Below are 144,179 nucleotides of genomic sequence, written 5' to 3' on the forward strand. Positions count from 1 at the left end.
TGGGCAAACTAGTAAGCATCCAAGTTCAACTTTAATCAAACAGCCGAAATACATAGACTCTTAATATCTAGTAGAAAGCTAAATAAATGATTACTGAATATATATATATATAAATGTGCCTAGCCAAATATGTTTTAAATCAACAAAACAAATGACCCAAAAATATAAATGCAGAATATTGCAAACGTTTTAAAACTAACTTAGGCATAAAATTATCAATAAGAACCAACAATATAAGTGAAGCAATAACAATGTATAGAATTAATAGGATAAACAAGAATAAAGTAATACAAGTAATAATACTAAAAATAAAAATAGTAATAAAACAACAAAAATAATGTAAAGCAACTAGAGGTGCAAAAGAGGAAACCGATAGTGGTGGTCGGTGGTGGTCGTGACGGTGTACGGTGGTTGAATGGTCGGCGTTACCGGTTGAAGGTATGGGTGGTTATGTAAGTGGAATGGCGGAAAGAGGGAGGAGAGGAGAGGTTTTGTGGGCTATGGGAGGTGAACAAGGAAAGAGAATAAAGAAGAGGCAAGTATGAGGAGGAAAGGAGAGTGGGGAAGGTTAGTCCCCGGCAACTCGTCGGAGAATGGTGGCCAGAGTGGAAAGGATGAATAGTGAAAAAAGGGGTGAGATGAGTGAATAGTGGATGTTTAAATAGGAATGGGGGAAAATTAGGGTTAGGGATTTGATTTAAAAGAGGGACACGGTTGTGGAGGCCCAGTTTTAGGCTACACAGCCGTGTCCCACGCCCGTGTGTCACATTCTCAGCCCATGTTTTTTTGTGAAATTGTAAGTCAGTAACGTCCACGGCCTATGGCCACGCCCGTGTCCTAAGGTCGTGTGGAGCGCACAGTCGAGTCGCACGGTCGTGTGCTTATTCATTCGTTTCTCTCATGCTCGTGTTAGGTCCCACACGCCCGTGTCTTTGATTTGTGATTACTATATGATCATTCAATTCAGTGGTGCACACGGCCTATGGACACGCCCGTGTGTCGATGCCGTGTGTCCCACACGGCCACTTCGCACAGCCATATACTGATTCGTTCGCTTCTCCTACGCCCGTGTGAGTGTTAACACACCCGTGATATGTAAGCAGGATTGCCCACGGCCGTGGCATAAGCCCGTGTTCCATTCTGACTTATTGAAAGTTTCAAAGTTTATGCAAGTTCCCACACGGCCTTAGGCATGCCCATGCTCATGACCGTGTGACTTCCACGGCCGCCTTGCACAGCCATGGTAATTTAACGCATGTCGTGCCTCTACTGATTTTTGGGAAATTAAAGTGCAGTTTCAGCATGGTATGGGACACGCCCGTGGCCCTTAGCCGTGTGGTGTACACGGTCGTATCGTACGGTCGTGGTTATCTATCGCAGCCCGTATGTCATCCTATCTTGGAAAAATATTTGTCCTGTTTTAACACGGCCATGGACACGTCCGTGTCTTCAATCTGTGGTGTGCACAAGGCCTAGGACACGCCCATGTGTCAAGTCATGTGTGTCAAAATACCTGCAGTTAGATTATATATAAAAAATGAAAAAGAAAAATAAAGTAGATTAGTGGGGATAGTGCTCGGGTTGCCTCCCAAGGAGCGCTTATTTAAAGTCTAAGCTCGACTTTACCTTGTGAGCATATTCAAGCAAGTTCAGGAAGTCATAACTCATCTCCCTTATCTTCGAAATCCTTACTATTATAAAGTTTCAGACGATGTCCGTTTACCTTGAAAGTGCCGTGGGTTGGATGACTTACCTCTACTGTGCCACATGAAAAAACGGTTTGGACTACGAATGGACCTGACCATCGTGATTTTAACTTCCCAGGAAATAATTTGAGCCTCGAGTTGTATAGCAGGACAATATCTCCAGCTTCAAATTACTTGTGTTGCTTTAAACGAGCATCATGGTGGCTCTTCATGGCTTCCTTGTATAATTGTGAGTTTTCATATGCATTTTCTCACCATTCATCTAACTCGTTCAGCTGCATCAATATCTTCTCACCTGTAAGTTTGGGATCCAAGTTTAGGAATTTTATAGCCTAAAATGCTTTATGTTCTAGTTCAAATGGTAAATGACAACTTTTCCCATAAATAAGTTTGTAATGAGATATTTTTATGGGGGTCTTATAAGCAGTTCTATGGGTCCATAAAGCATCGACTACTTTCACTACCCAATCCTTCCTATTTGGCTCTATAGTCTTTTCTAAGATATGTTTAAGCTCTCTCTTTGCGAGTTCGACTTGTCCACTAGTTTGAGGATGGTAGGGGGTAGTTGTTCTATGGTAAACTCCATATTTCTTAAAGGTTCTATCAAATTGAGCATTACAAAAATGAGTACCCCTATCACTGATAATTACTCTAGGTGTTCCAAATCGAGAGAAGAGTTTCTTAAGGAACTTCACCACCACTCTAGCGTCATTAGTAGGTAAAGCTTGGGCTTCCACCTATTTGGACATATAATCAACAGCTACTAAGATGTATTTATTCCCAAATGAGCTAGAGAATAGACCCATAAAATCAATACCCCACACATCAAATATTTCACATTAAAGCATATAAGTTTGAGGCATTTCGTCTCGTTTAGAAATATTACCTATTCTCTGGCATTTATCACAAAAAGTAACATACCTGTTGGCGTCTTTGAATAGTGTGGGCCAATAAAAACCTGATTCGAGTGTTTTATGTGCGGCCCTAGTCCCACTGTAATGTCCTTCAGTCAGTCCTGAGTGGCAATGTTCTAAGATTTTAATTGCTTCTGACTTCGTAACGCATCTTCTAATGACTTGATCTGCAAATATACGAAAAAGAAAAAGATCTTTCCAAAAGTAATTTTTCACATTAGTAAAGAAGCGTTTCTTTTCCTAATGTGTCAACCATTTTGATGCAACGTTAGCAGCTAAATAATTTGCAATGTCTGCAAACCAAGGTTCCTCTGAGTTAGATAAAGCAAAGAGTTGTTTTTCAGGGAATGAGTCATTTATCTTATGTTCATCAAGCTCCTTGAAATGTGGGTTTTCTAATCTGGATAGATGATCTACTGTAAGATTTTCTGCTCCCTTCTTATCTTGAATTTCTAAATCGAATTCCTGCAATAATAAAATCCATCTTATTAGTCGAGGTTTTGCATCTGTTTTAGTAAGGAGGTATCGAAGTGTTGAATGGTCAGTGTAAACAACTTTAGATAATATTAAATATGGTCTAAATTTATCGAATATAAAAACCACAGCTAGCAATTCTTTCTCAGCCGTCGTATAATTTTCTTGTGTGGCTGTCAATGTCTTACTAGCATAATAGAACGATTGAAATGCTTGTCTTTTCGCTGTCCAAGAATCGCACCTATTGCAAAATCACTCGCATCACACATTAGTTCAAAGGGTAAATTCCAATCAGGTGTAACTACAATTGGAGCATTAATTAATTTATCCTTAAGAGTGTTAAATGCTCCTAAACATTCCTGGTTGAAATTAAAAGACACATATTTTTCTAGTAAATTCGTTAAAGGCTTAGCTATTTTAGAAAAATCCTTAATAAATCTTCTATAAAATCCAACATGACCTAAAAAACTTCGACTAGCCTTAACTGAATTAGAGGGAGGTAATTTTTCAATGGTTTCAACTTTCGTTTTGTCAACCTCGATCCCCTTCTAGAAATTTTGTAGCCTAACACAATTCCTTCACGAACCAAGAAGTGACATTTTTCCCAATTCATTACAAGGTTCGTTTCCTCACATCTCATTAGAACTCGTTTTAAATTTTTAAGGCAAAGATGGAAAGAGTCACTGAATATTGAGAAGTCATCCATGAATACCTCCATAATGTCTTCCATGAGTTCATCAAAAATGGCCAACATGCATCATTGAAAAGTAGTAAGAGCATTACATAATCCAAAAGGCATTCATCGATAAGAAAACGTACCGTATGGACATGTAAATGTCGTTTTCTCTTGGTCTTCTGGAGTTATTGGGATCTGGAAGTAACTCGAAAGTCCATCTAGGAAGCAATAGTACGTATGTCCAGATTATCTTTCCAACATCTGATCAATGAATGGTAAAGGGAAGTGATCTTTTCTTGTGGCATCATTCAATTTCCTATAGTCAATGCAAACTCTCCACCCCTTGACTGTTCGTGTTGGGATCAATTCGTTCTTCTCATTAGTCACAACAGTCATGCCTCCTTTTTTAGAGACAACCTGTACAGGACTCACCCAAGAACTGTCAAAAATAGGACAAATAATTCCAGCATCTAGAAGTTTAATTACCTTAGCTTTTATGACTTATTTCATGTTAGGATTCAGTTGTTTTTGAGCTTGCACACAAGGTTTATATTCATTTTCCATTAAAATTTTATGTGTGCAGAAAGAAGGACTGATCCCTCTTATGTCAGAAATCTTCCAAGCTATAGCTCTTTTATGCTCATTCAACACTTAAAGTAATTCGTCCTTTTCGGTTGGCTGCAAATCTGAAGCAATGATCACTGGTAATGTGGAATTATTTCTGAGAAACGCATATTATAGGTAATTTGGTAGTTTCTTCAATTCCAATTTAGGAGGTTCTTCAACGGAAGGTTTTGATTTTAATTCATTGTTTACCTCAATACCCTCATATCTCTTCTGTCTCAATGACGGATCATTAGAATTTAGTTTAGCTTTTGTCTTACCTATCGTAGAATCATCGTCATTTACTACCTCTCCTTGGGTAAGACACAGTCAATGTGTCCTTATGTACGATTTCCTATAAATAATTTTGGGTAGCATGATCAATAGAATCAATAAAATAACAGGAGACATCTTCGTCACCTACCCTAAGCATAAGTTTACCATCACTCACATCAATAACAGCCTTAGCAGTGGCTAAAAATGGGCAACCTAAAATTAAATGCACCTCAACATCCTCATCCATGTCAAGCACAACAAAATCAACAGGGAATATGAATTTATCTACTTTTACGAGTACATCCTCGATAATACCTCTAGGATATTTAACAGATATATCAGGTAGTTGAATACTCATCCTAGTAGGTTTTGGTTCCCCAAGGCCAAGTTTCTTGAACATTTTGTAAGGCATCAAATTAATGATAGTGTCTAAATCAGCTAGTGTCTTTTCAACATTTAAACTACCAATTAAGCTGGGAATAGTAAAACTCCCTGGATCTTTCAGTTTGGTTGGCAATTTATTTTGAAGTATGGCTGAGCACTCCTCGTTGAGTTCTATTGTAGACAACTCTTCAAACTTTCTTTTATTTGTTAAAAGCTCCTTCAAAAATTTTGCATATGTAGGCATCTGCGAGATAGCTTCAACAAAAGGTAAGTTAATATGCAACTGTTTAAAAAGTTCAAGAAATTTACCGAATTTTGCATCCATACGATCTTTTTTCAACTTTACTGGATATGGGATTGGTGTTTCACTTGTTTCAGGTTTTACCTCCTCATCTTCTTTTCTGGCAGCTTCTTGTGGCAACTTCTTTTTAGATTCAACTAACACTTTCCCACTCCTTAGTGTAACTACTTTCACATGGTCTTTTGGATTGGGTTCGGTCTTACTAGGTAGACTCCCTAGTGGTCTCTCTGAAATCATTTTAGCCAGCTGTCTTATTTGATTCTCGAGCCCTTGAATTGATACTTGCTAATTTTTAAGTGCAGTTTTAGTATTCTGAAAACGGGTTTCCGCTACTGAAATAAACTTTGTCATCATCTCCTCAAGGTTCAGTTTTTTCTCTTGCTAGTAAGGTTGTTGTTGGAAGCCTGAAGGGGGTGGTAGTCTCTAATTCCCTTGGCCTCTCCATGAGAAATTTGGGTGGTTCTTCCAACCTGCATTATAAGTGTTACTGAAAGGATTATTTTGAGGTCGAAAATTATTACCCATATAATTCATTTGCTCGTTCTCCATGTTGGAGCCGTAGGGTGGGTATTCTGAATTGCTTATTCCACCTTCACTTGCATCACACTGCATTACTGGATGTACCTGCGTAGAACCAAGTAAACCATCAATCTTCTTATTTAAGAATTCTACCTTATTTGAAAGCATAGTAACCGAGTCGACGTTAAAAACGCCGATTACTTTTGTCGGCTTTGTCCTCATGACTTGCCATTGATAATTGTTCAGTGACATCTCTTCTATGAACTCATAAGACTCTTCAGGTGTCTTATTATTGATAGTTCCTCCAGCAACTACATCGATCATTTGTCTAGTTGAGGGATTCAAACCGTTGTGGAAAGTTTGAACCTGTAGCCAAAGAGGTAACCCATGGTAGGGGCACCTTCTCAATAAATCCTTGTATCTCTCCCATGCATCATAAAGGGTTTCTAAATCCATCTACACAAAAGAAGAGATATCATTCCTCAACTTTTCCGTTTTAGCCGGCGAAAAATATTTAAGTAAAAATTTTTCGGTCATTTATTCCTAAGTAGTGATTGACCCTCGTGGTAACGAGTTCAACCACTATTTAGCCTTATTTCGTAATGAAAAGAGAAATAACCGAAGGCGAATGGCATCATCAGAAACGCCATTGATCTTAAAGGTGTCGCAGAATTCCAGAAAATTTGCTAAATGAGTGTTTGGATCTTCATCTTGCAAACCATCAAACTGAACAAACTGTTGTATCATTTGAATTGTGTTAGGTTTCAGTTCAAAATTATTTGCAGCAACAGCAGGTCTAACTATACTTGATTCAGTTCCTGTTAAAGTAGGTTTAGTATAACCATACATAGTACGAGGAACAGGACTCTGATTTACTAGGTTTGCAGTAACCACAGGAGGTAGCGGATTATTCTTATTATCAATCATCTCCTCAATTGTAGTATGGATATCGTCCTCTCGCTCTTCCTCTATGTATTGTAGGCTTCCCCTTATTTCTCTCTGATTTCTGCCAGCTGTGATCTCAATCTCGCTGTCAAAAAGCAACGGTCCTGACGGGTTCCTTCTAGTCATAAACTAGAGACACCTGCCAGAAGCAAACAGAAGAAAGATTAGAAAATAAAAATTAAACTAAAAACAAAAAGTAAATTGCAATAAAAGTAAAAATGGCTAAAGTAATAATATCAAGCTTCCTAATATCTTAGTCCCCGGCAACGGCACCAAAAACTTGATAATCGCTAAACTAACTAAAAAAAACTCGACTAAGGCAAGCGCACCTATCGAACAGTAGTATAGTTATGGTGAGACCAAAAATATCGTATCAACGAGGACTAAAAGTATTAGTAATTACTATCTTTTTATTATCTAGCCTAAGAGTTAAAGGAATGTTTTTAAACTAAGACTAATTATCTAATTGACTTAAAGAAAATAAGACAGAGATGAAAGTTGAAAAAATACTTTTGACAACCGATGGAAAAGACAATACCCAAGGAATAATCCACCTAGACTTCACTTATTACTTCTGAATTAGACGATTTATTTACTTGACTTAATACGTAGAAATCCCTGATTTATGTCATTATCTCTCTCGAGACTAAAAATAACTGACTCTAGGTTAATTAATTGAAAATCTCTTTCTAATTAAAACCCCTATTGTCGCATTAAATCGATCTATGGATTCCCTTATTAGATTTAACTCTAATCCATCAGATTTATGTCGTCATATCCCTAGGATTACATGCAACTCTGCTTAATTATGGGGGATCTATTCTTAAACAGTGACTTTTATTCCACTGAATAAGTACATCAAAACCTGAATTAATATCCTGAAATATTAAAACAAGGATTAAAACTCACAATTAAGAATAAGAACAAGTATTTATCATATAATTCAAATAGTAATAAGATCTGTTTTAAGCTTCATCTCCCCTGGGTATTTAAGGAGTTTAGTTCATAATGATAGGGGAAAACATCTCAAAATTGGGAAAACAACAAAATATAAAGAAACCCAAAGAACTTCTAAGGAAATTGAATGGAGATCTTCAGTCTTGAAGTAGATCCTGCTTCCAAGCTGATTCCGATGGTTGTCTTCGAATATTTTCTGCTTTCTCCTCTGCGTGCCCCCTTTGATCCTCTTCTAAGGTGTTTATATAGACTTTGGAATGCTTCAAAAACCTCAAAATTAGCCTTTTCCGAGTAGAATTAGACTTGAGCTCGATAGGGACACGGCTGTGTGCCACGCTCGTGTGAAGGTGCTCAAGCCGTGTGTAATTCTGAGTTGGTTTTTAGTCAACACGGTCATGACACACGGGCGTGTAGCCTACTCGTGTGTCACATACGGGCGTGTGGATTACCCGTGTGGAAGTGCCCAGGCCGTGTGAAACACTGAATTAGGTCTATTTTGTCCGTTTTTGGCCCGCTTCTTGCTTTTTTGCTTTCCTAAGCTCTCCTGAGTATAAAACACGAAATTAAAAGATTAGGAGCATCAAATTCATTAAATTTTATAATAAATATCCAAAAATATGTCAAGCGTGGGATTAAAATATGTTACATTTGAGATTTATCATTAAGCACATAATCGATAAAATTTCTTATTAGAATTTTCATATAACATTCCTTTCCTAATGCAGACCATGCAATAATATTAAAATAAATTTTCTTTTTAACTCGGATTTGTGGTCCCAAAACTACTATTCTGATTTCACTGAAAACGGACTGTTACAGAAGATGTCATGTTTTTTATACCAATTTCTTTCTTGATAAGTCCATGAATAATAGAAGGTTGAACGATATTGGAAACAACATGTCCTTGCTGGTTTTTTTACAAATATGACATCTATGCTTTGCCCAAGGTTTATTATTTTTAGTTTTCGTTTGAGCCAAAGTTTGGCTGAAATTTTGTTAAACTGTCTCGTGATGAAAGACTTGAGTTTCCAATGTGTTGAATTTATTTTCCAAACGCTCTTGCGCCTCCTTGAAATTTTTCTGAAGTTTGTCGAATAGTGTTGTAACTTGGTCCATGGTATCCATGAATGAATCATGCTCTTCGTCCTTACTACGTGTACATACCATTATTAGAGGCTGAAATCAAAACACTTAGAAAAAAAAATAAAAATAAAAATAAAACCAAAAGCAAACCCCACTATTATGCACTCAGGAATAAAAATCAAATTATCAATGAAGTAAGAATTAATCTTATGATTCTTTTAAAAGTGTTTATATCAATTAATTAGAATGTATTAGAATCAAACTAACAAAGTAAATCTAGTAGTATTATGAGTCCAAAATCAGCTAGACGCCAAAAAATTGTGTTGCACGCAGGTAGGAATGTGTAACGTGCTTTAACTTACTAACACAAAAAACAATAAAGTGTTAGAATGTGTAAAAGAACAATAAAAAGCAAAAACAAATGAAAACCTAAGACTAAGAGTCAATGAAATTCCCAGAAACTCGAAAACTTGAAAAAAAATTGTGAAGCAACTTGACAAACTTTGTTGAAGGTGTTCCCGATTTCCAAAAATCACAAAATTTAAATTGGAGCCTCCTCAAATAATGTATATTTGATTTGGAAATTTTTGCACGAAATTCAACCCATATGATTTTTTTTTAGTTTATTCTTTCTTCATATTTTTCTTTTTTGTACTTTTTCAATACTTTTTTTGTGGGAAATAATTTTTTATATTCTAAAATAGTGCCAATAAATAGTATGTAAAATTTCAAATCATTTGAAAAACATTTACCCGTTGAAAAATATTTTTTTCCGAAAACTTTCTGGGTAAAACAAAATTGTTTTGAGGCTATTTGTTGGAAATCAATTTTATAAGAACACCTAAAATGCCTAAATCTAATACCAAATGATAAGGATGATTGCGGAATAAGAATAATAGTTTGTCCAAGTCGCAGATTTGACTTAAAGTTCTAGACGTTCAAAAAGAAACTTGGATCTTGAAACAACCTGAAACACAAACGAATTCAAGTTAGATAAAAAAAATTGAAGAAAAAAATTGAAATAAATAAACTAAGATAAGTAAAACAGAACAATAAAGAAGAAAATAAGGAAGATAGATGGAAAAGATGGAACGTGGAGTGTGGAAGTCCTAAGCAGCCTTGATAATAAAAAGAATCTACAACCCCTTTCAAGCAACTCTAATTTCCCCTCAAGGAAAAAAAAAACTTGGTAAGAAAAAGTCTGAATATGATTCTCACAATCTGAAAAGATTGTTAAAACTATTCTAAAAGAAAACTCAAGAAAAATTCTTAAAAAAGAAAAACTCAAAGAGAAGTTGAATAATAATCAATTGAATGAATTGTATACAATGAAAAGGCCTTTATATGGGCTAGTTAAATAAATCTAAATAAAACTCTTAAGTATATTACAACTCTAATTAACCTAATTAAGAAGTAGTTTTAAACTAAACTTTCTTCTTGATATAAAATTCTAAATAACTTAAAATACTTAACAATTATAAAAATTCAGAATAATAAAATAATAAGAGCTTATAAATACAATATTGAGCTCATATATAATAAAAATTAAGCCTAAAACTCAAACCTAATATGATTTAAACTCAATTAAAACCTAAAACTCGTAATTCTCGTTATAATCCCGTCTAGAAATTCTGCTCGCTCAATATTCACTAAAATGATCATAGCTTGAGCTCCCGAACTCAAAATCGAGTGATTCAAAGTGCGTTTCGAAGCTAAGAGATAGATCTTAAAAAGCCATGAGGAAATCTTATCCAAGAAATGTCTGGATTCCATCCAAAAAGTCGTCGCAAATCTGATGATTTTCCAAACTTGAAAATTGACAGCTTCGATTAATGAAATTTAATAAATTTCACCCCATCCGTGCATATATCAGTTCTAGTTTTAACAGGTACATACACATAAGAAAGACAGTGAAAGCTCTAAAGTACTCAACTGAAAGCTTGTCTCCACTCCATGTTTCCTTTGGAGTCATATTTTTCACTACTCGCATAGGACTTCATTCAAAACATGTATTGTTTAATTAACTACTTCAAGCCAGAAGGTCTTGGGAGTTTTCTTTTCTGAAAGAATACAATGAACCATATTCATGATGGTTCTATTCTTTCCCTCCACAACTTTGCACTTTTGTGGTGTGTATGTAGTTGTCAATTTTTTTACCAATCATGTTGTTATGTTAACTTAGCCGTTATTTTGGACATTGAATGCTAATTTGAATATGATAGAAAGCCTATTTAAAATATGCGCAACAAATTATAAACACATGTATACTTATAACATAAACATGTTGGATATGAAAAACAAATAGTATCAAAAAAAATTTAGGAGGACCATTTTCTTTTCTATTTTTATTTTAAAAACATTAAATCCAAGTTAATGGGGAAGTTACACACATGTTTACAATTCAATTTGCTTATTTTAAATATGCTTCACATCAAAATTAAACTAGCATTAACACCCAAGCTAATGACTAAGTTAACAAAAGAACATATTTAATATGATATTGGTAATTTCAAAATTCAATTAGAATAATTTGAGGTTTAGAAACAATTTAATATATGTCGTACACGTACATGACTGATCACATTATTTTGTGTGTTCAAATTATTATGATTTTTTAATGGAATTATGATAGTTTTATACTTTAGCATTTTTGTTTATGTAGATTTGACATGTTTATTTATATGCATCATATTTATTTAAATTTTTGGATAGTTTAAATTTTTATAATTCGTTATAATGACTCATTTAAAAATTATTTTATATAAATTATAATACATATTATAGTTTTATTGCGCATATTTTACTTTTAGTGTCATCAAATATTCCTTTTTCTTTTTTTGACATGTCTTAATACATCTCATATTTTATATCTTTTATTATTGTTTGTTTTAACTTTAAATTCATTTATTTAAAATTAAATTATTACACATTAATAAAAATAATACGCGAAATGAGAGAATATTCTACTGGTCTAAATTTTTAGGAAAATTAATATTTTAATTTTAGGATTGCATAATAGGTTGTCGAATATGATTTCTTTTTCTTTAGCTATATATTTTTTATTAGCTCAAAATTCAACCTAATTCATCTAAATAAATTCAATTTGACCATAAAAGTTAAAGAATATAAACTCGAATTTGAGCAAAATTTAAAGTAGACATTAACTTCAAAACTTAAATAACCGACAACTTAAAATGATTTCAATCAAAATAGCCTTAATTTGAAATTATTGAAACTAATATTATGAGATAAGTCAAACCTAAATTAATCATAAAATTTTTAAGTTCCAACTTGAAATTTGAGTCTCAAAATTTATTCGAACTCAAAAATCAAACTTCAAACTTAAATGATGTGAACCCAAAATAAACTTAGCTCGAAACAATTCAAACATAAAATTAATATGAAATTAAAAATAATGTGAACACAAATCTATCTCGAAATAAAATGACTTAAGAATTTTACAATTTAATTTAAATCGACTCAACCCCAAATTAATTCAATTTTCCTCAATTGTTATATTACCCAAAAAACTGTCACGTGTAAATTTATTTATTATTTTAAATACCAATTGAAAACACAATAAATTTTAAATTTCTTTTATAAAATTAAAAAACCTCACTACGACTATATCGAATAATTCTTCAATTTACATTTACTTATGTGCGGTGAAGATGAGATCTTACTAGTCTAGAATGCTAGTAGCACAGTAATTGAAAGCGTTAACTTCTTGTTGTTTTTCACATTGATATAATCCCTAAATCTGGTACTGATTTAGTCTTGTGGTAAAACCAATTATGATTCGCTCGCACAGTTCTGACTCTTGTTGTCCAACGCAATTGGTAATTGCATCAAATTGACATAAACAATGCCTTTCTATAAGGCAAACTTGACAATGAAGTCTACATGTCCCAGCCTCCCAGTTTCAAGCATCCTAATTTTCCAAATTATGTCTAACGGTTGCAAAACGTCATTTATGGACTCCAACAAGCACCTAAAACATGGTATGATGCTCTTACAACTTTCTTGGTGAAAGTTGGATTCAAAATGTCTGAATGCGACAATTCTCTAGTTGTCCTACATAATATGGGAGCTACTCTTTATATATTGATATATATGGACGATTTATTATTTCTTCTTCAAAATGTTATTCAATTACTTGTTAAACAATTTTCATTAAATATCTTGGATTGTTGCATTCTTTCCTGAATAATATTAAAGTTCTTTGTGATGAAAATGGGTTATTCTTAACTCAATCTAAATATAATCAAAAGGTACTTCATTATTATAATATGCACGAAAATAAAGGTATTCAATTGCTTATGAGTAAAGGTATTCAATTGCTTATGAGTATGTTTGAGACATTAATTGTTTATGATGAAGCTCCTAAAATAAATGCCAAGGACTATAGGAGAGTGTCCTAGAAAACTTCAATATCTATCTTTCACAAGACCAGACAAATCTTTCTCAATCAATAAGCTTACTCAATTCAGCAACTCCCCATCCGCCAATCACTAGAAAGCAATAAAAAGTTTCCTTCGATATCTCAAGGAAACGTCTTTTTTATAGCATACGTATTTCCTCTAAGGCCATTCTGCTCTCTACATGTATGACAATGTCGTTGGGCTAGTGATATCATCGATTGTTATTCTGTCATCGGGTATATCATCTATTTTGGGTCTACTCCAATTTTTTGGTGTTCTAAGAAACTAACACTACTTCTCATTTATTTATGAAAGTAGAATATAGTGCTGTAATTGTTGCTCTTTCCGAAACAAATTAGATAGCACACTTGCTCAAAGACCTCCATGTCTTACTTTCACCTTGCCATTGATTATATGACAATATTGGTGTCACCTATATTGCTACAAATTCAGTGCATCAGTCCAAATTAAAACATTTAGAAATTTATATTCACTTTGTTCATGAACAAGTGCGATGTTGTCAAGTTTGTTTTACTTATATTCATTCCCCTGACCAACTTGCTGATCCTTTCACCAAGATTTTGTGGAATTTTACCTTTCAATGAATCCTTCCCAAGTTAGGTGTTGTTGCACCACACCTAACTTACACTCATTATTTACTTTCTTTAATTTTTATTCTCTGCAAACTTTTTTTTCTCTATAATGGGATTTTATGTAATTTTTATAATGATTTTACAGATGAATAAGATCTTCTCATGAGAAAAACAATGAGAAGGTTTTGAACTTTTGAATTACACTTTGTTTCTTGATTTCCATTTCACCCTTACTTTATCTCCCACAAACAAGTGATTAAATCATAAAACTAGAATCAGTAGTCATTTCATGACTATATGGTTAAGAAAAGGTGGATTATCTTTAGAACGATATCATAGCTTAATTAAACCCTAAACTTAAAAAAAGGAAAATACAATCATTAATAATAATCGAAGAAAAGGGGTTGTGAATTAATTGTTATTTTGGTATTCATAGCTGGGCTCATAACACGAAGCGGTCAAGAAAGAAAAGAAAATTATACTCCAAATATCTTTCCTTTCAATCTTTCTAATCTGTCAAATTGAATTCCAGGTCTCGCAGATATTGCAGTCTCTTTCTTTCCATTTCATTTTTCTTTTCTTTTTTGTTTAATCTATCACCTTCTTATCATGCAACTGTTGATGGATATGACGTAAAGTAATTCATAAAAAATAAAAAAGGGAAAAAGCTTTTGCTTAAGAACTGAAATAAGCCTACATTTTTATTATAGGATACTCAACTTATTGAGAATTAAGCTTACTTTAATATTTATATCATTTTCTTTTTACTATATCCATTTTCATCTTTTAATTTTAATATTCTAAAAATTAGATAATCTGATGTTATAAGATTATACCACATTTGTATTTGAAATTTTATATAAATTTTAAAATATTACAATTTTAAAGTGTTACATTCAATAATTTAATAACTAAATCAATAGTAAAATATATTAGACCATCAATTCTTATTTCAATCAATTCGATCGATTTAACCAATAATTATTAATTAATTAATTAAAATTTTATAAAAATAAAAAATTTATAAAACTCGTTCAACCTATATAACTGTCAATTTTATTTTAATTTTTTATTCTTCTAAATTTCAAGTAATTTTTGAGTCAATTAATTCAATTTCTTTACTTAAACTGTTATATAGATCAACTATCCATTTGTCCAATCCTATCATATTTTAATAACATTAATTACATAATCAAATCTTAATAAAATTTAAATTTAGAGACCAAAATAGATCTATTGGTCAAATTTAAAAATAAAATAAATAAATAATAGTATAAATTATTAAAATAAATAAATAATAGTATAAATTTAAAACAAACTAATTTATTAAATTTAGGGACTGAAAATTATATTATCCTTTTATTATATCCTATCAAGCGGCATTGCCACCCACATACATTCACTGCCTTTCCACTGCGTCAAAATTTATAAACCAGTGACGTCTCTCTTAACATTTCTCCTTTGCTTTTATTCTTATGCTGTTGTGATGGATTCGCGTACTATGCCCTCTTTTTTACCCTTTTATCTGTCTCTTCGAGCCCTAGCCCTGGGAACTTCTGCTCTTAGACCCCTAACCCTAACTCTAACCCTGACATAAAAACCCTTAACTCAGATGTTGCAATAAAAAGGGAAGAACCATAAGTTAAACCTTCTCTTTCTTTTTGGGTTTATTGGCTTTTATAGCAAAATAGCAGTATTAATGTTATGGAAAAACTAATATACATACATTATGTTTGAAGAAATGAAAAACGAAAAAGAAATGTTACTTTAAAAAAAAAAAAGGAAAACGAAAAAGAAAGTTGTCCCACCCTAGGAACTCTTTTCCTTTCTCTAGGTTTTCTTAATAATTTAGTTGTGGGACACGGGAATTTAGAAGTGATCATAAGTTAGATTTACATCATATTAATACATTTAGTTAGATTTTAAATATTAATTTAAAATTTTATTTAAATCCGTACATATTTATAAATGGCTAATTTAAGAGACTTATTTATATTATTTTTAAAAATTTTAAAATGTATTTATATTATTTTTAATTTAATATTTAATATTTTTATATATTTTATTTATTAAAATATATATAATCATTTTAGTAATTTTAATGTTTAAATCATTATTATATATTTAACTTTTATATGTTATAAATTACGTAATATAGAAAAATAGCATAATGTAAAATATTACTAACCTAAAAATGGGTCAAGCCGAGTTTGGATCTTGAATGTTCAAGTCCAAACTCGGTTCATATTTTAAACGGACCTAATTTTTTTTGCTCAAACTCATTTTTCGAACTTAATATTTTTACCTAAATCCTTTCAAATTTCGAATAGATCTTCAAGCTTAAACAATTAACCGAACTATGAACAAGTCTAATTGAAGTTGAGTTATTTAATTATATAATATATATTTAGAAAATCACACATAATTAAATATGAACCTGAGAAACTATAAATTTTAACATCTTTATTTTGCATTTTCAATTTTCAATTAAAATCTTATTTATATTTATCTATTCTTATAAATATATTTTATTACATAATTTTTTTATTTACACTGCTCAGTATTGTGTTTTAATATGTTGTCAGTGGCCAACAACGTAAGGATGCAATAGTCAATCTCATTATTTTATACTCCAATGGTGAAAATTCAATCACGAAAGCCCTCTCTGATTTATGAGTTTAGAAAAATAGGGTAATATAATTTTATTTATATTTATTTTGGTGCCTATAATTTTTTTATTTTGATGCTTAAATTTAAAATATATAAAAATTGATGATGTGATATAATTGGGGTCACATTTAATATTTTAATAATTAGATCAGTGGTTGAACATGTCATATCATTAATTTTTTATTCAATCAGTTTAATCGATTCAACTGACATATCAACAATAATTAAATAAGTAAATAAGAATTCATAAAATCTAAAAATATTAAAAAGTATATACAAAAATCTTCAACTATTAATTTTTGTCTCAATTTTTATTTTACCAATTTTAAGTAATTTTAAATCAAATAGTTCAACCCATTTGTTCAATTCATTATATGGATTAATTCTTAGCCCTACAACTTAGTCTTCTTATTTTCAGTAGCAGTAATTACATCATTAAATATAGATACTAAAGTAGAGCTAATTTTTAATTTTGAGAACAAATTATATTATAAAAAAAAACTGTCAAATGCATTTATTGCAAACTCTTAATTATGTTCAATGGTTTGTGTGATTTTACACCACGAACATTAGACTTTGGTCCATCGTTGTTCTTTGGCTTTTATGATATTACAGTTAATATTAATAGTTACAGATGAGACTATTAACTTTATAAAGCACGAGTGACTACTTTCATATCGACAATCCTTCTTTGAAATAACAAAATTATTAAGACGATATCAATATTTGCCTTGATTATATGTAACTTTCAATGCAGCTAATGAGAGTTGGATTGGTTTAGTGCCGAGTCAAATTATCAAGTTGAACATGGAAGAAAATATTGCAAACTGATACTGCAGGGTGTGCTGTATCGCGTACCAAGGTCTTTAGTGAAAACTATATATGGAAAGTAGTTCAACAGAAAGTTTTGCATACATTCACATACGACTACAACACTTATGTACTCGATCCACTGCTTCCCTGGAAGAAGCACATGTATGTATGATGTTTTGCCGTTTGTATAACATCCCTTTCAATGTAAGCAAGCTAAGCTAGCATAGTATAAGATTCTCCAATAATAAAAGACCTTTTTTTTTTTTCTAAATTTAACTGCAGCATCAGGATATATATATATATATATATATTAATATCGGAATGCATGAAATATTCTATATGCTAGACTTGTATTCATCGTGCACAACATGATATAGTCTTTGATAATGAGAGTTTGCAACCAAATCCCGTCTTGAAAGTGAAAGGAGAATATATATATGCTTATATATGTGAGCTAAAAAACAAGGATAGGTACCATGGTAGCGATTGCAGAAAGCAGTATTAATTCAGTAAGATAGGAGCATAGCATAAGAAGAAGGGGGTAGTGTTAGTGTGTGGCACAAAGAAATTTAGGTGGATTCATAGGGAGACAATTTGTTGAAGCTTGATTGGAGCCGTATCTAATGGACGCATGGTGCTCTCATACACACTTAGCTTTCATAGATGGGGAGAGAGAGAGAGAGAGACATTCGGGCTGTCCCACTTGGTTTACCAGCTTTTTGTAGTTGAAAACAACTTTATCTTTTCCATATTTTCTATGTTAATAATTGCGGATTAGATGCTATGGGTGGGACTAACAATGAGTGTAAGAGATTTTTAATATCTCAAGGAAAAAAGATTTTGTCTAGCGTGTTCTGTTCATCTTCACTCCCCCTTGTCCTTTTATCTATCAAATTTTTGCCCCTTCCAAAAATCACACCCTTTATTACTCTTTTATTACGCAAGCTTCAATGAGAATAAAGTATATTTTATGATAAATTATTTATATTTTTCAGAATAATTGTATCGAGAAGATTTATTATTGCTGCTGGTGATGAATACTCTAATTACAATAAAAAAATTCTTAAATTTTTTATGTTTTAGAATAACATCAAACTTCAATTAAATTCAAAATTTAGCCTAATTAGGCTTTGAAATAGAAAAAAAAGTTAATTTTATTACGTTAATTTATAAGATTAAAACTCAAAAGTTTATACTAACTTAATTCGTATTCTCCCTTATTTTTTCGGCAAACAGTAATAACTCATCGACTCTCCCCTCTCTCCTTCCCTCCTCTTTGATCCTTTCTTTCATCTCCATCTTTTCATCTCACTTTCTTTCTCCTTTCTTTTACTTATTTCGGGCTCCTTTGTCCATCGTTGATCTTCATTTGTTAGTTGAGGTTGTTCTCCAACCTTTATCTTTCTCATTTCCTTTATAGGAATTAGAATAAAGTTGAACAAGGGCAAATATTGTTAAATTTATTATTGTTTCACAATTGACATATTTTACTCTATCATCCATCCACTCTATTATAAATAAATAATCTTAAAAATCATTATCATCTTCATAGATATTAAATGTACCATCTCCGCTTCATCTCACTCCACTTCAATTTAATTATTGTTATTTATTTTTAGTATTTTCAATTTTTTTAAAATCAAATAAATATTTAAACATAAAATATATGGTTTTTTCTGTATGATGTTATTACATTTTTACCTTTTTAATAGCTTATATACACAAGAATAAAATGATAATTTTATATAGTAAAATAAGTCAGGTCGAGGCCTAGTAAACAATTATCGTAACCGTTCCATGCCCATTATCCAAAATAGAAAATCCACCCCACCAGCCCCACATCCACTTTTCAAACAAAAAAATTCACTCCATTCGAAATGAATCAATTTGGGTTTTGTCATCTTTATTCCTTCCTCACCCATTTTCCCTCTTTCTTTCTTTTTTTCTCTCCCCCTTTCCTTCCATCCATCACCTCTCTTTCCTTTTTGCCATGTCTCCTTCTTCTTCATCCACCTTTTTTTTTTTACATGATAGGCTTGTGTTGCTCGAAATAATAATTTTCCTAAGACTTTGTCCCCTAGCTACTCCTTAGGAAGCTTTTTTGAGTCGACGAAGATCCAAGTTTTCTTGAGTCAATGGTGATTCAATGTTCTTGGGTATGTGGTAACTTGATTAATTGAGTCCAAACTAGTTTTTCTTTACATCTGATTTAAAGATTTACATTTTATGAGGTTTGAAAAGTTTTTGTGAGGGGCAAATTCATTGATGTCAGATCCAATACACTCATTCGTATATTTCATTCTAGTAGTTGAGCACCCAATGGTGTGGTTCAATACACCGATCCGTATATTTCATTATTATGGTTGAGCACCAATTATGTGACTTTCGCATTCTTATTAGTGTTATTTCGTAATGTTTGATATTTTCTCGACATGATTTGGCTTTCAACTAAGTATTTATTTAATGTATGTTTCTTTAGACATAATTTTCAATATACTAGTCTACATATCAATTAAAATTCTATTTGAAAAAAAAACCTTGAACATTCACTTAAAAATATCAATTTTTTACTATTCAACCTAACAAATGTTGGTATTATAAATACTTTTGCAAGTTAATGTTATAGAGAAATAAAACTCATTTCACCCTAAACGAGTTTAATATAACTTGGATCAATTATACTAGACATTCTCTAACTATTGTACATAATTTAAGTTAATCCCAAATTTCAAAATGTTATACTTGTATCATCAAATAATTTTATCAAGACATCTCTTTGTTAGCTTAGTCGTACCTTAGATATTAAATGTTTGTTTGGATCTAATGTAGAGCATATTTATAATATGTGATCAAATATTAAATCCATATATATATACCTATTATATGAAAAGTCTGAATTTTTAACAAAAAGAGAGAAATTTGAATTTGAGATGTTACAAAAAAAAAAAAACCATTGATTACACTATCTATTTTTAACACGATAGACCGAACTATTTATGCAGAGGTATATGTTAGTAGTTTATAATGTTGGTATGTAGTAATATTTTTTATCTAAAAAATTAACTAATTATAATTATTAACGGATAGATCATGTGTTGAAAAGACATAACTTTTGTATGTAAAGTTATTATATAAAAACATAACTTTATGTAAAATTACTTATAAAACATTACAACCTTATAAAAGATATCTTATTAAAAGATACATCCATATAAAAAGTATCTTATGAAAAGATACACCTATTGAATGATTATATAAATAACTTTTCTGTTAATCATTTTCATTATTTTACTTGGAGTGTTGAGGGTTTTGTTGTATTTTAAAAAGAATTTCCATACCTTAAAGCCATCATATTTTAGTAACTTCATTTTTATTTTTCTTGTTTCAAGGTTATGATCTATTTTCTAACAATATACCCATGTTCTAAATATTCTTTGCATCAAATCGAATATGACATTTAGGGCTCAAGTTAAATTAAAGCTAATATAATGGCTTAGTTGATATGATATTAAGGAGGCGATACACTGAATGTAATATTACTTTTAGTAATATGATAAGATTGCGGGAACGTAATACTACTCAACATACTACTAAGTATGTTATATTATCTTTTATGATTTATTTGGTTGAAATGTAAGATTTTGTTGCAAGAATGTCCACTTATCCCTCTTCACATTTGAAGAAAATCCTATAAATCCTTTGAGATCTATTTACTAAGGAATTTTTAAAATAAATATATATACCCTTATTGTTATTTATCCATGTTTTCTATTTAGTTTATTTATTTTCCTATTTTTACAAGATAATAAAAATTGTTTACATATTGAAGTGGTATAAAATTAAATATATTTGAATTATTTTATAAATAATTATATATGTTTTAAAATTTACATTTAATTCATTTATATATTAAAATTGAGATGAATTAATTAATTTTTATTTAAAATTAATTAAACATCATTAATTAAAAGATTCTGATCAAAAATAATTTGATTAGAACATAAAATTAAAAAAACTAAAGAAAAATTCATCTCAAAGTTAATATTATAAATAATTAAAATTAAAATTTTAACATGTATTTTCATAATAAATTATTAAAATAAACAAAATATTAAAAAAGATAAAAACAAAATATAATCATCATTAATAACAATTTTTACATAATAACTTACAATTAATTAAACCTTAACTTAATAGTAAGATTAAGGCCCTAAGATCTCATGTTCATGTCTCACTCTATGTAAATCATAGGCGAGTTCTTAGTTTATATTTATTATGATTTATATTTCACTATATGTGGACTTTGTATAGTTTTATTCGGGTATAAGTCATATGTTAGTTATCGGTTTGGCCATACTTTATAATGATTAAATTTGATTATAGTTATTTGGATGTAGTTCTTTATAATTGTAATTGTGACTGTACATATAACATTAAAAAATATTTACATATATTAATTTAAAAATACATTATGTTTAACATATGATAATATTAGAATATGGTGCAATTTATAACATAAATTAATAATAATTAATACATTTTTATAGGTATTAGATTTTTATTATTTTAATTAAAATGATTGGATATAAAGATTAAAAATTAAAAATAAATATAATAATTAATTAATAAATGGTAAAGTTGTTTTTAATTTAAAATTCATTTGAAAATTAAACCCTAAAAGGTAAATGAATCGGACGACGGGTAAGTAGATTTTTGAATATATTTTTCGTACCTAAATTGTTCTTTTCATAAAATTTATTTTAGCATGTATAAATAGAAAATTTGAAATAATTTCAAACGTTATTAGAATGCAAATTATTTCTTTCCTGTAGATGAATTTTGAAATTTACAATAAAATTAACAAAATAACATATATTTCTCAAAATATATATTAGAATTTATTTTTAAAATAATTGTATTTTGAAATAAAAATTGTGATAAGTATACATATTATTAATTCCAATGTGACGTAATACCTATTAAAAGTAGAAGTATTAGGCAGTGAAGTTACTTGTCATATTTGAGTTGGCAATTTAATGAAGTAAAATCTTTGGATTAGTTAATGTGTTGATATTTTGAAAATGTTATGGTATCTATAAAAACCAATTCGCGACTATTAAAGATTAGATTGGATTGGATTCGAATGAATCAAGATAACCCTTGCTTTAAGGAGATTTAATCGAGATTGTGCTGCTGATTTTAAGAGATCATATCTTCGACATATTGTGCTTTTAATTGTTTATATTGTAATAGCTATTTTCCAAGAGTTGCTTCGTATTCATTTAAATTCTATATTATCAAGTCGAAATTGATATATTCTTGGAGGTTTGTCTAGGTTATGTATGAGAGCATATTGAGAGCATTTGTATTCGTTCATTGAGGAACTTTTTTTGTGACAGTGCAAACTGTTTTGTAAAACTTGTGTGTTTACTACCCAAATTCTAATGCGATGATTTGGAGGTGAGTGTTCTAGCATTTAGGTACAAATGTGAGATTTCTATACTTGGGAAGTAATAGAGTGTGATTCACTTGTTGTACTGTGAATTAAAGATAGTAAAATTACTCATGGAGTTAATCTTCACAGACATAGGGAAACCTAACTATGTAAACAAAGTCTTGGCATTTTTTGTTTTTGTTTGCATAGTTTTTGGCGTTGTCAAGCCATAATGACAGTTGCAATCAAGCACTTCCATTAGCCACTTTGATATTCAATAAACAACAACGGTAGGTAGCCACGATAAGTATTAATATAACTGAATCTAATTCATTTGATAAAAAAGATAACAAATGTGTTGTTTGATAAACTAAAAAGTTAAGCGTTGAAAATTAAAGTACGAAATTTATAGTACAATATTTTATAACTGTTGAATTTACATTATAAAATTGCTTGTTATGTTAGCAAAAATTAAATACTAAAAATAATTATATCATTTGATAATAATAAATCTTACTTTTTATTGAAAGTTACTTATTTCTTAGTTTAATATTATTAATATTATTTTGGGAGTTTTGGATAAAAATTATATATAATAAATTGAACATTTCTTTTTATTAACAAAAGTAAATAGAAATTTGATTTTGAATATTGTTTTTAAAAATAAAATCAACTTATTTTTTAATATTAAGTGATAAGTATCTATTTATTTTTTCAACACTTTAAAAAAACAAACTGAATTAAGTGAAAATTTATTACGATAACCAAACACATATAAAAAAATCAATGATTTATTAATCACAAACTAAGGTTATGTTTGATTAAATGAAAAATTAAGATATAATAAACCAAAATTATAAAAAAAGAAAAAATTGTAATAAAATCAATAATACCTTAAGGGTGCATCTAGTTAGTCAAATATAAGATTTTGATAATAAAATTAAGGGATGTAAGATTACGAGATGAAATGTTGGATATTTTATATTACTTTATTGGATTCATTTAGCTAGAATGAAATATTTTAATGTTTGATTAATAGAATGTAAAATCATCTAAAAGTATATTTTACTAATTATTATTATAAAATTTATTCTTCTTGAAAAGTTTAATTCATTCGATTTTTAACTCTCAACTTTCATAAATTTGTGATAAATTATTGTAATTTTTATTTTTATTGTAATTATTATAATAATTCATGAAAAGTTATTGCTTCACCGCTCATAATTTGTAAATCATACTTATAAATTTTAATTATAATCATAATTAAGATATTGATAAAAAATCATTAAATTAAATATAATAATTATAACTTTAAAATATGGCATCTTCATATTGTTTCACCGTTAGGAGAATGAGAGTTTTTTAATTAGACTTCAATTTTATTTAAAAAAAGAGGAAATTGATTAAAATAATAAAAGCAGAGTAAATTTGTTCAAAATTTAAGATTACGTTTATAATCTGAGTTAACTTAATAATAAGTGATATTAATATTATTCTTATATTATGATATTTTGACATTCTTTAAGAATATAAAATTACGGGATGTTGGAATGTTGACATTTTAAACATTGTAATATCATATTGAAATATAAAATTATAGGATAAAATGTTATCTTTGAATCAAATGCATCCTAATAATTTTACATTACATGAGAAATATGAAATATTGAAATTAACACGTATATTACCAAAAGATAGTTGGAAATGTAAATCTACCTACTTAAGATAATTTTTCAAAATCCAGATAGTTGAATGCAATTATAGAATATTACATTACCATAATAGATATAAATTTCCTTAAATTAAATATCATTTCATACTTTTTATAACATTTAAATTTAGTCAATTAAATCTTAACTCGATTTGTATAACTACTGTAACTAATAAAAAAAACACGAGTTTAAATGTTAAAACGTATTATTTTCTTATTTATAAATTAAAATAATAATAGAATCTATAATAAAATTATTAAAAAGAAAGTAAAACTGAAAAGAGTACGTACACTACATAACACAACATTTACATAAAATAAAAGAAAGTTGAAGAAGGAGAAGGAGAAGAGGAGTTTAATGAATTGATGATTTCGTGGCCCATAAAAACCTTTTCCCACTAGTTTGCCTTATAGTCTTCCTCGATTTGATCGTTTCATCCCTCTATTGTTGTATTATTATTATTTATCGGTTTCCTTTTTGTAATATATGGAGTAAACGATAAGATAACAAATTATAAACGTCTAATCTCCCTCACTTATCTGTTTTTTTCTCTTTGTAGTTTGCCAGTAAAATGGCAGTGCATCAGTTAGCGGTGCAAGAAAAGAGGGGAGAGTTTTCATCGGGAAGGTAAAGCTTTGCATATCCCCAGCCACAGGCAGTCAGCCACCAGTACTGCCTCAAACACACCCCCACTATTTCCCCCACACCTGCTTAATAGTAGAGCCATGAGATTTGAAGTTCTTTCAATGCCTTATTTTCTTTCTGCATAGCCCGCGTGCGTTCTGCAAACACACCAAACCCCCTTCCCCTTCCTTTTTTCTGTTTTTCTTTTCTTCCAAACAAGTGCAAAAGAAGCTCGAGAGACAGAGAGGATTTTGTAGTAGAAAGTGAGAATTAATGCTCTCTGCTAATGACTAGGAAGATCAACAAACAAACTCCCATTTTCCAAAGGAAATCTGAGCAGGCTTTGCCAGGTTAGCCCCAGAGAGTAAAATCCCACATTTTTCTCAAACTCCACTACCTCCTGCTGCTGCTGCTATCACTATTTAGGAGTTCCTATGAAAAGCCTGTTGTTTGTAGCATAAATCTCGGGAGAGTTGTAGAGATATTAACAATCTTTAGGGCAAAAAAATAGATTGCGTAGGAAAGAGAAGAGAGAGAAAATGGGTTGTGTTATTATATAGCAAAGCCCTTGAGGGAACAAACTAGAGGTGGAAACGAAAAGAAAGATAAGATAGTGAGAGATAATGGAAGGTGGTTCCAGTAGCACTTCTTGCATGATGGCTTTTGGACACAATAGTAATGGACTGTGTCCCATGACGATGATGCATCATCCCATGACTTCTCATCTTCATCCTCAACATCAACATCATCATCATCATCCTAATTCTGGCTCAAGCTCCTTATTTCTTCCCCAACCTCCCACCAACAATCAAGATCAGAACCACAATAGCAGCAGTGGATCCTCTATGATTCTAGACGATCAACACAACACCACCACCAGCAACAACAACAATACCGGATGTTATTTCATGGAGAGCAACGATGGAAGCTCTTCTGTCAAGGCTAAGATTATGGCTCATCCTCACTACCACCGTCTCTTAGCTGCCTATGTTAATTGTCAAAAGGTGAAAAACTTAAAAAAAAGAAAAAAAAAAAAAGCTATACTGATTTGACTTAGGGACCTGCTACCCAATTGCCCCATTAAACGCTCCCCTTTCCAAATCTTTCTCATCGCTATATCCCTCTAGTTTCGAAAACAGGCTTTAATGCTTGTGCCATTGAACAATTTTTGGCTTATGAGGGGACTTCATTTTGCAACTATTAACACAAACTAGTTTCTCATTTGTTTTGTTTGACTGCATCTAAATTTTTTTTTTTTGTGTTGAAAGTGAGAGGTCATTTAAGTCTTCCTGAGTAATAAATACGTAAGATGGAGACATGAGTTTTTAAGTTTTTCCCTAATAATTATGAAGATATATATATATTTTCCCTTTCTAACGGAAACAAAACCAAGCAGGTAGGAGCGCCACCTGAAATGGTGGCTAGGTTAGAGGAAGCATGCGCATCTGCCGCCACTATGGGTCCTACTAGGACGGGGTGCATAGGCGAAGATCCTGCACTAGATCAGTTCATGGAAGCTTATTGTGAGATGCTGACTAAGTACGAGCAAGAACTCACTAAACCCTTCAAGGAAGCCATGCTTTTCCTCCAAAGGGTCGAGTGTCAGTTCAAAGCCCTCACCGTTTCCTCTCCAAATCCTGGTGATAACCTCTCTCTCTCTCTCCTCCCTCCCTCCCTCCCTCCTTCCTTTGTCTTTGTAAACTGTGCTAATACCATATTAAATTTAAAACCAACATGCATGTCTATAGATCTTGGGACATGTAGCTTTATTAATTATCAAAACAATATATGCATTATGTTCTCCAAATTTTTGGTACACCTTGTGAAGTCATGTCGTTTGCTAGATACGGGACACTTTTTTTTTTCCTCCTTTTCGAAGTTCAACCTTAGAAGGAAAGCTTTGTCAACATATGCTAGGAAGATGTCTTGTTTCGTTATGTAACTATGCTAGAAAAATAAGACCTTTGGCCAACAACAGGTTAACTTAGGTTTGGTATGTTGAAGATTGTAGAGTGAAGGAATATCTGGGGCAACGAACTACACTACTACCTAGTTTGGTTGCTAAGTCTTCTGAAAATGGAATAACAATGGAAACTATATATGCTGCACTGCTTGCTAGGGCTAGCCTACATCATGTTGTGAGGAAAGGTACTATAGTACTTAGAAGACTGAAATTATAACTATGCAGTCTATGCTGTCAAAGAGATTGAACAATACTTGTTTTTAGAAGAATTTAAGGTTTTGATCAAACTAGGGCTATAGATGGATTAGAGGCTTTAGTTTGGGGAATCAAAACCCTAGATTTGGGGTTCATTTGGAAGGGTTTTGCAAAGTGTCAAGGGACTGATACTTATTTTAACGGGTCGGGTATAGGGGTTGCCCAAGGATAGAGCCAGGGACAGGTGTCAGCTGAAGACTTGATTCCCATTTTGTGGCGCTTCTCAAAAGAATTTGATATTCAGAGGCTTGCTGCACTTGCCTTGAGTGATGGAACTCATTAAATTTGAAGCTTTTTAATCCATTGAGGCAGTTAATCATACTGGTTTCTATATATTATAAGATATTGTACTTAACGGGCCTTTAATTCCTAAGTTTATATAGAAATTATTATCCCCAAGAAATTGAAATGGATCATCCTTTAGTTCCTATAAATTAATTTCAGCAGTTTCTAGTTCATTTTCTGGTCCTAATTTTCAGGTTTCAATACACAACTTCATTTTTTAATGATTTAATGTTTTCTTCATGGTATATGGTATACCATTTCTGCCGTTGTCATGATCAACGTGTTGGCATCATGAAATTCCGGCTCCTGATTGTATGTTCAGTTCACCCACGTTCATTTGCTTTTATTATTTTCGACTGTCATTTAGGTTTTCTACAAATTAATCAAGCATTTGGGTTAAGTTCTTTAATTAGCATTTAGATACATCATACATTGCATCTACTAGTGGTTTGGGGTAGGTGTTCTTTCCTGTTTTCTTTTTTCTCTTGGCATATTAGAAGTTAGGGTTGCTTCATCTCATGAAATGTCTGATAATAACATTGTAGGAGGCATTAATATGAAACTCCATGAGACCATGGTCTTTGGTTTTCCGAAGTAGTGATTGAGGCATTGCATTATGGTGAGTCAAACTTGACTTTAGGGTGTATTCAGATTGCTATCATCTGAAATCTTATAAGGATCCCCGTCTCAAGATATGAAGTTTGACTTAACAGAAATTAGATCAGTTATATGATTCTCCCTTCTTTTTGTGTTGGTTCTCGAGAACAAGTGCCCTTAGCTTTAGAGAAAGCATGGCCAAATTCGGTTTAGAGACATCTGATGGACAGAAGTCTACTCAAAAGCATCTTAGGTCTTGACATGTGTTTTACATGATGCACACATTGATTCGGTACTAGGAGACATTTTCTTTTTGAAATTGCCTACTAATTCATTCTCTTTCAGCTTGTGGAGAGGGTGTCGACAGGAATGCATTATCCGAGGAAGATGTTGATGTGAACAACAATTTCATTGATCCCCTTGCAGAAGATCGAGAACTTAAAGGTCAGCTTCTGCGGAAGTACAGTGGATATTTAGGCAGTCTGAAGCAGGAGTTTATGAAGAAGAGGAAGAAAGGGAAGTTGCCTAAGGAAGCCAGGCAACAGTTGCTGGATTGGTGGAGTCGACATTACAAATGGCCTTACCCGTCGGTAAGTACATATTGCAGAACTTTGCAAACTCGAAATGCATGCTTCGGCACATACTACTATTTGTGAGGAACCAGTCTACTTGCTTCTTAATTCATGCCTTGGTAAAATATTACTCACTGCTTGCATTCAATGCAGTCTTGGGGGAATATATATTTTTCCTATGGTTCATTGTAAATCTGCAATTTATCTGCTAACCGTTGATCTATCTCTGACCAAACCGAAATTTCTAACAGGAGTCGCAAAAGCTCGCCTTGGCAGAGTCAACTGGTCTGGATCAGAAGCAGATAAACAACTGGTTCATTAATCAAAGGAAAAGGCACTGGAAACCATCTGAAGATATGCAGTTTGTGGTAATGGATGCTGCCCATCCACACTATTATATGGACAATGTTTTGGGCAATCCCTTCCCTATGGATCTCTCTCCAACGCTTCTCTAAAGAAAAAAATGTATGTGCTTCTATATTGCTGCTGCATTTACATGCAAAGCTGTCATATAATGTATTTGATGGAAGTATATTTATAGCATCGTATGATCGTATGCATGCATACCTCGTGTATGCGGTTCTAGGCTATTTATTATATATTATTAAGCTGCGACTGTTAAAATCTAATATATATATATATATGTGTGTTTGATTTTTGTTTTTGTTTTCCATGGGAGGGGTAAATTGCTTCAAGAGAAATGTACTGTTGACATCGAACATGTTATTTTAGTTTAATCTGTTAACATTAATGCCATTGCCATGTTTGTAGCTCTTTTATTGTTTGTGTTTGAACTTTTTTTTTTTTACTTTTTAATCTCTATGTGTTTGATTTTTCCAGAAACTTTTTAAAAATAAATTAAAAGCTTTATTGAATATATTTTGATTCCTAAGACAAGTTTTTGAGGTAATATAAAAATATTTTTAATGAAAAGAGATAAAAGACCCAAAGCATGAAATTAGAACATTTATTTTACTTGGTAAACCTACGTTCTTCTCCTCTCCAGGTTGCCTTCGAGCTTCCAGCCTTCCACCTTAACAACTTGATTTATTTTATTAGTGGATTTTGAGTTATTCTTTCTTCATCTTCATTTATTTTCCTTTTCTTGAATTTGAAGTCAAAGAAAGGTAGAGCTTGTTATATTATTCACTCTAAAAGCTTTTATGATCAACACATTTTTGCATCAAGGATTAGGTTTTTTGGTTGCTCATCCAAGATTTGCTTTTGGATCTGTTGTTGTGCCTGAGTTTGGGTTCAGTTTAGAATTTGTTTTTGTTTTCTTATTTCATTTGGGTTTGAGGCTTTTAATTTTTATTAGTTTTTGGATTGAGGCCTGCTAGGGTTGGATTTTTTAATTTTGGGTTTAGGGATTTGAGAAATAGCTATTTGTGATTCAATCGTGATTCGATTCAGTCTTTAGTTCAAATAGTTTAACTACTTTCTCCAAATTGATATACTAATCGGTTCGGTTTAAATAACCATAGAAAATGGACATATTACATAATCATACTTTTTACTATTTAATCTTCATTGTTTTGATCTCTGCAAAATTGATATAAATAAAGTAATTATATTACAAATACACTTAATAAAGTAATTATATTACAAATACACTAGATATAATATAAATGCTTGTACTTCTTTTGCAATAATACCTCTTTTATATAGCATAATCTTCGTGTAAATTTCCTTTTGTATTAAAAATAATATTGAAATTTGAAATTATAAAGAACATAAATTATAATATTAAATTAAAAATAAAAAAGGTAAATTGACATATAGCAATCATAATTTTCATGATAAATAAGAAAGACGTCTACACGAAATTAATAAATACATATAATATTAATGATTAAAATAATGGTCGAACAAAAACGGTTTTTTTCTAACCTTTATCTCATATGTTTTCAACTTCATGTAAAATGTGAACCTGCATTTATATTGCTTAAAAAGGAGTGTGCAACTGATGGTCGAAGTGGCAATGGGAGGGGACATTTCGTATGGTATTGCGATAAACAAAAAAAAAATAAACATAAAATTGATGTTCACTAAATTAACTATAGTTACGACTAAAGCAAGCGCACTTATCAAACAATAGTATAGTTATGGTGAGTAGGAAATGTCGTATTCACGAGGATTAAAAGTACTAGTAATTACCGTTTTTTTTATTATTTAGTCGACAAATTGGAGTGATTGTTTTTAAATTAAAATTACTAAACTAATCTAACTAAGAACGTAATAGAGAATGAAATAGGAAAATAATCAAAGATAACTAATGAGATAGACAATACCCAGGAAAGAATCTACCTAGAGTTCACCTATTATTATGAATCTAAATTAAATAATTTATTCACTTGTATCTTGATCCGTAGAAATCCCTACATTATATTAATATATCTTTCGTCGAGAGTAAGAACAACTAATTTTAGGTTGATTTATGTCGTCCTATTTCTAGGATTGCATGCAACTCCACTCAATTATGCTAGATCTACTCTTAAATAGGGACTTTTGCTCCACTGAAATAACCACATTAAATTTGAATTAATATTTCAAAAATATTAAAACAAGAAATAAACATACATAATTGAGAACAATATTAAGTATTTATCGCGTAAATCAGAAATCAAATAATAAGATTCATCATAGGTTCCATCTTCCTTAGGTATTTAGGGAATTTAGTTCATAATCCTGAATAGAAACATCTCAAAGTTAGGATAACAACAAGACATAAAGAAACTCAATAAAACTTCAAAGAAAATTAAATAGAGATCTTCGATCTTGAAGGAGATCCGCTTCTGAGTTGATTCCGATGGCTTTCTTCGAGTGTTCTCTTCAATCTTCTATGAGTGCCTTCTTAGGTCTTCTTCTAATTGGTGTTTATAAACTTTAGAATGCTCAGAAAGCCTAAAAATTGAGTTTTTTTTGTGTATTTGGGAAGCAGGGTGCGATATTGATATGGGTTGACACACAGGCATGTGGCCAGCTCGTGTGGATCCTGGAAAGAGCTCTATTTGTTCGGTTTTGACTTATTTTTCAATCCTTTCGCTCCCAAATGCTCTCCTAAGTATAAAAACATGAATTTAAAGGATTATGAGCATCAAATTCACTAATTTACACAATTAATCATCCAAAAACGCATGAAGAATGAGATTAGAATATGTTACTTTTATAGCTTGTCAAATATCCCCACACTTAAGCGTTTGCTTGTCCTCAAGCAAAATCCTCAACTCACATTAAAAATAATATTTCTCAACTTGTAATTCCCATAAATAATGTCTCAAAATAATCCATAAATAAATAATCCATAAATAATCATGCATTGGCAATTCAACTAAAAGAGCATTAAAGTCTCAAACTCAAGCTAAAATTTTTAAACACGAAAACATAGGTGTTTATCCTTATCTAAGTAATTACCTTTAATTCAAAATTGACAAGAACCGACGTCCTCACTAAAGATTCACTCAAATCACTCAAAGTGTTTAAGGTTCAAGAATAAGCACTCAATAGTCAAATATGAAAAGTCATTACCATAGGCTTGCATGAAAATCAAATCTCCACCACTATAAAATGATATGATACACAAATCAAAAGGTATTTAAGAGGTTGTAATGGGGCTTAGGTTAAAGGTGTGGAGAAAGGCCGAAAAAGATGGTTAAAATCGAGATCGAATTGATAAATTACCAAACTAGAAAAATAACAAATACTGAATTAAAAACAAGTGCATAAATCAAGAACTATTCAAGAATAAGAAAACGAGCTTCTTTTCAAAATATGAATTTAACTATTCAAGCTCATAGAACTAAATAATAAACAAAATGTAAATATATATTTTTTCGATTTCTTTTTTTTTTCGATTTTTTTAACAATAAGAAATAATTCAGCAAATCAAACAAAAGAGCATAGTTAGGCAACTAACCAAATCAAATCTCGACAAAAAGGGAGTCAATAAAATGGGAAAAACTCTCAACGAATAAAAAATGAGTTATGAGTTAACATTAATGGGTAATTTAAGAAACTGTGTGTTAGGCTCAACGGGGTTTACTAAGAGTTAGTTATGTGGGTAGGCTTTTTATGGGATAAGTGGGTTAAAACCTAAGTGCCTTTATCATCTCAGTGTATCAAATCAAAATGTGTGGTCTCGACATGTATAACCGATGCAAGTTCCAGAATAACAAATCAAATTGACACACTCATAACCAATAATAAAATGAGTAAGAAAAAAGTATGCTCTAAAGGCTTAAAATCTCACAAAAAAATCATGGTTTTTGATGTCAACTTTGTAAATCTCAAACTCCAAGATAATACTTCAATTTAGAGAAACAACCTAAAATTTTAATTTTTGAAACATAGCCTATCGTGCTTGATTCTCTCATGTCTTCCAGTTTAAATTAACCAATACACAATTATCTATAAATTAATCCAAAACACATCAATAAAAATCTCAAATTGATAAAAAATCATTCTAATAGAAGTATGAGAAAATTACTTAAACACAAAACATAATTCAGGGATTTTCTAATAATTATATAAATAACCTCCCCACACTTAAGATGTACATTGATAAACCGTAATTTATACATATTTTATCCCAGGCTTAACACATTTATGGATGATTTCTCCTCAGATTTGGTGAATTCGATGCTCCTAATCCTTTAATTTCATGTTTTATACTTAGATGAGCATAAGAGAGTAAAAAGAATGAAAAACGGGCAAAAAATAGAGAAAATAGGCCAACGTGGGAAATCAACATGGCCTGGACTTCCTTACACTAGTAGACCACATGCCCGTGTCTATTCAACAGACTCGAACACAGGTTGAAGCACTTACACACGGGCGTGTCCCTGTCGAGCCCAAGTCTTGTCCTATTCGAAAAAGGCCATTCTTGAGGTTTTTGAAGCATTCTAAAGCCTATATAAACACCCAAGGAGGCACCTGAAAGCGACACACAGAGTAGGAGGCAAGGAATTACTCAAAGAAAGTCGGTTGATCCATCTCAGAAGTCGGATTATCCTTCAAGACTGAAGATTTCCCTTTAATTTCCCTTTAGGAGTTTTTGGGTTTTCTTTATGTTTTGTTATCATTATTCTTTTGAGGTGTTTTCTTTTACACTTATGAACTAAATCTCCTAAATACCTAAGGGGAATGAAACCTAAGACGAATCTTGTTATTATTTTCTGAATTATATGATAAATATTTGACTTGTTTTTAATTATGAGTTCTTAGTTCTTACTTTAATATTCCAGGATATTGATTCAAGTATTGATGTGCTTATTCAGAGGAGCAAAAGTCCCTGTCTAAGAGTAGATCTAGCATAATTAAGCGGAGTTGATTGCACCCCTAGACATAGGGCGACATAATTTTGCCAGATTAGGATGAAACCTAATAAGGGAATCCATAAATTGAGTTAATACAACACTAGGGGTTTTAATTAGAAAGAGATTTCAATTAATCAACCTAGGGTTAGACGTTGTTAGTCTCGAGAGAGATAATAATATAACTTAGGGATTCCTACGGAACAAGTCAAGTGAATAAATCGTCTGATTCAGAGTCAAAGAACAAGTGAAGTCTAGGTGGAATTTCCCTTGGGTATTTTCCAAATCAATCAGTTTTTCCCAAAAGTATTTCCCCAATTTTCTTCCTCTGCATTCTTAATTTAGTTAATTAATTTAGATAAAATAAACCCCTTTATTTTTTAGGCTAGATAATAAAAAGAGAGTTAATACCAGTACTTTTAGTTCCTTTGGGTTCGATATCCCAGTCTTGCTATAAACTATACTACTGTTCGATAGGTGCACTTGTCTTCATCGTGATAATAGTTAGTTTTTAAGTACGGTCAATTATAAGTTCAAAACTTATCACAATTTGTTCAATCAAGTTTTTGGCGCCATTGCCGGGGAACTAAAAATATTAGGAACGTTTAATTTTTATTACTTTAGCCATTTATTTTATTGCAATTTAAATTTTATTTTATTTTTGTTAATTTTACTAAATTTTCTTTTATTTTCTTCTAACAGGTTTTTATAGTTTATGACTAGAAGAAACCCGCTAGGACCATTACTTTTTGATAGTGAGATAGAACACACAGCTCGTAGAAACCGAAGAGAAATTAGGCGAAGCCTACGTGACATAGAGGAAGGACAAGAGGACTGTAATAGGCCCAATTCGCCCGGCCCATACATAAAACCAAAATAAAAATAAAGTAAAAAATAAATTAATTGTCCTAAGCACATTCACGAATAAAGGCCCAAATTTATTAATAGTCCAAGTCCTTTAAATAAAGCCCAATTTCCAACCCAAATAAAATAAGCCCGATTGGCCCAAAGACATTTGGAGTCTCTGGAAGCCTCTTGCTGCTGACCTCAAAGATCTTCTTCATCGCTCCATACAACATTAGAACTCGAGAAAGAAGAAAATAAGAATAATCGAATCCAAGAATCGTATAATGGAAAAAGAAAATAATTTTGGATTTCTTTGTTATTTCATTAGATTTGGCTATAAAAGCCGAAGGAAAATACTGTAAAAGGGGGGATTATCTTCTTCTTTTCCTAGAAAGGGATCCGCATATTGAAAAAGCAATAGGAAAAACCAAAAGAGGTGATTCAAGTTTGCAGTTTCTTTCTTTTAATTTTGGAGATCTTGTTTTTTTCTTTTGAAATACTTTTTTTTCCTTTTCTATTCTCTTATATTTTGCATGAATCGAGTAAAGAAAGGGGGGTACTTACCTCTGGCCTCTGATTGCATCTCTTCTGCGCATGGTCGGCCATCAAGCTTGATGGTGGTTCGGCGATGTCCCCGAATTGAATCCCTAAAATTTGACTTGCTATTTGTGAAAATGGCAGATTGCCATTCTTTTTTTTCTTCTTTCAATTTTGACTCCAAAATGTCGGGGGCGGGGGGGTGAGATCCGCGCGTCAACCAATTTTCCCTCTTATCCTACATTGATTTGTTTTTCAGCCTTGATTCTGTTTGTTTGTTTTTACATTTTCCCTGTGATTTACGCACTGCTACAATTTGGTACTTGTTTAAATGCCATGTTTCAAAGCTTGGGATATTTGTATTTTAGATCCTTGACCATTGGTGCATGTTTCATCTTAGTTTAATCTTTGGTTTTATTAATTTTATTTGTTTATAGATCGTCCTCTTAATCTTATTTTTATTTCAATCAAGTTTTTATTTACTTATTTATGCTTTTATTCATTTTATTTAAGATTTTATTATTTGTTTTTAAAATTATCTTAACATAGTTTTAAATATTACTTTAACTTGTTATTTCTTTCATTTGTATAATTGCTTCTTGAAATTGTTTGGTTATGTTAATATACCTTTGCTTTAAAAATTTAATTGATATTGATCTAAAATAATTTTATACATTGTTATTATATTGTTGGTGAATTTTACGTGTATATATATATATATATATATATTATATGTTGATATGTTGATATATATTCTTTTAACTCTAAATATAATTTATTTCTTTTAAGTATTTTATTGAAATCGAACATTATTTTATATTATTATTCTTGTATATATATTTATTTATATCAAGTTTTCACCTTATATATTATTAATCCTATGTTATTTTATACATATAATTTTTATTTTTTTAAATCTACTTGTATACGTAATTATTTTTTAAATCTATTGCAAATATAATTTATGATAAAATTAATTTAATCTTATAATTCACATTTTAATTCCATGTTATCTTAGCATACAATTGTTTCTAAAATTTATTCATATGTAAATAACTCATATTAAATTATTTTTTATTATAGCCCACGTTATCGATTTCATATTAATATTTTTTATGTATATATATTTTCCTCTTTTAAATTTATTTATGTGTATAATATATTTCTTTTAAGAATCATATTTTAAATCATATAATTTATTTATTGTATATCTTGTCATATTTTATTATCCTTATACATGTACTATTTATATGTTTCATCAATCCAAATTAATTTATTACATGTAAAATTATGTTATATATTATTTATTTTAAAATTTCCTTTATAAATATAGCTTTATGAATATACACCATTAAATTTACGTATTTTGTAAATATAGTTTTTTACCTTTTGTGTGAATGATTAGATTTTTTTAAGATTAGTTACATGTATAATTACTTATTTTTTATATACATTATTAATTTCATGACATCTTTTACCAATAATTATTTCCAAATTTATTTATGCATGTTTTTCAAATTTGCTATGTACATTATATCTTATCATGTGTTGTATTTATCTTTTATATTCTATATATTATTTAAGTTATTATGCACATTGTAAATCTCTAAATGAAATTGCGTTTAAAGTATTTTACACATTATTCGATTCAATTGTTTTATTCTATAATATTATTTTAAATAAATCTCTATTTTTTATACAAGTTTGTCAACTTATAATATGTGTTAATTAATTCGCCAATTTTAAAAAAATCCTATAATATACTAAGTTCTAATTCCATTGCATTTTGTACATATTTTATGGATAATTTTATATTATGTCATGTGAATTATTGTTGTATATCATTTTTATTGATTGTTCATCATCCATAATTAAGAATTTGTCACATTTTACTTAGAATAACTGTACATAATTGTGGATTTGTTAATTGTGACTTGTTGTGACTTATATTTCATGTTCATAAATTCTTACCCATGCAAACGTTTTGATACAATTCAATAAGCATTACATTTTAATGGATAAACGCGTTTTGAGCAAATTTCTAATTTTCTTTATCATTTAAAAATTCAAATAAGGTAATATCTAATATTTGGGAATCCGGAAAATTATGCTCAATCGTCTCGGGTATGATTTTTCTATGAACTAAATATTTGGATAATCTTTTTATAATTTTAGTGTACGAATTTTCAAAAGTCAAAAATCAATTGTATTTAAAGGTATAAAGGATCATATCTAATCGTACTGGGTATGATACTGCGTATCTTTGAAACAAGAGATTTTTTACCACTAATTTGAACTTTTCATGCATTTTAAAAATAATCATACTTTGAAAATATTCTCTTTAAAGAAAAACCTTTTGATATAGGGACAGCATCAAATCAATTTGGCACCAATTTTTGGGCCTAATGAGGGTGCTAACCTTTCCTCATACGTAACCGGCTCCCGAATCCATTTTTAAAATTTTTGTGGACCAGAATTGTTTTAAAATGTTTTATTAGGTGATCCAACCACACCTAAACAAAAGGTTGGTGGCGACTCCACATTTTTGGTTTCAAAAGTCGATCCCCATTGTTTTAAAAAATAAAAAAGGGTTTCGACAGCTTGGCGACTCCACTGGGGATTGAGCAAAGAGAGTCAGGCCATAAAATTGATTGTTTGCTGTCCTTTTGTCAAAAAATAAAAATAAAAATTTGAAGATCATGATTCTTTTAATTGCATTTATTAGCATGATTGTAGTGGTACAAGTTTGGTAGAATAATATGGCATTGCATTGCATGACCGTTGTGGTTATACCTATTAAGTGGGAGTAAGAAACTATGCTTTCGTGGGGTTATCACCTCCGTATGGGCTAGTGGATTGCTTCCGGGATACATCCGTACCTATGATTTCGTGATATTTTCATATCCGTATGGTCATAGAGAAATGTATTCCCCTGAATCGAACCCGATTCATATAAGCCTATAATGGGTGAGAATTGAGGAATCTACTGGTTCAGGTACCCTTTCTCTAGAACCGAACCACATATAGTGAACCTTGAGAATCCACCTTACGTAGAACCTTGCCCAAATTTAGTGGTCACCTGAATAGGTACTTTATTTGATATTTATTTCACTTGTACTAACGTGTTTTGTTTTTGTTTTGTTTATAATTGCATTGCATTACATCATCATAGAAAGGAGGTGTTGATTCATATTTGATTGCTAAATAGAATAGTTTGTCATAAGAAAACGAATTTCCTGATGAAGTGGATTATAATACGGTTGTCTAAATTGACGGGAGAAGGCTGATAGTTTGTGGAGAAAAAACAAGTCTTTACCTGAAGATTCAAGCCGATAAAGAGTGTTCGAGAGTTGTCGGATCTCGATTTTTTCGTAAGGGAGCTAATCAACATCGTGAGGGTATTGAGTCGTGCCCTGGATCAAGCTAAGAAGAGCTAGTAGAGGCATTTATTGGAGGCTTGCGGAATTTGGATTTTACGAAGAAAGGGATCGGTGCCTTCGCTTGGAATATGAAAGCAAGGCCTCATATGTAATCCGTTTTATGTAAAGGAATTTGTTTTCTAGAAAAAGTTGTTCTAATGGAATTAAATTGAAAATCAACATCTTTCTTTCTTTTGCATCCATCCCATGCATTTGCATTACATTGCATCATTTCATCATTTGCATTAAATTTTCATAAAAAGGTTCCTAATTAGTTGAAATCATTTTAGGTAAATTGGGAACCAACAAAAATTTACCAGCCAAGCATCGTTACGGTACCCGTGCTAAGACAAAAGATATGGACCAAAGATTGGAAAGACTTGAACAACTTCAAAGAGAGATGCAAGACCAGTTACAAATACAGATGCAAGAGCAACTGGCGAAGTTTAGGCAGGATATGAGAGATCTGGTTTTATAGTCTTAAAGGAACCTGATAAACCAGTTGTCTCAATTGTTGACAAAAGGGCTTGAAGAAAGGAAAAGTTCCATGATCAATACTGGGAAAGACAATGAGGACCCTCCGGGTTTTACCCCGGTAAGTGCTCAGACTTATCCGCAAGGTGTACCTATTGTCAAAACTCAGAAATATTAGGCTGGTGCCTCGACACTAGTGGATTACCCGATAGGCCCAAGCTCCCATCTGGATGGCAACCTAACCAATCTTGAAGTTCCTGATGAAATGGAAAAAGCAGAGAAGGAATTGCCAATACAACTTGAGGATCGGTATAGAAGGTTGGAGGAAAAATTGAAAGCAATGGAGAATGTTGACTTCTACTGTGGGATTGACACTAAGGATTTAAGTTTGGTCCCTGATCTAGTACTCCCACCAAGGTTTAAGATTCCAGAGTTTGAAAAGTACAATGGGACCAGTTGTCCTGAAGCTCACATCATAATGTTCTGTCGAAGGATGACAGGGTATGTTAACAACGACCAATTATTAATTTATTGCTTCCAAAGCAGTCTGATCGAGTCAGCAGCTAAATGGTACAATCAATTGAGTCGTGTTAAAATTCATTCATGGAAGGACTTAGCACAGGCTTTTATGAAGCAGTATAGCCATGTAACAGACATGGCACCCGACAGAATTACCCTACAAAGTATGGAAAAGAAGCGAAACGAGAGCTTTAGGTAATATGCCCAAAAATGGAGAGAGGTAGCAACACAAGTCCAACCGCCTCTTTTGGAGAAGGAGACTACGATCCTTTTCATTAATACTTTGAAAGCCCCGTTCATTGATTATATGTTGGGAAGCGCTACTCTGAGCTTTTCAGATATAGTAATGTCTGGTGAGATGATTGAATATGCGATAAGAAATGGGAAAATAGATATGGGAGAAGGTGCCAAAAGGTCAACTCCGAGAAACAAGGAAAATGAAGTGAATATCGTTAGTCAACATAGGTCAGCCAAGGGTTATAACCACTAATCATCAAAGAGAATCTGGATGACATATCCAAAGAGAGGTTCAGGGAATAAAGGTTTCCAAACCTTTATGTACTTGGAAGTGTTTTAAGCAATGAGACTGTGGAAGATATCCTTGTATTTTTAGAACTGATCTAGAGTAATATTCAAAACGCACTTGTTGCTTTTAAGCCTGGGGGCAATAAGAATCCTTTTATGAAATAGGTTTGTGTCCAAAATTTTTATTTCAATAAAATTTATTCTTTTTGAATAAATATTCTTTCATTCTTTATATATTCTTTTGTTCTTTGGACTATTTTTTTTAAATATGCTTTCATCCTTCATTCACGATCATACCATACAAATAATTATCCTTGGACTTTGCCTTTGTACCTACTATAGGTCCCCAGATATCAATGATGAGCAACGCTGTAACTGACTCCCTTTTGGGGTGAGATAGGTGTTTAAGCGGATCTCAGGACTTTGAAGATGACATAGATTGTGACTTATTTCCTGATTTGTTAAGGACGGTAGAACAAGATGAAAAAACAGATCCTACTTTACGAAGGGTCAATGGACATTGTGAACAGGGGGCAAAGATTGAAACCTGAGTCACCACAGGGACAAAATGAATTGTCTTTGAGTTACTTCAAGAAATTCAAATATGTTTTCACGTGATCATGTCGAGATATATTTGAGATATTAAGATCTGGGGATGATACACAATGTCTATACAATGCCAGAAAGACACATTTTAAAGGTTTCATGGTAGCCACGCTAATCATGAGGTTTGGGTATTGTTGATCCACCATGGAAAGGGATTGCATTGGTTAAAGCCACATTCATTTCTTCACAGATTTTCTCTATATGGGACAAGGATGCTATCAGGCCATTCTCATCGATTCATCTTAGCAGTCATTGATTACTTCACGAAGAGGGTGAAGGTCGCTTCATATGTCAATATTACAAGACTAATAGTCATCAAATTCCAAAAATAAAAAAAAACACAAAAAAATAAAAAAAAAAAGAAGAAGAAAAAAGGTTGCTAATAAGTAATGTCAGAAAGGATTACTTTCAAATACAACTGCACAATGTCAAAAGTTTGCAGTCTATTCAAAGATCAGACACTATATCACAGTGTAGTAAAGGCATTCAAAAAGAAAAACAAAAGTTCAAAAATAGAAAAAAAAAGAAAAGCAAATAATAGAACAAAAGTCATAGTGAAAAATGACTGAGTCTTGTAAGGATAGGCATAAAGAAGTTATCATTTACCCTCTATGTTTATCGAACATGGGCCGAAACCTTTACCGGGGCAACACATTGATTTATAGGATTGAAACAGTTTTTGAAGACGAGGTTCTTTTTCTTCGAGTCTTGGCACAACTAAAGTTGGATGAATCAGAATGGGTTCAATCTTGATATGATCAATCAAACTTAAAAGATATCCGTCACAGTCAGATGATGCGGGCTTACGACAGAGAAGTTTATCCTCGAGAATTCCATGAGGGGAGCTTGATATTGAAGAAGATTTTTCCTATACAAAAGGACTTCAAAAGAAGAAATATGCCAAACTAAAAGGGACCTTATGTAAAGAAGGCCTGCTTTTGATTGAAAGGATTTGCCCAGTTCGGGAAATTCAAAATACAGTCAAAGTGCGTTCTATGGGAGAGGCCAAGGTGAAAACCAGCAAAGGGCGCCTTGAGACCTTGAAAAAATAATAATAATAAAATAAAAAAAGAAATAAAAAAGAAAAAATAAAAAAAGAGAAAGAATCAATCAAAAAAATTAAAAAAAAAGAAAGAAAAGGAGAGACCAAAGCGAAAACTCGCAAAGAGCGCTTTGAGACTAAAGGGGATTTGAGTTGAAAACCCGAAAAGGGCGGCTCAAATTTGGATCAAAGTGGGACATACATTAGTTTTGCGATGCCTGAATTAACAATGAAAGAAGATTGTTACGTCTTGGGGCATTGACAAAGTACTCTGGATCCCATAAACGCGTATTGAGCTCAGAATGGTCCTCAAGAAGTTGGTACAGAAAAGTTCAAGCTGCGATATCTGGGGCACCTAGCTTTACATTTTTACCCATTTTTTATTTGTTATCTTTGATTACCTTGTTCTTTTTAGGTCACGTCCTAATAGATTTCTTTCTTGGTTGCATTTTCTTGTTTGTTTCGAGCTATGTTCTCAATTAATTCCTTTCTTGTCCATGGTTATGATCTTTTTCAAGCATTTTGGCTTGAAATAATGATTTTTGGACTAATAATACTTTCATAAAGAAAGTTCCATATATTACTTTGGGGAGCTTCTAAATAATACAAGAGCCTAAAATAGGACTATTGTTTAAAACTCACCAAGCTTAAGGGTTGGAAATTTTTAAACCCAAATTGAGATTATCTCTTTGGATTTTCTGTCAAAAGATATTAATTGGTGTTATAATCTCGGCAAGAATGAGCAATGGGATTGTTCGCGAAGAAAGAAAATGGTATTCATACAGATATCAGACATATATGTTTGTTCATTATACTCAGGAAATGGTGTAACAGATTCAATTGTTTAAAGGTAATGCAAATTCTATACCTCTGAGTTGCAACAGGATGGATAGAAGAAATCAAATGATTATTCTCCTGGAGTTGCAGTGGGAAGTTCAAACTTCATGTCCCAGAAGACTACAGTGTAAGGGACTCTCAAATTACGGCGGGGCAAGCTTGCTGAGTAGAATGTGATTGTTTCTTTGGGTTTTTTGTCAAGAATACTAGCCGAACAGGATGGCAGCATAATAAATTAGTGATAGAGCCTTGGTGAATAATGAACGATGATACCTTGAGCATTTAAAAAATATCATTTAAAAAAAAAGATCATTCAAAAAAGATTATTTTCATTTTTGCATTCATATATCATTCATAACATGTTAGGAGCATTTGATTCATTTTGATCATAGCATCCTAATTATTTGACATCAGCATCACATCTAGTTAGGGGCATTTGATTCATAGCATCTTAATTATTTGACATAAGCATCACATTTAGTTAGGAGCATTTGATTCATTTTGATCATAGCATCCTAATTATTTGACATCAGCATCATCTAGTTAGGAGTATTTGATTCATTTTAATCATAGCATCCTAATTAGTTGGCATAAGTATGATACATGAAACCGAGTCTATAGGACAAGTCCAAGAGGATGATGTAGTAACATCGGTGAAGTCAAATCTTATATCCCTGAAGTTGCAGCGGAATAGATCAAAGATTACAAACCTTATCTCCCTGAAGTGGCAGTGGAGTAGGTTGAAGATTGCAGGTCTTATTTCCCTAAGCAGTAGTGGAACAGACCAAAGACGACAAACCTTATCTCCTTGAGGTTGCAGTGGAGCAGGTTGAAGTGTCAGTTGCAGTAAAGCAAATCATAACAAGTCTTATCTCCCTGAGGTTGCAGTGGAGTAGACTGAAGATTGAAGATCTTATCTCCCTAAGCAGTAGTGGAGCGGATCGAGGATGGCGAATCTTATCTCCATGTATCGGCAATGGAGCAGATTTTAGCTATTGACCTTATCTCTCTGAGGTAGCAAGAGAGCAGGTTGGCAATTGTAGTCTTATCTTCCTGAAGTAGCAAGAAAGTAGATTAAATGTGGAAGATCTTATTTCTCTCAACAGAAGCGGAGTAGATCGAAAAAGGCGAACCTTATCTCCATGTATCGGCAATGGAGTAGATTTAAGCCCCAAGATTTATTTTCTTGAAGTTGCAGCAGAACAAATTACAGATGGTGAATCTTATCTCTATGTATCGGCAATGGGGAAGAGTTTAGCCACTAGCCTTATCTCTCTGAGGTAGCAAGAGAGCAGGTTGAAGAGTGAGTCTTATCTTCCTGAGGTAGCAAGGAAACAGACTGAGAATTGAAGATTTTATCTCCCTGAGATTGCAGCGGAGAAATCTTCGCAGATGGTGAATCTTATCTCCATTTATTGGCGATGGAACAGATTTTAGCCACTGACTTTATCTCTCTGAGGTAGCAAAAGAGCAGCGATTGTAGTCTTATCAACCTGAGGTAGCAAGGAAGTAGACTGAAGATTGAAGATTGGAGGACGCAAATCTTATCTCCATGTACTGGCAATGGAGCAGATTTAAGCCTTAAGACCTTATCTCTCTGAGATAGCAAGAGAGCAGGTTGAAAATTGTAGTCTTATCTTCCTGAGGTAGCAAGGAAGCAGACCGAAGATTGAAGATCTATCTCCCTAAAGCAGTTGCGGAGCAGATTGAAGATGGCGAATCTTATCTCCATGTATTGGCAATGGAGCAGATTTAAGTCACTAATCCTATTTCCCTAAAGTTACAGTCAAGATTCAGCAAAATCGGGCAAAATTGGCCCTATTTAAAGTCTTTGCTCTATTCTCGTTACACGACAATGAGCAAAGAGGGGCAGCTGTAATATGCCCAATTCGCCCGGCCCATACATAAAACCAAAATAAAAAATAAAGTAAAAAAATAAATTAATTGTCCTAAGCCTGTTCACGAATAAAGGCCCAAATTTATTAATAGTCCAAGTCCTTTAAATAAAGCCCAATTTCCAACCCAAATAAAATAAGCCCGATTGGCCCAGCACATTTGGAGTCTCTGGAAGCCTCTTGCACTGCAGCCTCAGCATCTTCTTCACTGCTCCATACAACATTAGAACCTGCGAGAAAGAAGAAAATAAGAATAATCGAATCCAAGAATCGTATAGTGGAAAAAGAAAATAATTTTGGATTTCTTTGTTATTTCATTAGATTTGGCTATAAAAGCCGAAGGAAAATACTGTAAAAGGGGGGATTATCTTCTTCTTTTCCTAGAAAGGGATCCGCATATTGAAAAAGCAATAGGAAAAACCAAAGAGGTGATTCAAGTTTGCGCTTTCTTTCTTTTAATTTTGGAGATCTTGTTTTTTCTTTTGAAATACTTTTTTCCTTTTCTATTCTCTTATATTTTGCATGAATCGAGTAAAGAAAGGGGGTACTTACTCGCCCTCGATTGCATCTCTTCACAAGCATGGTCGGCCATCAAGCTTGATGGTGGTTCGGCGATGTCCCCGAATTGAATCCCTAAAATTTGACTTGCTATTTGTGAAAATGGCAGATTGCCATTCTTTTTTTTCTTCTTTCAATTTTGACTCCAAAATGTCGGGGGGGGGGTGAGATCCGCGCGTCAACCAATTTTCCCTCTTATCCTACATTGATTTGTTTTTCAGCCTTGATTACATTTGTTTGTTTTTACATTTTCCCTGTGATTTACGCACTGCTACAATTTGGTACTTGTTTAAATGCCATGTTTCAAAGCTTGGGATATTTGTATTTTAGATCCTTGACCATTGGTGCATGTTTCATCTTAGTTTAATCTTTGGTTTTATTAATTTTATTTGTTTATAGATCGTCCTCTTAATCTTATTTTTATTTCAATCAAGTTTTTATTTACTTATTTATGCTTTTATTCATTTTTATTTAAGATTTTATTATTTGTTTTTAAAATTATCTTAACATAGTTTTAAATATTACTTTAACTTGTTATTTCTTTCATTTGTATAATTGCTTCTTGAAATTGTTTGGTTATGTTAATATACCTTTGCTTTAAAAATTTAATTGATATTGATCTAAAAAATTTTATACATTGTTATTATATTGTTGGTGAATTTTACGTGTATATATATATACATATATATATATTATATGTTGATATGTTGATATATATTCTTTTAACTCTAAATATAATTTATTTCTTTTAAGTATTTTATTGAAATCGAACATTATTTTATATTATTATTCTTGTATATATATTTATTTATATCAAGTTTTCACCTTATATATTATTAATCCTATGTTATTTTATACATATAATTTTATTTTTTAAATCTACTTGTATACGTAATTATTTTTTAAATCTATTGCAAATATAATTTATGATAAAATTAATTTAATCTTATAATTCACATTTTAATTCCATGTTATCTTAGCATACAATTGTTTCTAAAATTTATTCATATGTAAATAACTCATATTAAATTATTTTTTATTATAGCCCACGTTATCGATTTCATATTAATATTTTTTATGTATATATATTTTCCTCTTTTAAATTTATTTATGTGTATAATATATTTCTTTTAAGAACCATATTTTAAATCATATAATTTATTTATTGTATATCTTGTCATATTTTATTATCCTTATACATGTACTATTTATATGTTTCATCAATCCAAATTAATTTATTACATGTAAAATTATGTTATATATTATTTGTTTTAAAATTTCCTTTATAAATATAGCTTTATGAATATACACCATTAAATTTATGTATTTTGTAAATATAGTTTTTTACCTTTTGTGTGAATGATTAGATTTTTTTAAGATTCGTTACATGTATAATTACTTATTTTTTATATACATTATTAATTTCATGACATCTTTTACCAATAATTATTTCCAAATTTATTTATGCATGTTTTACAAATTTGCTATGTACATTATATCTTATCATGTGTTGTATTTGTCTTTTATATTCTATATATTATTTAAGTTATCATGCACATTGTAAATCTCTAAATGAAATTGCATTTAAAGTATTTTGCACATTATTCGATTCAAATGCTTTATTCTATAATATTATTTTAAATAAATCTCTAGTTTTTTTATACAAGTTTGTCAACTTATAATATGTGTTAATTAATTAGCCAATTTTAAAAAAATGTCCTATAATATACTAAGTTCTAATTCCATTGCATTTTGTACATATTTTATGGATAATTTTATATTATGTCAAGTGAATTATTGTTGTATATCATTTTATTGATTGTTCATCATCCATAATTAAGAATTTGTCACATTTTACTTAGAATAACTGTACATAATTGTGGATTTGTTAATTGTGACTTGTTGTGACTTATATTTCATGTTCATAAATTCTTACCCATGCAAACGTTTTGATACAATTCATTAAGCATTACATTTTAATGGATAAACGCGTTTTGAGCAAATTTCTAATTTTCTTTATCATTTAAAAATTCTGAAATAAGGTAATATCTAATATTTGGGGAATCCGGAAAATTATGCTCAATCGTACTGGGTATGATTTTTCGGTGAACTAAATATTTGGATAACCTTTTTATAATTTTAGTGTACGAATTTTCAAAAGTCAAAAATCAATTGTATTTAAAGGTATAAAGGATCGTATCCAATCGTACTGGGTATGATACTGCGTATCTTTGAAACAAGAGATTTTTGACCACTAATTTGAACTATTCATGCATTTTAAAAAGAATCATACTTTGAAAATCTTCTCTTTAAAGAAAAACCTTTTGATATAGGGACAGCATCAAATCAATTTGGTACCAATTTTTGGGCGTAATGAGGGTGCTAACCCTTCCTCATATGTAACCGGCTCCCGAATCTATTTTTAAAATTTTTGTGGACCAGAATTGTTTTAAAATGTTTTATTAGGTGATCCAACCACACCTAAACAAAAGGTTGGTGGCGACTCCACATTTTTGGTTTCAAAATTCGATCCCCATTGTTTTAAAAAATAAAAAAAGGTTTCGACACGGACGATATTCAAACCACAACCGAGGAGATGGCTGAAAATCAGAATAATCAACTTCCTCTTGTAGTTGCTGCAGATCTAGTAAATCAGAATCCTACGCCTCGTACTATGTATGATTATGCTAAACCTACTTTAACAGGAGCCAAATCGAGTATAGTTAGATCTGCTTAGAGGTGTGCATGGGTCGGGCCGGGGCCATAAAAAAATTCGGCCCGTTTTTTAGGCCCAAGCCTAGCTCGGCCCGGCCCGGCCCAAAATATGAGCCTAAAAAATTGTCCAAGCCCGGTTAGGCACAAAATTGATAGGCCCGAGCTGGCCCGGCCTGGCTCGACCAATATTAATTTTTTTTTTCTTATTTCATTAAATAAAATTTTAAAAATATAATAAATCAAATACATTTAAAAATATTAAAACAAAAACAAATAAAAATGAGACTTGTTTATTTGATAATTTTTTATATTTTAGATATTTTACATATATTTTATTTTTATATATTTATCCTATTTTTATAAACTTTTAAAACGTATCTTAATTATTTATATTATTTATTTTTCTTTTTTATAATGTTTTAAAATTGTTTTTAGCTAATTTAGAACAATATATATTTTATAAAAGAAATTTTATATACACATGTGCTAAAAGAATGATATGTAGCGTGTGTTTCTTGTCTAAATTACCTAAAAAACTACCGTTTTCTTTTAATGATGTTAAAAATAAATAAAATAAAATATTTTAAATATCAAAATGAAAGAAAAACGAGTATACTTGGTAGCAAATTAGTGAATTTAAATTGTTTTAATTATTATAAGTTAAACAAATCGAGTTTTATAATTCAATGCTTAAACATGCCGCACGTAACAAATACACGCAAACTAATCATTCTTTAAGTGGGCTGTTGGTGGCCTTCTTAAAACAATATACAAATTAGAAATATAATAAAAAAGTGGTCATATTAAAATTGAAACAAATTAGAACTAAAATAATAACCAAATTAATAATAAAATAAAAGTTTTACAATATCGAAATAATATTAAAAACGACAACAGATAACATAATAAATAGCTGCAAAAGAACAATAAAACACCACAAAAGTAGCACTAAAACAACACCAAAATAGCATCAAAATAGCTCCAAAACAGCTCCAAAATAGCAACAAAACAGCACAAAAAAACAGCACCATACAACAGTAGTGAGAACAGCATCACCAACAACACCAAAAACCTGCAAAATATAATCAACCAACCAGAATATCTACACATTAACCAATCAATATATTTAATTTTATAACAAACTATAAATTATAAGCTAAATTAAATTGTCAACAATTAGAAAGGAAGGTAGCCTAAAAAGTAATCAAAGAAACATCATCCTCATCGTCCTCATCATCCTTATCGTGTTCATCGTCATCATTATTCTTGTAACAAATTTCTAACATGAAATAAAAATAAATAATTAGATAATCAAATTGATAAAAAATAATATAAAATTACAACAATAAAACGAGAGTAATAATTACCTGTTGAAAGTCCCTTAGCTCGCATCCAATCATCCAAGCAAACAATGGCTTGAACCATTTTTGGCTTAAGTGAACTCCTCAAAGGTGTGATAACTTTCTTACCCATGCTAAAAGCCGATTCGTAAGCTACAGTCGATATTGGAATTGCCAAAAGATCACGAACCAATAATGAAAGCTCATTATATCAAACTGAACTTTTGCTCCAATAATCCAAAACATCTATTTCACTATTCAACTCAAGTGCCGGTTCTTCCAAATAAATGTCCAACTGTGACTTTTCACTCATAGTGCTAGATTCATTTAAATACCGTTTATAGTCATCACTCTCATCAAAATCTCCCCCAAAACCAAAATCAACACTATTAACATTGTGTTTATCCAAACTAGAATCAACAAGATTTTTATCTGAAACATTAGAACTCCTAGCCAAAGAGGAAGACGTGGATTTAGATCTCTTAACATACTCGTCAAACAAGAGTCTAAGATTGCTAAGAATGGTTTCAACAAAATCTGAAGCATGAATACCATAGATTGTAGTAAAGTAATACTGCACATAATTCAACTTGTAACGAGGATCTAAAATTGCAGCACATGACAATATCAATGAATACTCAGCCCACTATTTATTAAATTTCTCTTGCATTTGCTTAACCATTGGAGTTAAAAACGAATGAGGACCTTTAACTGTATCAAGCAAGAGCTTGTGAACCTTCCAAACCCCTCTAAAATAAAGATTAGCCGTTGGATAATTAGAACCAGAAAAAACACAAGTCACATCATAAAAAACTTTCAAAAATTTGCAAAGAATAGCAACATTTCTCCACTCCTCGTTAGAAAGTACAAATATTTGATAATCTTTATCTCGATGGCCCCAATAATCTAGCACATCTTTATAGTAAAGAGAAGATTCAAGCATCAAATAAGTAGAATTCCATCCTACACACACATCTTGACGCAACTTTTTGGTTACATTCAAATGAAAACTTTTGTCGGCCACATCATAAAATCTTTTCCTACGAATTCTCAACTTTTTTATGTACTTAATTCCATTTCGAATCTTACCAACAACATCATCAGCAAGTTCCAAACCAGCTTTAACTATAAGATTCAATATATGTGCGCAACATCTAACTTGAAAAAAAGCACCATCACACAAAATAGCTCGGTTTGCACGAAAATGATTTTTAAGACAAGAAACCATAACATCATTATAAGAAGCATTATCCAAAGTGATGCTAAAGATTTTCTTGTCTATACCCCATTGAGATAAACATAAAACAAGTTCATCCGCTATGTTCAAACCATCATAAGGAGGAAATAAAGCTCTAAACCTTATGATTCTCTTTTGTAGCTTCCAATCTTTGTCAACCCAATGAGTAGTAATACAAATATATTCATTATTAGTATGCTCCGAGTTCCAATTATCGGAAGTTAGACAAATTAAACCAGGTGCTTTAGCCAACTTTTCTTCAACAGATCTCCCTCTTTTGCATAATACATTAGGACATCCCTAGCAGCTTTATATCTACTTATATTCTTAAAATTAGGACTAGAAATTCTCATCATGTATCTAAATCCCGGTTCTTCAACTGTCCTAAATGCATGTTTGCTACACACAAGAAAAGTAGAAACAGCTTGACGACACTTATCAGTATCAAACTTGTAGTTTTTTATAAATGGAACACCTCCTAATGATGGTTGAGTGGCTATGGTGTATTGAGTGATGTCCTTATTAACTTTTTTCAAACAACTATTTAGATGACGTCTTAAATGAGAAGTTCCACTAGAAGATTTAGCAGAGAAGATAGTCTTACAGTGATTACATTGTGCCTTCAATTCATTTTTGTTCTCGCATTCAAGCTTTGTCATTTCATCCCACACCATTGAAGTGGTAGACTTTTGACGTTTAGGAGCACTTTCATACTCATTAAACTCATCATCCACAAGTATAGGACTGTTCGAACTAGCCATAGTCATAAAAATTAAGTCCTGAAATCCAAATAGACCAAAAGATAATTAATTTTCATACTAAAATATCTAATAATTATGATACAATTTATAATTTTCATACGAAGACAATTTAATTTAAAGCTTTTATTTAAATATAAATTAAAGTTTACTAACTTATTTAGTTCTAAATTAAAATTTTATGTTTTGGAATTTTATTTAAAAAATTTTGAATGTTGATTTAAAAATTAAAATACTATTAAAATATAGTAAATACTGAAAGCAGAATAGAAGCATGCATCGACAGGAGTAAATTAATCCACAATTCCACATGCATTATTATAATAATAATAAGTATCATTACATTGGTTATAAGATTAAGTAGAGGTTGAGTATAGCATAATCCAGTAAATACACTTATCCTTTGGAATGCTCCTTAGTTAAATTGAAGCTTAATTAGAAGATTTACTAAATTCCCATATGATTGGATTTTTTTTAATTGAAAAGAAAAGGAAAACATCGATATCATGATGAAGGACATTTCACTCACAAATCTACTAATGTATCCTAACGGAAAAAATTACGTGACAAATCAATTTCGTCAAACACTCCATTAAATAATAATAATAATAATAAAACATCAAAATGCATGCAAAATGTAAGTTATAATTTTTCTTTATTTTCAGAGTTAACCAAATTAATTATTGTAATAAAATTAATTTAAACTCTAAGATAGTTTATATAATTAAGTAGCATTGATGATGCTTGGTTTCAGTGGTTGAAATTAAATAATCTAAGGCAATTAAATTAATGGTAATTGTAATTAGGTAGTTAACAGAAAACATATCAAACTTAATACCACCTACTAACCAAACATAATTAAATTTAAAACCAGGAAAACTAGTCCTTACTATCATGATGAATATGAGAATATGATTTAAATATGTAAAATAATTTAACTTTATATTTGAGTCTATGTGACATAAATGATATAAATAATTTAACTATTCCATACACGTTTCATTTTTGTATTAATTTTGCACTGTCAAAAACCTGCAAGAAGAAGATGCAGCAGTAAAGAAGAAGAAAAAGAAACTTACTGTGAAGAAGGGGCTTTCTGCGATAAAGGCACAGTAGCAGCCTTCAACAGCAGCAGCCAGTAGTATGGGCCTATGGGGAGCCTTAGTAAGGACCAAACTTTGGGAGCACCGAGATTGGCTACCGAGATTGCAAATGAAGAAACAAAAATGAAGAAGTTGAGCTGAGCTTGAGGCTAGCTGGAGGTGGCCAACAGACACTGGATCAATGGATCGGTGGATCGGTGGAGGTGGTGTGAGCTAGGGATTTTGGTTTTGAAAATGGGAAAAAAGGAAGGAAGGTAGCAGCACTAACTGACAAAATGAAAGTGGAAAAAAAATGAGTAAAGTTAAAGAGTAAAGACTTAAAGTTAAAAAAAAAAATGATTAAAAAAATAATTTAATATAAAATTAAAATTCGGGCTGGACTAGGCCGGGCCCGGGCCAAAAAAATCTTACCCGGAGCCTGGCCCGTTTTTTAAACGGGCCTCATTTTTTGTCCAAGCCTATTTTTCGGGCCTATATTTTTACCCAAACCTTCCCATTTTTCGGGCGGGCCTTCGGGCCAGGCCGGGCCGCCCAGCCATGCACACCTCTAGACCTGCTATTGCTGCAAATAATTTTGAACTGAAACCTAACATGATTCAAATGTTACAACAGTTTGTTCAGTTTGATGGTTTATAGGATGAAGATCCAAATACTCATTTGGCAAATTTTTTAAAGTTTTGAGACACATTTAAGATCAATGGCGTTTCTGACGATGCCATTCACCTTCAGTTGTTTCCCTTTTCGTTTAGGAACAAAGCTAAATAGTGGTTGAACTCATTACCACGAGTGTCAATTACTACTTAGGAACAAATGACCGAAAAATTCTTACTTAAATATTTTCCGCAGGCTAAAATGGCTAAGTTGAGGAATGATATCTCTTTTTTTGTATAGATGGATCTAGAAACACTCTATGATGCATGGGAGAGATACAAGGATCTATTGAGAAGGTGCCCTCACCATGGGTTAACACTCTGGCTATAGGTTCAAACTTTTCACAATGGCCTGAATCCTTCGACTAGATAGATGATTGACGCAGCTGCTGGTGGGACTATTAATAATAAGACACTTGAAGAGGCTTATGAATTTATAGAAGAGATGTCACTGAATAATTATCAGTGGCAAGTCATGAGGATAAAGCCAACGAAAGTAGCCGGTGCTTTTAGCGTCGATTCGGTCACCATGCTCTCTAATCAGGTAGAAATCTTAAATAAAAAAATTGATGGTTTACTTGGTTCTTCACAAGTTCACCTAGTAATGCAATGCAATGCAAGTGGAGGAGAAATGAACAATTCAGAATACCCATCGTATGGCCACAACATGGAAAACGAGTAATTAAATTATATGGTTAATAATCCTCGACCTCAAAATAATCCTTATAGTAACACTTACAATGCAGGATGGAGGAACCACCCAAATTTCTCATGGGAAGCCAAGGGAATCAGAGACCACCACCCCCTCTAGGCTTCCAACAACAGCCTTACCAGCAAGAGAAAAAGCCGAATCTTGAGGAGATGATGTCAAAATTTATTTCAGTAGCGAAACCCATTTTCAGAACACTGAAACTGCACTTAAAAATCAGCAAGCGTCGATTCAAGGACTCGAGAATCAAATTGGGCAGCTGACTAAGATGATTTCAGAAAGACCACCAAGAAGTCTACCTAGTAACACCGAACCCAATCCAAAAGAGCATTTAAAAGCAGTTACACTAAGAAGTGAGAAAGTGTGAGCTGAATCTGAAAAGAAGCCACCACAAGAAGCTGACAGAAACAAAAGAGAGGAGGGAAAACCCAAAAACAACGACAATCCAATGCCAAAGGAATATAAACCACCAATTCCATATCCATCAAAGAATAAGAAAAACCGCATGGATGCACAATTCGGTAAATTTCTTGAACTTTTTAAACAACTGCATATTAACTTACCTTTTGTTGAAGCTATATCGCAGATGCCTATATATGCAAAATTTTTAAAGGAACTTCTAACAAACAAAAGGAAGTTTGAAGGCTTATCTACAGTGGAACTTAATGAGGAGTGCTCAGCCATACACCAAAATAAACTGCCAACCAAACTGAAAAATCCAGAAAGTTTTACTATTCCCTGCTTAATTGGTAGTTTGAATGTTGATAAAGCACTAGCTGATTTAGGCGCTAACATTAATTTGATGCCATATAAAATGTTTCAATAACTGGTCTTGAGGAACCTAAACCCATTAGGATGAGTATTCAATTAGCTGATAGATCTGTTAAATATCCTAGGGGAATTATAGAGAACGTACTTGCAAAAGTAGATAAATTTATATTCCCTGTTGATTTCGTTGTGCTTGACATGAATGAGGATATTGAAGTGCCTTTAATCTTAGGTCTTCCATTTTTAGCCACTGCTAGGGCTGTTATTGATGTGGGTGATGGTAAATTGGTACTTAGAGTAGGTGACGAAGATATTATTTTTAAAATTTATGATGCCATGAGATTTTCTAGGTAACAGGATGACTCATGTTATTTTATTGACTCTGTTGATCATGCTACTCAAGATTCTCTTCAGGAAATCGTACAGAAGGACAGGATGGAACTGTGTCTTGCCCAAGAAGAGGGGGTGGATGATGATTCTGAGATAGGAACCGAACTAAATTCCAAAAAACTCTCCCCAAGACCAATAGAATATGAGGGTATTAAGGTGAACGATGAACTTAAGCAAAAACCCTCTATTGAAGAACCTCCCAAACTGGAACTTAAACAATTTCTGAATCACTTGGAATATGCATTCCTTGGAAATAATTCTACATTACTGGTAATTATTGCATCTAACTTGCAACCCAAGGAGAAAGAGGAATTACTTCAAGTATTAAGAGAGCATAAAAGGGCCATAGCTTGGAAATTTTCTGACATTAAAGGGATCAACCCTTCTTTTTGCACCCACAAAATTTTAATGGTAGATGAATATAAGCCATGTGTGTAAGCCCAAAGACGACTGAACCCCAACATGAAGGAAGTTGTTAAAGCTGAGGTAATTAAACTCCTAGATGCTAGAATTATGTATCCTATTTCTAACAGTTCTTGGGCAAGTCCAGTGCAGGTTGTTCCTAAGAAAGGAGGCATGACTGTTGTAGCCAATGAGAAGAATAAATTAATCCCAACAAGGGCAGTCACAGGTTGGAGAGTTTGCATTGACTATAGGAAGCTGAATGATGCCACGAGAAAAGATCACTTCCCCCGTCCATTCATTGACCAAATCTTGGAAAGATTATCAAGGCACATGTACTACTGCTTCCTAGACGGACTCTTTGGCTATTTTCAAATCCCAATAGCTCTTGAAGATCAAGAAAAGACGACATTTACATATCCATACAGTTCGTTTGCTTATCATAGAATGCCTTTTGGATTATGTAATGCTCCTGCTACTTTTCAGCGTTGCATGATGGCCATTTTTGACGAACTCGTAGAAGATATCATGGAGGTATTTATGGATGATTTCTCAGTTTTTGGTAACTCTTTCCATCTTTGCTTTAAAAATTTAAAACGAGTCTTAATAAGATGCGAGGAAACAAATCTTGTGCTCAAATGGGAAAAATGCCACTTTATGGTTCAAAAAGGTATTGTGTTAGGACATAAAATTTGTAGTAAAGGGATTGAAGTTGATAAATCTAAAATTGAAGCCATTGAGAAACTACCTCCACCTAAATTGGTTAAGGCTATTAGAAGCTTTTTAGGACATGCTGGGTTTTATAGAAGATTTATTAAGGATTTTTCTAAAATAGCTAAGCCTATGACTAAATTACTAGAAAAAGATGTGCCTTTTAATTTCAATCAGGAATGTTTAGAAGCATTTAATACTTTAAAGGATCAATTGAGTAAAGCTCCAATTATAATTGCACCTGACTGGAATTCACCTTTCGAACTAATGTGCAATGCGAGTGATTTTGCAGTAGGTGCAGTTTTGGGACAGCGAAGAGATAAGCATTTTCAACCTATCTATTATGCTAGCAAAACATTGATAGCCACACAAGAAAATTGCACCACAGAGAAAGCACTGGTAGCTGTGGCTTTTGCATTCGATAAATTTAGGCCATATCTAATATTATCTAGAGTTGTTGTTTATATTGACCATTCCGCTCTTCGCTATCTTTTAACTAAGATTGATAAAAACCTCGACTCATTTGATGGATTTTGTTATTACAGGAATTTGACTTGGAGATTAAGGATAAAAAAGGAACTAAAAATCTCGTTGCTGATCATCTTTCTAGGCTTGAAAATTCAAGTACCAAAGAGCTAGATGAAGTTGAAATAAATTATTCGTTCCCTGAAGAACAATTTTTTGCTATATCTGACTCTGAGGTAACTTGGTTTGCAGACATTGCAAATTTTTTAGCCGCTAACATTATCCCAAAAGGGTTGACACATCAGCAAAAGAAGCGATTCTTTACTGATGTGAAAAACTACTTTTGGGAAGACCCTTTCCTTTTCCGTACATATGCAGACCAAGTCATTAAGAGATGCGTTACAAGGACAGAAGCATTGAAGAACTTGGAACATTGCCACTCAGGACCGACTGGAGGACATTACAGTGGGAATAAGACCACACATAAAATACTCGAATCAAGTTTTTATTGGCCCACTCTATTCAAAGATGCCAACAGGTATGTTACTTCTTGTGACAAATGCCAAAGGACAGGTAATATCTCCAAACATGATGAAATGCCTCAGACATATATGCTTTCATGTGAAATATTTGACGTTTGGGGTATCAACTTAATGGGTCCATTGCCTAGTTCATTTGGGAATAAATACATCTTAGTAGCTGTTGATTTTATGTCCAAATGGGTTGAAGCCCAAGCTTTACCTAATTATGATGCTAAAGTAGTAGTACGTTTCTTTAAGAAACTTTTCTCTTAATTTAGAACACTTAGAGCAATCATCAGTGATAAGGGTACTCATTTTTGTAACGCCAATTTGACAAGAGCCTTAAGAAATACGAAATTCACCACGGAACAGCTACCCCTTACCACCCTCAAACTAGTGGCCAAGTCGAAGTGGTAAACAAAGAGCTTAAACGTATCCTAGAAAAGACAGTAGAATCGAACAGGAAGGATTGAGCGATGAAAGTAGATGATGCTTTATGGGCTTATAGAGCTGCTTTTAAGACCCCCATAGGAACATCACCTTACTGACTTGTTTATGGAAAAAGTTGTCATCTACCATTTGAGTTACAACACAAGGCATTCTAGGCTATAAAATTTCTAAACCTTGATCCCAAACTTGCAGGTGAAAGCAGGTTGATGCAGTTGAACAAGTTAGATGAGTGGTGAACCAATGCATATAAAAATTCACGCCTATACAAGGAAGCAACGAAGTACCGCCACGACGCTCATTTAAGACAATGCAAACAATTTGAAGTTAGAGATCTTGTCCTGTTGTATAACTCGAGGCTCAAATTGTTCCCTGGGAAGCTTAAATCATGATGGTCAAGTCTTTTCATAGTCCAAACTGTCTTTCCATATGGCACAGTAGAGGTAAGTCACTCATCACAAGACACTTTCAAGGTAAATAGACATTGCCTCAAACTCTATAACAGTGAGAGTTTCAAAGACGATAGAGAGGAGCTACGGCTCTACGAACTTCTCTAAATATACCCACAAGGTAGAGTCGAGTTTAGACTCTAAATAAGCGCTTCTTGGGAGGCAACCCAAGCACTAACCTCACTAAATAGGGTTTAATTTTCTTTAACTGTTCATAGTTTAACTGCAGGAAATTTTGACATTTGACAGGGGCAAACACAGCCTAGCCCACGGGCATGCTTTATGCCGTGCTCATACCACGGGCAGTGACATGGCCATGTGAAAACAGAGCAAACTTTTTTTCAAAACACAGGATTCAATACATTGCCACGACCGTGTGACATGGCTATGGGCAATCCTGTTAAAATAACACGGGCGTGCGACACGTCCGTCTCACCAACCGTGGTCAAGACTATCAAAAGTACACAAGCGTGCGCATATATGCATGGGTGTTGGAGAAACGAACCACATCGAGCACGATCGTGCGATACGACCATGTGACCACACGGCCTAGACACACGGGCGTGTCCTCAGGCCGTGTGGTGATTTCTCATTTTGCAATAAACACGAACTAGACGCGAGCCACACGGGTGTGTGACACGGCTGTGCGAGACCAATGTTGGGTCACACGGCCGTGCCTATTTTTAAACTCGTTTTATTTTTATTTTTTTACTTTTATTTCTATTTATTTTTGAAGACTCATGTCTTATATTTTTAAACTCTACCTATCTTTATGGTAATCATCGAATTATTCCCTTAACTCTCCTTCACAGTAGTGTCTTCTCATTTATCCCTCAGAATCATGCCTTTCCTTCAGCTTTATCTTCAATTCTTATTCTAGATAATTCAAGGATTTCATCCACAATCTCAAGGCAGTTTCACTTCTTTTCCTCTCTTTCGATATTATATTTATATCGCTATTATATATCTTTGTACATCAAGGACAATGTACATCTTAAGTGTGGGGGGTCATTTATATCTTTATCAGAAAAATCCTTGAATTTTGTCTTATTCTCACGTGACTCACTCATATCACTATTAGAATAAATTTTTATTAACTTATGATTTTTATTGATATGTATTAGATTAAAATATAGGCATTCATGCATTGATTATTTAAACTTTAAGGAATTAGAGAATCAACCATGATAAGTTGATTTTTTTTTGAGAATTAAAAAAGAAAATTTTTTAGGTTGTTTCCCCAAGTTTAGGTATTATCTAGAGTTGAAATTCACGGGTTTAACATCAAAAAGCCATAATTTTTGTGAGATCTTGAGCCTTTAGAGCATCTATTATTTCTTTCATGCTCACTTTTATTATTGCTATGAGTATGTCAATATTGATTTGTTATTCTAGAACTTGCTTCGATTATGCATATCAAGACCACACCTTTGATTTGATATGTTGAGATGATAAAGGCACTTAGGTTTAACCCACTCACTCCATAAAAGCCTACCTTCATAATTAACCCTTAGTGAACCCCCTTGAGCCTAACAAGCCATTAATTGATTTACCCTCAATATTAACCCATAACCCATTATTGTTGAAATCCCCTCAATTAATTTGATTTCTATTTTTGTCGAGATTCGATTTGAATAAATTGCTTAGCTATGTTTAATTTTTAGTAAAGTTCTACAATATTTAATTTGTTCTTAAAAAAAATTATGAAATTATGTAATGCTTAGATTAAAACGGTGTTATTCATGAAGAAAAGCTCAATTAGGAATGTAAACTTTCAATTGTAGTATTTTTCTAGTTAGGTAATTTTTCAATTCAATCTCGATTCTAACCTTCTTTTTCAGCTTGTGACCACACCCCCTAACCGAAGCCAAGTTACAACCCTCTAAAGACCTTTTGATTAATGTATCATCTCAATATATAGTGGTGGAGATTTGATTTTCACGCAAGCTTATGGTAATAACTTTTATATTGACTAATGAGTGCTTAATTTTTTGTCCTTAAACACCTCGAGTGATTTGAGTGAATCTTTAGCGAGGATGTTGAATTATGTGATATTTTAAATCAAATGTGATTACTTAGATGAGGGGAGACACATATGTTCCTGTGATAATAATAAAAAAAAGCTCAACTTAGAATATTTGAACCTTCGATGTTCTTAGTCAAATTCTCAATGTATGATTACTTATGGTTCATTCTGAGATATTATTGACAGGAATTATAAGTTGAGAAAAATGAATTCTTAATTTTGAGTTAAGGATTTTGCTTGAGGACAAGAAAACGCTTAAGTGTGGGGGTATTTGATAAACCGTAATTTATACATATTTTTATCCCAGGCTTAACACATTTATGGATGATTTCTCCTTAGATTTGGTGAATTCGATGCTCCTAATCCTTTAATTTCATGTTAGGAGAGTAAAAAGTGAGAGAAACAGGCCGAAAACAGAGAAAATGAGCCAACGTGGGAAATCAACACGGCCTTGACTTCCTTACATCGGTAGACCACACGCTCGTGTCTATTCAATAGACTCGAACACAGGTTGAAGCACTTGCACACTGGCGTGTCACAGTGGCGTGTCCCTGTCAAGCCCAAGTCTAGTCCTATTCGAAAAAGGCCACTCTTGAGGGTTTTGAAGCATTCTAAATCCTATATAAACACCAAAGGAGGTACCTAAAAGTGACACACGGAGTAGGAGGTAAGGAATTACCCGAAGAAAGCCGATTGATCCATCTCAGAAGCCGGATTATCCTTCAAGGCTGATGATCTCCCTTCAATTTCCCTTTAGGAGTTTTTAGGTTTTCTTTATGTTTTGCTATCATTATTCTTTTGAGATTTTTTTTTACACTTATGAATTAAATCCCCTAAATACCTAAGGGGAATGAAATCTAAGACGGATCTTGTTATTATTTTCTAAATTATATGATAAATATTTGACTTGTTCTTAATTATGAGTTCTTAATTCTTACTTTAATATTCCAGGATATTGATTCAAGTATTGATGTGCTTATTTAGATGAGCAAAAGTCCCTGTCTAAGAGTAGATCTAGCATAATTAAGTGGAGTTGATTGCACCCCTAGACATAGGGCGACATAATTTTACCGGATTAGGGTGAAACCTAATAAGGGAATCTACAGATCGAGTTAATGCAACACTAGGTATTTTAATTAGAAAGAGATTTCAATTAATCAACCTAGGGTTAGACGTTGTTAGTCTCGAGAGAGATAACAATATAACTTAAAGATTTCTACGAATCAAGTCAAGTGAATAAATCGTCTGATTCAGAGTCAAAAAACAAGTGAAGTCTAGGTGGAATTTCCCTTGGGTATTGTCCAAATCAATCAATTTTTTCGAAAAGTATTTCTCCAATTTTCTTCTTGTGCATTCTTATTTTAGTTAATTAATTTAGATAAAACAAACCCTTTTATTTTTAGGCTAGATAATAAAAAGAGAGTCAATACTAGTACTTTTAGTTCCTGTGGGTTCGACTTCCCAGTCTTGCTATAAACTATACTACTGTTCGATAGGCGCACTTGCCTTCATCATGATAATAGTTAGTTTTCAAGTATGGTCAATTATAAATTCAAAATTTATCACGATTTCTTCAATCATACATTATCATCAATGTACAAACATATATAATCATAGTATAAACATAATATCATAAGAGAGGGAGAAAACTGAAACTGCCTTGAATATTGGATGAAATTGCCAGAATGATGAAAAGCAGAATTGTAGACAAATCTAGATGTAATGAGTGATTTCGAGCAAACTAATAAGAAAATAAACACAAATAGTGAAGAAGATTAAAGGGTTATTAATTCGATTAGAAACAACTATAAAAATAAAAATATAGTTCAAAAGATAAAAATGAAATAAGTCTAAGACGATAAAAATAAAAATAAAAATAAAAATAAAACAAATAAACTTAATGTTCCTCATCATCAAAAGCGTCAGTGTTGTGAGTTGTCAGAGTAGAGGAGGAGATATAGAGATGCTAACAGATCTGCTGCAATGTCGTATCAATACTGTTGAACAACTGAAAGCAGTGCTGCTCGAAGTGAGTGAACCACTCGGAGAGGTCTGCAAAAGTAGCAGTAGAAGAAATAGGACGGTTACTCGAAGTTAGAGGATGAGGTGGGTCCTCATGATGGAAAGGGGCATCATCAGTGAAGTCCCCGGGTTCATTCTGAGAGTCAGAATGACATAATCGGTACTAAGAAGGACCTACTCTATGAAGATGCCCGACCATTCTCATATGGGTCATGCTCGATCATCCCTGTGGGGACATCTGGTCGGCGAGTGTAAGCGTAGAGGACTGCTCTGGCGTGTCGAGCAAGTCGAGTCACATAAAGGCCTAAACAGATAGGACCCTTCCTGTTGCGGTATGTCTGATGGCGGAAAGCGAGGAAAATAAAATAAGCTAAATAAAAAATATGCCCTGTGGCCATACTCCATAAAAAATAGGCATTGGTAGTACTGATGACTCTAGTGCTCTCTCTCTTATCGGTCAAAGTATGAGCTAAAAGGACATAAATATACCGTAAAGCCGGAGGGAGAGAAGTTTCCTTAGAGCGATTTGTGTTATAAGGTGTCGTACTCGCCGAAAGATCCACCCAACAACTAGATGGTGAGTAGTGGATTTGCCGATGTAGGCGGAGGAAGTTCTTGGCACTCATAAACTCCTCAGTGTATAGTCCCAAAGCAACGTCGAACTCAGTGATACTCATATGGCGCACAAGGCCACCGAGTCTGAAAGTGATGGTGCCTGGCTCGTAATGAGTCATCATTTCATGCTGGAGAGTAAATGTCGAGTAGAAATCCAAAGTCAGCTCCATGTATGTGGGCTCGATGATAGAGAAGAACTAGCCCCACGGGGCTATGGTAATTAAGGCGTGTACATGATCAACTAAGTGGATCTGCTCCAAAGCTGCCCAATCAATAAATCGGCCAAAATCGAATGGTCGCAAACGAAGTAGCTGAAATAATTCCTCCTAAGGACCCGCTGAAAATCAGAGATAAGGGTGGTAAGCCTCGGTAGAAGCGCTCGAGGAAGAGGTTATGCCAGGTGTCTTTCACTTTTTTGAAGCTGGGATGGCGACCTTGGACTTACTTCGTGTGTTTTTCATGTTGAATCTGTAATAAAGCAATCAAATAATCAAGTATTAAAACAAAATGAAGCAGACGGGTGAAAAAAACATAATAGAAGCAAGCCAATAACTGATGCCACAATCGAAGTTAACATCAATAACTAAACAAATTAAAGAAATCGATAGTAAACAGGTTAAAAACAAGAATTCGAAATACATATCAAAAGACATGGATTAGTACCAATCAAGAATAGTGGTACTAAAACTAAAAAGATGCTGTAAGAATCAAACGAAACCAAGAACTTTTAAAGCAATAAACAACAGTGTAAAAATAAGAATCATAAATAACTACTGAAACACATTATGCTAGACTAAAATTAATATTCATAGACATAACAAAACCAAATGGAATAAGAAAAGTGAGAGGAACACAATATTAAATAGAATAAAATATAACGAAATAATAATTAGAATTGAAAAGAAAACTAAAATCAAAGCAAAAGAAAACTAAAATCAAAGCAAAAGAAAACAAGTAGATAATAATAATAAGAGAATAGACGAAATGAAATAAAAATAAATGATAAACAATTAAGAATAAAAAAAATAAAGAAATAAAATAATAAAATAAAATAAAGACAAAGAGGGGTAAACAATGGTTAATCGACGGTGGGATGGGGGTGATTTTGACAGGACGGTCGGAGGGATGTGACGGTGGAGCGTTGATGGGACATGGTAGGTCGTGTGCGTGGGTGCTTGAATGAGGGAAAAATACTAGTGATGTGGATGAAGGGAAAGGGCGAAGGGGAAGTTATGTGGTGGTGTGGGGAGAGAAAGACTGAGAGAGAGGGTAGTTTAGTGAGCAGGGCGACGAGGTGGGGGTTTGGTCTACGTGAGAGTGTGGTACGGATGGCTTGAGTGAGGGAGAGGTGAGGAAGGGAAGAAATAAAGGGAAAGGGTGGGGGCGACGGTAAGGGTATGGAGTCGAGCTTGAGGAAAGAAGAAGTGAGGGAGAATCGGTTAGGAGGAGGTGAGAGCGGGGGGCGACGATGGTGGCTGGAGTGTGGAGGGTAAAGAAGTGGCGGCGGCTAGGGTTTGTGGGGAAGTTGGGGAAGAAGACAAAACAAAGGTAAAGAAAGGGGTCTAGGATTTTTAAGGGTGACACGATCATGTAACGGCCAGTGTTGGGCTACTCGGTCGTGTCACAAGTTTGTGTGGCTCCTTTTTAGCTCGTGTGTGTTTTTTTAAAATATAGGCCTAGCCTTCACACGACCTCAGACATGCCCGTGTGTTCAGGCCGTTTGGCACACATGATTATGTCGCACAGTCGTGTGCAACCTCTTTCGCTTCTTTTACGCCTATGTGAAAGCCTACATGCCCATGTGGCTCGGCCGTGTCTCGTACACAGTCATGTGCCTTGCCCGTGTAACTCTCTGACTTGATTTAAAGATCAAAAAATTAGCTCCAGGTTTCACACTGCCTAGGACACGCCCATGTGGCCAAGCTGTATTGTGCACACGGTCGTGTTACACGCCCATGTGGACTATTTAAACCATGTAACAGTCGAATTTTGGAAAATCTAAGTCCCAGGATCCACACGGTCAAGGACACGCTCGTGTGTCCAAGCTATGTTGGTCAAAAACATTTTTTTAATTTTGAAACCTAATTAATTTTTTTAAAATATCATGAAATAAAATTAAGAAAATTAGCAGTGTTAACACTCGGGTTGTATTAAAAGAAGTGATTACTTAAATTCTAAACTCGACTTACCTCATATTCGCACGGTTATGGTGGTTCACAGAGTCGAGACTCCTCTTTCTCGATATCAATTCTATTATCAAAATAAGGTTTGAGTCGAGTACTATTTACCTTAAATGTGCTGAATTCAGAATGAGTTACCTCGATTGTACCGTATGGAAAGACATTCAGTACCGTAAATTTGCATCAAGATCTAAAGTGGCAATTTGAGGATCTGTTTTATCTAGTAGTACTTTGTCCCCAACCTTAAATTGGTTCGTTCTATCCACAGGTTTGTTAAGACATCGTTTTGGCTCTTCATCGCGTTTTTCGATTTCTCCTTGACATGTGTTTGTCATTCATCTAGTTCATAGATTTGTAACATTCATTCTTCATTCTTCATGAGTCATTCTGTTTCTGTCGTGTGGCTCCATTACGTTTTTTCAAGGTATTTATTAAAAAGAAGGTTGAGCCACATGGTTACTCATATTAACAGAAGTCGTATAATCATCTCGATCACTAGATGTCTTAGCAGAATCACGAGCTTGAAGAGTAATTGCTTCATCACCTATACGAAGTATTTATTCACCTATACAAACATCAATAATAGTTCTAGCAGTTGCTAAAAGGGGCCGATCTAAAATCAGAGGTACATCACTATCCTCATCCATGTCTAAAACAACAAAATCAACTGGGAATATGAATTTATCAATTTTTACAAGAACATATCCAATAATACCCCTAGGAAATCTAATGGTTCTATCTACTAATTGAATACATATCCTAGTTTGTTTAGGTTTCCCAAGACCTATTTGCTTAAACATTTTATAAGGCATGGCATTAATACTAGCCCCTAAATCAACCAAAGCATTATTAACATTCAAACTACCAATGAAACAAGGAATAGTAAAACTCTCTGGATTTTTCAATTTGTTGCGTAATTTATTTTGCAAAATGGCTGAGCAAACTGCATTTATCTCCACATACGATGAATCATCTAACTTCCTCTTGTTTTCCAAAAGCTCCTTTAAAAATTTAACGGAATTAGGCATCTATGAAAGAGCTTCAATAAACGGTAAGTTAATATGTAATTTTTTTAAAACTTTAAGAAACTTACCAAATTGTTCATTTGTGTAGTCTTTTTTCGTCACATTAGGATATGGAACTCGAGGTTTATATTCTTTACCAACTGGTTTTTGTTCATTCTGACTTACCACAACCTTACCATTACTTATCACACTTTCTTGCCTCAGTTCTGATTCAGATTCAACTAACCCTTCTTCATCTCGCAGAGTAATTTCATGAATTTGTTCCCTTAGGTTAGTTTCATATTGCTAGGCAAACTACCTTGTGGTCGTTCTGAAATTAACTTAGCAAGTTGGCCTATTTGGTTCTCGAGCTATTGAATCAATGCTTGTTGATTTTTAAGCGCTGCTTCATTGTTTTGAAAGAAGGTTTCTGACACCGAGATAAGCTTCGTCAACATATCCTCTAGATTCGACTTTTTCTTTTATTGGTAAGGTTGTTGTTGGAAGCCCTGAGGGGGTTGTGATATTTGGTTTCCTTGACCACCCCATGAGAAATTTGGGTGGTTCCTCTATCCTGCATTATAGTTATTACTATAAGGGTTATTTTGAGTTTTTGAATTATTACTTATATAATTTATTTGCTAATTCTTCATGTTAGGATCGAAGGGTATATATTCTGGATTATTTATTTCACTTCCATTTGCATCACATTGCATCACCGAATGTACCTGCGTAGAAATACATAAACCATCAATTTTTATATTAAAGGTTCTACCTGATTCGATAACTTGGTGATCGCATCTAAGTTAAAAACACCGGCTGCTTTCATTGGCTTTGTCCTCATGACTTACCACTGATAATTATTCAGTGCCATCTCCTCTACAAATTCATAAGTCGCTTGAGGTGTTTTATTATTAAGTGTTCCACTGGATTTTGCATCGATCAACTTTCTAGTTGAGGGGATCAAACTGTTGTAGAATGTCTAAACCTGGAGCCATAGAGGTAACCCATGGTGAGGGCACAATCTCAATAAATCCTTGTATCTCTCCCGTGCATCATATAAGGCCTCTAAGTCGATCTAAACGAATGAAGAGATATCATTCCTAAACTTGGTAGCCTTAGCTGGTTGGAAGTACTTCAACAGGAATTTCTCTGTCATTTGATCTTATGTAGTGATAGAACCTCGTGGTAAGGAATTCAACCATTGTTTAGCTTTTTTCCTTAACGAGAAGGGCAACAATCATAGGCGAATGGGGTCGTCAAAAACGCCATTTATCTTGAAAGTATCACAAACTTCCAAAAAATTTGGATCTTAGTCTTGCAAACCATCGAACTGAACAAATTGTTGTACCATCTGAATAGTGTTCGGCTTCAGTTCAAAATTATTCGTAGCAATGGTGGGTCTCACAATACTCGATTTAGCCCCAGTAAGGGTGGTTTTGGCATAATCGTACATAGTACAAGGAGCAAGATTTGGATTTACAGGATTTTCAGCAACCATAGAAAGTAGCTGTGTAACACCTCTCACCTGTATTCAATGCTGGAACAGGGCTACGGAGCATTATCGAACTTATAAAAAAATTATACATTCACTTTTTCCACATGTTCACAATTCAAGAAATCATCATTCAATCTCAATTATAATGTCCCTAATACGAGCTTATGAGACTCTAAACATGCTTTGGAAGTAGTTTGGGACTAAATCGACAACTTTGGAAACTTTCACGATACCTTAAATTTTTTTCTCAAAACAAAGGACACACGCCCGTGTGGCCCAGCCGTGTGTCTCACACGGCCAATAGACACACTCGTGTCATAGGCCGTGTGGACATTCGAAATGGGAGCACATGGCCATGTCCCAGGCCGTGTCTAAACTCGTGTAACTCTCTAGCTTGGGTTAGACGGCCAACACGCACGCCCGTGTGGCTAGCCATGTGCCCTAAAAATGGCCATACACACCCATGTGCCAGGCCGTGTGCTAGGCCGTGACAAACCTGGAGGGTATACTGACTTATGCCATACGACCAAGTCACACGCCTATGTGTGAGGCTGTGTGAAGCATACTGACTTGATTTTAATTTCAACACCAGGGGACACACGGCCGTCTAACATAACCGTGTGTAACACACGGCCAAGACACACGCTCGTGTCTTTGTCCGTGTGGACAAAAATAGGCTATTTACCAAGCTATTTTGCCACCCAAACATGCATGTACCTATACCACAATTCAAGGGCACCAACACAAGGCATAATTAAGCATTTAAACGAGCCAATTCAAACCTAATTCATGCATGTTCTATACCAAATTTCTCAATACACATAAGTTGCAAAATAGACCAATCCATTTATACCCAAAATCTCATAAACTTAGATCATCAATATGGCTACTTAAAACATATATTCTTTACCTTGATTCATAAACAAATAACATAACCAATATCAACATTCGAATTCCATAATACCAACTATTAATAAGCATCACAAAACCAACCTCAATTTACATAACATAAACTATAGGCACATACACATATACACAAGCAAATTAACTCAAAATAAGCCAACTCTAATGGCTAATATATACAAACCATGACATCAACATTTGCAAGTCATTTCAAATGGCCAAAATCATTACCAAAACATAACCAAAATGAGCAAAGTCCCTATACATGCCATATACTTAAAATACCAAAGTTCATAGGTACCAAGTAATAGGTGGATAGTGTAAAGCGATCTCCGACGATCCCTGAACCCGAGCTAGCTTTGAATTCACTATAAAACATAGAAAAATAAACAATATAAGCTATAAAGCTTAGTAAGCTCGTATGAAATAAACTCGATATAATCATATCCACATAATTCAACAATTGATTATACATACATCAATTCACATCAACTAACAAACCTTTCAATTACTCATTCACAAAACTATATACCTACTTTGTCATTTCTTCGATTCAAAGCTAATATGGTTTATGCACATACCTGTACCATCTTATACCAATCTCATTCTCAACCACATCATTCATTTACTCGTTGAATCATTCGAAATAAAAGTCAGATAATCAGAAGTCTTGCACAATAAGTACCTATACCATGGCCCGAAGACAAATCAAGGTAACTTATATCCAAAGTACTGATATCATGGCCCGAAGCCAAATCAGCCGATAATCATGGCTCAGAGCCAAACTGGTATAGCTCGCACCTGAAGTGCTAATATCATCTCCCGAAGCCAACTCAATGTATCCCTTAATGACATGTCATTAGTATCCTAAACTATTCCTAAGGTTCAACCGGGATTTCGAATGCTGAATTACCATCGAGTCATTTTCGAACTTATTCGAAGTCTCGTATTCATAACTTATACAATATCAAAACATTTAAAATACACTTAGAAAGAAATTTATCACATACGAACTTACCTCGGATGTGAAAACGACGAAATAAGTCAATTAGTCGATAACTTTAGTTTTCCCCCGATATAGATCCGAATTCTGCTTTTATTGATCTAAATATATTAAAAATTAACTTATTTAATAATCTCTCTATTCAATTTAATCCAAAACACACATTTAAGCACATTTACACATATGCCTCTAATGTTTCACCACTTTTACAATTCAGTCCTTAATTAATAAAATCATAAGTTAATGAAATTGAAAATAAACCCATGCTAGCCAAATTACTATTATATCGCTAGCAGCCCATATATTTCATTTATTTCACATTTTAACCACAAAGTCTCAACATTTCTCAATTAAATCCTTATTTTGCATTTTCACTAAAAATTACTTAACAAAACTTGTATATTTCACAACAAACATTCATAATCTATTATCAAACATCAAAAAACTCATGTATTTATTAGTGGCATCATGCAAAATCTTTAAAAAAATTGCAAAATAGTCCCTGGGAAGCTAGACCTAGTTGCAACAATTTCAAAAACATAGAAATCATTAAAAACTGAGTCAAAATCACTTACATGCTAGCAATTGAAAGTGTTGAATGCTTCAAGCTCTCTAATGGCTTTTCAAACCCATATTTTCGGTGGTTAATACTTAGTGGAGAAGATGATACAACATTTTCTACTATTTTACTAAGTTATTTTATAATTTATCATATTAACCTTTAATATTAATCACTTAAATCTCTTATTATAAGCCCATAAATGTCCATTTAGACAACCAATGATATAATTACAACTTAAGGGCTTTAACTTTAAGGTTCTATAGCTATTAGACACCTTTAGCTAATAGAACACAACTTTTACACTTTACGCAATTTAGTCCTTTTTATCAAATTGACTAATCAAACGATAAAATTTCTTAACGAAATTTTCACACAAACATATTACCATACTGTAGACATTAAAATAATAATAAAATAATTATTCTAACTTTGTATTTTTGGTCCCAAAACCATTGTTCTGATTTGACTAAAAACGGGCTGTTACAAGCTGATTATACTGGTTATAACCCATCTCTTCAGTAATAATAATAACGTCCTCCTTCTCGTCTACTATATTCTGTCAACTCTGCCTTCTCTACGATTTCTGCGAGCTACACTTTCAATCTTACTGTCAAATAATATTGGCCCTGACATGTTTCTTCTAGTCATAAACGAAAGGAACCTACCAGAAGTAAATAAAAGAAAAATTAGAAAACAAAAATTAAACTAAAAACAAAAATGTAATGCAATAAAAATAAACGTCTAAATTAATAGAAATCAAGTGTTCCTAATATTTTAGTCCCTGGCAACGGCGCCAAAAACTTGATGGTCACTAAACTAACTATAATTACGACTAAGGCAAGCGTACTTATCGAGCAATAGTATAATTATGGTGAGTAGGAAATATCGTATCCACGAGGACTAAAAGTACTAGTAATTACCTTTTTTCTATTATTTAGCCAAAAAATTGGAGTGATTGTTTTTAATCTAAAATTACTAAACTAATCTAACTAAGAACGCAACAGAGAATGAAATAAGAAAATAATCGAAGATAATTAATGAGATAGACAATACCCAGGAAAGAATCCACCTAGACTTCACCTATTTTTATGAATATGAATTAAACGATTTATTCACTTGTATCTTGATCCGTAGAAATCCCTAAATTATATTAATATATCTTTCGAGCGTAAGAAAAACTGATTCTAGGTTGATTAATTGAAATATCTTTCTAAAAACACCCTTATTGTCACATTAACTCGATCTATGGATTCCCCTATTAGATTTGACTCTAATTCGATAGATTTATCTCATCCTATTTCTAGGATTGCATGCAACTCCACTCAATTATGCTAGATCTACTCTTAAACAGGGACTTTTGCTCCACTAAGATAACCACATTAAACTTGAATTAATATTTCAGACATATTAAAACAAGAAATAAAATACATAATTGAGAACAAGGATCAAGTATTTATTGCGTAAATCGAAAATCAAATAATAAGATTCATCATAGGTTTCATCTTCCCTAAGTATCTAGGGAATTTAGTGCATAATCCTGAATAGAAACATCTCAAAGTTAGGATAACAACAAGATATAAAGAAACTCAATAAAACTTCAAAGGAAATTAAATGGAGATCTTTGATCTTGAAGGAGATCTTCTTCCGAGTTGATTCTAATAGAGTTCTTCGAGTGTTCTCTTTAATCTTCTCTGAGTGCCCCATTAGGTTTTCTTTTTATTGGTATTTATAGACTTTAAAATGCTCAGAAAGCCTAAAAAATTAGTTTTTCCTCGTATTTGGGAACCAGGGTGCGATGTCGACACAACTGGCACATAGGAGTATGGTCAGCCTGTAGAGAAATGCCCAGGCCATGTGGATCTTGGAAACAACTCTATTTGTCAGATTTTGACTCGTTTTTCACTCCTTTCGCTCCCAAATGCTCTCCTAAGTATAGAAACATGAATTTAAAGGATTAGGAGTATCAAATTCACTAATTTACATAAATAAACATCCAAAAACATATTAAGAATGAGATTAAAATATGTTACTTTTACAGCTTATCAAGAACACAAAAATTTTGTTTACTCAACTTGATTTTCATACATCTGCTAGTCTAGCTTAACAAGTAAACATAATGTCTTTAATCTTAATACAACAAGTGATTTAAGTTTAATCACAACCTAATATAACAATCACTTTTGTACCTAAAAATTTAACTCACTCACATTTAAGTTACTCTTTTGAAAATTTAGGTTGTAAAATGAAGCAATACAATTGTTTTACACTCTCACAAAAATGTTCCTCTATGAATTAAAAAGAGCTCTAAATACTCTGTGACAAAATCTATACAAGTCTCTTATATATACAAAAGGCTCGAGACTTGTTAACATGATAGAGATTAATTTGATTTTAATTCCTATTAAACAATAGCTAAAATAACTAACTACAATATATTAATAAAGACCAAAATAAAGTGGATTGTTAAGAGCTATGTTTCCAATGTTCTTGATCCAATCTCTACAAAGCAAGGGATTCAACATATAAAATCATATTCAATCCAATCCAATCTTTAAAGACTCGTTCCACAAAATGGATATTCAAATATAGGTCAACATATGTCCACAAAATCATTTAAGTGATTGTCCAATTGATTTGGTTAAAATATTTTCCAACAACAAGGTAAGTTATGTTTCTTATCAAAGTGCTAATTGAAGTGGCCACTTCTGTTGGAACTTGATAGCCACTTCTGTTGGAACTTGATAGCCACAAAAAACTTGCCTCGATGATAAAACATCTATCAATGTTGAATAAGCCTTTCCTATTTAGAGCACAAATACATCTTCACAAAGTAACTCTTAGTCCATTTTAATCTGGCCAAATATCATCAAATCAATCATCATTAACATAAGGATACAAAATATCACTAAATCAACTCACATATTCATGGATTGCATATCTTAATTATAAAATCAATTGTCCTTAATATAAGGATACAAAAGATCATATAGTTAGCTCATATATTCATGTATTTCATATTTTAATGTATAAGGTAAACAAACCACATACTAATTCTTGAAAAATAATATTGCTTGATTCAATCTCTTCTCTAATGATAAACGCGAGATTGGCTACAAGCAAATCATCAAAATATTTTGGTCAAACATGCCAAAAATTAAGGTAAGTTATGTGCCTGGTGTAGGGATAGTCGAAGTGGTCACTTTCATTGGCACATACACAACCACTTTAAAAACTTACCTCAACAACTCCCCTTTGACTTTTTTGACCAAAAACCCTACAACCAATTCTTCAAGTAGTAAACGCAACACAAGTTTCATCAACATCAAGTGTGAAACTCCCCCTCAAACTCAGCTTATTCTCCCCTTTTTTGGACAAAATTCCAAATGAATTTAGGGTAATTGCAACCGAAGAAACATCTATATAAGTTGAAGTTTTATCAACAACAAAAAATAATGACATGTGAGTAGCATCATGAATAAACAAATCAAATAATAACAACAACAAGCATAGAAAATAAAAACTCTCTATTTAATACTATCAACACTCTCTCTTTTAGTTGTAGCATTAATGTACTTCCCACAATAAGATGTTTCAGAAAGGAACACAGAGGATACCAACTCATCAACACTTTTTTATGTGAGAGATGTAACTCGTGAAACAACAAAAATTTTTACCATGAGGTCCTGAGAGAGTAGTAATATTTTTATGTCAATATCCAAAAGTTATTGCATCAGTTGCCACTTCACTCTTTACTTGTTCATCAATCAACTGTTGATCTTTTTTCACCGATATTTTTTTTGGTTGAACCTTGAGTGAGTTGCAACCTGTCTTCTAACACTTCCCCTTCTTAGATTTTTTTTAAATCTTATAACAATATGGTTTGATATAATCAACCATGCTATAATAATGGCAAATAATCCTTATGATTTCACATTCCTTCATTTCATGTAATGACATTTCATTTTTCCTCCATACATTTTCTTACTTCCAACTTCGCGATGTGCCACGAGAAGTGAGCACTTCCATTGACACTTCAATTTTTTGAATTTGATCTCTCGAAATTTTGAAAAATACTCGGCAAAAGAACACTTCAAAAGCACACCCCTATTGTCCATGTATGGCTACCTTTAAATAGGCTTTGTATAATTTTATCCCAAGTCGAACTAGGATAGGGCAATAGTTCTCAACACATCCAATCTTACTTAATGTAAATCTTGATCAGCTCATTGGCAAATAAGTCTCTTGCTTGAAGTAAATCTGATCAATGACTTATCCTTTAAGATGTCAAGAAGTTCTAGTAAAAATAAAAGTTTTAATTCAAGTCGAAATTGTCAAACCCACATGAATAAGACTTTAAACCCTTTCAAATATACTTTCCTTGTTCATAAAAACATGTACAACATGTTTTTTTATTTTCTGGTTAGTATAAACCTCTACTATTATATTTCTACGAGTCAAAATTGTCAACAACACAAGATATATTTTGACTACACTGAAAACAACAATAAAAGTTTCCAACATATCCACTTATATAGATTTTAGATGTAATATTCTTTTGTTTGAATATATGTGCATGTGTGTTTAATATCTATAAAATGATCTAGAGAGATTTTGATTTTGAAGAAAAGGAGAAGGGAGAAAAGAAAATAAGAAGAGAGGAAAATAAATAAGAAAAAGAAAGTAAAAGAAAATTTATTACATTGCTCAAAAAAGAAAAAGTATAGCGGCTATTTATATACTTTGATATAAAATTTTTGTCTAAAATAATGATATTAACTTGTCACATTAGCTTGCTATTATGTTGTTAATAAGAGTTAACAAGTTAATGACTATAACATAACAAATCGATAATGTTAGTGTTCATATAATATTTTTTCAAGTTTGATAAGCAAAACATAATTTAAACTATACTAAATTACTAAACCTAATGAATAAATCGATATTTCAAAAAGCTATAAATTACATCTTTATAAATTGGGTTAGTGGACTTTAACCATTTATTTATTGTCCACTTCAATAGCTTTTAGGGTGTGTATAATTTGATTAAAATTAAATTAATTAAACGGACAATATTAGTTCAATAAATCAGTCTATCTCGAAATTAATCTTATCAAAATCATTTAATTTTTTTAAATATCGGTTATATATTAATTTGGTTTGAAAGCAATTTATTATTAACTGATTAATTAAAATTAATAATAAATATTATATTTTATATAAAAATAAAATTATAATAGAATGGACCCAACGATCAATTGAATTAATCGAAGTTAGTTTGTTTCAGTTAATTATTTTCGCGAAAAGTTTGATTCTATTAATAGTAAAATACTTTAGAATTTTTATTAAATCGATTAATAATAGTTGATTTTAAATATTAACTAACTCATCTTTCGTTGTAAGTAATAGCTTCATCTAAATAAAAGTTAAGTTGATTGGCAGCCTAAATCAAATGCTATAGTATCATTGGGGATTCTAAGTAAATTGGCAGCCTAAATCAAATGCTATAGTATCATTGGGGATTCTAAGTAAAGCCTAACACACAATTCTGTTTGACCCTAAGCACTAGAAATAAGAAATTTGTTTTGGAATTTAGTTTTTTTATTTTTATTTTTAGGAATTTAGTCACTCTACTTATTAGATTTTAGAATTCAAGTAAAATTATTAATAAAGTTAAATTTTTTATTAAATATATTGATATGACATTTTGAAATTAAAAAATTGATAGCCATGTAAAAAATAAATTTAAAATCCAAAAAGAAAAGGAACAAATTCCTTTAAATAAATAAATAAATAAGGGATTAAATTCTAAAGGTATGAAGTTTAAAACAAGGACTTAGAACATATTTTAACAAAAAATAAAACATGCAAAGACGAGCGGCAAGCGTGATGGGTTTTTTGCTATTCTATTTTTAGGACCACTTGTTAAACCCACTTTGCCTCTATTCTAAAAAATCGACACCCCATCCCACAGACAACATTCTCTGTGCTTATTTCTTCAGTTTGGTTCCCTCCTCATCCATTTTCATGGTATGTTCTCGTTTCAGTTAGCATTTTATTTGATTGTTCCTATATTAGATTAAGAATTTATTAAGTTTTGTTTTTTTTGGGAAGAATGGTGAAATTCATTAATCTAAGAATGCAATTAAACTACTACAAAAGAACAAAAAAAATATTGTACAGTAACTTTAAGCTATACAAACAAATTAACCAACGATACCCGAAAAAGCACAAAGTGAATCATTAACAGGATTAGTTCTATTGATTGGTCTTCCTCCTAAACAAGCCCGCACAATCTCTTCAATCTGCACCAAGACAACATCTTCAGTCAAGAAAGATGCCCCAAAATACCTCTTGTTTCTTTGTCCCCATATAAGATACAAATATGCACTCCAAGCAAGCTTGAGTATAGCAACAAGCAAGGACTTTCCTTTTAAGTTTCAATATCGCCATGAATGGAGCAAAGGTGCAAAACTGACTGCCACACCTTCCTTGAAAAACTACATTCAAAGAAAATGTGATCACATCTCTCTGCAGCATCCATGCAGAAAAAGCAACAAGTATCAACCAAAATCCGAAAAGCAAGCAAACGATCCCAGGTTGGGAGTCTATTAAGAATGATCATCCAAGCAAGAAGAGAATGTTTGGAAATATGCAAAAGGAACCATAGGAAATAGTGCCATTCCACCTTCATACCATGAGGTCTAATTGCCTCCCATAATCGAGAAGTACTTACTTTAGCATTAGCAAACTGTTAAGAAGTGATTGCAACCAAAGGCTTCAACTTAAGCATCCTTCGCCAATTCTAGTTATTCATTGAAGTAAGAGCCACATCTAGAAAACTCCTACCCTTTAACACATATTCACTAACCCAAGCGATTCAAAAAGACCTCTCTCCTGCAGGCAAGGCACGAATAAGCTACAAAATACTAGTTTGATTCCATTCTACCACATTTTTTTAGTCTCAAACCCCCCTTAGATTTAGGTAAACAAATCGCCTTCCAACAAACACGAGTCCCTCGACTCGAGCCAACCTTTTATTTCCAAAAGAAGCTAAGACAATATTTATAGACCTTCTTAAAAACACTCTGAGGCATTAGAAATTGACGACTCCAAGAGGCTTGCACACTAAAGATCACAACCTTAATGAGTTGCAGTCTACCAGCATAACTCAAGTGCTTAGCAGACCACCCTTGAATCCTGTCCAGAATCCTATTAGTTAAAGCAACGCAGTCAGACTAAGACAACTTCCGAGAAACAAGAGGAACACCAAGGTACCTCACTAATAGCCTACCAACTTTAAACCCTATGCAAGTAGTCATGAGAGTCAACTCCTCTTGAGGCGCCCCAACAACAAACAATTCACTTTTGGAGATATTGAGTTGTAACCCAGAAAGTAAGTAAAACTACTAAAGAACACAATAAACACCAGCCATTGAATTAGCAGTGCCCTAAGAAAAATAAGAAGATTATCAACAAACATTAGATCAGTCAACCGCACTCGAAGACACTTAGGATGATACTTGAAGAGAGCATTTATGGCAGCAACATCCAATAACCTGGACAACACATCCATTGCAAGCATAAAGAGGTAAGGAGACAGAGGATCTCTCTACTGAATACCTTTCCTCCTTCGAAAGAACCCCACAAGGCTTCCATTAAGGGAGACAAAGAACCGATGAGTAGTTAAATAAACTTCAATCACTTAAAGAACTTTCAAGGAAACCCTTGAGCTCTAAGTACTGAAAGTAAAAAGCATCAGTGCAAATAATAAAACACCTTTTGAATATCAACCTTCAAGGCACATCTAAGAGAAATATGTCTTCTACCATACCCTCGTATTAGCTCATGAGCTAAAATGGTATTATTAGTGATACTACACCCTCTAACAAAGGCACTCTGAATATTAGAAATTAAAGCAGGCAGAAAATGAGTCATTCTATTAACCAAAACCTTGATTATGCAGTTATAAACTATACTACAATAAGAAATAGATTGAAAATCCTTTACATAGCTAGGATTATCACACTTGGGAATCAAGGAAATTGAAGTAGCATTAAAGGCAGTTAAAAGAGTGGAGGATGCAAAAAAGTACTGGACAACCTCAAGAAAATCAGGCACCACTATACCCTATGTAGATTTAAAGAAGAAAGCTGTGAAATTGTTAGGACCAGAGGCTTTCTCATTCCCCTGCCCAAAAATAGTTGTCTTTATCTCCTCATTGGTAATAGAGATAGCCAACACATGATGAGTATCACTAGACAATTTAGGAAGTAACTCTTGAAACAAAGAATCTAGGCATTCAACAACATTGGAATCAACTGCACAAAGAAGATTTTGATAAAACCCCAAAATCTCTACAGAAATTTAATCAAAAGATTCTAACCAATTACTAGCTGCAAAAAAAAGGGAAGTAACAGTGTGCTTATTCCTCTTAACTACAACAGTACTATGAAAAAGATTTAGTGCATTGATCCCCCTCCTTGATCCACTACACTCGAGGTTTTTATCAATAAAAACATGCTTCAGCCTCTTGCAAAACCAAAAGATCAGCTCTCACCTAATCAGTATGACCATTTCTAACTAGATCATCTCGCAACAAAGCAAGTTGCAGGCTCTCCAGCTCTTCAACCTTAGCCTTAACTCGAGCAAAAATATTACCAAAAGCCTTAGTGTTGAGCATCTTCAAGACAAGCTTAAGTCTCTTAAGCTTGGTAAAAAACTTCAACATAGGATCACCTACCATAGTAGGCTACCAAGATTCAGTAACAAGCTACAAAAACCTATCATGCTTAACCCAAAAATTAAAGAACCGAAAAGGCTTTGGCAAGGATTACACAGGTCACTCCAACCAAACAATAGAAGGAAAATGATTCGAACAACCAAGAGCAGCAAACTCAACCCTTGAATGAGGCAAAAACTGTAACCAAGTTGCATTAACAAGAACTCTGTCAAGCTTCTTCACAATCGGCCTATTCAATTGATTATTAGGCCAAGTGAAAACAGGACCAAAATAAGCATGACCAAGTATTTCAATCTCCCTAACCAGAGCTTGAAAATCCTTCATATCAAAGTAAAAGACTGAGAATTATTGAAAAAAAAACTTTCCTAAGGCGGAAGCTTGACATTAAAGTCACCACCTAACAACCATGGAGCATCACCAACATGGCCACTCATAGAACACAAGTGAGACCATCGCTCTCGACGAGAAACACCATCATTACAAGCATAAATAGCTGAAAAAAAGACTTTATGATTTTGCACTTGCACACTGCATGTAATATATTGACCAAAGACATACAACACATCCACAATACAAGCACTCTTCCAAATAAGCAAAGTTCTACTATTAACATGGTCATAATTGCAAACAAAGTACCATCCCTAAAAATACTTCCCCAAAATAACCAAAGCATTATTCCACTTAACTCTAGTTTCCAACAAACAGCAAACATCAATCTTCAATCTAACTAACCTATCAACTACAAGTTTTTGCTTTAGAGGATTATTAAACCCCCTAATATTCCAAAAGAGAATAATCATGGAACACGAAGAGAGCGTGTACCTCCTTTACCACCTCTTTTTCCTCGCCCTTTAGTAGGAGAATTATTTATCTTCTTCTTACCTTTGTCAAGGTTCTTTTACTTTGTAGCTATCAAAGATCTCACAAGAGGAGCTACTGCCAGTGAGGCCAACCTAGGTTTCCGAGGAAAAAAATCAAGTTGTTCAGTTTCATTATCATCATCAACATCTTGCTCAACATCAATATCATTAGTAACAACATCATTAGAATCCACAAGCTTAACACCTAAAGCCTCAAATCTATTATTAGATCCCACAAGAAAAACATACTTCAATTTAAGAGTACGGAAAAGTTCCACAACCACAACTTTACCCTTAGAGGAGACTTCAAAAGTTAAAGTCAAAGCTGCACCACCACTAGGAGCACTTTCATTTCAAACCACAACAGATTTTTTAGGAACAGAAATTTGAGCAATGTTTGCATCTGTAATGACCCAAAGTTTATGAGTATCGAAAAAATGTATTTCTGGGTTACAATTTCTATAAGATGAATTCGTAAATATTTATTAGAAATATTTACGAAGTTAGTAGTATGATTAATTGGATTTTTGGCTAAGAAAATTAGCTTGAATTAAGGCTAAATTAGTGAAAGGACTAGATTGAATATAGGGTAAAAGTTTAATTATAGACTAAAGAAAAGTGAAGGGACTAAATTAGTAAATAAATCAAAAAGGGACAAATGTGTGGCATAAATTAATACATTTTAAGAATTTTATTTATACAAATGTAAAATATATATGTATTTACTTATATTTTAAGTATAAGATATTTAATATATATAATAATATATTATTATAATAATATAATAAAATAGTTGAAATAAATAAAAGAAACAAAATAGAAAAAGAAAGAACAGAGAATGAAAACGAAATAGAAAGGAAAGAAAAAGAAAGGAAAAATAGGGTTTTGAGGTTTGAAGCTTAATTGCTAACGTAGTACCAGGAACGTCATCAAAGAAAGGAAAAGAGAAAGTGAGCGAAGATAACGAATAAACTCGAGAACTACAATTTGTATTTCTATAAACTAAGCTTTTAAATTAAATGTTGTATATCTTACTTTATTATGTTTGGTAAGCAAATTAAAGGTAAGTATTGTTAAATTTGAAATGTAATAACAGTTATACGAAAATTTGAAAGTAAAATGAAAACCCTATTAACAGTGTCGGGCTAGTCGGATATAGTTGGCATGCCATAGGATTGGAAGTGTTCAGGGATATTCCGACTTTGTGTCGATGAGACACTATAAGTGTCGCCATCGCTCATTATTCTTTATTACTATTCGCTTTGGATTCGTTCCAATGAGGTACTCGTACCGCATCTTTATTCTTATTCTTGTTGGCCAATAAACCACTGAATATTATCTCGATGTGTGGGTTGGATCCGCATATCAGTCCATGTCCGAGTTATGTTAATAGGGGTAAACTACTGTACTGAACACTAAAACATACTGAATGAAATTGTATTTTTCTTACTGAATATGATTTTATTGATAAATGATACTGACTGAATTGAATATTTTACTGGTTTCGATTCTAATGTTAAATGTTATTATGAAATGAAGACAATTAAATGAATGCTTATGATGTGTTTATTTATTGGATTCTATAGTTTAAGTATAAATACATAAATTAAGTATTGGTTTATAAAAATACCACTGAGTGTATACTCAGCGTACGGTTTGTTTTCATGTGCAGGTTAGGTACAAACGTAACTAACGTTTCAGCATCCAAGCCAACTCCTGAACTCAAATACTTGGTGATGTTTCTTAACCTAAAGAATGGCATGTACCTAGGTTATTTTGATGTTATTTTATGTATAAAAGATATTAGTAAAGAATGTTGATAATTGGCTCATAATGTAAAGTGTATGATATAATATAGTTTATTTTGATCTAATTTCAATAGTTCTTATAAATAAAATACATATGATAAATTGTTGTACTAGTGGTTTTAGTGTGTATTAGATATGTTTAATCATGTTTTGGACTGGTTGAAAGATTGTATTTTAAATTGATTGCTATTCAAGGTGTGCAGGGTTGGTAAATTTGAACTATAAGGTTCATTTTGAGTCCAAACGGCATGTCATACGGGAGTGTGATCAGACCGTGTGAGACACACGGCTTGCACACAGGCATGTTGATAGATCGTGTGTCCCCTGCATCCTTGAAGGTGAAGTCAGGATAGTACATGGGCAAAAGACACGACCGTGTGTCTTGGTCGTGTGAATGACATGAGTTTCAAGCATGGTTGTGTGTCAAAATCGTGTGAAAATGGCTTAAAAATGGTGAAAAATCAGTTTACCACACGGCCTAGCCACATGGGTGTGTGCCCAGGCTGTGTGCCCCTTTGTTGCTTAAGAAATTGCAAGTCAGAACTGCCCACGGGCTGGCCACATGGGTGTGTGCCCCTAACTTCAAGAAATTTTTTTCAAAGTTTTCCAAAGTTACCAGTTTAGTTCCAAATCACTTCTAAAGCATGTAATGGGCCCCGCAGGCCCATATTAGGGACTTTATGGTAAAATTTCAAAAGTTTTGATTTGGAATGCAAATTTATGACTCGATTTTGTATAAATGCTAGTGTATGAGTTCGGTAATGCCTCGTAACCCTATTTCAGTGATGGATACGGGTTAAGGGTGTTATAGCATCATCTGGCTTAACTCTCCAAACTTTTACCTCATTCTTCTTAGAATAGTGCTTACCAAAATGACTGAAAGGTCGACACTGTAAAGAACACATCAGCAGTCATGGTACTTCAAATCCAATAGAAACAAAAGAACCATCACACAATTCAACATTAATAAAATGAGGGAGTTCAAAATAAACAGAAATTTCAACACACGCCTTCGTATAAATAAGACATTGCAAAGTTGTGATATTATCCGTATAAAGGGGAGTACGAAGTGCACTTGCAATGTAGCTAAGCCCTTTTTGAGTAAAAAGCTTTAAAATGACTCGACTTAACTGAACCCAAATTGGCATACTATCAAGGGAGAAATCCAATCTCTGGAGATTAGGCTCTCACTTTCTCAGCACCATCGACTTGGCCTGGATGTGCCAAGGGCTATAATTTAGACCCCAATCTCGAGCAACAGAAGAAGAAAATTGAAAAATAAAAAGATTTTCACCTACCATATTGACTTCAATAGCCCATTGTTTACTCCAAAGTATATCGACCAACTTCTACAGAGAACCAAAATTAATAGGCCACCCAAGAAATTGAGCCACAAGCGAGTGCTGCCATCTCCAAATCCCTTCATCAAACACCGCAGCTGGAGGATTGACAGTAACAAAACCACCATGGACTTTCAGTGGAAAAAACTCCAAACTTTATTCAGAAGATGAATCGAAAAGCTTCCTTCAATCCAGAGCTTGTGAATAGAACATAACACAAAATCAAAGCCAAAAAGAAAAAATAACACGAGATCAATAAGAAAATGAAGAAAATTAAGCCAACCCCCTCCCAAATCAAGAAGAAACAACAACGAACCAAAAGAACTCTTGCGTGCCAAAAGCCAGCTAATGTGCACCAAGATGATTCTCTTAACATAATCCCTAACTCCGAACACTAAAAAGAAGCTTTGTTTCTACTCTATTAATTTATTAAGTTTATTCTTAAGATAAGTAATGATTCAATTAGCAACTGAGTTGAATTCCAACTCATTTAGGTTCTATTGTATTTGTAGCTTCTTAGCTTTTCAGGGGAAACTATTTTGTATTCTTTTTTGGTTATTCTTTTAGCTTATTTTAAGCTCATTATATATGAAATTTTATCAAATACTTCGTGCTCATAATATTAGATGCAGAAGTTTGAATTGGGTTTATAAATATATTATTAAAACATTTCGCTGAATTTATGATCTTTAGTCTCAGGATAAGTTTTTAACCGTGAGAAGCTTAAGGTGTGGATGAACAGGTGACTTTGTTCTTACTGCTATTGAATAAGTAGTTTCTGGTTTTTAGGACTATGGTTTGATATCTCAAGAAGGATTATACGTTCTTTTGGATCATTGTATGCCTTGGGGCTAAGCAATTCTGCAATTGTCACATCTCGTTCATGTCATGCTTCGGGTAAGAATAATATACTAACGTGACAATATTGTTCGTTTGCTTATTTGTGATTGCAGTACTTGACATACCTTTTTTTTGCTTTCTAACCAGACTTTAGTGGTCGTATTTCGGTAGATGACTTACCTATTGTAGAATATTTTAGCTTTTACAAGGTTTGTTGTCATTTTGTTTTTTTTTCCTTGAATGTATCTTATACAGAATCTATCTAATATGACAGGGAACCAATTTTAGAAAATAGGTTGTTCTAGTGAACTAGTTAATGGTTCAACTATTTTAAGTGCAGTTCATGGTTAATTTAGAAAGGATGGATAAGGATATATTATAATAAGCTTATTATTTCTGCATCTACCGGAGGTGCCAGAATACTCGTAATATACATTGTAAGATTTCTTTGTTTCATTCTGTTACTGCTCTCTTCTAGTTTGCGTTTTTGGTCTAGTAATGTTGCATGTTGTTAATTGTTTAACATGCTAGCCTATTGTTTTCTTCTCTATCTCGGTTGTTCTTTGTATTTAACCTATACTACTTATATTTGATGTAGGATGGTCCCTTTTCTTGCTGAAGTTTTTCAACTACAATTTTGACTCTTCATTCAAGCAGATGTGCTTTTCCATCCAATTTACTGTCTTCAAACACTATACTACCACCAGAGCGTACTATAAGTATGGGAAATAATATGAAACTGTATTCTTGTATGTACTATTTGCTTTTGAAAAAGTGATACTCGTAAGTAGTTGCACTTTCCTTTGTAGTAGTTTGAAACCAATTTGCTTTGGTTGGATTTTGGAAACCTTAGTGGTATTCTCCTTAGCTTTCTAAATGTTCTACAGATTGACAGATGGTGACCTACAATTTTTACTGGATCACTTCTTCTTCTTCTTCTTTTTTTAAATTGCCTTATGTGGTTAAACTTGCCTCGAGAAATTGTCTTTAAAGATGCCAACTTTTGAGTCTGAGTCTCCATAGTCATTTATATTGCCTTCCATTTGGCATCTCATGCTTGTTAGACTAAGATCAGCTTATAAGCATTTTAGTAATAGGAGGGATAGGTCAGTATTATTGTAAAAAAATAGAATGTCAGTAATAACAATATATATCGTAAAGAAAAGAGAAAGAAAAATTAAAGAACACATAGATTTTCACGTGGAAAACCTTTCAGGGAAAAACCACAGGTAGAGGAGAAGAAAATTCACTATGTCGAATTCGAATGATCGCAAGAGGAGTAGACTATGTCTATTTATAGGCTTGTAAAACCGTATTCTAATAAGAGTGTAGTAAGATTGAAACACCTTATTCTAATCAGTATCAAATAGATGGAGTTTAATAAGGTTTAAAAAACCTTATTCTAAAATAAAATAAAAGAAGTGTAGTTCTATATGGATCTTACTTTTATTTTATTTTACCACTGTATTTTATTTAAATAAGGATTCGGGTCACTCAATTCTAACAATTTCCACCTTGACACAAATTCTCAATGAACAAGCTTTTCATTGCGAACTCTCAACGAACAAGTTCTCCACCTCTTCCATAAAACTCTTTAAGGGTTTAACTTCAACAATAAACACCAACCAAGCCTAATCAATGCTCAAATGTGGTTATAGGAAGTGGCTTAGTCATCATATTTGCAAGATTTTCATGAGTACTAATTTTGCTCATAACAATATCACCACGAGTAATAATATCACGAACAAAATGATAGCGAACATCAACGTGTTTTTTTCTCTCATGAAACATTTTATTTTTTGTAAGAAAGATGGCACTCTAACTGTTACAAAATACTGTACTAATTTGAAGGTCTTCATTGAGTTCACTAAAGATTCCTTTTAACCAAATGGCTTCTTTACAAGCATCAGTAATCATCATGTGCTCAGCTTCAGTGGTAGACAAAGCGACTATAGTTTGCGAAGCGGCTTTCCAACTGATTGCACAATCTCCGATTGTAAAGACATAACCTGTGAGAGATCTTCTTCTATCAAGGTCTCCAGCCAAATCAGCATTAACATACTCAATAACTCCATGTCTAGTTCTTCCAAACTGTAAGCAAACATCAGTAGTACCTTGTAAGTATCTTAAAATCCACTGTATTGCTTTCCAATGTTCTTTACCGGGATTCGGCATGTATCTGCTAACTGCACTGACTGTATATGATAAATCTGGACGTGAACAAACTATAGAATACATGAGAGATCCCATTGCATTAGAGTATGGAACATGTGACATGTACTCAATCTCATCATTTGATTGTGGAGACAAAGCCGATGAAAGTCTTAAATAGACCCTTCTAACTTAGGTACAATTTACTTTCTTTTCTATCTCTATGAATCTCCATACCAAGTATCTTTTTTGCTGGTCCCAAATCTTTCATCTCAAATTCTTCACATAGTTGGGCTTTGACCTTACTTATCTCTCATTTATCTTTCGCTGCTATCAACATGTCATCAACATAAAGGAATAGATACATAAAAGAACCATCACTGTTTTTTTAAAGTAAATACAACTGTCAAGGCTATTTCTTTTGAAATCATGAGAAGTCATAAAGAAATCAAACCTCTTGTACCACTGTCTTGGTGACTGTTTCAAACCGTAAAGGGACTTTTTTAGCAAACAAAAATAGTCATCTTTTTCTGATACTGTAAAACCCTTTGGTTGATGCATGTAAATATCCTCCTCAAGTTCTCCATGAAAAAATAAAGTTTTTACATCTAACTTCTCAAGCTCCAAATCATGCATGGCCACAATACCAAGTAAAGCTCGAATTGAACTATGCTTCACAACTAGGGAAAACATATCTGTGAAGTCCACTTCTAGAATTTAACGATAACCTTTTTCAACAAGCCTTCCTTTAAATCTAGGTTCTTCAACTCCCAGAGTCCCTTCTTTCTTTTTAAACACCCATTTACAACGAACAGCCTTTTTACCTTTAGGAAGTTTCACAAGATCCTATATTCTATTTTTATGGAGTGATTCTCCTATTGCATAGCAAACATCCACTTTTTTGAGTCTTCACAGGTAACTGCATCAGAAGAATTAGATGACTCTTGGTTTGCATCTATATCTTCAGCCACATTTAAAGATAAGTAACTAGATTAGCCTCGGCATACTTCTTTGGAGGTTTAATTTCTCTTTAGTTCTATTTTTGGCGATAGAGTATTGTGGTGAAGAAGCAACTCTATTTTGAATTTTTGTACTTGCTTGAGGAGTCAGCTCTGTTGTAGATTCTGAATTAATCTAATGCTTCAACTGCTTTTGATTTTCTTTTTTGGAAGAGTCTTTAAGAGATAAGTTAAGTAGCATAGTAGTTTCATCAAAAATAATATCTCTGCTAATCACAAATTTTCTATTTTCAGGATACCATAACTTATACCCTTTTATACCAGCTTTATAACCAAGAAAAACACATTTAATGGATCTCGGTTTCAATTTTCCATTATCAACATGAGCATATGCAAGACACCCAAAGATCTTTAAATCAGAATAGTCAGCAGGATTACCAGACTATACCTCTTATAGAGTCTTTTTTCTCAATGGCAATGGATGGAGATCAGTTGATCAAAAAACATGCAGTAGAGGCTGCTTCGGCCTAAAACAACTTTGGTAAGTTGGCATTTGACAACATACATCGAACCTTCTCCATGATCGTTCTATTCATTTGTTCTGCAATGTCGTTTTGCTGTGGAGTATGATGAACTGTCAAGTGTCTCATGATCCCTTCTGACTAGCACAATTTATTAAACTCATCAGAACAGAAGTCTAAGTCATTGTCTGTGCAGAGGTATTTTATTTTTTTCCCCATTTTTTCTCAATCATAGTTTTTCAAGACTTAAATACGGAAAACACATCGCTTTTCTACTTCAGAAAGAACGCCCAAACTTTTTTGGAAAAATTATCAGTAAAAGTTAGTATATAATTAGCTCCACCTCTCGAAGGCACTCTAGATGGCCCCTACATATTAGAATAAATATACTCTAACATTCCCTTCATGTTATGGGTTTCTCTGGTGAATCGAACTCTCTTTTGCTTCCCAAAAACGCAATGCTCACAGAACTTCAGTTTGCAAATTCCTTACCTATCAAAAAGTCCTTTTTTGCTTAATTCTGTCATGTCATTCTCACTCATATACCTTGGACTCATATGCTAAAGTTTAGTAATATCATCATCTGACAAGGAAGAGGAAACGACAGCTGCATCACCAGTAATAGTAGAACCCTGCAGAACATATAACTTGGCAGTATTTCTGTGCCCTTTCATCATAACGAGGGAACCTTTGAAAATCTTCAAAACCCTATTTTCAGCTATGTATTTGTACCATTTTGAATCAAGAGTACTCAATGAAATTAAATTTCTTTTCAATTCTGGAACATGTCATATATCACTAAATGTTCTGAAAACTCCATCAAACATCTTAACTTTAATTGTTTCAACACCTGTGATTTTACACGAAGCATTATTTCCCATCAAAACAACACCTTCAGACATTGTTTTGTAAGTTGTAAACCAATCTTGATTGGGACTCATATGGAAGGTGCAACCCGAATCAAGGATCCACTCATCGCTCACTTTAGAATTGTTGACAGAAGCAACTAAAAGTTCATCATCGCTAGTATTCTACAACATCAGCTTCACCGAAATTTTCTTGTTGTTTTCCCTTTTGATTCGCAACCTTCCTTTTGATCTTTTTCTGTAGCTTATAGCACTCAGATTTAATGTGCCCTTTCTTCTTACAGAAGTTACAAGTTTCACCTCTATTTTAAGACTTCGATCTACCTTTAATTTACTGCAATAATTTCGTTCCTTTGTCCTTCCACATCATCATCAGCATTCCGATCTTGTCTCCCACGAACAATGAGTCCCTCTCTTTAAGAGTCGAATTTAACGATAAAATGCTTCATCTTATCATACGAGGTCAAAGAATCATAAACCTCATCAACTGTGAGAAACTCACGGTTATATAAAATCATGTCTCTAAAGGTTGAATAAGACGAGGGCAACAAATAAAGTAGAATCAACCCTAGATCTTCCTTATCATATTGAACCTCTATGGCTTCCAAGTTTGAGAGAATTTCTTTAAACACTGTTAAGTGTTCATGCCCAGGCGCACCTTCCTCCAAAAAATAAACATCTTCATATGCAGCTTGTTGGTTAAAGTTTTCGACATACATATTTGTTCCAGCCTCTTCCATAATCCAGCGGCGGTCTTCTCCTTCATCACATCCTGCAAAATTTCGTTAAACAAATGCAGATGTAACTGTGTTAACACCTTTCAATCCTTACACTTATTCTCTTCCTCCGTCAATGTCGAAGGCATCTTATCTACCCCTAGCGGGCTTCCTCTAAGTCCATCTGTGCAAGAACTGTCTACATCTTTATCTGCCACAACGTGAATCTAGTGTTGCGATCCAACAGCGGAATTTCATACTTCAAAGACACCATTATCGTGATTGAGATGAGCAACCCGGAAGCTCGGATACCAATTTGTAAAAAAATAGAATGTTGGTAATGATAATATATATTGCAAAGAAAAGAGAAAGAAAAATTAAAGAACACGCAAATTTTTACGTGAAAACCCTTTTGATAAAAAACTACAGGCAGAGGAGAAGAAAATTCACTATGTTGAATTCAAATTATCACAAGAGGAGTAGACTATATCTATTTATAGGCTTGTAAAACCATATTCTAATAAGAGTGTAGTAAGATTGAAACGCCTTATTCTAATTAATATCAAATAGATAAAGTTTAATAAGGTTTAAAAAACTTTATTCTAAAATAAAATAAAAGAAGTGTAGTTCTATATGAATTTTACTTTTATTTTATTTTACCACTGTATTTTATTTAAATAGGAATTCGGGTTATTCAATTCTAACAATCGTTAAGTTTTTAAAATTAGCTGCAGTGTTCTATTGAATTAATGTATTATGTTGCAGGACTTTTTGAAGACCTAGTAATTCCCGTAACAAATTTTCATGATGAAGGCAAGGGATTCATGGTTTTGCCTGGTGATGTTTTTAATGTGCCTATTAGAAAGGATATCATCCATCGTGTTATATTATGGCAGCTTGCAAAACGATAACAGGTGCCGTTTCATCCTTCCTTTTGGATTCTTGAAGAACACACTTCTATGGCCTTCATGGAGTTATTGTGAAATTCTTTAGTTTATTCCTCATGGGTTTTTGAACTTATAGTTTCTTAGCTTCTTTCCTTTCTGTTCTCCTATTTCTAAACATGCTGTTTTAACAAATTTTCTAACAGTGCATTAGGTCTGTTACGTATGAAGTTTAGTGACAATTGAACGGTCAACAGGGAACACATTCAACAAAAACTATTAGTGAGGTTAGTGGGACAGGAAGAAAGCCTTGGCAACAAAAGGGTCTTGGTCGAGCAAGGCATGGAACTCTGCGTGGTCCCCAGGTGATTCATTTGTCTGCTCTTTGATTTTAATAAGTTTCATATTAGCCTTCTATGACCTATAATCAAATACAAGGGATTGATAACAGTTTTGAGGTGGTTCTACCATGCATGGCCCTAAGCCAAGAAGTCATGCTATTAAGTTGAAAAAGAAGGTTCGACGTCTTGGACTGAAGATTGCACTATCTGCTCGTGCTGCTGAAGGGAAGGTAACAGGTATCATCTGGCTTGTGTATAAACGGGCTTAGAATTAGAACATTACTTATGCCAAACAAAGTTATTCAGGCCTCATTGAGTACTAAAACCTACTGATGACTATGGCACAATTTAACAGCTTCATGTCTTCGAGGATTTGGAGGCCCCTCCACGTAAGACCAAAAATATTGTGAACTATGTAAATCAATTGGAGAATACCAAGAGAGTACTGCTGGTGGATGGTGGCCCCATAAATGTGAATTTGAAGCTAGCTACCCAAAATCCACTTTATGTCAATGTCTTGCCATCAATTGTAAGTTGTGTTAATAGTAATAACACAGTGTTTCCATTGTTAATTACTATAATATAGTCAAACTACTGGCTCGCGTTTGTCATGAATGATGAGTGAAACACCATCTTATAAGCTTATTATAACCGTCATCATGATAGCTTTAGATTTAAAATTATTCCAGTGCTCCTTGTATTTGTTTGTTACGTACTGTCATAGGGACTCAAATCATGTTGTGTGATTGCCTTAATAAGTTGTTTGTGTGTGACATTGCAGGGCTTGAATGTGTATAGCATCCTGCTGCACGATACGTTAGTGATGTCCCGTGATGCTGTTGACAGGATTGTGGAGCGAATGCGCACTCCAATCAACCGCTGAATTGCAATTGTGTGTTTTATCTTCTGTTAGTATCCTCTTGAACGTAGAAGCAGCAGAAAGAAATGAGAACCCAAATAATTTGGCATGGCTGGATGTATATTCATTTTTGTTGAGCCAAAACCAGAGGTGGTTTGTTACCTTCTCCCCAAATGTATGGTAAATTTCCTTCTTGGAACATGGTTTTGCTAGGGCTGACAAATTCGTAAATGTATTTGGTTCGTGGTTCACGGGTAAAACACCGCAATTATCTTAATTGAATTGAATTTTACCTTTTATTTAATTTGTAATTATTTTTAAATTCATTATAATATAAAAATAAAAATTATTTTATATTATATAAAATAAAATAATTAACAACTTGATGAAATGCAAAACCAAATTACTGTATGGAAATTGACAATTCTATTCCAAATTAATCTAAATCGAATCATTATCACTTGCTTGTACTATGTATATAGAAGCATCAATTCATAATTACTTCGTTTTTCTCAATAAAATGCCACAATAACATTTAAATACTTTAATTAATTAAGTTTTATACGATATATATTCTAAAAATAATTTTGTTGAAAAAATTTTTAGTACGGTCAACCCTCTCAATAGCAAATTTTCATTTGTATGTCAAAATTTTACTTATTATAGAAAGACAGTTATTATAGAGAGATAATTTTGTAAATTTTCATATAACATTTATACGTGTTTTTTGATTTTATATATATATATATATATATATATATTATTTTACATTTATTTATATGATTAATTACGAAGTTCATAAAGCGAACAAATTCAATTAATTAGTACGAAGTTATCTACCATTCAAAAAATTAGTATGAGTCATCAAATTCAAGTAATCAATTTATAAGTTTATTGAATCGATATATTTAGCTCCACTAATTGAAGTTTATTTTCATTTAATAAAATATGATTAATAGGTTTTCCATGTGAAATTCAAACATTTTATTGAAATATTTTAATTAAGATAATTTTTATTAATAAATTATAATTAATAGGCTTGCTTATACGAGATAGCTATAATTTTACTAAAATTTTAGACAATATATTGTTATATAGAATTAATTTAATAAAGAATATACTTCATAACTATGGTTTTACTGTTATAAGTGAAAATTTATTATAGAACGTTAAAATAAAACATAAAAAGTCGATTCAGTTAGAAACTTGATTGTTATAACGAAATGCTTTTATAGCGATTGTTACATAGAGTTGACCTTATATTTTTAAAAATTTTATTCATAATAAATTTTAATTAATAAAAGGTTAAATTCTACTATTAGACCATGTACTTTGTGTAAGTTGTTGATTTAGTTGATGTACTTTTAGAATTTGAAAATTCTAGCCCTAACCAAATGATAACTATTGAATTCAATAAGTCAAGTTCTGTTATTTTTAAAATTTGATGTGTCAAATATATTATCACATGTGTAATGCTATATATGTTTGTTATTTTCACAAATTACTCACAAAAAATCAATTAATAGATTTAATGACCGTCATTTGTATTAAGACTAAAATTTTGAAATTCAAATAATATAGCAACTAAGAATGATTCAATTGGTGAATATAAACTAAATCTGTAACTTTACGCATAATATAATACTAATAATATAATTTAAGCAAACATATTTAACTGTTACCACTGGGTCACGATTAAAATTTTAAAATTTAATACGGGACTAAAATTGATCAAATTAAAATATAGGTACTAGATCCACAATTTACACAAAGTACGGGGGCTAATAGCAGAATTTGACTAAAAAACAGATAGAGACAAATTTAATCATAGGAGTAACTAGCAAGCATCAACTATGCTGAAATCTCTAAGATTATGGGCCTCATTTGCTGGCAATGCCCATTGACTGAAGCTGTAAAGCGTGAGTGAGTGTGACTCCGAGTGAATTCAGCATGCCAATTTCCAAGTCTCAAAGCTGGAGCCCAGCAGTGAAGTATTAATTACAGAAAAAAAAATGGGTTGGAAATGAAATGCGATGGCACTGATGAAAGGTGAAGTTGGAATATGTAATTAAGCGTAAGCTAAAGACAATATTATTGGAACTCTAGCAGCAAGCATGCACTTGTTTTCATTGGAACATTCAGAATGATTACAACAAAAATACACTTTTAACTTATCCTCATCGTTATAATAAAATCACAATCTCTTCATCGTACAGTCTCTAGATAGTGTCCTTCCTTCTTGTCTGGCTTGTCTTTACTCCATCTCTCTCCCATGAGGGCAACTTAGAACTTTGTCTTTCTTCCTTTAATTCTTCAAGACTTAGCAGTTTCACTTTTTGAACCTCAAGATTGCAGCTTTCCTCTAAACCTCTAGTTTTCAACAGTGTTCAAACCCTAGCTTCCATGGCAAAAACTAAACCAGGGGTCTCTGCACCCAAGCTCAAAGCAGGGAAGAAGGACCTCCATTCTTACACCATTAGAGGCACCAACAAAGTTGTTAGAGGTAGGTAAATGGTTTATTTGTATATATACGCCTACATCTTACTTATATGCCCTTAAAAAGTTGTTGAATCTTGGCATTTCGTTTTTGTCAATATGAAATTTTCAAATATGTTGGCTAACGTCGGTTTTGATGGTTAAGGAGTCAACCCTTTGTTGATGGGTTTAATGGATGCAAAGACATTCGTGTTGAAAGATGTTAAGGTGGTGGCTTTGCACCTTGGGATCGTTCAATGCATCTATAACTCCATGTTAACATTAATGTATATGCAATTAAGTGGGTGTTAAGTGATGTTGCTTGTGATGTTTTTGCAGTAGGGGATTGTGTTCTGATGCGTCCTTCTGATATCGGTAAGCCCCCCTATGTGGCCCGGGTTGAGAAAATCGAATCAGATAACAGGAACAACTTCAAGGTTCGAGTGCGATGGTATTACCGTCCTGAGGAATCACTTGGAGGAAGGAGGCAATTCCATGGAGCAAAGGAGCTGTTTTTGTCTGACCACTATGATGTGCAGAGTGCTCAAACCGTTGAAGGGAAGTGCATTGTTCATTCTTTCAAGAACTACACTAAGCTTGAGAATGTTGGGGCTGAGGACTACTATTGTAGATTTGAATATAAAGCTGCTACCGGAGCCTTTACACCTGATCGAGTTGCTGTGTGAGTAGTATGACTTGTTGGTTTGTGAAATACGAGGACTACTATGACTTGTTCAAATATAAAGCATTTATTCCTTGGTGCCCCTGGGCTTTTCTCTTTTGAAGGTACTGCAAATGTGAGATGCCCTACAATCCTGATGATCTTATGGTTCAATGTGAGGGTTGCAAGGATTGGTATGGTGTTTATGTTTCCTTATATGATTTCCGGGTGCTACATGCCTGATAAATTTGTAAGGTTGCTGTAATTTTCTCCTTACCATTCTTGTAGGTATCATCCTGCTTGTGTAGGCATGACAATTGAAGAAGCAGAAATGTTGGAACACTTTGTCTGTTTTGAATGTTCCGAGGATGATTTCAAACAATTTCAGAATGGATTTCATGCATCACCAGTATCTGATGCAAAGGTAGGGCCAATTTTCAACCATTTTCTCGTGATCAAGGCCGATTGCTATTTGCTAATCCTCTAATACAAAACTTGCCGGTTCAATTTCTGGTTTCCTATGGGAAGATTAGAAAGTAAGGAGAAATTAACAGGAATTTTCATCATGCGCAAATCATGCATCGAACTAAATGTAGCACGAAAACGGTATTGGCGTATTGTAGTTCCAATAATAATTTACAAATACTAACTCGTAGAAGTTACTTTGAGCAGTGATAAGAGTCCTTGATTTCTTGCATAATACGAAAACTTACTTTGGTTTATATTTCACTATATCAACATGTTTATTTCACTGAGCATACTGTATTCGGTAGTAGCTTACAAGTTCTTCATTAGGTGTCGCTATCATCGTTGCTTACTGATTATTTCCTGGCTATTTTAGGGGACGGTAATCAATGTACATACATTTCCTTAACCAACACTTTTATCTTGCTAGTTATGATTCCTAGCCATTGTTGATATATATATGGTTCGACTGCCTACGATATCTCATGCTATGAATGTTGAATCATACCTATACACGCCCCTGATTTATTGATTGGTTTTGTGCCTATATCGAGCAGTGTACATGATTATCATTTCCATTTTTTTACGTTTTTAAGACTAGCATTACTTTTGGCTATGAAGAGGGAAATTTTAGATGTAAAAATGTCACTGCATATAACCGGAAAAATCCTTTTATCTTTATACTTAGCTTAGGAAACTCTAATGTGTTTTGAGGTTATGCCTCTACTTCTCATATTTATGATCTTTTTCCAGGTGGAGTCTAAAAGACAAAAGAGATGAGTAAACCATGGGAAAGTTTTTTGTTGCATGAGAGAAGACTCATTACGCAGATTTAGCTTGTAGGCCGTTGCTTGTGAGCTGTATATTGTAGAAATTGTGTGCTTTGTCCACGCTGGTGGCTGGTTAGTAACTTATGTGTAGGAGACATCATTTGTATCTGTGTTAGGTTTAGGAGATTAATGTCTGTGCAGGAGGATCAATTGTCTGTAGTTCTCTGATGTTGAACCGATATTTTCGGGTAACTCATCTTATTGACTTATTGATTATGCTTTGCCATCTTACTTGGGAAAAAGTGCAAAAACTCTGTTGAGAACTCAAGAAAAGCATTTTTCCAGAGTTTATGAGATTGTGATTAAGAAAAGTTAGTGCAGGATTGATGGACTTTGTAATGATGAGAACTCGTCAATAGTTTCAGTTATTTTTTTGAAGCAATGCATCTTTCATGGTGGGTTTGGTGTGAATTGGCATGGGCAAAACATGATCAGCCTGATTCAATCTTTATTAGAAACCAGATTTTATTTGAATCTAAGCAGAAAATAAAGGTAACCGCTAGAATTCTTCAAGTGGGGCTCAATTTCATAAAAGGAAACAGCTTTAATCACGTTAACAGTGTGGCTAATGACCATTTATGAGTTCGTAACTTGCTATTGCCTTTTATATTTAAACACAACAAACTCCACAAAGTGAACACATTTTCTTCCATTGTAAAACATGGCAACTGGGGTCGATGTATTGGCTGCATCCAGTTATGCAGTTCTTCTCCTCCATCTTCTTGCTATCGGCACTATTGCATCTGTTGTAGAAGAGAGATCGATATATTTGATTTTGATGGAAGGAGAACCAGTAGCATTTCATGGTGATGTTCTATCTAGTCAACAAGGAAGAAGATTCGACCCCAAAAGGTTATAAAAGAGCATTTCAAATTATAGTTTTGGATTATCTCTTTAGTTATTTAACACTTCGCTTGTTTTCTGTATGAATGATTAGTGAAGCTTACAAAGTTCATGCAAACAAGTTGGTAGATTCTCATGATCAAGTTCTTGAAAGCACTCTAGATAAGGGAAGCTATAACAAGCTATACAGCTTCAAACATGTCCTTAATGGCTTTGCTGTCCACACTACACCATCTCAGGTTGTTGTTTTCTTAGTACTTTGTCAGCCATTGTTTCATTCTCTGACTGTAATAGCTATGAAAATTTTCAGGCTAAGAAACTACAACTTGCTCAAGGAGTGAAGTTGGTTGAAAGAGATCGAAGAGCCAAATCGATGACTACTTATACTCCAGAGTTCTTAGGGTTACCTCAAACCGTGTGGACTCAAGAAGGAGGTGATAGAAATGCAGGAGATGGGATTGTTATGGGTTTTGTTGACACAGGGATCAACCCCTTTCACCCAAGCTTTGCTTATGACATACTCAACCCTTTAACGTCCAATCTCTCTCATTTTTCTGGTGCATGTGAAACGGGTCCTCTATTCCCACCGTTTTCGTGCAATGGTAAGATAGTTTCCACCCGATTTTTCATAGCTGGGGCTCAAGCAGCCGCTTCTCTTAATGCTACCATAGACATTCCTTCACCGGCTGATGCTGTTGGCCATGGAAGGTAATATATGCAACAAATAAGGTAATGAATTCATTACTGTGTATTTATTTTCCTTGGTTTGTAACGCTGGAGACATGTCCTTTGGATCAGCCATGTTGCATCAATTGCCGCTGGAAATGCTGGGGTCCCTGTGACGGTTAACGGCTTCTATTATGGACGAGCCAGTGGGATGGCACCGCGTGCAAGGTCTGTTTTACTTGGTTCCTTGTTGCAGAATTTGTTTTCTGGTATTATGGGATCATTCTAGTAATGATATCGACTATTGGTTGCTTTTTGGAAATAGAGTTGCTGTTTATAAGGCTGTCTATCCAACAGTGGGAACCCTTGCGGATGTGGTTGCAGCAATTGATCAAGTAGGGCATTGAAATCTACATAATTTTCTAACATAACCATGTTACCAATATAATATTGTGCTGTGACACCACAGGCAGTAGCAGATGGAGTGGATATCTTAACGCTGTCGATCGGACCGGAGGAACCACCACAAGATACCGTCACATTCTTGAGCATTTTTGACATAGCCATGTTATTCGCACGAAGAGCCGGGGTTTTCGTGGTGCAGGCTGCGGGAAACTCAGGTCCTGGTCCTTCGACAGTATTGTCTTACAGCCCTTGGGTTGTCGGTGCAGCCGCTTCCAGGACAGATCGAAGATACGCTGCTTCTCTTCTCCTAGGAAATGGCCTAAATGTTTCTGGTGTGGGGTTATCAGGTAATAATGCATTCTTTTACCATCAGTGATTAGTTTAAAACCCTTAAAAGTTGACAATAACGTATGCATCATATGTGTCTTTGCTAGCTCCAACATTTGGAAATGGATCACTACTGTATAGGCTGGTGTTGGCTAAGGATGCAATCAATTTGAGTGGAGCATTCCCTAGGACCTCGGAGTACGTCGAAGAGTGCCAACATCCAGAAGCTTTTGACCCTAATGTAGTGAGGGGTAGTATTGTTCTATGCAGTTTCTCCGCCGGTTTCTATAACGAGACATCCACCTTAACGGCCATTTTTGACACTGCAAGAGTTCTTGGATTTATGGGGTTTGTTCTTGTTGCAAATCCAAGTTATGGTGATTTCATTGGGCAACCAATTCCTTTTTCTGTTTCTGGCGCTTTAATCCCAAAAGTTGCAGATGCAAAGGTAAAAAATAGTTTTATCACTCCACAGCAGGCAATTTTCCCATTGTAATCAACCAGTTCTTATACAATCTTTATGTTTGTTTGTAGATTGTATCTCAATATTATGAACAACAAACATTAAGGGATGCAAGAGGCATTGTAAGACAGTTCAACGCTAGAGCTGCTATACAAGACGGTAGAGTTGCCTCGTTTGGTGTCCAAGCACCCATTGTTAGCAGATTCTCTTCAAGGGGGCCCAGTTTTATTGACATCAACCGAAACCCTTCTGATGTACTAAAACCTGATATTCTTGCCCCAGGAAATGAAATTTGGGCAGCCTGGAGCCCCTTGAGTGCCCTGGATCCAATTCTGACAGGTTACAATTTTGCTCTTCTGTCGGGTTCAAGCATGGCTGCACCTCATGTTGCAGGAATTGCAGCACTAATTAAGCAAAAGTACCCTTCCTGGAACCCATCGATGATTGCATCGGCAATCTCAACCACGGCCACCAAGTTTGATAACAATGGTGGGATTATAATGGCCGAAGGATTCAATATCGGGAGCTTGTATTCTTCTAATAATTTTGATTTTGGCGCTGGCTTTGTTAATCCAACTCATGCCATGGATCCAGGCTTGGTCTTATCATCAGGTAAACCTTTTCACATTTCCAAATTCTACCATCAAGCTTGACCAATATATGCAACTTTGTTCTTTATAATGTCATCATGAAGCAGAATTTGAAGATTATATCAGCTTTTTGTGTTCAATGCCCTTCATTGATCGCTTTGCAATCAAAGCCGCCACCAGAGTGTGGTGCGGCCAGTCCATTGGCCACCCTGCTAACTTGAACATACCGTCGGTGACCATATCTGCACTAAGGAGATCACTGACAGTGAGACGGAGTTTCAAGAACGTAGCTACCAAACCGGAGACATACGTAAGCTTAGCGATACCACCAAATGGGACAACCATCACCTTGCGTCCACCTTGGTTTACTATAGCTCCGGAGGGAACCCAAGATTTAGACATAGAAATCAATGTGATTAAATCGACCAATGAGTTCACCTTTGGTGAAATTATTTTAACAGGAAGCTTAAATCACATTGTGAGAATGCCGGTAACGATTAGGCCGGTTTCAATTGTCTAATAGGGAATCACCAGAGAAGTATGACCAATTGGAGATCAAAAGACGAGACTAAACTAAAAATGAAAAACAAGACAGCAAAACAAAGGAATGTCTAATGTACTTTATTTCAATGAATTAAAGTAAAACCTTTTTTTAATTATTATTAAGAAGATGCAAAACGTGAATGTGCATCATAATGTTCCAATAATACAGCTATATATTTGCAGTGTAAACTATGAACTTTCTGACAATGTGAGATATAATTACAGAACCTCTTTTTCCTTTCACTTTTTCCTTTTTTCCATTTCTTGAGTTTGATTCTCTTCTGGTTTCAACTCACACTCAAAATGACAAGTCGATAATCTCATGATCTGGAGTTCTATATGAAAATCCGGATTCATCACTCGATCTCCTTTTGACCACGCTTGCTCTTTGCACTAACCTCACTAAAGCTTGCACAACCTCAGACATGGGAGGTCGAAACTCGGGTTCTGGCTGCATATATGAACATTTCCTAGTTAGCAATTTTTCTTTTCTTTACCCTACAAAACCACTTAGGTTAACTTAATCCAACTTGTCCAAAGCTTTCGTAAATTCTTTTACCTGAACACAGAGAGCAATGATGTCAGCAAAGCGTGACAGAGATTTCGCAGGGTACATGCCATTTAGTGCAGGATCTACCATTTTTGCTAGGGCATCTATATCATGTAGTTGAGGTGTAGCCCATCTCACAAGCGATTGCTCGGATCTCACCCTTGAACTAAAAAATGCAGAATACACCACACAAAAAATTACTTACAGATAGTACCATAAGAATGCCAAGATAGTAAGATATAGAGGTTGTTCTCTACTCGTTGGAAACTGAAAAGGGTTTTACCTGTCTAGTGGCTTCCGACCAGTCAGTAGTTCCAACATCACTACCCCGAAACTGTATACATCACTCTTTACAGTATATACTCCTGACAACGCAAACTCAGGAGCACTATAACCGAATGAACCAACCATCTGTGTTGAAACCTGCGCAACATTAAACAAATAAAAAGAGTCAAGAGCTAGTGTAAAACTTCCCTTAACAGACAGCAGTGGAGCGCAACCTTGTTTGCTGATGATTCATTTTTATTATTGAAAGAAACTTTTTACCTGTCTCTCGGTATTTGGTGTAAGTGCAGCCAAACCACAGTCTGACAAGTGAGGATTGAGCTCTTCATCAAGTAAGATGTTTGCAGACTTGAAATTTCTATGTACAACTGAAGGCAAACACACTTCATGCAAGTACCTGAAACATCTTTATCAGAAAGGAACATATGCAAGCAAGCAGCCAAATGCTGGCATCACGTATGAGAGACTCAAAAATATCATACACATATAACATACTCTAAGGCCCGGGCAGTGCCAAGTGCCACTCTGACACGTGCATTCCAGCTTAACATCTTGCTACCATCATCAGAAAAGTGCAGCATATCATGAAGACTACCGTTTCCTATATATTCATATACCAGAAGACGCTGTCCATGCTCTGCACAGTATCCAGCCAATGTAACGATATTGGGATGCCTCAAGCGTGACATACTGGATATAGCTTCCAGAAAATTGTCTTCCTCTTGTAACGATAATGCCGCATTGTCAATTTTTTTTATAGCCATAGTCTACATCAAACAAGATGAAAAGAGTTACCTATCATTGTGAAAGAAGTCTTGTATTATTTCACAAGTTATCCGACACGGGTTTTTTCTACTGAGAGAACTTTAATATTAAACATTTATTACAATAAGTTACCTTTCCATTCGGAAACTCTGCCTTGTAAACACGACCAAGGGAACCTTCACCAATAAGATATTCTTGACTAAAACTATTAGTTGCAGTTTGTAAGGAAGCAACAGTATATGATGTAGCAGTGATGGGTGATTTCATTCTGTTTAGAGATCCATTTTTGGACATCCTTTCGACCATTACTGGTTCTGCCTGTAGGGGTTTCAAATCTACAACAGCAGCAACATTTTTCACCCTCTCCTCTTGCGTCTCGGTATGTACTGTGAAAAAATGAAGCAGGAAAAAGGTTCCAGTAAGATTATGCTGAGCAAAAGAAGGTGAACTAGAATCAATTCTCTCGAGTTTATTTTCAGTACGGGATAACGAATATCACCAATATTTTTTTCATTTTTTGAAATTGATAGCTTTCTTGAAGTGTTTTCTTTTTGGCCAACAATGACCAATTCTTTAAGATCAATAGCTCTATTGAAGAAATCATTGTTTTCAATCAATAGTAACCAAAACAACACTTGACTAATTGACATGAAAGGACTCAAACAATTTTCAAAATATATTGGTTCACTAACTAAGCAACACAAAATTATAGAAATAAGACATCTGCCTATCAGTTACTCGAGTCTAAAATGTTCACTTTCATGAGAACTAAATAGATCCACTCCCCAAAGAATGTAGCTCCTCTTTAACATCATGTTTTCAATTTTCCAAACTAAAATACTGTAGGGAAAACAGAAAGATGAAGAAGGAAACCTACCATTGCCGGTGCTAACAGAAAGATTTGCCCTTGAAGCTCTTGCACCGCTCACCTTTCTTTTATTTTTGCGGATGCAGAAAATAAAAGCAAGTACTGCCACAACAAGAAGTAATAAAGAGCCGAGAACTATGCCTACAATAATTCCGGCTGATAGTCCATTATCTGAATCTGATGATTGACCATCGGAAGCCGGGGATGTATGACCTCCAGATCCAGAATTATGTTTATTATGAGATCTACCCGGAGGAGCAGGTTCATTGGTAAAGGAGTTGCCATCATATCTGTTTCATTTTTTATAATGAAGTTAAAATTTTGCATAAACTAGATTCAGAAAAGCATATTAGCAGGAATACCATATCGAGACTTACATAAAAGTTGGGATTGAAAAAAGCTCTCGAGGAATTGAGCCATTGAAGTGGTTCTTTGCAACATTTCTGTTAAGAATCAAGGTTGCATAAGAACAGACTGAAAGAGAGTAAAAACCCAAGTCGAGTACGAGAAAAGTAACTTACAGAGTTGTCAAAGATAAACCCGAAAGGACATTAAGAGAACCAGTCAATTGATTGTTCTGCATATACCTGCCATAAGTTCAGGTATCAATAAGTTCAGGTATCAATAGCACTTGGTCAAGCTCCATGACTATGATAGATTTTCTCTTTCAATTTTTACTTTTTTAAAGAAACACTTACAGTGTAGAAAGATTGCTCAATGAGCTAAATGAAGGAGGAAGATCACCACTAAAGTTGTTGAAGGAAAGATCCCTGCATTAACAAGGTACCCAAACTACACAGGTTAGGAAAATATTCAAACAGACTATGAGAGACCTAAACAACGTTCCAAACAATTCGGAATCGATAAGTGACATTACGAATTTTACAAAACCATCTAATCGCCGTACCACCATGAGAGACCTAAAGAAAAACATGGTATATGATCTTCAAAAGACAAACCGGGAAATTTGTTCATTGCATGGCTTCAAAATCAGTTCAGTAATTATCCAAATTCAACTGAAACAGAACTTTGAGTATTTGAACTGGACAGCAATAAGTGGAATACTGAAGCAGCAAGGAACAACAACTTAGATCGCATAATTCTACATAAGAAATGTATACGGTTAAGTTCTCTTACAAAGTCCCGAGTCTGGCAAGATTAGCAAAATAGTCTCCAACAGAGAGGGAGAGCATATTATGGCTTACATTCCTGTAACCATAGATTTAGAATTAGGGAATGAAAGAAAGTTCAGGTTCGGTTGTGTGATTAGTAAAATAAATCATCATGGCATTCAAGATAATATCACTTACAAGTAAGTGAGAGTAATCATAGTAGAAATGGAATAAGGAAGATTCCCACTGAAGTTGTTACCAGCAAGATTCCTGCATGATCATATAATAAATAGGAATCTTAAAACCTAAGCAATTCCCCAAAAAATTAAAACAACAGAAAAATGAATCAGAGACATTACACGCTCGTAACATTCGGCGGCAACTGGTAGGGGATTGTATCATGAAGGTTGTTGTTACTCAAATCACTAACATAATAGAAAGAAAAAAAGGCAATGAACTAATTAGATGATTAAAAAAGAGTTACTATCTCAAACGAACATCAGCATCAGAGCAACGGAATAAGCTTACAGTATTTTCAAAGACATAAGATCAGAGAGCAAGTATCCCATGGTTCCAGAAAGTCCTAACCCAGAAATATCACTGTTATATCAACAATAAGAAGCATACATCAACCAAAACCATAAACCGATCAAACTACAAATTTCCAAAAGATAAATAGATATATCTGAAAATATATACAATCTCCTACAGAGAAACGACGGCTGAGCCCTCACAGGTAACCCCTTCCCATGATTCTCCACATGGATCACCACCATTAGTTTTCCAGTTTGTTAACGTTGAAGGACTGTTAAATGAAGTGTACATAACCTGAAGCGCTTGAACTGTCCACAAATAAAGGAAAGAAAACAACTTAATAACAAATCCCCAGGTTCCAAACAGAACTAAAATCAAGGAATCAAAGCAATTAAATTTTCCCTTAAATGAAACAACACAGCATAATAAAAGATCAAGGTCAAAGTTCATATCTTTACTAATCACATTCACATCTAAGCCAAAAAAGTCAAATATATATATATAGACTTGCCAAGCTAATCAGATAACCAAATCACCAATGCCTTAAACAAATAAAAAAAACCCAGAAAAATAATCAAAATGAGAAACGAGAAATACCATCGGAAGAATCAGTGACACATTGAGCTGGAGTGGAAGCAAAGATCAAACCGAGTACGACTAACTCATTGAGCAGCAAACGAGTCATGGAAAGAGAAAAGGGTCTGTTACTGTAAACCATTGCTAGCTTCTTTTTTTTATAACTTTTGGGGTTGTTGTTTTAGTCTTGTAGTAGTTGTTGCAGTTGATATTGGCAGCTGTATAGAGGTGAGGATCAGTTGATGTGGAGCACATGATAAAGAACCATGGACATTCAAAAGCAGCTGAAGAAGAAATACAAGGAAGAAGAAAGAGAAGAAAACGGGAAGAAGAAATAGTTGTTGGGAGACATCGCCATTAAAGAAAAAAGAAAGAAAAGAGAGATCCGATGCTTGAGGGGGATGGTATAGGGTAGTAAATGAAGAGAGAGTGTCTGCGTGTGTGTGTGCGTGTCTGTGTGTGTTTGTGTATTTGTGTGTTTATTACATGTGAAGAGTGTTTCGCGTTGTGGGTGTCGGTCAAATTTGAAAAAAAAAAAAAAAAAGAGTCGGTAGTGAAAATGTTGTAAGAAAAAACAAGAGTTGTAAAGTAGACTAGAAAAAACAGGGAAAAGGGGTTTGGTTGAGACATGGTATGGAAGCAAGGTATTGACAATTTAGCACTTCTTTGCTCAGGTTCCTTTCACTGTCACATTCGAGTTTCCATCCTCTTTCTTTTCTCTTCATTGTCTTGTTCTTGGACTTTCGCTTTCACGTTTCACTGTGTTGGAATTTGGAATTAGCTAAACTGAGAAAGATGAGAGAGCCTCCGCTCTTCTTTTTCCCCTTTGCTGGTAAATTAAAATTTTAATTTAATCAGTATATTGTCTAAATTCGTTTTCCATTCACAGTATATATACTTCCATCTATTATTTTTGTTTTTCACTGCAACAAGAGGTGAAGTAAGATACTTTATGTTGAAAATTAAGATAAATTTATAAGTTAAATATAATACTGAAATTATTTAAATTGAAATATTAATTTTGCGGGTAAAAATATAATTTTCCATTTAAAAGATAAAAATTTAAAGAAAAATAAAATCACAATAAAATATAATTAATCACGTTGATTATTAAAATAAACTAACAGACCAATTAAATAATAACAAGTGATAGCTTTTGATTTAATCTAATATTTTCCTATAAAAATTATAAAAATTAAAAATAAAAATATTAAGATTAATATAATCTTAAAAAACTATAAAATTAACAAAACGTACTAGATTTCTTAAAAATAATAAAAATTATTTAAAATATTAAAATGGATATAAACTATAAAAAATTAATAGAAATTTATAAAAACTTCAACATGATTCATTACCCCAAAATCAGTAAGGGTATTTGTCCTGTGAAAGTCATTAGATCAAGTGACTTGAGAATTGGACAGTTGAACTGATTTTTTATTTTTTAATATTATTATTAAACTAAAATTTTATTATTTAACTATTAGCATATGTCATAATAAAATATTCAAACCAAGATTTTCAGAACTAGAGTAGTAATCGAACCGATCAGACTATTAGTTTGCTAGTTCGACTGATCAATTTAGTTCAATTAAATAAAACATTAAAAAATAAAAAAAAATATTTAAAAAACCAACTCAACCGTTCTAGGTCGACTTATGTAATGATTTTCTCCAAACCAGTACTCTTGTTGATTTCGGTCTAATCGATCCAATCGACTAATTCGATCAAGTTCAAGTATTTATGATTTTTTATAATTTTAATAAGTTTATTTTGATTTTAATACTTTTATGATTTTTATAGAATTTAATATGTTTTTATAAAATTTTAAATATTTTTATTAATTTTATGAAAAATTATAAATTATTAGATTTTTAATATTTTTATAGTATTTATATTTTTATAAGTTGATATCAGTTTTCATATTTTTAATATTTAATAGTTTTACTTTTTTTATAATTTTAAGATTTTTAATTATTTTGATGAGAAAAATATTAAATTAAATTAGAAGTTGTCACGTGTCACAATCGATTGATCATCAATGTAATCAATGATGAAAACTTAATTAATTATTTTAATTATCAATAAAAATTTAATTAGATATGAATTTAATTAATTTTTTACATTTCCTTAAATACTTTTTTGACTTGGTATAATCAAGGGACGAAGATTTTCTGTTGGCCCTAGCTTCGTTTGAGTCGAATGAACTTTGACGGCCCTTTGCGAGCATATAATTCGCATTTTATCAAATTTCATGGTCAAAACCAAACCAACATGCAATATGTTACTGGCTTTAATTCATTTGGCCTTGTAACAAAAACGACGTAAATACTTATATTTGGTAAAATCTGAACCCTCCTCAATACACTTTTTCTTTTATAATATTTAATTGATTTAAATATAAATGCAATAAACCCTAAATTCTTTGGACTTATATATATAATGTATTTGTTGTATTAAAAACTCAAAATGAGAGTGTGTCAATATCCATAAAAATGATCATGATTTTCAAAGTTACACATTCTCAACTCAGCCAGACATTACCTTCTTAAAGAAAGATACAATATTAATAAAACAACAATCACGAAAAACAAAACAAAAGGAGGCATATTGGGAGTGGTTTTGATATTGAAACCAACAATGTGAATAGTGTGATTATGTTGGAGATGTGGGGAAGGGCAACAAGGACCATACCAGAGCCTGCCTGCCTGCCTGCCCAGTTGATTTCGTCCGGATACCTGAGAAGGACTTAAAATCTCCCAATCAAGAAAACTTTCCCTTTATTGTCTTTTTCTTTTTGACTTTGGGCTCTTTTGAATAACTTTATAGCGGGTGGTGATGATTAAAAGCAACCTCCAGCTATTTAGTTTTTGTTTTCCTAACAAAATGAATGAATCATTAACCTAACAAAAGTTGCATAATTTTGAGAAAAACAAAAGCAAAGTGATTATTTATGATACTAATAAAATGAGGGTGCACTGAATTATAGATAGAGTAGAAATATGTATTAAAATCTTTAGTCTATCACATTGGTCGGAATGGGCTTCACCACTCTCGAATCGCACAATTACGATTTTGCCGATTAAGACTGCGCCTATGCCCGACATTTCGCGGATTATAGATATAGAAGATGCATATGTAGATGGCACGTGGAGGCTGGATCTCATTCAAGATATGTCTTAAATCTTTCTTTGCTTGGGTCACATATCAGCTCTTCGATTCCAATGTGGTCTAACTAGAAAGCTATTGTGTGCCTTGAGTTAAAAGAAAAGATTAAACTTTTTCGAATTTTTAGTTAATTGAATAGGGTTATTTAATTTTTTCAAGTCAATTTAAATAAGATCAAGTCAAGTTGAATTTTATAATTTGAATAATTTGAATAATGTATTAGTATAAATATCATTTTGGTCCTCATCAATTTCGAAAATGATCAAATTAGTTCCTTTGAACAAAAATTACAAAATAATTTTCAAAAATTCAAAAACTTTATAAAAATTCCAAATTTTCATAAAATTATTAAAAAACTATAAGATTCATAAAAATTTCAAAAAATAAAAAATCTTAAAGAGTATATAAAAAATGGTTAAATTTTATAAATTTAAAAAAATTCAAAATAATAAATTTTAGGACTTAAACAAGCAAATTACTTATTCAAATTTATCATACTAAAATATATTGTTTGCTTTTAAGAACTTTCAAATATAGACAATTTCAAATTTATGTGTTCTAACTTGAAATTAGTTATTTTGTAATAATATTTTAATCTAACATGTTTAAGTTTTTAATTTAACTTGAATAATTTCACATGACTCGATTCAAAAAAAATTTAAATCGAGTCAAAATGATAAAATAGGACTCGTCAACTCGACTAACCCCAAATTTTTTTCACTCAATTTGATTCGATCAAATGCTTATCCCTACCGTGAGTGGTTGACCACTATATGACTAACACCAAACACATGTTAAGATTGTTGGATCTAGTGCCATGAGAGTAGTATATTCGTTTGTAAAACTAATAATTTTTTTGAACAGTTTGGTTAATAAAACAAATTCATTTATTACAATTAATATACTTTGTATTATTATCCTCAAATGGTTTTTGCATACAAAACAAAATAGAAGCAAATGTTGCTCATTGATTGTCTATTGTTTAAACTGATACTAAGCGATGTTATGTGGTCGGATCGTAGTACAGAAAGACAACTTGTATTAGTAGACAAACCTACACATGTCCTTAGTCTAATCAGAAATGAGCAAATTGACTGAAAAACTAATATGTGGTTTATCAAGTCCAACTGGAGAGATGCCTTATCTTGGTTATGAAAGCGGATGACTTCCAAGAGATACAGACATAGATGTAATTGAATGGACTGATAGTATATCGGATTGGACCCAAGAAGAATAGATCTCAAATTTGTGTATTAATTTATTCACTTGTGATGTTTATAGTACGACATACCTAAATCCTGAGTGGATGGTAGACTATGTATGTGTGACTCGTATACTCTGATATAAGTAAAAACTTAGTTAAAATAGATAAGGAACCGAAAGCTGGTGCGTACAATGTACGACTTCTACAATATGTAGCGCCATTCACAATAATGAAATTCATAGTTCGAGACATGTAAATGATATCTCTCATAGGCATTACATGGTTGATGAAAAGTAAGCGTAGCCACATGTCGTTCGTCTTTATGATTGATGACTTGATCACTATTTGATAGTGATTAACTTTTCATGAAGGAAGATGTAATGGTTACCATGAAATAAAATAGGATTATATTAGGAGAGCGGATATTATTCCAAAGAGATCAAGGTCATTGGATGAGTACTGAGTAGTTGTTTTCGTTATAGTATGTCGTTATGGAGAGCTTAATCATAGTACACTACACCAAAACAGGTTTTTAGCGGCGTTTGAATGAAAAACGCCGCTAAAGAACGAGCATTAGCGGCGCTTATTAAAAAATACCGCTATAGGTTAACCTTTAGCGGCGCTTTTCAAAAAACGCCGCTAATGCTCGATCTTTAGCGGCGCTTTACAAAAAACGCCGCAAAAAATTTAACACAACGTCATCGCTTTGTATTGAGCCTTTAGTGGATTTAGCGGCGCTTTTTAAAAACGCCGCTAAAGATCAAGTATTAGCAGCGCCGCTATATGTATACCTTTAGCGGCATTTTTTAAAACGCATACAAAAATTAAAAAATTAAAAAACTATTATTTAAAATAATTTTAAAGATTTTTGGTATATGACTAATTGTTTTTTAATTTATATGTTAAATATTTTCTTATATAATTGTAAAAGAGATAGTATTAAATTTAAAATATTGAATTAATTATCATTATAGTTTAGGATTTACAGTATATGGTTAAGGGTTTAATGTTTATGAGTTATTATTTTAAGGTTTATGGATTATGAGTTTAGGGATTATGGTTTAAGGGTGGTTTAAGGGTTGTGGTTTAAGGTTTAAGTGTTAGGGGGTTACGGGTTAGGGGTTCAAGTTCATGTTTTAAGATTTATAGTTTAGGGTTTAGGGATTAGGAGTTTAGGGTTTAGATTAATTAGTGTTTTTTTAATTTATATGATAAATATTTTCTTATATAATTATAAAAGAGATAGTATTAATTTTAAAATATTGAATTAATTATCATTATAGTTTAGGGTTTATGATTTAGGGTATATGGTTTAGAGTTCAAAGTGTATGAGTTATTATTTTAAGGTTTATGGATTATGGGTTTAGGGATTATGGTTTATGGTTTAAGGGTGGGGTTTAAGGCTTAGGGTTAAGGGTTAAGTGTTAGGTTTACTTAAGGATTAGGCTTTATATATATTAAATGGTTTAAGATTTAAAGTTTACTTAAGATTTGTTAAATGATGGAATTTTATACAATCAATTAATACTTTTATATTTAAAATATTTAATCTAAACCATTTGATATATTTAAATATTAGAATTAAAAAATTGATAAATAAATAAATAAAAGTAATGATTGATATGGATAGGACCAAATTATAACAAATAAAATGAAATACAAAACTAAAATCATTCCACATCGAACATCTAGCAAAATAGTCATATTTTAGTTAGGAAGAAATATCTCTAATGAAATGGAGATTAGATCGGAAAAGAATAATATAAAATCATGATTAACGTCTTAATTTTTAATAAAAATTTGATATGTGAGAGATTGATTGCTTATATTGGATAATTCTAACTTAATAATTAATTACAGACCATTTAATTATTTGTTTTCTTATTAAAATATGCGATATTTATTTTTAGAGTACTTAGTTTTTTATTTATAAAACCAATTTATAAAAATAATAATAATAAATATTTTATAAAATCATTTAACTAATAATTTTTAACAGATAAAATAAAAAAAATTAGTATAGCAAAATGGTGTCATTTTATTTAAAATGAAATGATTTTTGGTGGCATTTTTAATAAAAACGCCACAAAAAGTTAACAATAGGGGCGGTTTTTATAAAAACGCCTCCTAAAATCGGTACCGCCAAAACACCCCCAATCTCACCCCTCTGTTGCTCTTTTCAATCAAGAAACTCTCCAGCAGCGTCTCCAAGCTCTTATCGAAGGAACCCTAGCTGTCTCAAGTCCCTACTAACAGTTTGCTACTTCGTTCCCATTCGCATTCCCACTTCCACACACTTATTTCGATGAAAGATTGACAAACTCACCCGCAAATTTTCGACTGTTGAAGAATCATTGAATAAAAACAAAATGCATGGTTAGGATTCCATTCAATTCTTTTATTTGTATTACTGTTTCAGGTTTATTCCCCTCACTTGGATTCACCTCCACCAAGATGGGTTCATCTTGCACACGGGTTGCTTCTATTTTTGTATCAGGTTTATACCTCCACCTTATTCTTTCTTTATTTCCTTGGTGTTTTGGGAAAGGGGGATGAGCGTGAATGTTTTCTCTCTGGCAATGTATTCAAAGTATGGGATCTTTTTCACATATTAGTAATTACTTGCTAGACTTTTGATGCTGTAGATGGGAAACAAGCTAGACGAACAAACTCCTCGAGTCCACTTGGAGAACTTTTTGACCATGGTAAGTTTACTTTATAATCTCTTCTTTCCATCCTTTGCTATTTTTATTAGAAAATTTTCTGATGGAGTAATTATTTTTGGTGGTCTTAAAATATTGCAGGGCGTGATGCACTTGCAAGTACGGTATGTATTTAACTTGTTTCATTACATAACGATGTCTAATAAAATTCTGCCATTATACAATATTGATTCTTTTTAAGTTCGAAACCATGGATTTTGGGAGCACTGCCATGTGCGGAGGGGACAGTTTCTGGTTCTGGGTAATTTTATCTATACCATTTTATGGAGCTACATGGGAACAGTAAGTTATCAAAAGAGTAATTTAGTTTTGTATTTTGTATTCCTTCTAAGAAATCCTGCCATACACTTTGCAGTTATTAAATTACTTGGTTTATTCTATAGAGGGTTTATAAATTTTGTTTTCAATCTCTTTTTATCAAACTTTATTCAATGTTAGGTAATTTTTTGAAAGGATTTTGTGATAACTTCGTGATGTATATTTGAGGTATTCTAAATATTCTGTTTGATATGTATTCCTCTCGAATGTCTCCATCCTTTCTACATAAAATTTTAGAAGGGAGTTTCTAATGTGGTTTTTTGTAGCATGCAGTGGAACATTCTTTTACCAATGCTGATACTTCTGTTGTGTCATTTTCTGCAGCTATTTCACCAATGCACTTATCCTTCCTATTGTCAATGGGCCGACTGAGGGTCTTGCGCTGATATATGGATTGCACTTTATGACAGCAATTGTTGGTATGTTTCCTCACTCGATGTTATAGAGGTGTCTTTGACAGTCTGTACTAAACCTTTATATTACTTGTGTTCCACGTATAAAAAATTTGAAACTTCTTTTGAATTCTTTTCTTCTATTATTATTGTTTTTCACGTTTTATGATTGCTTACCTTTTTCCCCTCAAGGTGCCCAGTGGTGGGCTCAGCCATTTCAGCAATCGATACCCTTCTTGAGTTGGATACCTTATGTTAATGGTAAGTTCTTTGTTTAAGAAAGGGTTAGCACCTTATATTGGATTTCTTGTTGCTTTGCCATTTTTCTTTGACTATTTTATTACTTATTCACCTTTTTTTCCAGAACTTCCAACATATAAAGCTGCTGTGTATTTGTTGACACCAATTGCTATTTTACCTACAGTGGCTTGCTAAGTAAGTGGTTATCTGCATCCTAAATGGTCAAAATTTACTTCAACTTTCATGGCTAAAGCTTCTTATAATTTCTATTTGGCACTCTTGTAGTTTCACGCTAGTGCTTTGAATTACTTATTCTTTGACCTTTAGTGGAAAACTGTCCACTTTAGTAGTCCAATGTGAGAGCTGAAGCTTCTCATGCTTTCATTTTTGGCTTCTTGTTGGCTTGTAGCCTTATACTAGAGCTATGGAATATTAGGCTGAGTTAAATGATCTAATTGCATTGTCATTATCAATTCCCTTTTTGTTTTCAACTCATAGCTTCATGTGTAATGCAGAGGCCAAGGTTTCCATGCATGAGACCACCTTATTTTAGTCCATCCTACATTTATTTTTTGTTCATAGTACTGCTGTCTTTTAGTGTCCGCATAAGCTTCTCTTATGTACTTGTATGGTTGCTATTGCAGTATAAGCAATGTCCATAAGATCGTTAAGGCAAGAAAAGGAAGCATGTTACTGGCATTAGCAATGGTAATTCTGTAAATTCATTGTGTTTATTTCTTCCTTCCATGTATGCTTAAATGATTAATCGGTGTTTTCTGTTCTTTCTTGTCAGCTTTATCCTTTTGTTGTACTCATGGGAGGAGTGCTCATTTGGTAATTTGAGTTTGTCCTATTTTCTTATAACAACGTTCACCTTTTTTCTTTTATTCAGCACACAAATATGGTCAGGCTATTGACTTGTACACGCAGGCGATAGAGCTAAATAGTCAGAATGTAGTGTACTGGGCTAATCGCTCACTTGCTCACACCAAATTGGAAGAGTATGGTAGTGCCATACAGGATGCTACTAAGGCAATTGACTGTTAATTCTAAATATTCAAAGGCATGATTTATTTACTGAAGTGATTCAGCCTTTTATGCAGTATATATTTTTGTTCTTGTTCTGATGGTTCTCTAATTTACAGGGTTATTACAGAATGCAGCCTTTTATTATATATTAGTAGTAAATATAATAAAATTTGAAGTGCAGAAAGTAGTATTTGAGTTAATGAATCCTAAAAATCGAAATAATGGATTGAATATAGAAATTAAATTTTCATTTTATTAAATATTTATTTGACAGAAAAGAAACAAAATTAGGTCATAACAAGCTATATAAATTAATTGTCGCTTTTTTGGTACTCTTTTATATACTTTGATTAAGTTCTTTTTTGTATAAAGTTTGGTCTTCTAAAAATCTTTCCTGTCTCAAACTCAACAGGTAGTCGATAAGCACTAAAACTGATTTTTCACAGTTTTCTTCTTCTATTTCAGGTATGTTAAGCTTCTCTTTTACCCTTTCACCTCTTCTTAACTACTAGTTTATTGCTTTTATGGTCGTTGTTTGTGTAATTGCCTATATGTAATTTCCATATTCTTTTGTGATTTAAATTTGGATCCTGTTCAGGCTCTTTCGTAAGTTGCTACTAGAGAATTTCATGCTTGTTTCTTCTGTTTTGGATGACATGTGTTACCGGGTAGTCCTCATGCATGAACTGAACTTTGGCTTGTGCTTTCTGGTCTCTGAAACTCAACTGTGTATATATTTTTCTCAATAGTACTGAATTCTTAGAGTTACTGTGGGGCTCTACCGTTGCTGCTGGTAAGCGAATTAACTGTTAATTATCCATAGAACTGACCATAAATCTTATTTTTAGAAGCAACACCGAAGACTATTCTGGACCTGATGGATTTAGATGGACTCAATCTTTACCATGTTAAGAGTCATTTACAAGTAAGTGTTTATATTTAACTTACGCGTTTCCATTTTAGCCCTTAAAACCAACCTTCCTTATGAGGGTTTATCATTTATTCCCCTAATGTTACTAAATTCTAGAAATTTAGACTAGGAAAATTTTGGGTGAAGGATTGGCAGGACACATCCAAAAATGGTAGGTCTTGTTATATCTACCCGCTTTCATTCTTAATGTTATATTAAACATGCGAATTGATTCATAAAATAATCACAAAGATATTTAAAAGATTGAAATATATAAGAGAAGTTATTGTGAAAAACTAGGAAGTAAATTTTTTCTTTTCTTATCGTTGTATGGTTATGAGTTTAATATATGTTGCAAGCTTACTAATCTTTTATTTGTATATAAAGATCAGTGGATTCATGAATAGATTAACAACAATTGACATTTTTTCCTATATGCTGACACTCAAAACTCTTTTGACATTTTTTCAAACCAGTACTCTCCAAGCTTCACCATTGATTCATGCTTGTTCATGAGTAATTGAGTATATAAACTTTCTTTAATTTACGACTTTTTGGATCAAGTCTAATTTTCATTGTATATAAACATTATTTATTTCTGCTTTATTTTATATACTGGTCCTGTTTCATGATCATCCTCTTTATTCATTATAGGTTCCTTACAATCTCATTTAAATATTTTGATTTGCTTATTTGATTTTTGTTATAATTTAGATTGATTTGAATTCAAAATTTCGAAAACCAAAATATTTTGGTTTGATGTGATTATTCCTTAAAACCAATCCAAACCAGTCCATACTCATCCTTAGACTTAGCTGAAATCGTTGCTTAATTTTATTAGGTTAAAACACAATAATTTAGCATTTGTGAATTGTTTCTTTATTTTTTTTTATTAATCATTCATGATTATATTTATCTCTTTAGGAATTACTTGAGTTAGGGGAGAGTGTTGGAACACAAAGTCGGGGTCTCACCCAAGAACTTATTTCATTGCTACCTGTTTCAAAATACAAGTGCAGCTTATTCTCAAGGAAGAAATCAAGGAAAGAGAGGTACTGCTTATGCTTCATCTTTGCCTCGTTAAAATGTGATTTGCTTTTATCAGCTGTTGCATTTTGGGCCTCCACAGATTTTAAATTGAAATACTCAACAACCCTTGTTCATCTTGGCATAAGTTTTATATGTTAATTTTTTGCCACTGTTTTAAGAGATTGGATATGTACTTGCCCGTAATGGAGTTCCTCGAACTTCTAAACCAGTAACATTTCTGAATTTGTGATCATTAACTCCATAGTAGAGCCATTAATTTCATATCCGTATCCTCATGAGTCCTATACTTGCACGTTGAAGTGCTTTTGCATTTGGAATTTTCTTTCTTAATCAGTTTTCTTTAAAAGGGACTGCTTGAACGAGTTAGTGTTTTATCTAAAATTAGAAGACATTTTCTTGATTGTTATTAATTGTTTTCTTTTACCAACTAGCCTATTTTCTGTAGTTGTCTACTGCTAGTGGTGGGATGATTATCTCTAGTGATGGTGTTTGGGATGCAGTTGTCTAATTTTGCCCAGCAGAATTAAGCTAATTTTATGCTACATTCTAACTATCATTTTTTTGTTCTTTATGGATTTTCACTAGCGTTGATGATGCAAATTAATCATTATTCATTCCAATATATTTAAAGAAAGGAACATTTGTTCAGATAAAATATAGTATATATTCTCTGCTCCTATCTAATTTATCATCAATTTGCCTTCTCAACGACTGTTATTGTACCAAAATCCCCACTGATTGAATCATACCTTTGAAACATGCGAGCTATAATTTACTGTGTAAGCTGATGGAGTTACCATAATATAGCTCTTTTATGTTTTGACTGGTGGCAAATGGAACAGGAAAAACCAACTACACTAGATTGCGGTCCAAGAACAATTTGCAGAAGGCACATAATGGCTGGCTCCTACCTCTACAAATGCATGTGGGAGGCATTGTAGCAGCGAATAAGAATGATATTGATCAACATGCAGTTGACACCGTATGTGCTTTAAATCCGAATTCAGGTGTGAGTTTCAGATATTTTATGTGCAAAAAAGTATTAGAGTGCCTTATGTTTGTATGTTAGTTAAGCAGATTATAGATAGAATCTGCAGTAGGATTACCTAATTAGTTGATCAAAAACTACGCCTAGTTTTGTAATAGTCTACTTGCATATTTGCATATATTTAATAATAATCTCGTGTCAACTAATTATTCTATTTTTTATTTAATTGTTTTGTTTTCAACCTTTTATTTTATTTGAGTTGAAAGAAGAAAAAAGCAATTGTAATTTTGACTTAGAAAAGAGAATATTCATTAGCGACTTAATCAATTTAAATAATCAATGTTGATATTTCACATGGGAATGGATATTCAAATCTTATATTTTACATGGTTATGATTTAAGTCCTTATTTCATTTAAGTAATTTCATTATAATACCTTATTCTATTGATATCTTTATATTTAATCTCATTTTTATTATTTATTTTAGTTTTGATTCAAAATTTTTATTTTTATTTTAATATTTAAGATAACTTGAGTTTTTAACTTTTGGATTTTAATTGTGTTATTAATTTATTATTTTAAATTTTAAATTTAAATTCTTTAATTTTTGTATGTAGTTTTAAAGTTAAAATTTTAATAGAAAATTTAATTTTATAATGAATTTTAATAGAAAATTTTATATTTATATCATGGATATTATTCTTCTCAATATTTTGATAATGAATTTTAAGCTTTTTATATATTTTTTATGACCTTTATAATATTTTATAATATTTTATTTTTTTAATTTTATGACCTTTAGCGGCGTTTGTGGGAAAAGCGCCGCAAATTGTTTGCGGTGCTATCTATAGCGGCGTTTTTTGTGACGCTTGTAAAAACGCTGCAAATAGTTTTAGCGGCGCTTTTAAGCGCCGCTAAAGACCTTAAAAAACGCCGCTAAAAGTCAATTTTGCTGTAGTGGTACTATAGTGAAATGAATTCGTGACTAAATGAGTTTATAATTTAATAGGCGAAGAGCCGGCACTTAATTACAAATAATTTGAGTCCTAATTATATATGTCAAATCGGTCCATCCTCTAGTTCGTTGAAATCAGAAATGAATTGCAAATTTAAATAGAAATGAACAAAATGAATAGGAAAAGATAAATGAAAAATATTCAGGAATGACTATGGTTTTTTGAAATGAAAAATAGAATCATTCGAAAATTAATATAGATTTCCAAAATGGAATTGGAAATAGAAATAATTCATTTGCAATTCTATATGGATTATTTAAATATGAAATATTGAACATATTTTCTCAAAATTTTATTAGGAGTAAAATCGTTAAAATATCATTGGGAGTAAAATAGGAATGAAAAAATTATTTAATATAAAATATTAAAATTTATTTTAAAAATAAAAAAATAGAATGGAATTAAATCATATTATAAAATACTGAGTAAAAGCTAAAAAAATAGTCGTAATTTAAATTTTTTAGAATGACATCAATCTGGTTACGACATCACCTTTCCCCACGGCACATATGCCTAATGTAATTTTATTTTTTCGACATGTGTTAGATTACGTCGAGTATTAATTAGAAATATTTTTGTAAAAAATATGATATGGGCATTTTTATTGGGTATCTAAAAAGTTGCATCTTAGGATATCTATTATAATTTAAAGTTTTATATTAAATTGGGTAGAAATATTGTTAGCTTAGTACTGTTAAACTGTGAATAAAAAATAGAATGAAAGAGATGAGTTCGAAAGGTATTCTTATTCCCTTTTGCTTTTGCATTGCTGCCCCCATCATCTTTGTCTTTCACTTTCCTCCACCATATAACCTACCCAACAACAATCCAATTTTATTCCTATTTTTTTTACCGCATATTCGATGTTGGGCCGTCACAGTCTCGAGTAGTTCGGCATTTACTATGATAAAAAGGTTTTAATTGATTTTCTATTTTTATTTTTTGGATAGAGTTTTACTTTAATTATTTAAATTAAATTGTTATTTTGGGAGTGATAAAATTATATATATATATATATATATATATATATATTTGTTTATGGAGCCAAGTTCCTTCATCCTTGCATTAGAGGCATTAAGCTATTAACTGTGCCATGAAGATATAAGCTGCTTATTTTTTTTATCTCTAAATATTTAAATTTACGTCATTATATATATGAATGTACTCTTATTAAAATTAATACCAATTAATCTAGTGGTATCACTTTTGATAAGAGTGTATTTTTTATGTTACTAGTGACGAAGTTTTATAAGATTTAAAACGATAATTCTAAATTATATTTTCATGACATAAGGATTAAATTAAATTGCGACATAATTAAAAAAAACCCTAAAATTAATATTATGAAAATATTGAGGAAAATGAACCGCCACCCCCACATGGTTGCCATCCCCTGAGAGACCTAATAGTTTAGTATCAGCAAAAATAAATGAAAATAAAGGATGGTTAATAGGCTGGCAAGAAGGAGGGACCTCCTCTCTATATAATTGCCTGCACTTGTTTGCTAATTAGAAGCCGACTCTGATCCATAGATTTTCTACATTTTCTGGTTTTAAAATTCTGATAAAAAAAAAAAACTAAATTTGGGACAGCGTGAGTTGTTTATATTAGCTTATTATATCTTGAAAAATGCTTTCCTAACCCTTGTATTTTCGGTTCATTCAACATATAAATATGTAAACAATTATTTATAAAAATACTATATTTTAATCATTTATATTTGAAATGTTATGTTTTAGTTCACTCTACCATTAAACTCCGTTATCTCACTAACTGCAATCCTATATGATAGTCCAGATAGGTTTTAAATACCAATTTGGATGTTTTATGTAGTAGTCTAAATTAAATTTATTTAATTAAAAACTTATTTTTTTTCAAGCTACCAGACATCTAAGTGGTCATTTTAAACCCATTTGGACAGCCACATAGGATTGTCTTTAGGAGGTAATGGATTTTAACGGTAAAGTGACCACTTCGTAACAAAACGATAATGTAAGTGACTAAAACGTAACATTTCAAACATAAGTGACTACAATACAATCTGAAACAAACAAAAAGTGACTATTTTTATAGTTTACCTTTTACTTATTATTTGATAGAAAGTTTTTTTAGTTTAAAATACAATTAAATGAACAACAAGATTGACACTACCAAACAAGCGTAAGAAGCTCAACTAGGAATCTTAATTTAGTACTTGGAAATGGAATTTATAAAGAAGCTGGAATTCTTGCTGTCTAATTTTAGAATAAGGCATAAAGTGAACCAGCAAAATCACAAATTCCCTCAATTATTCCAGACGTGAATGGAACTAGCCAGGGACTTATTCAATTAAAATTTTTGTGCTATTTCCAATTAACTGAGGGTGTTAAGAGTTGTATTGTATTTTGTCTCATTTAGTAAAAAAAAAAAAAAGGGTAAATTAGTCTATGTACATTAGATTCACGAGCAAATTTGTCATTTTTATTAAAAATTTCATCCAATTTTTGTACTGTTAAAAATTAATGTGATTGATGAAATAACCGAATAGTGCCACGTGTACCTCATGCTGATGTATAAGGACCAATTTTTAACGGCAGAAATGGATGGAGTTTTTAACAAAATGACCAGTTTACTCTTTGATCTAACGTACATGAACTAATTTACTTATTTTTTTGATGGAATGAGTAAAATGCATTTTGACTCCTAATACGTATACCGACCTAATTTTATGGATAGATTGACAATTTATTACTGCAGATTTTATGAACCAATTGGAAATCTTTCATCTTTGGCATGGGGATAGAAAAAGGAGAGGAGAAAGAATTATAATGTTCAAGATTTGAATAGTGAAATGGAGGAATCAAAGAATCCAACATGATTAACGAATATTTTTGCACTGTGTGGTTTGTCTTTTTCTTGAATTATAAGTAAGATTTATGGGATTAAAAGTAAGACCACATGAAGGCCATACTATTATGAGGTAAACAAAGGCTGGCTATTCGATTATAATATAAGATTGATCAAAAGTAGGTCGGAACTGATTAGGTTTATTGTGGAAGAAAGATTTAGGGTTGTCTGAATATTAATTTTTTTGAATGAAAAAAGCTATGTTCAACAATCTCCAGCTTTACCGGAAGAACAATCTAAGCATTGTTATTACAGATATTTTATATATTCAAATTAAACTTTCATATTCCTTCCCATAATCATGCTTGATTATAGTAAATCGAGCCTGGGAAGGAGATTTTCAAAAAAAAATAAAAAATCTGAGCTAAGATATGCATCCAATACCTACTTTAGGGATATGCAATTTTATTTATCATATTTAAAAATTATTTTTTATTTTATTTAGAGAAATTTATATATTGTTTGAAACATTAAGAACAAATTTATAATTTTTTTTTGTATTTAGACCAGGGGCGAAGCCAGAAAAAAAAAATTGGGGGGCCGAAGGAAATTTTAATTTTTTATAGTCTATATATTTATAATTTTTAAAGGATTAAATTGAATTTTTATAATTTTAGGGAGGCCAAAGTACAATTTTACATTTACTAATTTAAAATTTTAAAAAATCTAAAGGGCCTAAATGAAAATTTCCCATTTTAGGGGGGGCCGGGGCCCATGCCTGCCCCCCCTGGTTTCGCCCCTGATTTAGACTCCTCATCCTTGGATGAAGCTAAACTTAGTTATAACAATTAAGTTATATAAGATATTTGGGTAAGGAACGATGGTGGTTCATATCGTGTGTGGTGTAGAGTAGATTTGTCCATGGGTCGGGTAGAGTTTGATCTTGACAAAATTTTAGGCCCATTTGATAGACTTGGGCCAATGGGCCTAAAATTTTACCCAACCTTAGCTCGAATAAAAATGCTAAAACCCAGGCCTAACCCGGTAGTATTAATTTTTTTTTATAATTTTGTAAAAATATAATACATAAAAATACTAAAAGCATTAAAATAAATGTTTTCCAACAAATTGAAAATAAATTTAAAAAAACTTTATACTTAAATCACATTAACATAGGTGTAATTTAACAAATAAATGCATCTAAAATAGTGGCAAAATTAACAATAAAATAAGAGTTATACAATATCCAAACAACAACAACAAAATAATAGTGAAATAGCAACAAAATTGTGAGAAAACAACAATTTTTTTTCTTTTTGCAAATTTGAGTTGAGCCTGGGCCAAAAAGCCTTACCTAAGACCTAGCCCGTTTAGAAAACATACTTTAGTTTTTTACCCAAACCCTCTCACTTTTCGGATGGGCCTTCAGACCAGCCCTATCCAAGGATAAGTCTAGTGTGGAGAGCCATTAACATTTTCAACTTTGCATATCTCATTTTCATATATCATGATAATCAACAATTTCATTTCACTTTTGTCATTACCAAATTGATCATGGTGAAATTATGTCCCTATTAATCAATTATGAATCAAGAACGAATATACGAATTAATCTTATAATACTATAAATAATTGGGCACAAGCCTCAAATAGTCAAACTACACCACTGCGTATAAAAACATTTCTTCCCCTAATGCTCCAATAATACATACAAGTGTCAAATATCAAGCTTCAATAGAATGCACACAAGTGTTAATCCTTATCCATCACAATAAACAAATTCTATGACATGTCAACTATACTTAAATCATTTTCAATATTGTTTAATAGGACATTTATTATTATAACGTATCGTAGAAACATCAAACATTATCAATTGCTATCATATATCATCAAGTTTCAATCATTTAACGGATGCATCAATATCAATTCAAAATAATATCATGCATTTTCAAAAAAAATAAACTTTACGACATGGCAACTATTGTAATGACCCAAAATTTACGGGTACCGGAAAAGTATGTTATTGGGCCTCCGTCTTAATAAATCGAGTTCGTAAATAATTATTAGGAATAATTATGAGTCTAGTAATGTGTCTAATTAAGTTTTAATTAGGTGAACTTAGCTTAATTAAGAGTAATTAAAAAAAAGATTAAATTGAATAAAGGGCAAAGGTTCAATTATAGATCAATAGAAAATAAAAAGGACCAAACTGGTAATTGTACCAATTAGCATAGATGAGGCGGCATAAGCTGTTAAACATCTAAGGCTTTTCTTAGATAATTGTATATTAATTAATTAGTTAGTCATTATTACTATTATTTTATTTAAGTTATAAATTATCTTAAATAATATTATATTTAGAATTAAATTTAATAAAAAATGTTTGAAAAAGAAAATAAACATGTGTAATAATACATGAATATACACTTGTAACATGATTACATGTTTTCTTATTAATTAAGTAGAAGAGATTTATATATTATATAATTAAATTATTATAATATATTATTAGTAACTAAAACAAATAAAAGAAATAGAATAAAGAAAAGAAACAAAAGAACAAAGAAAAGAAAACAGAAAGCAATCGAACAGGGGAAGGAAAGAAGAAACAAAAAAAAATAAGAAGGGGGAAATAGGGTTTTTGAAGCTTGGAGTTTAATTGGTAAGCTCAATCAAGTCTTTTTCTCTTAATTTTGATGTTTTAAAAGTATTAAAACAAGGTTTTGATGGAATTAAGTTGGTAGTTTAGAAGTTCTTAGGTTTTTAAACAAAGTCTATGTTGAATAAAATGATGAAATAGGGGTTGAATAAAATGATGAAATAGGGGTTTAATTGAATGAAATTTAAGTTAGAATAGAAAAAGTGATTGAAATGTAAAGCAAGCTATAAGTTTTGTTTTTTAGGGACTAAATTGAAGAAAATTCAAAATTAGGAAAATATGTTAAAAATTTAATAGTTAAATTTGAGTTTAAATGAAATTTGAATAGAAATAAAGTGTGAATTGGTGTTGTAAATTTGGTTATTAACATTTTACACCAAAATAGTTTTGGGCAGTAGTAGTATTTTGACTTTGAAAATTTACCAAAAATTGTAGAAATCGAACTAGAGAATAAAAAAATATATAATTAAATCTTATTGAGTCTAATTTCTCATAGAAGAAACATTGTAAGCAAAGAAATTGTATATCATGAGATATTATAAGTTTTGTGAGACAAGGTCAGAATAAATTCGGGTTTTCCTGTTCTGACTTTGAAAAATTATTAAAAATGGTATAAAAATAATTATGGGCTGGAATTCATATGTTTAAAATCCTTAATGAACCTATTTTCAAGATAATCAAACGGGAATATCGTCCGAATCTTTTACAATGAGATAATTAATTTTTAGTGAAAAATGGTTGGAACTGTTTGACAGCAGAACAGGGGCAACTTTAAAGAATAAACTGTACTTATTGGCTAAACCAAAAATTCTAAAAAATTTATGGTAAGAAGATATGTGAGTCTAGTTTCAGGAAAAATTATCAGATCTTAATTTGGAGTTTCTTAGCTCAAGATATAAATGATTTAGTAATAATGACTCAAGTAGACAGCTTTGAATGAACATATAAGTAAATAGTGGAATTATATGTAAAACAAAATGTTAAATTTGTATGTTTAGGCTTATGGATTAATTGAATTGTGTTGTATTGATGATTATAAATTATTATTATTTTTTTAGTTAACAAAGAACCTAAGACATCGGCGCACAAAGGAAAGGAGAAAGCTATCGAGGATTAAAATGAGAAATTCACGGTTTGTATTACTATAATTCAAATTACTTTTTATTAAATGTTTTATATAAATTCTATATTTAATAAGTGAGTTATAAGGTAAGTATTGATATTTGAGTTGAATGAGAATTGAATTGAATGGTGAATGTGTATGTATAATTGAATTGTAAATTGATTTGAATGTGAAATTGTAATTGAAAAGTGATCTTGGATTGGAAATGAAAGTGAATTGAGAATTGAAATACCCTATTAACTAGTCGGGCTGAGTCGGATATAATTGGCATGCCATAGGATCTAGAAGTGTACGGGATTTGCCGGCTTTACTGATCAGGCACTTTATGTGTCGTATTTCAGGCACCTCGTGTGCCGTATCAGACACCTCGTGTGTTGTTTTAGGCACTTTATGTGTCGTATACTGATTAGGTACTATGTACCGTTTTAGGCACAATGTGCCGTACTGGTGTGTTTAGGTTGGAATCCTTATATCCGTCAAAGTCCAGGTTTGTTAATAGGGTGAACAACTGAAATGAGAAATTTAAAATAAATTGATTAATTATATTATTGAAATATTGAAAGAAATGAGAAAGTTGAATTATGGATTGAAATTGAGATTGAAAATGAAAGGCATGAACTTAATGTTCATGTAGTGATTGAAATTGTTACATGTGATATGTGATGGAAATTGAAGAATAGCTAAAAATTGTATTGTTATTATTAATTAATGAAAGTTTAAGAATGATTTGATATTTGAGAAATTGGATAGTTACATGTTTGGTAATTATAATTCTTTATTGCTATTATAATTTGAATTATGGTAATACCACTGAGTATGAAATACTCAATGCGATTGTTTACGTCATGTGAGTTAATAGGAGTCCAGTGTCCCAACTCCGGCAAAAAGATTTTTGGTGATGTTTTCTTTTCTTAATTGAAAGTGGCATGTTCTAGGTGTTGTATAGGTTACATAGATATGCTTGTAATGTTGGTTGTAAGAATGGTATACCATATTTTGTTATTAGTTTGATAAAATGGTAAATATTATAATATATAATTTGGTATTAAGTTAGAATGAAAAATGAATGAAGTTATTAGTTAATTTTGATTAATATTATGAATGTTTAGTTATTAAATTATTATGTTAATGAATTGGTTATGATTTAGGTGTATTTAGGTTTAAATTGTTTTTGATTGTGCCATTGGTTTTGGATTAGTTGGTTTCTGGTTTAAACTTACAAGGGGTTTTATGTAAAAATAAGAAGAAATGCTGTCGAAATTTTTATTTAAAAAAATTGAATGAATGAAGTCAATTACAAATAAAAATATAATTTATATGAATTTATGATTATATTAAATAATTAATTATTGAATTTTAATTTTTTATTAAGAATTATCCGTAATTTGTCTGATTTGTCTGGTAATGCCCCGTAACCCTGTTCCGGCGACGGTTTAGGGTTGAAGGGTATTACAGTTATTTCTGCTAGTTCCATATCATGAGTCGGATAATTACGTTCGTGTAGCTTCAATTGACGAGATGCATAGGCTATTACCTTTCCATCCTGCATCAGTACACAACCCAAACCACTTAAAGAAGCATCACTATACACTACAAAATCTTTCCCCGACTCTAGTAAAGTCAGAATTGGTGCCTCTGTTAACATTTGCTTCAATTGTTTAAAACTTTCTTGACACTGATCATCCCACACAAATGTTACATTCTTTTGTAGCAGCTTGGTCATCGGCAAAGCTATCTTCGAAAATCCATTTACAAATCTTCTATAATACCCAGCTAAACCAAGAAAACTACGTACCTCTAATACATTTCTTGCTGGTTTCCACTGTACAATCGCTTCAATCTTCTTTGGATCAACTCGGATTCCATCTGCACATGCTACATGTCCCAGAAATACAACCTCTGACAATCAAAATTCACATTTGCTGAGCTTTCCATACAACTGTTTTTCTCGTAATATCTGTAGTACAATCCTGAGATGCTGATCATGCTCTGATTCTGACTTTGAATAAACCAGTATATCATCAATAAAAACTACTACAAATTGGTCTAAATACGGTTGAAAGATATGATTCATGAGATCCATAAAAGCAGCTGGAGCATTTGTTAACCCGAATGACATTACTAAGAACTCATAATGACCATATCTTGTACGGAAAGTTGTTTTTGGAACATCGCTTTCTTTTACTTTCATCTGGTAGTAGCCTGACCCTAAGTCAATCTTCGAAAATACAGAAGCTCCTCTCAACTGATCAAACAAATCATCAATGCGAGGCAGTGGATACTTATTCTTGATTGTCACCTTATTTAGTTGCCGATAATCAATACAAAGTCTCATCGAGTCATCTTTCTTTTTAACAAATAATACCGGAGCTCCCAACGGTGATATGCTCAGTCGAATAAAACCACGGTCTAATAAGTCTTGCAACTGTATCTTCAGCTCTTTCAACTTTGTAGGTGACAGTCGATACGGAGGTATAGAGATTGGTAATGTGCCTGGATAAACCTCAATAGCGAACTCGACTTCTCTATCTGGCGGTAAACCTGGTAATTCTTCACGAAATACATCTGGAAACTCGTATCTGATCCTAATCATTGCCTTGACCCTTAACCGAATCGAATTAATAACATATGCCAAGTATGCTGAACAACCCTGCTGCAGTAATTTATTAGCCTTCATTACTGAAATAATTTGTGCTGGCCCACTAGTACGAATACTATTTACTTCAACCCGACCTTCACTCGCTGTCTGAATGCTGAATCTCTTTTTATAGCAGTCCAAAATCACTCCATGTTCAGATAACCAGTCTATTCCCAATATTATATCAAAATCCCCAAATGGCATAATCAACAAATCAACCGGAAAAGTTTTGTTCCGTATAATCAACGGGCATCTTGGACAGACCTAGTTCACTAACACTGTTTGCCTCAACGGACTCGACACCTCAATAGACACTCTAGACATTTCAGATTTTAATTTTCCCAACTCAACAAGTTTTGAATTAGTATATGAATGTGACGACCCTGGATCAATTAAAGCATAAACAGGTTTAGAATATAGTAAAAATATACCTATAACGACATCATGTGCATCGCCTTCTTCTCTTGTCCGAACCACATAAGCCCTGGCCGGTGCTTTTGCCTCTGACTGTTGTATAACTATATCACTACTCTTTCGAACACGTCCACCTCTAGATACTAAACCACCTCTGCCCGAACCTCTGCCTCGAGCAGTAGATACTAATCTTTGTAATGTGGCAGTAGTATCATTTTTAGTTTTCGAACAGTCTTTAACAAAATGCTTTGTCGACCCACAACGGAAGCAGCCTCCAATCACTTTCCAGCATTCACCCAAATGTCTCTTTCCGCAATGTTCACATTCAGAAATTCCCACATCCTGGGGTGGACCTCTTATACTGCCAATGGATACTGTCGTCTATTTTCTCCGGCTTCTACCTCCTCGATCAAATCTAAAACTTAACCTCCAACCACCTCTGAATTCTCGAAATCTTTTCGGTAAAGGGTTTGAACTAGTTGTTACAACTCTTTTCCCAGCCGATTTAGTTGTTTCAAGCTTTTTATCTAATCCCAACACTTGTTCAACCATTTTGGCTTGCTTAATCAAGTCTACCATTTCAGTAATACGTTGAGATACCAACTGTAATTTGATCTCATCTCGTAGACCCCGTAAAAACCTCTTACAAATATCAGCTTCAATTGGAATAAACTCTGAGGCGATCTGCTGAGTCTCAAGAATTCCCTCTTATAATCTATTACTGACATGTCACCCTGTTGTAACGTCAAAAACTCTTGTTTCTTGTCTTTGATATATATTTCTTCGATATATTTCTTTTAAAACTCTTTCTGAAATAGATCCCAAGTTATCTAATTCTCTGGTAAATGTCGAACCACTGATTCCCACCATAAGTAAGCTTCTCCTTGTAGCAACGATACAGCACAAATCAAACACTCTCGGAGGGTACAATCTGTAATGCCTTAAAATTTAGGGTTTGTAATTTTGCTAATTTTAGCAAAAGTTTCCTGTTTGCGTTAATGGTTAGTAGATTTAAGTGTGTTTGGGGGTGTTTGGGAAGTCTTGGGTTCAAGCTCCAGCTTTTGCAGCATCTTTGCCTTTGCGCTTAAAAGAACTTTAACGCTGGCACTTGTGCCTTTTGAATAATTGTGGTAGTGCTTTGTCACAAACGAGCTTATGGCAGAGAGGCAAGTGGTGTGTGAGCATGTGAGAAGTGCAAGGGTTCGAAACCCATGGCAAACAAAGAGCATTTATTTTGTACTTATGGACGGCTAGTGGTTGAGTTGGAGTAGACTTTTATGTAATGAAAGTTTGAATTCGTCTTGAGTTGTTGGGAGAAGATTGTGAAGGATATCAATAAGGGTTTTGAGGAGAGTTTCAAGGGATTTGGAAAGGGGGAGTGTTGTAGCCGAATTGTGCAACTCCCTTGTGCAAATTCAGCTAGGGGAGCTCTTAGGGTGCGTTTTTCAGCATTTAGTGTGTGGTAGGAGCTGAATTCTTCCTTTTCTAATCTCGGGTTTTACTCTTTTGTCATTTTGGGTTCTATTGTTCTCTTGTGCCGATTTTTTGGTAGTCACTTGAATTTATTTGGGATTTATTGGTGCAAGTCTTTTAGTGTCAAGTGGCAAGGGTTTTTATACCGGAAAGCTAGTGATGTTTCCTCTAAAATTCTTCTCTTTTCCTCTTTTTCCAAGGGTTGCCGAATTACTCTTAAGCCAAGTGTTAGTGGCCTTCTTCTTTCTCTTCTAAATCGAATCTATTATTTCTACCAAGTCTCAAACAATTCCTCTTTTGGTTTCTAAGGTTGGTAAAGCCGAATTCTACCCCATCATCTTTTTCTTTTGTTCATTTTTCATTACTTATTTCTTTTGGAGGGTAGCCGAATACTTGTCTTCTGGTGATTGACCGAATCAGTGAGGAGCTAACTATTTCTTGATCTCGTGGAGTTAAGGTAAGTGGTTCTTTAGCCGAATCTTGGAAAGCTTCTTCCTTTGTGTTTGATTTTGTATCCCTTTGGCCGAAAGGCTGTTTCCTTTTTGGTTGCACGGGTTCGTCTAACACTTTTCTTTCTCGTTCTATGGATGCTAGAGATTCGTTTCCTTTAACCAGGGTACAGGCTGATTACCTTTTTTTTCGTGCAAGGGATCTTCTGAATATTGGTAAGTAGCGTTAGGGGAGTAAAGTGGTTTCAATACATTGATATTGGATTAGTTAAAGTTTGAGCGTGCTAATAGATGGTGGTTATCGTAGGTGATTGATTTTAGAAACGTTTCAACTTCAACCCATAGCAGGTGTGTAATCACAACCCTCATTCTGTTACTGATCAATAGCCAAAGGTATGTATCCACACCACTGCGTGACTATACATCGGCAAAAGCCGAAAAGCCAAAACTTTGGCATACGAGGCCTCACGAGCATGCGATTGCTCATGGGTAAATCATGTCATACATTAAAAGTGACAACCACAACGTTCTCGTGGGCTTAAGCCATTTTTGGGCTTTGTTGGGCCGAGATGAGCCGTGTGGGCCCGATGGGCTCGTAGGCCCCACACGGATAAAATGTGCGGTAAGTGCCAGACTATGGTTTGGGTTATGGAATCGCATAGCCGCGACCGAAAAGGGACTAGATGGGCTCGTAGACCCTTCAAGAGGTCGTTAATTGTATCGAGACCCTAAGATTGGTCAAATGACTGAAATACCCCTAAAGGGGTAAAAATTACGATTTTACCCCTAGCTGAAGAGATGATTATTATGTCCTAGCAATAAGTTAACTGATATGTGTTGATATTTATGTAACTGGTTATGATTACAACATACTGCATACACTTAATAATTATGACATGACATACTGCATGGGGTTGGGTATATGACATGGAGGAAGTACTGTACTGGTGACTATGTCACGATGATTATTACTGGTGGTTCACCAAAACTTCTCATTCTTCGCGGCTATCTTGTGTTATTATTATTCTTGGCGACTTTCTTTGTGATATTGGTGTCTTTGGTTGGGTGGGTCGATTGATATCCCCACAGGTGTGTTGGTTGGTAAGGGTGGTGTGCTGGCTGGTATGGGATGGGTTGCATTATGCATTTATACTAATATTGTATTGGGCTTAGGCCCACATTGCTACTGTTTAAGGCCTAAGGCCCAAACTGTACTGTTACTGAATAGGGCTTTGGCCCAGATTGTATTGATACTGTGTTATTCACTGTTTGTTTGTTATTGGGATTACTCACCCCGTTTCTAACTGTGCAGGTAATCCCTAAGCTTAGATGGTTTGGAGCTGCGAGGGACTCGGAGATGGCCACACTACTGTTTCTGTTTCTTTTATTTGCATTTAGATTTCGTTTTGGGTTTTTAATTTATGTAATAAGGCCGTTGGTGGGTTTTAAGTTTTAATTTGGATTGTGATTTCTTATACTAAACTGCTAGTCTAAGAAAACTCGAGTTTTCAAAATAGCATGATTTTTCTAAGGAACACGAGCTTCCAACAACAAAGTTTTCAAAATGCTTCCGCGGTTTTAAATGAAGTAATATACCAAAGGCAAACAAATTGGTAAACATTTTGATGAGAACTTTAGTTAAATAATAATAAAAGAATTTAGATTCAGTAATGGATTATCACCGGAAAGATCAAATTTGAAAAACGGTTTGATGTGACGCACCAGATTCGGCCGTAACATCTAGGCCGGGTTTGGAGTGTTACAATCTAATTATTGTAAAATTCTTTTAGTCAACTCCATCCAATTTTCAACTGCAGACGGATCAACTCCTTTCAGACCCATAAATTCAGTGGCACCATACTTTCTCAATTCCTTTATTGGGGCTTGTCTTTGAGTTGGGACTGAAGTCGTAGCAGGAACAGCTTCAGCTACTCTTTGTAGTGCATCGGTGATTTTTCTCAGTATATCAAAATCATCTCTATCATTTCTTCTTTCAACTCTAGATGGTTGATTTCTTATAGGGTTTATGTTAGGTGTTACCGATTCGATTTCATCTAATCCATACGACTCTTCATCACCAGTATATGTTTCCTGATCGATATTTTTTATTCTTTCATCTGACATCTTTAATATATAAAACAGAAGCAAATAAATAGGTCAGCATCCAAAAATCCCGACTCAGTTTCGACTCAAAAGTGGCATGTACTTCTAGACTCAATTTTCGAGCTCAATTTAGACCGAGAATCGGCTAAACCTGATAGCTCTGATACCAACAATTGCAATACCCTTCAACCCTAAATTGTCGCTGAAATAGGATTACGAGGCATTACCAGACAAATCAGACAAATTATGGATAATTCTTAATAAAAAAATTAAAATTAAACAATTAATTATTTAATATAATCATAAATTCATATAAATTATATTTTTATTTATAATTGACTGCATTCATTCAATTTTTTTAATAAAAATTTCGACAGCATTTCTTCTTATTTTTACATAAAACCCCCGGTAAGTTTAAACCAGAAACCAACTAATCCCAAACCAATAGCACAATCAAAAACAATTTAAACCTAAATACACCTAAATCATAACCAATTCATTAACATAATAATTTAATAACTAAACATTCATAATATTAATCAAAATTAACTAATAACTTCATTCATTTTTCATTCTAACTTAATACCAAATTATATATTATAATATTTACCATTTTATCAAACTAATAACAAAATATGGTATACCATTCTTACAACCAACATTACAAGCATATCTATGTAACCTATACAACACCTAGTACATGCCACTTTCAATTAAGAAAAGAAAACATCACAAAAAATCTTTTTGCTAGAGTCGGGATTGTTCGGATGCTAGACCGAGACACTGGACTCCTATTAACCTATGCATGGAAACAACTGCACGCTGAGTATTTCATACTCAGTGGTATTACCATAATTCAAATTATAATAACAATAAAGAATTATAATTACCAAACATGTAACTATCCAATTTATCAAATATCAAATCATTCTTAAACTTTCATTAATTAATAATAACAATACAATTTTTAGCTATTCTTCAATTTCCATCACATATCACATGTAACAATTTCAGTCACTACGTGAACATTAAGTTCATGCCTTTCGTTTTCTATCTCAATTTCAAGCCATAATTCAACTTTCTCATTTCTTTCAATATTTCAATAATATAATTAATCAATTTGTTTTAAATTTCTCATTTCATTTGTTTACCCTATTAACAAACCCGGACTTTGACGGATACAGTTCCAACCCAAACACACCAAGATGCGGCACATTGTGCCTAAAGCAGTACATAGTACGATCGATATCGACACATAAAGTGCCTAAAACGACACACGAGGTGCCTGATACAGCACACGAGGTGCCTGAAATACGACACATAAATTTCCTGATCGATAAAGCCGGCAAATCTCGCACACTTTTAGATCCTATTGTAACATCTCGAAATAGAGCCTAAATGGAATAGTGGTTGCGAAACCACAAATCTGAGATAGAAAAGTTTATTTCGATTAATTTTTATGATTTACCGAGTGATTAGATGCATGTGTTAGAGTATTGATAAGAAATTTTATAGATTGTATGTTTAATTTGCCTATTAGGGCTTATTTGCGAAGTTTCAGAATCGCTTCGATTTAGGGTAAAGCGAACGATGGTTTTAGAGCCACGAATTTGAAGTCGAAAAAATTTATTCCGATTAAGTTTTAAGGTTTATTTATTGATTAAAATATTGTGTAAAAATATCGTTAAGTAATTTTACTGATAAAGTGCTTAATTGGACTTTTAGGACTAAATTGCAAAAGTTGCAAAATTTGTATTCTAATTCATAAGTACTTGATTGAAATGAGGGTTTAAATAGGAGGTCCTTAAACGGTAATTAGACCATTATATTTCGTTTGGACAAAAATGGGCATGAATAGGATAAAATTTTAAAGAAAGGCCTTAAGGGCATTTTAGTCATTTGGTAATTAAAAAAAAATAAAAAGGGAAAATAAAGCCAAAATTGACTCATATTTTTCATGGAGGCCGAAATTAGCGTGGGGGTAGCCATGGCTAGGGTTTTCAAGCTTTCCAAGGTCAATAGTAAGTCCGTTCTAGCCCCGTTTTTCAAGTTCTTTACGATTTTAAAATCCCGGTAACTTGATTAAGCTTATTCTAGCAATAATTTAAGCTAGGGTTCATATTTGGAAAAATATCCATAGGTTAAATGTGTTTATTTTGATGTTTTATGGTAGAATATGAAGGCTGAAATTATGTTAAACAACTTTTGCTAAACAGTTTTAAGCAAAAATGAGTAAAACGGCTTAATCGGTAAAAGTTGTTATTGTTCATAACTATGTGTTAGAGTGAGAATTTGATGCTTCCATAGAAGGGAAAAATGATCAGCATGTCATAAAATATAAGAATAAGGGATGAAGTTTAATTCCCTAGCCTAGGGGCAAAAGTGTAAATATGCAAAAGTTTAGGGGCAAAATTATAATTTTTCCAAAGTTTGAGTTAAGGAATGTTTTGAATATTACATTAATTAAATAAGTAAAATATGATGTTTTAGATCTAGGAAAACGAGATTTGAATCTAGAATGGGAGAAAAATCGAAAATCGGAAAAGTTGGTAAAATGGCCGTTTTAGTATCGAGGTAAGTTCATATGTATAATAAGTATTAATTTATGCATGTTTCAATGTAAAATTGATATATTTACTATGATTTCTGAGGTGTTGAAAGTAAGTATAATTATGATGATTTAAATGTTCAATATTAATTCGACATGGAAATGAGAAAGTATGTAAGTTTGTATGTAAATAATACATTATCTTTATTATGCTTTTTGTATTTCAGCATATTTTATGTATTGCAGCTGATTTTTGAATCATAATTGACTATTGGAATTATGGAATCAAGTATTAGAAAGAGAGAAATCTGGTTGAACCTTGGAAAGATTTGATGATCTGAGATGGTATGTAGCTAGGTCACATGTATGGTGCTGAGTGCACATCATGTGTACAAGAGAGCTACGAGACATTATGATGTAGCTAGGTCGCATAGGTGATACTATGTGTACACCATGTAGACAAGAGAGCTACGGGATATATGTAGCTAGGTCGCATGCGTGGTTCCAGGTGAAGGACACCATGTAGACAAGAGAGCTACGAGATAAACTGGCTAGGTCACATGGGTGGTACTAAGTGTTCACCATGTGTACAAGAGAGCCAAAATTATGTGTACAATCGAGCTAGGTCACATGAGTGGTGCTAAGTGAAGGTCACTATGTGTACAAGAGAGCTTCGATTTTAAAGGTGGGCTATGTGCGATACCATTGCATATCTGTTATTATTCCGAAGCGTTCAACTGGGAAATTGATTAAATGAAATTGTGTATGACTTTGTGATGATAAGTGTAAGTATATACGTGTGCAACTTATGAGCAATATGCTCGATATGTGATTGGAAATTGGAAAGATTGTTATGGGAAAGTGATGAATACAATTGAAGTGTGAAAGATCAAAATTGACAATAAAACTGTTCTGGATAGTTGCAGTGATGTGAATCTAAAAATTTACCAAAAATAGTATAAATTGAATCAGAGACTAGATGAGATATCAAATTAGAGCTTAATGAGTCTATTTTCATATAACAGAAACAGAGCAAGCAAAGGAATTCTATATTATGAGATATTTAAGTTGTTGAGAGATTGGTTCAGACTGACTACGTGATCCTCTATTCTGACTTGGAAAAATCATTAAAAATTGTACAAAAATAATTATGGGATATAATTTATATGCTTGAAATCCTTAATGAGTCTAGTTTCAAATGAAATAAACTAGAACATCCTTTGAATTCTTTACAAGGATAAAATTGATTTGTAGTGAAGAGTGGTGAGAACAGTTGAGCAGTGAAACAGGGGTAACTTCAATGAATAAACTGTACTAATTGGCTAGACCAAAAATTTTTAAAATTTTATGGTAAGAATATATGTGAATCTAGTTTCAAGGAAAATTAACGGTTTGTAATTTGGATTTCTGTAGCTCTAGAAATAAATAATTTAGTTGCTAGTACTTTGCTAGATAGCTTATTTTGAACCTGTTTATGATTGTAATAGTGAAAGTATGTGTGTTTGTGATGGTAATATTCCGGGAACATATTGTGACTTTGTTTAAAGTATGATAATGTATTGTTTATTAATATTTACATACTTACTTACTAAGCTATAATGCTTACTCCCTTCCTTTCCTTTTTCCTATAGTGTCGCAGATGTTAGCTCGAGTTGGAGGTCGCCGGAGGTTAAATCACACTATCAAACTATTGATTGATATATAAAGGTTTTAAAGTATTTTAAGTCTTTGGCATGTATGGAGACTCTTTTAATTGTTATTAAGTTGCTAGGAATTGGCTTAAAATACTGACCTATGTTATTTGAAGGTCTCTATTGTATAAAGTCATTTAATGTAGATAGTCTTGATTATGTTATTAATTATGAATCAGTTTTTATACGATGATTAGTGATTAAGTCTGTTAATGCCTCGTACCCTGTTTTGGCGTCAAACACGGGTAAGGGATGTTACACCTATGGCATGCCAATTATATCCGACTCAGCCCAACTAGTTAATAGGGTATTTCAATTCTCAATTCACTTTCATTTCCAATCCAAGATCACTTTTCAATTACAATTTCACATTCAAATCAATTTACAATTCAATTATACATACACATTCACCATTCAGTTCAATTCTCATTCAACTCAAATATCAATACTTACCTTATAACTCACTTATTAAATATAGAATTTATATAAAACATTTAATAAAAAGTAATTTGAATTATAGTGATACAAACCGTGAATTTCTCGTTTTAATCCTCGATAGCTTTCTCCTTTTGTGCGCCGATGTCTTGGGTTCTTTGTTAACTACAAAAATAATAATAATTTACGAACTCGATTTACTAAGACGGATGCCTGATAACATACTTTTTCGGTGCCCGTGAATTTTGGGTCATTACAACTATATTCCGAATTATTTTCAACATTATTTAATAAAACATTTATTATTATAACATATTATAGAAATATCAAACACTATCAATTGCTATCATATATCATCACATTTCAATCATTTAATCATTGGATAATATTGATTCAAAAACAACATCATGCATTTTCATAAATTGCTAACATGCACTAAGCATAAATTTGCATAGCATCAATCATGCATTAAAAACACATGTAATCAACATCATCTCATTATCAATGATCTCTAAATTAGATTACTTAATCTATTATAATAAACGTTGATAATGCCGGTAAAATGATCGCAAAGCAATAAGAAAAGAAAAGAAAAAAAACACAAATTTTATGTGGAGAAACCCTTTCGGGTAAAAACCACAGGCAGAGAAAAATAAATTCATTGATGTTGAAAATCAAATTATACAAGAGGAGTTTTGACTACATCTATTCAAGGGTTGAAAAACCCTATTCTAATCAAATTTAAATAGAAGAATAATAGTTCTATACGAATTCAACTTATGTTGTATGGTCTGTACATCCCCGGTCACAACCCTAGTAAAATTTTGTACTTAAATAGGTCACCCTCACTGATCTCCTTAGTTTGTCACTGTATTTATTTTTTCAACAAGTGGCGAAATTTAAGTTACACAATCTGTAACATAGTTGAATCTATATTATAAAATGGAGTTAAACTAGCACAAATCAAACCATCAATCTTTGATGATTCAATCACTTTCTTTACTTGCTAAAGAAATAAGGATTTGATCAAAGAAATCAAAAGGAAACTTTATTGTTTTGCTTTTCTTTTTAAAATTCCAACATGAGCAAACTGAAATCCTAAAGAGAAAACCAAATGTTTGATGGAAAGACCAATTTTTAAGTAGAAAACCAATCGTATAAATGCTTTGAAAAAACCCGTACCCTCCAAACCAATTTTTAAAATGGACCATTTACTATTAAGGGTTATGAAAAATTACAAATTAAAGATATCTCCTAACTATTTTTTTTTTCTAATTTTCTCACATTAACCCTAATAATTTTGCTACTCTTATTATCTAATCCATAAGCCTTAAATTCTCATTTTTCAATTTTAACTAATCAACCTCTCTAATTAATGAACCAGTGACCACTTTTGTGTCCATTTTTAAAAACTTTTAATTTTAAGAAATTTGATCCAAGACATGTAAAGTGAAGGCATATGGTTGATTACTCCTTCGTTTTCTTAGAAAGAGAAGGAATTAGAAGGTGTCTCTTATACCACGATTGTCTCTTTAGTAAGCTAAGATATAATTTGGATGTATCCTCATTTTCGAGCTTGATGAGCTTAAAAAGTTGAAAACATTAATGGAATTGAATTTAAAATGATGACCGACTTTGATAGCATCGTGATAATGCTTTCTCTGCGATGATGGATGTTCAGTAAAGTCTTTCATGAATTTTTACTTTGTCTTTGCACATATCCCATCTTCCTACCACAATCTAGTTTATACACTTTACTGGACGTAAATAACTAAGCTTCGATTAAAGAATCTGCTAGTGAAATATAGGGTTTTTAAGTGACTTTAGAAAAAAAGTTTCCCAATTTCGCCATAGCGATTGTATTGACGACGACAACAAGTCACAAAATGGATAAAACAGAAGCAGCAGGAAGGTTTTCCAGGGATAGATCAAAGAAATTAACCCCGCATCATGAAACTGTTCTAATTAGCTTCTGAGTAATGCTTCTATCTATCTATTTATGTACTATTATTTATATTTTCTATATGTTCTATACATATTTCAACACAATGACGCTATACAGTACATACAGCACGGGTAGACCTGTAATGACTATCTTTCTCTCTCTCTATATATATATGATGTATTGGATTATTACTAGTCGGAACAGCTGAAAAAGGCATCGGAAAGCTGGAGTCGGCTCACATGCCGGTTTCTTTTTCAGTTACACGAGTGGTTTCTTGAACATATTCCCTCATTAGTTTTGTGTTGGATTCATCCACCATCTGCATCCCGTAAACAAGAATCATTTCTACATATAAAATATTCAAGGATTAACCAAAGGTGAAACTAAAAAAAAAAGAGAAGAGATTTCCTGACCTTGAAAACTAAACGCTTCAAGTTGTCCCACTCGAAATCACGTTTGGAATATGCAGATCTAACCTGTAAAAACATAAACCAGGCTTTTACCTATTAGATTTTAGCATTAAAATGTTTATAAAAAGATGGAGAAAATAATATCCCATTTTTGCTGACCTCTAAGATGCGGAGGGCTGTCATGTAGATGTGGTGCCAAATGGAAATTCCAATGAATTTCATAAGAAAAATTGAATATACAATAATCAAAGTTCATCACCAAACCCTAAAATGTAACTATGTATGGAATGGAGTGAATAATAAAGGTATTAATATACCTAGAGTTTTACGCCTTGAAGATTCCCTCATCAAGCTGGCACAGAACTTGTCCCTATCATTCAACGAGTGGGTATTCATGAACTCCATCAAATCCTTGTAAGCTTCAGGGTTATAGTTCTGCTCTTACAAATCTTCTAAATTAATATATACATATACATGCATGATTTACGTTGAGTAACCCTAATACAAGAGCAATATGATGGCGAAGAGGACCTGAAGTTGAGCACTGACTATCTTAACTGTTATGTAATTGAAGAAATCGTGGAGGTTTTTGGCTGCCTTGGCCTCTGGTGATGCCCCATTACCTGCAGAAACAAGAAAACAAAGAACAACTCTCATCATCATTGAGTTGAAAAGGAAAAACTCATGCAACCATGCATGAAAAGACCGAGGCATTGCTGGAGTCCGATGGAGTTTTATTGATAAGAAAATAAAGTTTTTTTTTTTTTTTACTTCGTTTAAAGATCCGACTTACTCGTGTTCAAATTTAATTAAGGTTTAATATAATTATTGGATACCATAAGTGTCTTAGAAAAAAGAGCGAAGGAAATGCTTACCAGGGACATACATCTTATGGCAGTTTAACGGAGTAGCATGGGAGGTTCTTTGGTTCAATGGGGGAGAAGGTGGAAAACCCACATTACTTTTGAATGGTTTAGAAGGGAGAAAGGAGGGTTGAGTTAGTGGAAGAAGCGCAAGGCTCGCCATTGTTGATTGATAGATAGAGTTTAGAAAGCTTGAATATATTGGATAAGCTCTTTGTACTTGGAATCTGAACTCAAATATGAAATATCTCTGCTTCACCTCATAAATATCTGCCTACCTACACGTGGAAACTACATTTTCAAGTGGAAAGTAGAGATGTTCCTGTATGAGTTTGGCCACTAGTTTGTTATCCAATCAAATGATAAAAAGGCTGTATTATACGTAAATTGTTTTTAAATTTAGTTATAATTAATAATATTAAATTTAGGATTTAATATTATTAATTAGTTGAAATAGTTTATCTTTTAATTAAAATGTTGAGGTCGAATTTTTCATAAAAATAATCATCATTTTAATATATATTGTGTTGAAATGTGTTTTAAGATATTCATGTAATCATTTTAATCAGAATAGTTAAATATGTTAATTATTTAGATTAATTAATATCATTGTAAAAGAAGAAGACCGAATTACGTCAAATTAAAATATAAAGACTAAATCTCAAATGCAAGCATAGTAAAGAGATCAAAACTGCAATTTTATCATTTCTTATAATGATTAAAAAGAATAAAAATATCCATAATATTAATTAGTTCAAATAATTAGCACACTTAATAATCATGCCAAAATAATTTAATAATAAATTATAATGACTAAATAATAAATTTAAGGACCAAAAATAAAATTTAACAATTTCTCAATTATGTAAAAGAATGATGGACTGATGATCTTAGAGCTTTCCTTATATAAATTATAATTTTTATTAAATTTTTAAATATAAAGAAGGTAAGATACTTTTTGTAACAGACCTATTTTGCCTGGCTCAGGCCCAAATTAGATAACCAAAATATATAAAATAAACAATATCCAAACAGTCCATTTTACAATCCAAGTCCAAGCCCAATAAACCCAAATCCATTTTACAAAAAAATTAGACCCAAACTAAACATGGCCCAATGGCCCAAAATGTTAAACATTTTCAGAAAGCACCTTAACCTTAGGGTTTCCTTGTGCGCTACTGCCTCTATGTGCTAAGTCAGCATGCTCGTCGCCCGAAGACCACCATTCTTGGCATCTTGCACCAAAATGGTAACCTCTACTTCGTTGACTTCCTCCCTGATACCTACAAAGCAATAGAACAGGACAGAAGTGGCAAGAAACAACAAAGGCAGAGATAAACCAAATAGCAAGCAAAATCAAATCACTTGTGTTTTCAGCTATAAAAAGCCTCAAGACCCGATGTAATATTTTTACAAACGATCAAATACAAAAAGAAAACAGAGATTTTAGAACAAATTCAAAAAGGTGCATTTTTTTGCTTCATTATTAGAAATAAAATGAATATGTAATAAAAACTGACCTGTAGATCCTTCTTCCCCTCCGTCGAGTATGGCCAACATCCTAGCACCCAAGAACCTATATGGGTTCTGATGAGGGTTTGGCAAGGCAACAGGAAAGGGGTTCATTTTTTTGTTGCGCATTATTTCTTTTTTTAAAAAAAGGAGGGTCGATTTAAACCCCCTCTTTACAAAATAAAGAACGAGAGTTGGAAAGGGGAAAAATAAACCCAGTTTTTGTAGCTCCAGCCACCTCCTATGGTGGAGCTACGGTGGAGCAACAATAAAAGCTCGCCGGAGATCCGCTCGGAGCTAGAGGGTGGCTAAGGAAAAGATCAGAGAAAAAAAAACCAAAGGTTGTTTTTTTTTTATTTTCTCGGTTTTCAAAATTTTTTTTGTGATATTTTTCGCTTATATACGGATGGAATACGACGTCATTTTAGGCCTGGTATTCAGGAGCCGAAATAGCATCGTTTTAGACAAATCCGACCTGACCTGACCCATGACCACCTAGGATCCACATGTTTTTAGACTAAGGGTCTATTTGCGCCCTTAGTCCTTCCGCTTTTGAGGATGGTTTCAATGGGGTCCCTTCGTTTATTTTCATTTTCACCCTAAAATTTTACTTCAGTTTCGGTTTGGTCCCTTTGAGTGGTGCGTTTCGAAAGGGCAAGGAATTTTCCCATTTTGGTCCCTTCAAGTTATTCGCCCTTCAATATGGTCCATTATTATATTTTATTCCAATTTATGCCATTAAATTCCCTTTAAGTTTCAATCTAGCCCCCTTTTATGTTTATTCATTTATCTTTATTATAACTTAGGCTTCAAAATTTATTTTAATTTCAATTTAATTCTTCATTCGCTTAATTTCAAGCTTTTATTTTTACATATTGTTGTATCTTATTTTATTTATTTATTTCTATATTTATTCATTTATCTAGTTTTTTTACTCTTCTTTTATTTAGAATTTATGTGATTATTCATTACTTTATTTGCATATTCTATTATTATTATTATTATTATTATTATTATTAGTAGTAGTAGTAGTAGTAGTAGTAGTAGTAGTAGTAGTAGTGTTGTTTGGTTATTGTTATTATTATTATTGTTCTCATCATCGTTATTATTATTCATGCATATGAATATTTAATATATTAATATCAATGCTATATATTATATTGTATTACACATATTACACTATCATTACTCCAAATGTACGCCGCATTATCATCATTTGCTAAATATGACTCCCCTTTTACGTTTTACCAGTTTTTATGCCATAATCGAATAAATTAAACATGTTATTTTAAACATTACATTAATCTTTACCCGATACATAAAACTTCGTTTTTTAAATAAGCAATCTTTCGTATTTTGGAATTCGAAAAGTCGTTCCCTAACTTACGGGATTTCGATTTTCTTGATAAATCCAAATAAACAAACGTTTCTTTAATTATTTTTTTAATCTCGGGAATTAAAAGAAGGTCATGTTCTAACTCACGGAATATGATTTTTCTTTCTAAAATCGGGATAGTTGAACATCTTTTAAAATAATTTTTTTTGCGTTTATTCGCGTATCGGGAATTTAAGACATTGTGTCCTAACTTACGGGGCATAATTCATTTTCTCGATTAACATAAAATATGTCCTTTTTCTCGAAAATTTTTCAACTAAATAGTATTTTAACAAAGAATCGTATTTTTTAAAAATCTTTTTAAATTCTCAATTCTCGACACAAAGACGTTAATTAATCAACTAGGTACCAATTTTGGGCGTTATGAGAGTGCTAATCCTTCCTCCAACGTAACCGGCTCCCGAACCCATTTTTCTGAATTTCGTAGACCAAAAACATCGTTTTAATAAATCAAACTTCTTATTAAAATGATCAAATTACGAGGTGATCAGATCACACATCATAAAAAAATAATTGGTGGCGACTCCCATGTTCGTTTTCATTTTCAAAATCAAAGTTGCGTCATTTTTAAAAAAAAATATTTTCGACAGCTTGGCGACTCCGCTAGGGACTTAAAAAAAAAGAGTCAAGCCACAAGTTGATTACTTTTTGTCTTTCTGTCAAAAATTGATAATTTGGTTTAAATTTACGATCTTTCTGGTTGCATTTCATTTTTGTGGTTTTCATTTTAATATGTTTGCTTTATTGGTTCGAGTCTGTAACACCTCCTAACCCTTTTCTAACATCGGAATAGGATTACGGAGTATTACCGGTCACTACAATTTATAACACGAATCATATAAAATTAAGCATTATAAAGTTCAATAATTTATCTCATTGACTCTTAAACGGATATTCGGGGCCCAATGAAGATATTATAAAGTTCTATATTGAATCATTAATGGACTTCTTCGACATATTTGATTCACTAACATTGTTTGCCCTAGAAGACTAGACACCTCCACTGTTACTCTAAACAGTTCAGGTTTTAATTTTCTCGTCTCAACTAGTTTTGTATTAACATAAGAATGTGACGACCCCGGATCAATTAAAGCATAAACGGGTTCTGAATGTAATAGAAATATACCTGTCACCACATTGTATGCATCTCCTTCTTCTCGAGTTCTTACAACATATTCTCGGGCTGGAGCTCTAGCTTCTGATTGTTGAGTGGCAATTTCACTTGTTCTTCTAGCACCTCTTCTATTGACTGAACCACCTCTACTTGACCTTCGACCTCTAGAAGCAGATTCAGATCTCTGTGATACTGTTAGTGCTACTTTATCAATATTTGGACAATCTTTTACAAAATGATCAGTGGATCCATATTGGAAACAACCTCTCGTTAATCTCCAACACTCACCCCGATTTTTATTCCCACAATGTTGACATTTTGGGATTTCAATATTCCTAGATGGCCCTCTGACGCTACTAGTAAAAATTAACGTCTGTCTATCACGATTTCTGTCACTTCTATCTGATCTAGAACCAAATCTTCCACACTTTCGAAATTCTTTTAATCTCTTAGGTCGTGGATTAGAGCTTGTAGTTCCGGGACGCTTTCCAAGTGAACGAGAAATTTTAGGCTTTTTGTCAACCCCAACACTTGTTCCACTATTTTGGCTCTATCAATTAAATTCGCAAATTCAGTAATCCGTAGAGACACCAACTGTAATCATAATTCATCACGCAGTCCTCGTAAAAACCGTTTACATTTGTCAGCTTCAGTCAGTACAAATTCAGTTGCATATCTGCTCAATCTCAAAAACTCCTGTTCATAATCTACTACGGACATTTTACCTTGTTTCAGCATCAAAAACTCCTATTTTCTGTCTTCTATATATAATTCTCCCAAATATTTCTTTTGAAACTCTCTTGGAAAGAATTCCCAACTTATCTGTTCCTCCGGCACATGTTGAGTTACCGATTCCAAACATACATACGCTTCTCATTGTAGTAAAGAAACGACACACAATAAACTTTCCTGTGGGGTACATTCGAGTTGCTTCAAGATTCTCTTTGTAGTTACTATCCAGTTTTCGGCTACAGATGGGTCAACTCCCTTTGATCCAAGAAATTCGGTAGCACCATACTTCCGCAACTCTTTAATAGGAGCTCGTCGAGTAGTAAGGGTAAGAGTTATAGTAGGTATAGTTCCTACTGCTCTTTGAAGAGCATTAGCTATCACTCTGAGTATTTCTATATTATCTCTTTCTCTAGTATCACTCATTTCAACATTTGGCGGTTGATTACCTACCGAATTTATACTGGGTATTACAGATTCTAATTCATTTATATCATATGGTTCATTCTCTTCACTATACATTTCTTGATCAGTGTCTTCAATATTTTCACCAGACATCTTTAACTATAAAACAGAAATAACAATAATTCAGTATATATATATCAGTATCCAATCCCGACTCAAATTTAACTCAATAATGGCATGTACCTCTAGACTCATTTCTGTAATCAATTTAATCCTAAAATCGATTAAACTTAAATAGCTCTGATACCACTAAATGTAACACTCCCTAACTTTTTTCCGACATCAGAATAGGATTACGGAGCATTACCGGTCACTAAAGTTTATAACATGAATCATATAAAATTAATCATTATAAAGTTCAGTAATTTATCTTATTGACTCTTAAATGGACATTCGGGGCTTAATGAAGATATTAGAAATAAACCGAATCTATTCAGATGCTTATAAAATTTTTCATAAAATTTTTAAAATTGCCCTTAATGAACAGTACCACACGCCCGTGTGGTTTTGAGACACGCTCGTGTTGCCACCCCGTGTGACTCACACGGGTGGGACACGCTCGTGCTCTTTACTCGTGTACTTCTTTGACTTATTGCTTATGATTAAACTAGTTTCACACAGCCAAGACACATGCCCGTGTGCTTAGCCTATGTGGATTTATTTTCAATTTGAACCT

At 32.8% G+C, this 144,179-nt stretch overlaps 6 protein-coding genes, 3 non-coding genes and 1 pseudogene across 10 annotated transcripts; 7 read left to right on the forward strand and 3 right to left on the reverse strand.

Moving 5' to 3' along the window:
* The first annotated feature begins 6,235 nt into the window (after positions 1–6,235).
* Positions 6,236–6,342, forward strand: LOC128294612 (small nucleolar RNA R71). The gene has a single exon (XR_008284920.1). It is a non-coding gene; the product is annotated as a small nucleolar RNA R71 (small nucleolar RNA).
* An 18,448-nt stretch (positions 6,343–24,790) lies between these two features.
* Positions 24,791–29,436, forward strand: LOC108485671 (homeobox protein SBH1-like). The gene is made up of 4 exons (XM_017789527.2): positions 24,791–26,109; positions 26,502–26,745; positions 28,551–28,795; positions 29,029–29,436. Exons 1-4 carry the CDS (start codon positions 25,729–25,731, stop codon positions 29,230–29,232), a joined length of 1,074 nt encoding a protein of 357 aa, XP_017645016.1. The 5' UTR covers positions 24,791–25,728; the 3' UTR covers positions 29,233–29,436.
* Positions 29,437–53,358: 23,922 nt separating this feature from the next.
* LOC128294604 (small nucleolar RNA R71) lies at positions 53,359–53,465 on the reverse strand. Its single transcript, XR_008284912.1, has one exon. It is a non-coding gene; the product is annotated as a small nucleolar RNA R71 (small nucleolar RNA).
* A 13,398-nt stretch (positions 53,466–66,863) lies between these two features.
* LOC128294817 (small nucleolar RNA R71) lies at positions 66,864–66,970 on the forward strand. The gene has a single exon (XR_008285124.1). It is a non-coding gene; the product is annotated as a small nucleolar RNA R71 (small nucleolar RNA).
* A 16,486-nt stretch (positions 66,971–83,456) lies between these two features.
* Positions 83,457–90,734, forward strand: LOC108485036 (uncharacterized; annotated as a pseudogene).
* A 1,862-nt stretch (positions 90,735–92,596) lies between these two features.
* On the forward strand, positions 92,597–95,452 carry LOC108485581 (chromatin remodeling protein EBS). The gene is made up of 5 exons (XM_017789441.2): positions 92,597–93,213; positions 93,525–93,867; positions 93,972–94,040; positions 94,135–94,270; positions 95,065–95,452. The coding sequence occupies exons 1-5, from the start codon at positions 93,114–93,116 to the stop codon at positions 95,089–95,091; spliced, it is 675 nt and encodes a 224-aa protein (XP_017644930.1). The 5' UTR covers positions 92,597–93,113; the 3' UTR covers positions 95,092–95,452.
* A 164-nt stretch (positions 95,453–95,616) lies between these two features.
* On the forward strand, positions 95,617–99,406 carry LOC108485037 (subtilisin-like protease SBT2.4). Its single transcript, XM_017788898.2, has 9 exons — positions 95,617–95,993; positions 96,079–96,223; positions 96,295–96,692; positions 96,783–96,878; positions 96,976–97,045; positions 97,120–97,402; positions 97,490–97,830; positions 97,917–98,457; positions 98,543–99,406. The coding sequence occupies exons 1-9, from the start codon at positions 95,803–95,805 to the stop codon at positions 98,953–98,955; spliced, it is 2,478 nt and encodes an 825-aa protein (XP_017644387.1). The 5' UTR covers positions 95,617–95,802; the 3' UTR covers positions 98,956–99,406.
* LOC108486548 (protein STRUBBELIG-RECEPTOR FAMILY 8) lies at positions 99,070–104,553 on the reverse strand. Of its 2 annotated transcripts, none has more exons than XM_017790665.2 (16): positions 103,690–104,553; positions 103,268–103,400; positions 103,087–103,158; positions 102,918–102,983; positions 102,757–102,828; positions 102,584–102,655; positions 102,145–102,216; positions 101,968–102,033; positions 101,824–101,889; positions 101,456–101,736; positions 100,711–100,964; positions 100,309–100,580; positions 100,075–100,210; positions 99,812–99,951; positions 99,538–99,694; positions 99,070–99,429 (listed from the first exon to the last, which is right to left on the reverse strand). In XM_017790665.2, the coding sequence occupies exons 1-16, from the start codon at positions 103,808–103,810 to the stop codon at positions 99,277–99,279; spliced, it is 2,133 nt and encodes a 710-aa protein (XP_017646154.1). In that variant the 5' UTR covers positions 103,811–104,553; the 3' UTR covers positions 99,070–99,276. The 2 variants fall into 2 exon arrangements, with proteins under 2 accessions (XP_017646154.1, XP_052885536.1); XM_053029576.1 differs by having other exon boundaries at positions 103,258–103,400; positions 103,690–103,827.
* On the forward strand, positions 104,297–115,896 carry LOC108485038 (choline/ethanolaminephosphotransferase 1-like). Its single transcript, XM_053029281.1, has 16 exons — positions 104,297–104,342; positions 104,450–104,500; positions 110,144–110,295; positions 110,460–110,537; positions 110,670–110,745; positions 110,845–110,867; positions 110,945–111,045; positions 111,406–111,500; positions 111,666–111,734; positions 111,838–111,908; positions 112,358–112,421; positions 112,507–112,547; positions 113,155–113,207; positions 113,591–113,667; positions 114,577–114,704; positions 115,545–115,896. The coding sequence occupies exons 1-10, from the start codon at positions 104,297–104,299 to the stop codon at positions 111,906–111,908; spliced, it is 762 nt and encodes a 253-aa protein (XP_052885241.1). The 3' UTR covers positions 112,358–112,421; positions 112,507–112,547; positions 113,155–113,207; positions 113,591–113,667; positions 114,577–114,704; positions 115,545–115,896.
* Positions 115,897–136,904: 21,008 nt separating this feature from the next.
* LOC108485972 (chaperonin-like RBCX protein 1, chloroplastic) lies at positions 136,905–138,540 on the reverse strand. The gene is made up of 6 exons (XM_017789807.2): positions 138,300–138,540; positions 137,956–138,047; positions 137,742–137,859; positions 137,584–137,600; positions 137,428–137,490; positions 136,905–137,333 (listed from the first exon to the last, which is right to left on the reverse strand). The coding sequence occupies exons 1-6, from the start codon at positions 138,448–138,450 to the stop codon at positions 137,250–137,252; spliced, it is 525 nt and encodes a 174-aa protein (XP_017645296.1). The 5' UTR covers positions 138,451–138,540; the 3' UTR covers positions 136,905–137,249.
* Between the last annotated feature and the right edge of the window lie 5,639 nt (positions 138,541–144,179).

Source organism: Gossypium arboreum, chromosome 6 (assembly GCF_025698485.1).
Source record: "Gossypium arboreum isolate Shixiya-1 chromosome 6, ASM2569848v2, whole genome shotgun sequence".
Classification (NCBI taxonomy): domain Eukaryota; kingdom Viridiplantae; phylum Streptophyta; class Magnoliopsida; order Malvales; family Malvaceae; genus Gossypium; species Gossypium arboreum.

Bases quoted from the DNA above. Each gene is read 5' to 3' on its own strand.
- LOC108485671 (XM_017789527.2), top strand. From the start codon at position 25,729: ATGGAAGGTGGTTCCAGTAGCACTTCTTGCATGATGGCTTTTGGACAC. The intron at 26,110-26,501 runs GTGAAAAACTTA...AAAACCAAGCAG, and splicing joins CCTATGTTAATTGTCAAAAG to GTAGGAGCGCCACCTGAAAT. The intron at 28,796-29,028 runs GTAAGTACATAT...AATTTCTAACAG, and splicing joins ACAAATGGCCTTACCCGTCG to GAGTCGCAAAAGCTCGCCTT.
- LOC108485581 (XM_017789441.2), top strand. From the start codon at position 93,114: ATGGCAAAAACTAAACCAGGGGTCTCTGCACCCAAGCTCAAAGCAGGG. The intron at 93,214-93,524 runs GTAGGTAAATGG...ATGTTTTTGCAG, and splicing joins CACCAACAAAGTTGTTAGAG to TAGGGGATTGTGTTCTGATG. The intron at 94,271-95,064 runs GTAGGGCCAATT...ATCTTTTTCCAG, and splicing joins CACCAGTATCTGATGCAAAG to GTGGAGTCTAAAAGACAAAA.
- LOC108485037 (XM_017788898.2), top strand. From the start codon at position 95,803: ATGGCAACTGGGGTCGATGTATTGGCTGCATCCAGTTATGCAGTTCTT. The intron at 96,693-96,782 runs GTAATATATGCA...CCTTTGGATCAG, and splicing joins GATGCTGTTGGCCATGGAAG to CCATGTTGCATCAATTGCCG. The intron at 96,879-96,975 runs GTCTGTTTTACT...TTTTGGAAATAG, and splicing joins GGGATGGCACCGCGTGCAAG to AGTTGCTGTTTATAAGGCTG.
- LOC108486548 (XM_017790665.2), bottom strand. From the start codon at position 103,810: ATGGTTTACAGTAACAGACCCTTTTCTCTTTCCATGACTCGTTTGCTG. The intron at 103,159-103,267 runs GTAGGAGATTGT...TTGATATAACAG, and splicing joins GGCTCAGCCGTCGTTTCTCT to TGATATTTCTGGGTTAGGAC. The intron at 102,656-102,756 runs GTAAGTGATATT...CTATGGTTACAG, and splicing joins ATGATTACTCTCACTTACTT to GAATGTAAGCCATAATATGC.
- LOC108485038 (XM_053029281.1), top strand. From the start codon at position 104,297: ATGGTATGGAAGCAAGGTATTGACAATTTAGCACTTCTTTGCTCAG. The intron at 111,046-111,405 runs GTAAGTTATCAA...CATTTTCTGCAG, and splicing joins TATGGAGCTACATGGGAACA to CTATTTCACCAATGCACTTA. The intron at 111,501-111,665 runs GTATGTTTCCTC...TTTCCCCTCAAG, and splicing joins CTTTATGACAGCAATTGTTG to GTGCCCAGTGGTGGGCTCAG.
- LOC108485972 (XM_017789807.2), bottom strand. From the start codon at position 138,450: ATGGCGAGCCTTGCGCTTCTTCCACTAACTCAACCCTCCTTTCTCCCT. The intron at 138,048-138,299 runs GTAAGCATTTCC...TTGTTTCTGCAG, and splicing joins CCATAAGATGTATGTCCCTG to GTAATGGGGCATCACCAGAG. The intron at 137,860-137,955 runs GTCCTCTTCGCC...TTGTAAGAGCAG, and splicing joins TAGTCAGTGCTCAACTTCAG to AACTATAACCCTGAAGCTTA.